The 144,179-nt window shown below is 31.8% G+C and overlaps 3 protein-coding genes, 1 long non-coding RNA gene and 1 pseudogene across 14 annotated transcripts; 2 read left to right on the top strand and 3 right to left on the bottom strand.

Annotated features, from left to right (window-relative positions):
• The first annotated feature begins 13,709 nt into the window (after positions 1-13,709).
• Positions 13,710-22,513, top strand: LOC127736223 (uncharacterized; annotated as a pseudogene).
• Positions 22,514-25,046: 2,533 nt separating this feature from the next.
• Positions 25,047-28,950, bottom strand: LOC127736225 (bifunctional 3'-5' exonuclease/ATP-dependent helicase WRN-like). The gene is made up of 3 exons (XM_052246810.1): positions 28,403-28,950; positions 27,005-27,164; positions 25,047-26,400 (listed from the first exon to the last, which is right to left on the bottom strand). The coding sequence occupies exons 1-3, from the start codon at positions 28,755-28,757 to the stop codon at positions 25,428-25,430; spliced, it is 1,488 nt and encodes a 495-aa protein (XP_052102770.1). The 5' UTR covers positions 28,758-28,950; the 3' UTR covers positions 25,047-25,427.
• Positions 28,951-52,329: 23,379 nt separating this feature from the next.
• On the bottom strand, positions 52,330-143,464 carry LOC127736227 (uncharacterized). Of its 3 annotated transcripts, XR_007998873.1 has the most exons (4): positions 58,762-58,840; positions 58,079-58,284; positions 57,564-57,716; positions 52,330-52,432 (listed from the first exon to the last, which is right to left on the bottom strand). XR_007998873.1 is itself a non-coding variant. In XM_052246815.1 (3 exons), the coding sequence occupies exons 1-3, from the start codon at positions 143,429-143,431 to the stop codon at positions 52,425-52,427; spliced, it is 327 nt and encodes a 108-aa protein (XP_052102775.1). In that variant the 5' UTR covers positions 143,432-143,464; the 3' UTR covers positions 52,330-52,424. The 3 variants fall into 3 exon arrangements, 2 of the variants coding, with proteins under 2 accessions (XP_052102775.1, XP_052102774.1); XM_052246815.1 differs by lacking the exons at positions 57,564-57,716; positions 58,079-58,284; positions 58,762-58,840 and adding exons at positions 142,743-142,895; positions 143,266-143,464; XM_052246814.1 differs by lacking the exons at positions 52,330-52,432; positions 57,564-57,716; positions 58,079-58,284; positions 58,762-58,840 and adding exons at positions 141,500-141,602; positions 142,743-142,895; positions 143,266-143,464.
• On the bottom strand, positions 71,144-119,708 carry LOC127736226 (uncharacterized). Of its 8 annotated transcripts, XR_007998871.1 has the most exons (5): positions 119,630-119,673; positions 97,840-97,958; positions 72,889-72,975; positions 72,383-72,535; positions 71,144-71,244 (listed from the first exon to the last, which is right to left on the bottom strand). XR_007998871.1 is itself a non-coding variant. In XM_052246812.1 (4 exons), exons 2-4 carry the CDS (start codon positions 119,379-119,381, stop codon positions 71,237-71,239), a joined length of 363 nt encoding a protein of 120 aa, XP_052102772.1. In that variant the 5' UTR covers positions 119,382-119,385; positions 119,630-119,708; the 3' UTR covers positions 71,144-71,236. The 8 variants fall into 8 exon arrangements, 2 of the variants coding, with proteins under 2 accessions (XP_052102772.1, XP_052102771.1); XR_007998872.1 differs by lacking the exons at positions 72,889-72,975; positions 97,840-97,958 and adding an exon at positions 119,180-119,385 and having other exon boundaries at positions 119,630-119,708; XR_007998868.1 differs by lacking the exon at positions 72,889-72,975 and having other exon boundaries at positions 97,753-97,958.
• Positions 85,388-112,572, top strand: LOC127736228 (uncharacterized). Of its 2 annotated transcripts, none has more exons than XR_007998874.1 (4): positions 85,388-85,432; positions 110,831-111,045; positions 111,544-111,723; positions 112,466-112,572. It is a non-coding gene; the product is annotated as an uncharacterized LOC127736228 (long non-coding RNA). The 2 variants fall into 2 exon arrangements; XR_007998875.1 differs by lacking the exon at positions 85,388-85,432 and adding an exon at positions 109,196-109,269.
• Positions 143,465-144,179: the final 715 nt, after the last annotated feature.

Here is a 144,179-nt window from a genome sequence, read left to right as displayed (position 1 = left end):
GTGGAGAGTTGTCTTTTTTGAGCTGCACAAGTAAAAAAAAAATATGATTCCTATTTTTGGGACTTATACACTAACGTTAATATAATTAGTCCTAGATCTCATTTGATAATTGTTTTCTTCTCATGATTCCATGTCAGAAAAAAAGTATTATCTGGTGGTGTAAGTCATATCTTTCTGCTGGTTGGTCCTGATGTGCATATATATATATGAGGGTCTAAATGGGGTTTACAAAATAGAACAAAAACATTGGCAACAAGTCACCCTAAAATCCAAACCAGTCACCCTGACATCCCAACCAATCACCCTGACAACCGCACCAGTCACCCTGACAACCGCACCAGTCACCCTGACATCCCAACCAGTCACTCTGACATCCCAACTAGTCACCCTGACACCCCCACCAGTCATCCTGATACCTCAACCAGTCACCCTGACACCCCAACCAGTGACCCTGATATCCCAACCAGTCATCCTGACACCCCAACCAGTCACCCTGATACTCCAACCAGTCATCTTGACATACAAACCAGTCATCTTGACATCCCAACCTGTCACCCTGACATCCCAACCAGTCACACTGATGCTTCAACCAGTCACCCTGACATCCGAACCAGTCACCTTGACACCCCAACCAGTCACCCTGACATCCAAACTAGTCACCCTGACATCCCAACTAGTCATCATAACATCCCAACCAGTCACCCTGACATACCAACCAGTCATCTTGACATCCAAACCAGTCACCCCCACATACCAACAGTCATCTTGACATTCCACACAGTAACCCTGATATGCCAACCAGTCACCCTGACATCCCAACCAGTCACCCTGACATCTCAACTAGTCACCCTGACACCCCAACTAGTCATCCTGACATCCCAACCAGTGACCCTGACGTCCCAACCAGTGACCCTGATATCCCAACCAGTCATCCTGACACCCCAACCAGTCACCCTGATACTCCAACCAGTCACCCTGACATCCGAACCAGTCATTCTGATACTCCAACCAGTCACTCTGACATCCCAATTAGTCATCCTGACACCCCAACCAGCCACCCTGACATCCCAACTAGTCATCAATACATCCCAACCAGTCACCCTGACATACCAACCAGTCATCTTGAAATCTCAACCAGTCACCCCCACATACCAACTAGTCATCTTGACATACCAACCAGTCATCTTAACATCCCAACTAGTCACCCTGACACCCCAACCAGTCATCCTGATACCCCAACCAGTCACCCTGACATCCCAACCAGTGACCCTGACACCCCAATCAGTCACCCTGATACTCCAACCAGTCATCTTGACATACAAACCAGTCATCTTGACATCCCAACCAGTCACCCTGACATCCCAACCAGTCACACTGACATACCAACCAGTCATCTCAACCAGTCACCCTGACACCCCAACTAGTCATCATGATACCCCAACCAGTCACCTTGACATCCCAACTAGTGACCCTGATATCCCAACCAGTCATCCTGACACCCCAACCAGTCACCCTGATACTCCAACCAGTCATCCTGACATCCGAACCAGTCATCCTGATACTCCAACCAGTCACCCTGATATCCCACCTAGTCATCCTGACACCCCAACCAGCCACCCTAACATCCCAACTAGTCATCATGACATCCCAACTAGTCATCCTGATACCCCAACCAGTCACCCTGACGTCCCAACCAGTGACCCTGATATCCCAACCAGTCATCCTGATACTCCAACCAGTCACCCTGATTTCCCACCTAGTCATCCTGACACCCCAACCAGCCACCAAAACATCCCAACTAGTCATCATGACATCCCAACCAGTCACCCTGACGTCCCAACCAGTGACCCTGATATCCCAACCAGTCATCCTGACACCCCAACCAGTCACTCTGATACTCCAACCAGTCACCCTGACATCCGAACCAGTCATCCTGATACTCCAACCAGTCACTCTGACATCCCAACCAGCCACCCTGACATCCCAACTAGTCATCAATACATTCCAACCAGTCACCCTGACATACCAACCAGTCATCTTGAAATCCCAACCAGTCACCCCCACATACCAACTAGTCATCTTGACATACCAACCAGTCGTCTTAACATCCCAACTAGTCACCCTGACACCCCAACCAGTCATCCTGATACCCCAACCAGTCACCCTGACATCCCAACCAGTGACCCTGACACCCCAATCAGTCATCCTGATACTCCAACCAGTCATCTTGACATACAAACCAGTCATCTTGACATCCCAACCAGTCTCCCTGACATCCCAACCAGTCACACTGACATACCAACCAGTCATCCCAACCAGTCACCCTGACACCCCAACTAGTCATCATGATACCCCAACCAGTCACCCTGACATCCCAACTAGTGACCCTGATATCCAAACCAGTCATCCTGACACCCCAACCAGTCACCCTGATACTCCAACCAGTCATCCTGACATCCGATCCAGTCATCCTGATACCCCAACCAGTCACCCTGACATCCCAACTAGTGACCCTGATATCCAAACCAGTCATCCTGACACCCCAACCAGTCACCCTGATACTCCAACCAGTCATCCTGACATCCGATCCAGTCATCCTGATACTCCAACCAGTCACCCTGATATCCCACCTAGTCATCCTGACACCCCAACCAGCCACCCTAACATCCCAACTAGTCATCATGACATCCCAATCAGTCACCCTGACATACCAACCAGTCATCTTGACATCCCAACCAGTCACCCCCACATACGAACTAGTCATCTTGACATACCAACCAGTCATCTTGACATCCCAAACAGTAACCCTGATATGCCAACCAGTCACCCTGATATCCCAACCAGTCAACTAGATACCCCAACCAGTCACCCTGATATCCCAACTGGTCACCCTGACACCCCAAACAGTCACCCTGACATCCCAACCAGTCACACTGACATCCCAACCAGTAACCCTGATACCCCAACCAGTCACCCAAATATCCCAACCAGTCACCCTGACATCCCAACTAGTCACCCTGACACCCCAACCAGTCATCCTAATATTCCAACCAGTCACTCTGACATCCCAACCAATCACCTTAACATCCCAACCAGTAACCTTGATACCCCCAACCAGTCACCCAAATATCCCAAACAGTCACCCTGACATCCCAACCAGTCACTATGACATCACAACCAGTCACCCCGACATACCAACCAGTCATTCACCCCACATAACAACCAGTCATCTTGACATACCAACAGTCATCTTGACATCCCAACTAGTAACCCTGATATGCCAACCAGTCACCCTGATATCACAACCAGTCAACTAGATATCCCAACAGTCACCCTGATATCCCAACTAGTCACATTGACACCCCAACCAGTCATCCTAATACCCCAACCAGTCACCCTGACATCCCAACCAGTGACCTTGATATCCCAACCAGTCATCCTGACACCCCAACCAGTCAATTAGATACCCCAACCAGTCACCCTGATATTCCAACTAGTCACCCTGACACCCCAACCAGTCACCCTGACATCCCAACCAATCACCTTAACATCCTAACCAGTAACCCTGATACCCCCAACCAGTCACCCAAATATCCCAACCAGTCACCCCGACATACCAACCAGTCATTCACCCCCACATACCAATCAGTCATCTTGACAAACAAACCAGTCATCTTGACATCCCAACCAGTCAACCTGGCATCCCAACTAGTCACTCTGACATACCAACCCGTCATCCTGACATCCCAACCAGTCACCCTGATACCCCAACCAGTCACCCTGATATCCTAACCAGTCATCCTGATATCCTAACCAGTCATCCTGACATCCCAACAAGTCATCCTGACATCCCATACAGTCACCCTGATACCCCAACCAGTCACCCTGACATTGGTTTTATGTTGATAGTCCTAAAGATAAAGTTTTACTACAAGTATCACATAAACTTAAAATTATCAATGATCAATGATCCATGAAAATGGAGTCAAGGTCATATAAACCAAGCCAGACAGACATGTACACTTTAAAATCATTCAATACACCAAACTTAGTTGAACTATTGCTTATAGTATACAAGAAAAAGACCAAACCATGAAAACTTAACATTGACCAATGAATCATGAAAAACAGGTTAAGGACAAAATATACCTGCCAGACAGACATGTACACCTTACAATCATTCCATACACCAAATATAGTATTAAAAAAACAGATCAAAACACAAAAACTTAACATTGACCAATGAACCATGAGAAAGAGGCCAAGGACAAATGACACCTAACAGACAGACATGTACACCTTACAATCATTCCATACATTAAATATAGTTGACCTATTGCTTATAGTATTAGAAAAACAGACCAAAACACAAAAACTTAACATTCACCAATGAACCGTGAAAATGAGGTCAAGGTCTGATGAAACCTGCCAGACTGACATGTACCACTTACAATCATTCCATATACCCCATATAGCTGACCTACTGCTTATAGTATCTGAGAAACGGACATAATCACGTAACTTTAACCTTGATCACAGATCCATGAAATGAGGTTGAGGTCAGGTGAACCCTATCTGACGGACATGTAGACATTGCAAGGAACCCATATACCAAATATAGTTATCCTATTACTCATATTAAGTGAGAAATTCACATAACAAATAAACTATAATTTTTTTCAAGCAGTCGCTGAACCATGAAAATGAAGTCAAGGACAATGGACATATGACAGACAGAAACTTCGTAACATAAGGTATCTGCATACAAAGTATGAAGCATCCAGGTCTTCTACCTTCTGAAATATAAAGCTGTATACAAATAGTTTACGCCGCTACCGCCACTGGATAGTAATACCTATGTCTCACTCTGAGACAAAAGTCGCAGAGGAAACAAAAATCTTTGTTCAATTAATAGTTGATTTTCTGTTTTTTCAGCTTTCTACATTCTGTTGTCAAATTTGTTTCAGTTTCTTGGCACAATTCATTGGTCTTGTCATATTGTGAATTATATGTGGCTATATAAATCATCACTATCATTTCCTTGACCAGTACATGGAGAAGATATTGGGGACCCAATCTGAAATGAAACTTCTTTCAGTAAAATTGTTTACTTTTACATTTGTATTTGAAGATTAAACATTCCCTTTTCAGGGTAACAATTAGAGAACCAAGTTCAATACTTTCTTTTCTTTATGTTAGTTAGGTGAACAATCATAATAAGCTATATACACAATATGGTGAAGATCATTTTTTAATATCCCCAATTGAAAAGCAATACAAGAAATTCCTCATGATTTTTTTTTCAAAGAACTATTGAATAATTTACATCTTAATTTTAATAATTAGTAAAACAAACAAAAATACAAAAACAGCCCGATTCAACTGGATTTATTTGTATTTTTATCCATCTGATGAGTTAAGCCTCTTTCAACTGATTTTTATAGTTCGTTCTAATGTTGTACTGTTACACCACTGTCCTGGTTAGGGGGAGGGTTGGGATCCCGCTAACATGTTTAACACCACCACATTCTGTATGTATGTGCCTGTCCCAAGTCAGGAGCCTGTAATTCAGTGGTTTTCGTTTGTTTATCGTGTTATATATTTGTTTTTCGTTCATTTTTTGTACATAAATTAGGCCATTAGTTTTCTTGTTTAAATTGTTTTACATTGTCATTTCGGGGCCTTGTATAGCTGACTGTGCGGTATGGGCTTTGCTCATTGTTGAAGGCTGTACGGTGACCTATAGTTGTTAATTTCTGTGTCATTTGGTCTCTTGTGGAGAGTTGTTTCATTGGCAATCATACCACATCTTCTTTTTTATATTAGAAAACAATTCAATTAGATTATTGTGTTATGTTTTACCTGTACACTTTAAATCGTTTTTCTAATTGCCCATTCTTCATTCCCAATATCATCTCTGTGCCTCGATTAGTGTATGGATGTCTACATAAGAAGAAAAATTGTACATGATCAGAATGATTTCGTTGTAATTGCCAATTTCAAAAGTAATTATTTTGTTAATTAAAAAAATAACAAATGTTTTAATTATTCCAAATTTTGTGACAGGTTATCAATCTCAATAATAGGAACTTTCTATCTTAAACTTTAAACATTATTCAAATGAAACTTTTGACTGAAATCAAAATGATTAATCTCACATTTTTGTAAAAAAAATTCCAAAAACCAATAATTGTTGAATGTACTAATTTCGAATTTTGCTGTACTTATTTGTCTGCTAGTTTTTGGAAATTACTTATTGTAAAACCTTAAAAGTGCTGTTCCAGAACAAAAATATCTTACGTCTGTGACACAATTGCATAAATGAATTTCTGCTGTTGTTTAAAAAATATAGAATTTATTATTATTAAATGTAAAAAAGACAGATAGGATAAACGAACCATCACGGACAAGAAGTCAATTATGTCTACAATTAATTATAAATCTCAACATATCAAGTCAAAAAAAAGTATCTTGAATATAAGTTTCTTTCTATCATTTAACTTACTTTGGATCCCGACCTGTATTATATAGGAGATCTGTAGACAACTTTTCATGCACATACTCCATGGCCTAGAAATACATACAGCATACAATTAACCCTAAATTATTAATTTAAAATGAAATGAAGAAAAGGTTTAAATTGCAAATGTTCTGCGTTGCATACTTGGAATGAAAAATAACAGTTCATTACTATACAATTTAATACTCAAAATTTAATGTGTAGAGTAATAAATCACAAGTCAATACTTACCAAAAGAAAGTCAAGGAGAAAAATGAAGACTTCTCTTGATGAAATTGAAAATATAAGGGTGTGTAGATAAGATATTATTCTGTTCTTGCAGTCATTTTTGTATGCCTTATTTGATTATTTTTTACTATGGTTTCATATATTATTATACTGCCATTTAATTTTATTTCTGCAGAAATGTACACTGGAAATATACAAATATTATGTTAAAAATATCATCTATTATTAGTTCTTTCATAAAATTTCACAAACCCTATGCTTTATCACACTCAATCCAAATCCAACTGTCACTCTTTCCCTGTTTTGCATTTTCAGTGGATTGGCAACAAATTCATGATGTCTAACATGGTCAGCAAGGTCACTGAAAGAAAAGTAATATAGTGCATGTATTGAAAGATTTCACTACCGTAAATCCCATTAGACTGCTCCATGAAGCACATCTTGATACAAATACAACATGTTAAACCTTATAACATAGGACAAATTTGGACTCTTATAGATAAAATAATAAGCTCTTGGCATGTTCTCGTGGCTATTACAAATGATTGATACAGTAGCATAATTGGTGTCTAACTTGTATCAGATGTACTTCTAAAACAGTATTTCTCTAGATTGTGAGCTGTTACTTGAAATAAACCTTAATGTTATTTGAGAAACATAATCTAAACATGATAATTTAATACCACATGAGAAATGTGGTTTCCAACTCATTGTAGGGAAAGATTAAACAAAAATATTCCTCTTTTGCTTGTTGTGGCACCACCAACAACAGGTAGCAGTAAATTTTTGCAACCACAATTTTTGTAAAATTTTTAAGAATACAATTATTGAGTACATGCGCAATCAGAAACGATTCATCAACACATTAAATATTTAAAAATAACACTTGACAATTATAAAATGACCATTTTAGCGGTAGTTCTTTAGTTTGTTATAATGCATAAGCATTGTATTGTAATAGTTCTACAATAGATATCTATCATAAGTTAAATACAGCTATTTCTTATTTACAGACAGGTAACATTGTAATGGCGATCCATGTATACAAGAACCCAAGGAATATTTTGCATTTCTACTACTGTAAGGATCCAGAAATATCAAATTTCACATAAGATAGTCAGAATTTTGTTAGGCATTTGCTTAAATCAACCTAAATGCTACAATAGACTGCACTGGCAACTTAACAGCGAATTTGATTTAATTTTTATCGCAGATGCCAAATTAATAATGATCTTGAAAAAGTAGTTATATTTTGAATACTGTTAATTGTGGTTGAAACTGAATCAAATTATGTAATAAATTCTCTGGGTTTTTTCATCATGAAACTCTTGACTGGTTCATATAAATAACAGTACTGCGGTAGTCATTAAATAAAAGTTTAAATTTACGAAGTGCTTTCTTGACAGTTAACTATTTCATACAGTTTTTCTTTACAGGATCGGTACTGAAAACATACAATATATCCAATATTAAGGTAGATGGGGTGTCTAAATTATAATCCATAGAATTTTTTAATAATTTGCCAAAATGTAGTTTATATCATCCTTTTTTGAAAAAAATAATAAAAAGAATTGGTCACGGGGCTTATTTTCACGCTACAGGTTGTGCAAAATTGACAGATTTTGTATAGATTATGCATGGAAAACGCAATTTTCTGCCATAAAACGAAAACTACACCATAGAATTTTGAGATAAAATATGAGAAGATAGCTCTAATATTATACTTTCAGATAAGAAAAAGAAAAAATGGGGTCACCGGGCCCGTTTTCTTGCTACATAATAAAATAGATAAATTCCTAACACATTCTATTGTAAAAGTAACTTTATCTGAATTATCTGCCCTTACATTTGAGTTGCATCCCCTCATGTGGCAAAGTTGGAAAAAATTGAATCAAACAAAAATATTCTGTATTTTGTTAAATACAACCATAAATATAATAAAACATGTCATTTTCTATATTAAAATGAACATTCTTTCACATGAATTACCCACTACTGTCAAAATTTGCACATTTTATTAAAGGTCTAGACCGATTATTTTCTGGTATTTCAAAATCCAAGATGGAGGAAGACACCCTATCTACCTTAATTATCTTTAAATACATACTTTGAAATACATATGAGAGGCTTCTAGGTGCCAAAATTGCTCACCTGGTAGCAAAAAGCTGCATTTTCTTTGTCTTATAATTTTCTAAAAATATATGTTAAAATGCCTTTTTAGGGACAGTAACTCCAATAAGAGGCATTGAAGGATGTCAGTCCACTTAAGACTTTTGTAGATCTTTACCTGATGATCATTTTTGCAATTGAAAGTTTTACTCTATATCTTATGATTATATATATATATATAAAGACGATGACAGCACCAAGTGTTGACAGTTGCTCACCTCAGGATTAGGTCAGGTGAGCTGGAAAGTGTCATTTTATCATCTTTTAAAAATCTAATTGCACATAGACTGGGTCACTTGATATCAAATATGGTATTAAATACTATGTACAAAGGGCTGGTTATTCAATCTTTTTCATTACAAGGAAAATCTGCAATATTGTCAATTGTACATAATTTGTTGAAATTAAAGCAATTGCTGCCTAGTTAATGTTTTTGTGACTTTTATTTTTCATCCACATGTAAAAGAATTAAAACCTGAGAGGAGTCTTATCTATATATAGTGAGAAGTAAAATGTTTTAATTTTATATCAATAAAAGACTTATCCAGCAGAAAGTCATTTTTATAATGTTTTACATTTCCCAGGGGGACTACATGTTTACCCGGCTGAAGGTGGAGGCAAATATATTTTTGTGGAAATGTATAACTCCCGAAAAAATCATAACAGATTATCCCCTTGTAGAGTGTTTATTACTGGGCAATAATTTACATGACAATCCATGCACCTGGCTTCATTATCTTTATTGCTTCTATTTTAATTTTTAAGTATATCATAATTGGTTTAAATTTAACCATTCAGTGAGTTGATGATTTCAACTTTCCTGACGCAAGTGTTCTACCGAATTATAGTTTTTTTTATAATAAGAATCATTCATTCATACATACCAATTAAAGAATTGCAGATGGGACCGGCTTCTGAAATTTTCATGAAATGCACGTTAACTGTCGATTAACCTGGGAAGTGGCTAACGCTAACCACTTTTATTACTAATGACATAATCGCGTAAAAATATTAATGCAACAGATTTCAAAATAAAGAAATTAATTTTCAGTTAAAAGTTTCATGAAGTCATCGCAATTACTTTAAAAAACTACATACATGAACCTGACATGTCTCCACTGACATCTTTCTATCATCCTTGTCATCTTCATAGTAATCATCTTCAACATCATCAGTATCATTATGTTGAGACGGACCTACTTCTTGCGTTATTGGTTATTGCCACCTCTTGCATGTTATCTACAGACAAATAATACAGATACTAAATTCGAACACACAAACCATGTCATTAATAAAAAATAATACAAACACAATGATAAATCTAAGTCATAAACTCAACTACATTTGTTGATTTAACTGAATTAAACATATTGATTTTCATATACAGTCAAACCTGTATATACATGTAAATGTTACATACAAAGGGATGTACGAAAACTTATGTTTTGAAGAGAGGTTCCCTTGAAAATGAGTTTAGAATTACTTACCAATAAACTAAAATAGGAAATTGACCTTACAAGGCTATGCAGGTTTCAAAGAATTAATCTACTGCAGACAAAACTAATTTATCTGATCCTTACCACTGCTTTCAACTAGGTATTGGCCTATCTCTATTCGCAAAGTCTGTAGTTTTTTCTTTGTTGAGTTGAAGCGGAAGTCCTCTACTCCTTTCAGTATAAGCTCTGCAAACTGAGAATTGCCTTTTTCATTCAGTTATGGTTAATGGACAATAACTTTGCCTGCTCTGGTTAATGGACAATAACTTTGCCTGCTCTGGTTAATGGACAATAACTTTGCCTGCTCTGGTTAATGGACAATAACTTTGCCTGCTCATACTACTTTGCAATTTCAATAACATATATAAGATGACCATTTTTCAACATTTATCAAGACAAAAATAATGGCGAGAATGTTTAATGACTTTGACCACTGATTAAGAGTCTATGCAAGGTTGGAGTCAATCTAATGTCTGTCCCAGTAAGTTGGTCATACAAAAGGTTGATTTGACAATAGTGAGATGCAAATTTAGTGAATACTGGTCGTCCCAATAACATGCAGACATGAACAATACAGAATAATCTAAAAAAAGGTTTTGACGAAAAACTTCAATACATCATATCATATTTCCACAATATATCATATCATATAACCATTCTTTCGTAATAAATTCCTGCATATTGTCTTTGACTGACATTTACTTTCAAACTGGTTAACAGATTTATTGATTTAAAGATTTTCCGAGTAAGGGGTTAGGTAAAAATGTTAAATTTGACAACACTAATTTATACCTTCAATACAAAAACTCCACAAGAGTTTGAGTCCATCTGTTTGTTATGTCGTTTCGATGAGATGGTCCATTCTTCACTGATGTAGGTACCAATTCCTTTAATGTATCTGTCACTCAAAAATTGTCTATATACAACATGAAATGAAAATAAAAGTTTGCAATATTTCAATTTTTACAGGATATTTTTTTTTTACATTTCTCAATATAAAGGACCAATGGTGATCTTATCTCCAGCATTATTTTTATATTATAGGGTTATTTTACGAATATTGGGAAATATTGTCCCAAGTAAAATGTAACATTGTTCAAGCTTGCAATATCAAATCCAATACTGGATAATAATATTATTGCATTTTAAATTTTGATTATGTTCTGTGGGGAATATTGTGATACTATACAATAAAAGGGTTATTCTACTAATATTGTAGAATTAAATATTGCACTAGCTTGTGAGTTCGATATGACATTCTACAAGGTACAATATCTGTGCAATAACACTTATGCTGTAAAACAAAGCATACAAAACGACATAACCATCGAGAAGTTCTAACTATGGTGATGTCACAATTTGTAGGCAATATTGCAGTGAATATATCAGCCAATATTATACACTAAAATTTTTATTATATTCTGTAGTATTTTTGTTGCTATACACTATATAAATAGTTATTGTATAGCAATACAATATTTGCTACAGAAAGTAACCACAAATTATCATGCAATAAATATAGTTTGATAATAGTGTCAAATTAGTGATGTCATCAATGACAAAAAAAGCATGTGTTGAAGCATTGCTTTACAGTAAAAGGGTCATTGCATGATTATTGCAAGCTCATGCAATATAAAATTCTACTCTGGTAAATATTCAACAATATTAATGCAATAGCCCAATAATATGAATTAAACAAAAAAACTCTGCATTATCAGTTTATTCAGGAATTATTGTATTAATTCATTATACATGTTATATTCATTATTGTGATTGAAAAAATTACGGACCAAAATGTGACATTTATTTATGTGATTTATTTGGAGTCTATCATGCTGATAAAATAGCTTATGAGTTCTTATAACGTCACAACAATTTCTGAATTTACAGTATATTGGTACAATCATGAAAATATTTGTAAGACACATTGAAGGAAAGTAAAGGACTCATTTAGATGTTATACCCAGTATATGACTTCACATTGGCTTTGACAATGCATGCTACACAGCGTTAATTAAGATTGTGTTGTAGCTTAGTGTTTTCTTAGGAAATGTTTAAAATTTCTGATTATGGAAATATTGTGCTTATTTATAGTTTTATTTATGATTATTATGAGGAACAGCAACATGAGCAAAGCAGTCTTGTGGGAGAAGTTGAGGTACATGTAAATTTTGTATTCATCTTGGAACATGTTCAAAATTTCATATCACAAAAATTAAAATTACATGAGTTAAATATTACAAATTGAACTATTGTTGGATCAGATAGGTGTTTTCTATCATTTAGTTTATAGATAATAGAGGCTGTTTTGCCAAATGTTAAAAAGGTATAACCATTTGATACTGTCAGAGGGTGATGATTTTATCAGCATCATTTCTTTTTTATGGTTTTAAGCATGTAAAAATCAATGATTCATAAATTATAAATACAAATGTATTTGTTTCAAACTCTTCATAGCCATCACCATGAACACCCACTTCAGTATCAAATGGTTGTCTCCTAACGTTTGTAGTTCTTAGAAAGTTTCAATTTTTTACTAATTTGATTAAAATGACAGCAACAAACTTGATTTGTGTCTTGATCATTTGTTTTTCATTAACATCATGAACATGATTAAAGGATTTCAATTTAATGAGCCATACATTTTTTTTGCTCATTTTCATTCCGTCCTAGTACACTTTTTTCTCTGTGCTAAAAAGACAAACTGTTGCTGTCATTTTTTTTTCAGTTTACTTTAACATGTTAAAAGTTCAATTGAATTTGCTTGTTGTTTATATTAATTGTTTGTTACCAAAGACCACAAATGCATAAACTGATAATATAGTTGAGTCAAATTTTAAACAGACAATTTCTATTTCAAATTAAAATGTACATTTGTCATTGTGTCTAAACTGGATTAATATTATTTTCATCAAAGTTGGGGAAAGTTAGAGGACTTCAGTCTGTCTGCAATCCTTTGTATGCACAAAAGCGCTTACATTTTTTCAAGGGAACTTTAAAAACCTCCTGTTTACATTGACATAAAAACCAAAAATTGTATATATAATTAGCCTAAATAAAAAGTACAGAAAACTCTTTTTCACAGATGGGCAGACATGAGTAACATGATGATATTTAGTGTTGTGGAATAAAAATTAGTCATAAGCTATGATTTCAAAAGATCTATTAAACTACACAGCGCACAGTTATTTTTTGTGGTCAAATTGTTATATTTTGCATGCCAATTGCAGTTTGCATCTTTAGTTTTCTTTGCAGGTCTACATACATGTACAGTACTTGTTTTTAACATATATGTCAATGGCACTGCATGGAAGGAACCAAGAGATGTCCTCTATTCATTATCAAATTGGATTCATTCTGACCCATGGTGCCTGCAAACAAAGGGTAATTATATAAACTCAATGAATGCTAAATGAACAAATTTTTAATTGTGAAAAAAGGTAAATTAAATCAGGGGTGGATCCATCCATTTATAAAAAGGGGGAAGAAAAGGGGGGTGGGGTTCCAACTATATGTGCCCATTCAAATGCATTGATCGTCAGAAAAAAGGGTGTTTCAACCCTCTCCCCCTGGATCCATCACTGTAAAGCTTTTGCATGAATACAGAGCTCGTAATGTTTATTGAAATATACCTGAAAGATCTGTTTCTTTTTTATAGATGGAAAAAAAACTTGCATGCTACATACATAATTTTTGTCTTTGCTCAGCAAATTTTCCAAACAAGACTTCAGGGTGCAATTTCTTGCAGCATCAGCTGTATATATATATATATACTGTTGGGTGTAATTTTCAGACTTATATAAATATTTGTATTAACCCTGCGTCTCAAACACACTGAGATCCAGTGGGCATATATATTGTATGGTTGTCACTTGCTTAGACTTGTTTGTATGATATACTTATTTCTAGTGACTGTATAATGAATTGAATCATTATCCCATACGGTATATAAAAATTGTTGAGTTAGATTGCTGACAAATAACAAATACATTGTGTATTTAATAATAATATAACATCTTCACACGCTTAAAACACATGTCTTATGTCTATCTCTAGATTCGCCTTACGTGACAAGGTAACACTACGACTATTGAAGTTATATTTTTATATAGCGGATGTGGTCGTGTGGTCTAGAGCGCTGGACATGAGGCTAAGCGATTGGTGCTGTAGTGTATCAAAGGTGTGAGTTCGAATCCCGTTGAGGGACAAAAATTTGTCAGCATAAAAGTCTAATTCTAACACTGTTGGGTGTAATTTTCAGACTTATATATATATATATATATATATATATATATATGCTTAAGTTTGCGAGTCGGTCAATTAAATTGAATATATACATGATAAATTAGTGGTATACTGTAAGTACAAACAAATGTACATGTGTAGTTGATTTAGCATTTAAATATCTCATTTTCATGGAGATCATTTGGCCTTTCTACCTCTGTCATGGATCAATGATTTTGAAATATTGCATACATGTAAAATTATTTTTTATTTAGATTTGAACATTTCCCTTAAGGTAGATAGGGTGTCTTCCTCCATCTTGGATTTTGTAATACCTGAAAACAATCGGTCTAGATCTTTAATAGAAAGTGCAAATTTTGAGAGTAGTAGGTAATTCATGTGTAAGAATTTTCATTTCAATATAGAAAATGACATGTTTTATCATATTTATGGTTGTATTTTACAAAAAACAGAAAACTTTTGTTTGATTCAATTTTTTCCAACTTTGCCACATAAGGGGAGGCAACTCAAATGTAAGGGCAGATAATTCAGATAAAGGTACTTTCACAATAGAATGTGTTAGGAATTTACCTATTTTATTATGTAGCAAGAAAACGAGTCCTGTGACCCCATTTTTATACGACCGCAAAAAATTTTTGCGGTCGTATATTGGTATGACGTTGGCGTCGTCGTCGTCGTCGTCGTCTGGCGTCGTCCGAAGACACATTGGTTTTCGCACTCTAACTTTAGTTAAAGTAAATGAATCTCTATGAAATTTTACCATAAGGTTCAATACCACAAAAGAAAGGTTGGGATTGATTTTGGGGGTTATGGTACCAACAGTTAAGGAATTAGGGGCCAAAAAGGGGCCAAAAATAGGCATTTTTGTAACTTCCAGACATAACTTGTGTGTTAGTGTATGAATCTCTCTGACATTGTACCACAAGGTTCCATATCACACAGGGAATGCTGGGATTGATTTTGGGGGTAATTGCCTAAAAATATTAGGAATTAGGGGCAAAAAAAGGGGCAAAAAACAAGCATTTTTCCAGTTTCATGACAATAACTTGTGTGTTAGTGTATGGATCTTTCTGAAATTGTACTACAAGGTTCCATATCACAAAGGAAAAGCTGGAATTGAGTTTGGGGGTAATAGCCCAAAACGTTTAGGAATTAAGGGCCAAAAAGGGTCCAAAAATAATCATTTTTCTAGTTTCCAGACAATAACTTGTGTTCAAGTGTATGGATCTCTGTGAAATTGTACCACAAGTATCCATATCACACAGGGAATGCTGGGATTGATTTTGGGGGTAATTGCCTCAAAATATTAGGAATTAGGGGCCAAAAAAGGGGCAAAAAACAAGCATTTTTCCAGTTTCATGACAATAACTTGTGTGTAAGTGTATGGATCTTTCTGAAATTGTACTACAAGGTTCCATATCACAAAGGGAAAGCTGGAATTGAGTTTGGGTGTAATTACCCAAAACGTTTAGGAATAAGGGGCTAAAAAGGGTCCAAAAATAAGCATTTTTCTAGTTTCCAGACAATAACTTGTGTTCAAGTGTATGGATCTCTCTGAAATTGTACTGCAAGGTACCATACCACAAAGGGAAGGCTGGGATTGATTTTGGGGGTAATTGGCTAATCTAACCGTGTATTTAGATTCTTAATTTTTGGTCCTGTTTTCAAATTGGTCTACATTAAGGTCCAAAGGGTCCAAAATTAAACTTAGTTTGATTTTAACAAAAATTGAATTCTTGGGGTTCTTTGATATGCTGAATCTAAACATGTACTTAGTTTTTTTATTATGGGCCCAGTATTCAAGTTGGTCCAAATCGGGGTCCAAAATTAAACTTTGTTTGATTTCAACAAAAATTGAATATAAGGGGTTCTTCGATATGCTGAATCTAACCATATATTTAGATTTTTGATATTTGGGCCCGGTTATCAAATTGGTTCACATTGAGGTTTAAAGGGTCCAAAATTGAACTTTATTTGATTTCATCAAAAATTGAATTCTTGGGGTTCTTTGATATGCTGAATCTAACCATGGATTTAGATTTTGGATATTGGAATACCACAAAGGGATGGTAAGAATTGTCTTTGGGAGTTATGGCTCAAACCGTTAAGGAATAAGGTGCAAAAAAGGGGGGAAAAGGGTTTCCAGGTTAAGGGACAATTACTTAAGTACAAAACATAATTTAAAAGGCAGTGTAAGGTTGGTAATTGAAACTCATTTGAATATCTCACCTAAACTGCTTTTAAATTATGTATATTGGAAATTTGCCAAAAACTTTATTATTAATAAATTCCATTGGAAATTTGCCAAGTACTTTAGTTTAATGAACTTCATTGGAAATTTCCCAATATAAAATGTTGCTGATGGAGCTTTTTTGTTTATCTCACCTAAACTGCTTTTAAATTATGTATATTGGAAATTTGCCAAAAACTTTATTATTAATAAATTCCATTGGAAATTTGCCAATAACTTTAGTTTAATGAACTTCATTGGAAATTTGCCAAAAACTTTATTTTTGATAAATTTCATTGGAAATTTGCCAATAACTTTAGTTTAATAAACTTCATTGCATTTTTTCTAGTTTCCAGACAATAACTTTTGTGTAAGTGTATGGATCTCTCTAAAATTGAACTGGGGGGGAGGGGGATTTTTTCCCCCAATTTTTTGGGGTTCATATTTTTTTTCTTCAAAGTTTTTGTAATCTTCAATTGCACAGTATTGCGCAATAACAAGAAATCTCCAATTGCACAGTATTGCGCAATTTCATAGTATTGCGCAATAGCAAGAAATCTTCAATTGCATAGTATTGCGCAAAAGCAAGAAATCTTTAATTGCACAGTATTGCGCAACAACACAGTATTGCGCAATAGCACAGTATTGCACAATAGCACAGTATTGCGCAATAGCAAGAAATCTTCAATTACACAGCATTGCGCAATAGCAAGAAATCTTCAATTGCACAGTATTGTGCAATAGCAAGAAATCTTCAATTGAAAATAAATACAAATCTTTTAACCAATTTCAATGGGATTCATTTAAAGTCTTTAATTTTTGGGGGTTCTTACCTTGTATTACTTTTTTGGATATTGGGCCCCATTTTTAAATTGGTCTACATTGAGGTCAAAAGGGTCCAAAATTAAACTTTGTTTGATTTCATAAAAAACTGAATGATTGCAGCTGTATGATATGCTGAATCTTATTGTGTATTTAGATTTTTTATTTTGGGCCCTGTTGTCAAATTAGTCCATATTAAGGTTTGAAGGGTCCAAAATTAAACTTTTGATTGATTTCAACTAAAATTAAATTTTTTGGTGTTTTTTTATATGCTGAATCTAACCATGTTGTTAGATTTTGGATATCAGACCATTCTAGGTAAAATGAATGTCCCATTTCAAATTTTTAAGCTCTTTGACCACATTTATTTTGTGTCAGAAACCTATATTATGTCAAAAATTTGATCACAATCCAAATTCAGACAGTATCAAGCTTGAATATTGTGTCCAAACTTGCCCCAACTGGTCAGGGTTCGACCTCTGCGGTCGTATCAGGCTGCGCTCTGCAAAGCATTTTATTTCTTTTTCCTATCTGAAAGCATAATATAAAAGCTATCTTCTCATATTTTATCTCAAAATTCTATGGTGTAGTTTTTGTTTTATGGCAGAAAATTGGGTTTTCCATGCATAATCCATACAAAATCTGTTAATTTTGAACAACCTGTAGCGTGAAAATAAACCCCGTGACCCATTCTGTTTATCATTTTTTTTTAAAAAGCTTGATATAAACTACATTTTGGCAAATTATTAAAAAATTCTATGGATTATAACTTAGACACCCCATCTACCTTAAACTATCTTTATTAACATGTTAAATAGAAGAGGAAAAATATTTGTGTCAAAGTTTATTAATATATATATATGTATATATATTATAATAAAATCACAGTGAGGCCTTTGACACGGAGCACTGGTGGTGATAAAACTCTGTGTCAAAGGCCTCACTGTGATTTTGAGATGAAGAACAGCAATAAAAAGCTGTCCCTTTCCTTGTGTTTCTTGTTGTACATGTACTGATTTCGTGTCATGGATAGATACCCTATCTTAAATATTTTCGATTTTAACCATGTTTTTGTTTTTTCTAGGACATCGAACGCTTAGCAAAGTTGGGCTTAACAGTAAACCCAAGATCTGTTCAAAATAAGCTATCATCATGGGAAGATTTTTTTAGACACAGATTTGGTTCAGTTAAAAGAGGAGTGGAAAGAAGGTGTTGGTGTCAAGTACCAAATGATTGGTGACAATTGGGACAAGAATATTTTGCCATCCTACAGGACTTCCCAAGATAAAACTCTTTCTTTGCACCTGTTTCAAGTTATTGCAGTTGTAGATAGAATTATTCCAGAAAATAAAACGGTTGATGAAGTAGAGGTACTTCTGAATCATGCTGATTTTATACCCTCAATATCAGAACAAGAGCAATTGAAGAAAGAGCTCTCCTTTCTCGTGGCAACATCAGTAATTCAGAATATTGATCAAATGAAAACTGAGTTTGAATCTATTTTCCCATCGCACTTAGAGCATGATCACAGTGATTCATCTGGAATCAAAACAAAACAGGTATGATTACTTCTTTTAATAGTTTGGAAAATATGCATGTTAAAATTGAGTTATGAAAAAAGTAAAATCACAAAAATACTGAACTCCGAGGAAAATTCAAAAAGGAAATATGAAATATGAATATATTATGTATATAGGTTTAAAAGTATTGTAATTCGGATCATAAACATATAATTAATTGGATAGGATAGAGCTTGGTATTTATTAAGTATTGGAAGGGTAAAAATCCTACTGATCTTTTTTTTTATCATAGTTCAAGTTAACAAGGTCATGTATGATGAAATTTGTCATAAACATCCTTACTAGCACAATGGAGCCTAAGTTTCTTAACTGATCTTCAATGGTATACATACATACATGTATATAGCATCAGACATACAGGATTTTGAAAGCGGTGCATGTTGTCATATAATTAATTAAAAAAAAAAATGAATGATTTTATGTGTACGCCTTCTAAGCCCCTACCCTGCATCCACCACTATTGACAGTCAGATTTGTAGTTCAAAGGTCAAGGTTAATAAATATATTACCACTTCCTTATTACGGATGCAAAACAGCATTAAAAGCTTAAATAGTATAATGCAGCTTCTTTTTCACACAAATTGGATTTTTCTGCATGTTGTTTTAAGTTAAGTCTATGAAAATTATAAAATCTTTGATGGTATTATTATCTTTTTCAGTTTCCTTTGGGCTTATTCGACTGCAATGAAGACAAGACACAACAGGTGATCAGACTTCTTAAGCAGCTGACTGAAAAGTATGTGCCACTGAAAGACAATGGGGAAGTGATTAATGAAGTTTTCTTTGGAGGTAATTTTACATTAATATATTCTGTTTAAAGAACAATTTATTTTGATCAACAGATCTATAGAAAAATAAAAAGATGTGCCATGATTGCCAATGAGAAAACTCTTACCAGAGAACAAATGAGGTACAAGTTAACAACTATAGTAGAGGCCATAATAAAGCCTTCAACAATGATCAAAACAGTTAAACCCAAACTGCATAGTAAGCTAGAAGGCCCAGAAATGAAAAAAAATCTAAAACAATTCAAATGAGAAAGCCACATTATTCATGTTATTATGCAATATACACTTTTAAGTGACAATGCTGATGATTTTCTAATATGTCAGAAATGAATGAAATATTTTCCGATACCGGTATTATTATAGTTAGACAAAGAATAGCTAAATATTTTTCAATTTTGTGATGATTATAAAAACTAAGTTCCTATGCATAATGGTTTGTTTTTGTTAATATTCATTTCTTGGGTGGTGGGGTAGGGGGGGAGGAGGACTGAAGCATATGAAGGAAAACTGTTTGTAAAAAACTTAATCCTTTTTAGGAGACAGATTGACAGACGAAAGAATCCAGTCAGCTCAGCAAGCCATGTCAAATGGTGATACACCAAAAGAGAAACTGCAAGGTTTCATTTCCAAAATTGAAGACTGGCACAGAATGATGAATTTTTTGGAGGTATACAACCGTAGCTAATTATGTTGGGCATTTTATGTTTCATTACAGGGGGGGGGGGAGGGGGGGCTGAAGTTATTTAACTACTGTATCACTAGCCGAGACTGATTTTGAATCCAACACTCGGCAGATGCTTTTGACTCTCTCCGGGTACTCTGGTTTCCTTCACTAATAAAAACTGACTGCCATGAAATAGTCAATAGAACTGACAGTGGTGTTAAACACTTATTAATCAATCAATTTAATGACAGGTAATTCGTTGAGTTGTGCTTGTTTAACTGTTAAGCTGTTCCAGACAAGGCAGTTTAATCGAATTTTTTAGAAAGAATTAAAACAACCATCAATGTAATTTTTTTCATCAATTTCTCAATTTAATTTTATAAACCTATTAAAATTATTTTCATACAGTAGGACTCAGTTTATTCACATATCTTATATTTTCAGGCAATTTGTAAACTCACATACGCCCAATCAACGATGGATAGAGGTACAGCTTGTTATTTTAGAAATTTTCTAAATCTTAGGAACGTCAAAGCTGAGGTTAAAAATGCTTTTCGAGTATATAAACTGTTGTACTATACAATATTTGATGCCTGCTGTTGTATTTTATTTATGAAACAATTCAATACACATGACTTAGACGGAGTTATAGAACTGCCATCTGACTTCAAAGAAAAGAACAGTGAGCAAAAGGTCCAGTGGTTATTGAATGTATGTTCAAGTATTGTTGAGGAGTGGTTTTTTGAAAATACTGATATGTTTCAGGAGCTCAGAGAAATTTTGGAGGATCCTGATCACCCAGAGAATTATTGGGTTCTGAATGAGGAGGGAAGATTTCCCTGTCATTTTTGTATAAAGACTTACTCTCACGTTGGAAGCCTTAAAACACATGAGCGAATTTGTCATCAGCACAATGGACCAAAAATTGAAAAGAAAAAGAAATCAAAGACATCGGCAACTGATGATCAGCTATTTAACTACATTATACTTTTATTTAAATTAACTGGACTTCTTAAAAACTTAGATACCGCTATTGATATGGCAGATGGGAGAATATCTGTGAGGTCAGCAAAATACGAACTACCAATTTTCAACACAACAAATAAATTAAAATATGTCATTGGCTGCATTCATTTGACTGCTCTTTCAGAAGAAACTCTATCACCAGAACAAAGAGATAGACTGATTTTAAACAGAACAGTGAACATCCAAGGGGGAAAGAACAATAACCTTGCTCTGGACGAATATGTTGAAATGCTGAACAAAGACAGCAAGGACATAGTTACAGGACACCAAACCAAAGAAAGCATTATTGCGCACTCCAAGCAATATCCACATTTAATCAACTACATCAAACACTTTGATATAATATCAGAAATCCGACAACGAAAAGGATTTCACAAATTACCACAATATAAAGCAGATGTAATGAAGGTAGCAAAAGAACTGATAGAGATAAGGGCTTTTGAACATACACCAAAACGAAAATTTGTGTGTAAAGAGTTGTCCACCGAAAGAAATCCATTCATTAATTCCTACAGAGGTTTATCGACCATGATAAATAGACACAAACCAAAAGAACCTTTTAGCCGTTTAAGAGACAAACATCAATAGGACAGTTGCCTGCATTACACAATAATTGTGATCTATATTCATCATTGTTCATGTATTAACTTCTTCTTTAAGTTCATACTTGTATTATTATCTTATTTAAAGATTTAATATGTAAACATGATTGAATGTGTTTAAAAAAGTTCTAGACTTGTATGTCCATTTGGTGTCTTGCAGCTTTTTCATGTCCAACTGTTAGGAGTCCATGGCGTGAAGTTCTTACCTAGTTTAATTTCCATTTCAAAATAAATTCATTTGAAATTAAGAAGTGTTTTTGAAACAAGACTCTGCTTAAGCTCTTATTCACTCCTAGCATAGAATGCTAATTTTAGTTCTTCTTCTGACATTGCACAACACAAAGATTTGCCATCTTAGCTGGAAGTGATGAGACATATTTAAGGATGGTAAGCTTGATGATATCTTCTCATTTGCAACCTGAGAATAATTGTTGAAATCCCTCTTTAAAATAAAAACCTGATTGCATGTACTATTTTCCTATCGCATGTAAGGAATATATAAGAAGATTTGTATGACTGCCAATGAAAACTCGCCATCAGAGACCACATTACATCAAAGTTAAAACAACTATATCATGTATATGTCAACATATGACCTTCATCAATGAGCAAAAATCTAAATGCATAATCAGCTATATATACTACTATGTATAAGTTATGTCCCACTTCTTTGCATAATTTTGGTATTTTACCTTGTCCTTGTATCTGATTGCAAATTTTTTGTTGGGGATATTCAGGATTCCTATAGCATGTATAGCTAATTCATTGAAGAACCTACAGTGTTGTCCTGATGTTAATTACAGATAGCCATAAATTATTTTGTACTGAATTTTTGCCATTCTTTCCCTCATTGCTGTGGATTCATTTATTTTCTTGGTACATTGATTGAACATTCAAATTTAATGGTTAATCTTTACCCATAAAAAATGGCACCTAATGAAAATTATGGTTATGTGCCTATATGCAACAACATTAGCATTTAGCTTCCAATTTTAAAATAGGCATCCATAAAATGATTAAATGTGCACACACTGTCTGTATCCTGCATTACTGACAATGACTGATTATGATTGAAATTTTGTTGTGTGTTGAAAGTCTAATAGATATAAGAAGATGTGGTATGAGTGCCAATGAGACAACTCTCCATCCAAGTCAAAATTTATATAAGTAAACCATTATAGGTCACAGTACGGTCTTCAACACAGAGCCTTGGCTCACACCGAACAGTAAGCTATAAAGGGCCCCAAAATTACTAGTGTAAAACCATTTAAACGGGAAAACCAACGGTCTAATCTATAAAAAAAACGAAAAAACGAGAAACAAGAAACACTTATGAACCACATCAACAAACGACAACTACTAAACATCAGATTCCTGACTTAGGACAGGTACAAACAAATGCAGCGGGTTTAAATGTTTTAATTTTCAAGACCATGAACATGATCATGACCTGATATTACTACAGATTTAGCATTGTCTATCAAAATGGAGAAAGGAGTGAAAGGGTCAAACTCATGCTTTTAAGACTGCTTACTATAAAAAGGAAGATGTGGTATGATTGCCAATGAGACAACTCTCCACAAGAGACCAAATGACAAAGAAATTAAAAACTATAGGTCACCGTACAGCCTACAACAATGAGCAAAGCCCATAAAGCAAAGTCAGCTAAAAAAGGCCCATTGGGAATCATACCACATCTTTTTTTATATGCATACTATTTTTTAAGTCAATACGTTTATTTAGTACTTAGAAATCTTGTTTTGCACTAGAATCACAAAGTTAAATATGTTAAACCACAAAATAGTTTTAGTGTGCCTGTTGTAAGTCAGGAGCCTATGTCCAATGTGAGATGGAGGGAGGGAGGGTAGAGTTTCTGAACCGGGATTAAGCTAATCTCATTATATCCATTGTCATCTTGCGGCCTTATACAGTTTCTTTACTCTGGTTATACTTCTTTTTTATGTGAATCTGCCACTGTTTTCTTCGTTGTCCTTCGGTCTGTGGTGGATAGTTGTCTCAGTTATACCACATGTATTTATTTTTATTTATTTGTACAACTTACATTCACTTAAATTTATACTTTGAATAAAGTTGACCTGTGACAAGTATTTGAGACACCAACACAAAAACTTAATATTGACCATATATATATATATATTTGTTTATTATACATGTTATAGTGCAACCTGAATATATACATAGTTATATAATTTACAATACAAATATCAGCCAGCCTCCATCACTTTGGCCCAAATATATTAAAGATCAATTATATTCTAAGAAAGTTATTTATCACTGTCATTGTGCAAAAAGTGGATTTTAAGTTACAGATAAATTTAATGAATGTTAACAAATGTTAAAAATATGTTTGCATGAACCATGAAAATGAGTTGTATAAAAAAGGGATGTGGTTTGATTGTTATGTACATGTATCTGAGAGACAAGCCTAAAACAAAAGCTTATGTGGACCAATGAACCATGAAACAGAGGTCAAATGAACTCTGTCACACTCTGTACACCTTACAATTATTCTGTTCACTGAACATTATGTACATGTATAATAAAAATAATTGTTTATGTCAACAAAAATATATATTCCAAGTTTGATTGCTTTCTGTTCATAGGATCACTATATGTATGAAAAGTTTAATAATGGACTCTAAAGGACAAAAACATGTAGCAGCCAGCTGGGAATGCACTTTGATTTCAAAGCTTCCTGATACTGAATTTCATTTGCTGATAAGATACTGTAAATTCAGAAATTATTGGGATGTTTTTATTATTGCAAAAAATGCGACAGGGTTATAATCGCAATGATTTGAACTTGCATTTTGAAATTTTTTATATGAATTAAACAGGATTTTTCTCAATATCGCAAAAACTCAAATCGCAATTTAGTCTAAAATGACAAAAATATAAATATAAATGCATGCAATAATTTCTGAATTTACAGTATATATAAATAGTAAACCTTAAACAATTGCTATCACATTTAAAAGCGCAATCCCAGTAAACCTTAACACAATGCAAGAAAAAATAGAAGGCAGATATTTCTTTTCAAACATTTTCATCCAATTCTGCCAAAAAATCATCATCAGAACTAAACAATTCAACACCATCATCAGCTGCAGCATTGTACTCATACTCAATTGTGTCGCTATCACTGTCATGTGGCACAGTTTCAACATTTTCAATTAAAGATTCGATTTGCAGAATTTCACAATCCCCACATGAACAGTTTTTGGCACAATTATCACAACAAGTGTGCTTGTTACATTCTTTTTTAGCAAGTTCTTCCAACTCAGTATCTTGCAAGAAATTACTCATCAGCACCTGTCTTCTGCAAGTATTTTTTGTGAATACTGTCCTGACTTCCTTGTTGACACTTCTTAAATGGAAGGAGTTGTGCAGTAAAATTGCAACAGAGTTGGTATTGTCCCTGCCCACTCTTCCTATTTCCTGAACTAAATCCAGTATCCTTCTCGGTGACCCGTATAGTATGATGCTATGACATGCTACTACATCAATACCCATTCCTAATGCAGTGGTTGCAAATACAATTCTAATATCACTAGACATTTGACACATAGCCTCTATTATTTTATTTTTATTTTTGTCGGATGTTTCAGAATGAAACATTTCAACCAGAGACTTACACATTGGCACCTCAGTTGTAGTGTATTTATACAATTTTGAAACTTTATTTATGCTGTTGGCATATATCAATGTTTTAGGAAAATCCTGTCCTAAACGTTCAAGAGAGTCTATAAGCCAAAACATTGCAGTGTCAACAGAATTTTCAATTTTTTTAACAACAAGTTTAATATTGCTCTTGTTTGGAGACACATTCAAAAACATAGTGTTGTCTGTTTTAAAGTTCAGGATTTTCATGACCTGCTTTTTTATCTTGTTGGTGCAAGTAGCGCTCAATGCTAATGCAGTAGCATTTGGAAACATTGCTCTCATCTCTCCTATGTATCTAAACCACTTCCTAAATGCTTCCTGCTCATCTGTCTCTTCATCACCTCCCCTGCAAAACAAAGTTTTACAAAATTTGCACAAAAATCATCACCCAATGAACATGATAAATAATTATGCCCCATTCTATTTTTTTTTTTTAATATTAATTATAGTTGTACTATATTTTTAATGTTCAGTATAAAATATACTTCCACTCTGGAGATTGTAGGCATCCTGTGGATCCTTTATCAGAGAACAGACATTTATAATCATAATACCTCAATACTAGAATAAGCGGGGAGGGGGCACAGTACCTTTTCATATATTGCGTAGGTAAAATGTTACCTTTTCTCATATTGTTTGGTTTTCATGCATGTGGTGTGCAATGTAAAAGTGGGATACCAAAGTGTCAAAAGAGAGGAACACCAAAAAAAGAGGACAGAAGAAAACAGGAGCAATGAGAGATCGGTTTTTAATTTAGATAGACAGACGAAGAAGTTATGGGAACTTTATTAACCTAATCATATATATATTACCAATATTTGTCTTGACCTATTTTGAAGCTTGAAAAGGTTACCTATTCCAGCTGAACGTCCTATCACCTTGTATATAGGAAGTACCCCCCCCCACCCCTTGAGAATAAGGGTTTGTAGCAAATGACATATAACAATTACCATGTTGTTATGGTATGAAATTCATCTAGAACTATCAATCCTACTGAAAGCTGCTGGAGTTGTGACCTCCAATAAGGATCGCCAACCAGTGTCTCAGGAGATGCAAATATGACATCAATTGATCCGTTTTTTATCTGTTGATCACCTTCTTCAGAGTTGCCTGCAAAATTGAGAAAGGAAAAACTATTTTTGAATTCTTTTTAATTTCCCACAAAAGAATTGTATGTGCACCACACAAGAAACCAATATTTAAACATCATGAGCATGACATGGCATTTAAACATTCGTGTGATGAATATAATCATTCGTTTTTGTTTATTTCTTTTGTACATACATTGTACATGTAATCAGGCGTCTGGCGATTAGTTTTTCTGAATTTGAAATATTTTACATTTGTTAAAATGTACATTTAATTTCAGGGACTTTTAAAGCTAGCAATGTGGTATTGCCTATTGGTTTTGCTCATTGTTGAAGGTGTGTTGTCGATCATTGTTAACTTCCATGTCATTTGGTTTTTGGTGGAAAGTTGTCTCACTGAATTGGCAATCATACTATACAACATGTAGCTACATCTTATTTTTTATATGGACTATAGTTTTAAGTGGCTTTGAACTGTCAGTAACTGCGAGTACTCTCAGATCTGTAGTTACATGTAGTGTCTTTTTTTGTTGATATATAATGTACAAGCTGTGTTTTTGTTAGATCTAAGTATTTCTTTTTGTATACATCTGATGAGTTAAGCCTTTTTCAATCGATTTTTATAGTTCGTTGATTATGTTGTACTGTTACACCACTGTCCAAGGTTAGGGGGAGAGTTGGGATCCCGCTTACATCAACTGGCTTACATGTTTAATATTGTTACATATTTGTTTTTTGTTCATTTATTTGTACATAAATTAGGTCGTTAGTTTTCTCATTTGAATTGTCTTACATTTGTCATTTAGGGGCCTTTTATAGCTGACTATGCAGTATGGGCTTTGCTCATTGACATTGTTGAAGGCCCTATGGTAACCAATAGTTGTTAATTTCTGTGTCATTTGGTCTCTTGACAGAGTCTTGTGGAGAATTGTCTCAATGGCAATCATACCACATCTTCTTTTTTATATATACATGAACATGTAGTCTATACTATTACTAGCCATATCTATATCTGTATTGGTACATCTTAGTTACTAATTCTGGCTTTTATACAACAGGGTGAAAGCGCTGTCAAATTACTGACGTTTCATGTATTCGCCATTATCCACATTTTACAATTTACTAATACTGATAGATTGCATAAACTAAACCAGGCTTTTGGGAAACAAGAGAGGCTTGATGTAGATTGTTAAAACTTTTTCAGTGAGTTAATATTAAAAATTAATATAAAACTTGATACATGTATGTATGTGATGATACCTTTAAAGGCTGACTTCAATCCAGGTACAGTTTCTAGACGCTTTACTTGGTCGTTCATAAGTGATACAAGTGGACAACAGACAATTATTTTCTCTTCTACGTCAAGCTTCTCTAAATTGTTGACAGTTTCTGGAGTGAACACTTCAGTGGGTTCAGGCTCAGCTTTCATCCTCCGTATCAAAGGAAGGTAAATCTGGTACGGGAGTGACTTTCCAAATCCCGTCGGTAATACAGCCATACAGTCTCTTCTCGCTAAAAGTGATCTGACAATTTCTCTTTGCTCAAATTTTAACATTTCTACTCCAAATAATGCACAAACTTCTGTAATCATCGAATCCATTGTATCGTCCGCCATTTTCCCATTCAATCCAAAAGATCAAAAGGAAAACTTTTTTGATTGGCTTATTGATAGGTCGTAAACTTATTTGCATATCATTATAAATTCATAAGTTCCAGTTCACTCACATGTGACCTCAAAGCGGGTTTCGTTAGATCTCCCACGCGACATATCAGAAAACGGGAGCGATGAGAGATCGGTTTTTAATTAGATTGCCCACGCGACATATCAGAAAACGGGAGCGATGAGAGATCGGTTTTTAATTAGATTGCGTTTAGCTATACCCTCTTGTATTTCGTTTTGAAGGCCTTCCAAACATATGCCTGTAAATTGAAACACATTCGAATGATTTTGACGCAGAAAAAAAAAACAAAAAAAAAATCACACACTAGTAAACGAATTTTATTTGAAGTGGTCATTTTGATCTAAACATCATCTGAAAAAAGTAAAATAACAAAAATACCGAACTCCAAGGAAAATTCAAAACGGAAAGTCTGTTATCAAATGGCAAAATCATAAGCTCAAGCACATCAAACGAATGGAAAACAACTGTCAAATTCCTGACTTGGTACAGGCATTTTCTTATGTAGAAAATGGTGGATTAAACCTGGTTTTATAGTTAGCTAAACCTCTTACTTGTATGACAGTCATATAGAATTCCATTATATTGATAACGATGTGTGAACAAAACAAACAGACATAATAGGAAAAATGTCAAACATTGGGGTACATCAGTCAACATTGTGTTATAATTTTAATCACTATAAAACAAACAAATGTGTCAACAAAGAAAAACAAAATAGCATAAAGAGAAAGCGCATCAGCAAATATGAAAGACAAAAATACAAAAAATGACCATAGCACAATAACACATTATCATATTGGAAAATAGTAAATATTTAAAACAAAATAGTTCATACGCATAGGTGTAAATATCAAACTATGTAAAATATGTTTTGGTAATTTAGGTAATAAATGAAAGGTGAAGGACCTATTATCCTTGTAGAACACCTTTTGACTGATAATTTTGAATAAAACAAAAAGTATAAACAAATCTAAAAAGTAAGGTATATATTGACTGTTTCTTAGATATGATTTGGAATATCCAAAGTTTCAGTAACCAGTATGTTCTAATGTGTTAATAACGCTATATAGACCGCGCCCACGTAAATGCTTGAAATTAAAACAAATAACATAAAAGTGATAGGTGGTGTGCGTCTTATCAATATTTTAGTATACAGACTGGCCTAAAATTGAGAGAATGATGTGACACACATAAGAGAATAAATACACCATAACTTTAAAAATATAGAAGAGCATACACATCAAGCACATGGAAACTTTCTACGGCCTCCCCACAGCATGAGAGATAAATATTATAGAAAAACGAAGGATATGGGGTATCCATCCATGCCCTAAAATCAGTACACGCACAGCAAAAAACAAACTAAAAGCAAAGGAACAGTGCTTGGATGTTGATGTGTACTGATTGATATTTTAGTCTTAGATACATGATTTTTTTTAAAGTTAATATTGGCTTTGAACTAGCTGTCAGTGACTGCAAGTACTCTTAGATCTGTACTTAGTGTCCTTTTTGTTGTTAGGGATGAGGGATGAATAAATACCCTGCAACGTCCGGTCTGTTTTTTTGTTTGATTTTTCTGCTTTTGTATCGATCTGATGGGTTAAGTTTTTTTTCAACTGATTTTTAGAGTTTGTTCTTATGTTGTGCTGTTTCACCACTGTCCCAGGTTAGGGGGAGGGTTGAGCGCTCACAAACTTGTTTAACCCCGCCACATTCTTTAAGTGTCTGTCCCAAGTCAGGAGCCTATAGTTCAGTGGTTGTCGTTGGTTCATGTCGGTCGTATTTGATTTTCGTAAACTGTTTTGTTATAAATTTGGCCGTTAGTTTTCTGAATTGAAATGTTTCATATTTTCTATGTCGTGGCCTTTTATTGTCGACTATATGGTATGGTTTTTTCTGATTGTTGAAGGCCGTACGGTTGCCTATAATTGCTTACATCCACTTCATTTGAACTTTTGTGGATAGTTGTCTCATTTGCAATCATATCTCATCTCCTTATTTTTATATTTTATATTATATTGTTTTTCTTCATCTCAAAATCATAATGAGGCCTGCAACACGGAGACAAAAAACTCTCACCGCAATGCAAGTTTAAATAAAGGCAACAGTAGTATACCGGTGTTCAAGTCATAAATCGATTGAGAGAAAACAAATCCGGGTTACAAACTAAAACCGAGGGAAACATATCAATTCTAAGAGGAAAACAAAGGAACAACAGGAACACTGAAGTGCAACAAAAACAAACGCCAGCATACATAGAAATGAACTATTTGATAACAACTGCCATATTCCTGACTTGTACAGGACATTTTAAGAAAAAATGGTGGGTTGAACCTTGTTTTATGGCTAGCCAAACCTCCCGCTAATATGAAAATGTTAAAAAATATCGCAAAAATGACAACACTACATGACAGAAATACAGCACAAACACACGCACTATTTAATTCACTAAATCATATATACACATAAGCTAACAGATGATCAAAAAGTATGAAGTACAATTGCATGATTGGCAAAGTATATGAACACATATCTTGCTTTCCATTTTTTTTGTAAAGGTGCGATAAACTTCATAGAGCTACTGTAAAGAAAAATCATCAATTTGCATTTAATCATGTGTGATACGCGTAATTTTTGTAGAAACTTTATTCAATCCGCTCGATATGGAACAATTTAATGTACTTTATTACACCATTATGTTGATGCCTTACAAAAATCCGATGTCGCTTTTAATTAGCACAACGAAATAACTGACCATGTAATATGATGTTTGACCTGATCATATTAGAGGTCGTTAAGTTATCCTAATGTTATCAATGCTTGTTCCAATGACTTTTAAGCAACCTTTAATTCTCTGAGAAAACACTAAACTTGATATGAGCAATTTATCAGACGTTCAAATCGATAAACATAAAGTTGCGAATGTCAGTCAACAAAACACAAACTTTTTGCAATTTTTGTGATATAATTTAGTTGATAACTGTGGATAAATAATGATTAACAAAACAGTGATATGTCAAAATAATAATTATATAATAAAAGTGTTCTAAAAAATTACTGTGAATGGCATATTCAAAAGTATTTAAGAGATTTTGCTACTTTTCGTTTAATAATTTGTATTTTCTAAATTGATTTACAAAACTTTAACAAAGGTTAACTACTTTTGTCTTCAATCAATGTTTTCATGGACGAATTTGATGATTAAATGTATCTAAAATGTATATATATAAGCAGTTTCAGTTAACGAATTTGAGTGATTTTACCACTTATCGTTTTTGTATTCTTACATGTGCCTATTATTTAACGAAAAACATTGCAACCACTATCTCTTGTTAGCCATTTTAAACCATATATCACTTTGAGATATGTCGGAACTATTGCGTTGCAGCATATAGTTATAGATAAAAATTATTTAAAAAGTATGTTTACATACCTAATACCAAGATGACACCAAGCCTCAGCATTAACATTGTTAAATAGTTTACTTGTCAACAGTTGGATTGGCAAAAACGCTATAAACTTTATAAAAGCAAAAATTCATTTAATAGGCAATGCAACACCCAAATGAAAATTGATTTATGTCAATCGTCGAAACTCCGCCTATATGCCAGCAGGTGGTTACATATTCAATAGTTTTTGTTTTTGCAATGGCAAATAGTGTTTGGTGCAATGGAGAATTGTGAATCTGGCATGATGAATGTTTTTTGGGTTTTTAATTTTACTTTGTTTTATAAATGACAGGTAAACTTGCAATTCAATTAAGATAGGAACAAATAGTTAAATGATCAATTGGCTTGATTCCAGTGCCACTGCTTGATGGGACTGAATAGACGAGTCACGTGTTTGGTTACTAAATCCGTACCCTGGATATCTTTGATAATTTCTTTGCAACATTTGCGATTTCGTGGAAATTTGTTTGCCAACTTAGATGAGCTGATAAGATCCAAATTCGGTATATTCGCGTTTTTTTTCTATTCACAAAAATAAGCTGGTTTACAATATCTATTTATATCTTGTTTCTACAGTAAACTTTAAAAATGATAAGTATATATACAATGTCTTGATAACATCAACTTTCTCTATGAGTTTACAAACTTTGGAATGTCGAGGTTTACTGAAACCTTCAACAGTTTCGTCCCGAATACAAAAAAGTTGATATTTTTCTGACATTGATCTAATCTATTTTACACTGCAGATACAAATTGCTAATATTATAGTTATAAAAATGTTAACTCATGTCCATCTCTCAACGAGCACCAATTGTGCCGTAAAAGGACGTGACATGAGATCGGTGTTGCACGAAATATCACTTTGTTACTATATTTGGTGATAAAGACAACTGGCAGTGTTCTAACTGCAGTATAAAGTTTTGTTATCATGATAATTTAGTATAATGAAAAAGGGGAGGTGTTACGTTTGCCTATTAGACAACTGTCCATCTGACTCCAAAATGAGGTAGATGTAAGCAACTTTACGTCATCGTACGGCTTTCAAAGAAGAGAAAAATCAGAACAGTAGAGTCAGTTGTAAAAGAGAGGCGAAGGATACCAGAGGGACATTCAAACTCATAAGTCGAAAATAAACTGACAACGCCATGGCTAAAAATGAAAAAAAGACCTACAGACCAACATTAGTACGCAAAACACAACATAGAAATTGAAGACTGAGCAACAAGAACCCCACCAAAAAATTGAGGGTGATCCCAGATGATCCGGAAGGGTAAACAGATCCTGCTCCACATGTGGCACCCGTAGTGTTGCTCATGTAATACAAACCCGGTAATAAGTATAATTTGGTAGGTCACATTCGGGAAAAGGGGACGGGATTGTAGTTACGACATTAGGAACATATCCGCTATCATCTGTGCAACGGATATCCCATAACGATCAACCAACTCGTGATGGCGTCCGTAAAACTTACGAAAGGAATGATTTCAACTTCACCACTTGGAGCTCTTAGTTTAATAGCTTCCTTGTGAGCAGCAACTCTCTATCAAGGAAATCATGATAGGAAATACATGCCTTGGAATATCGTATCAATTCGGAGATATATACTCCGAATGCAGGGCTGCTGGAATGTAGCTACATATAAATGGAAAGTTCACAATTTGGAAGCTGAAAGCATCTCTTTCGTCGTAAAGTTTTGTTTTCAACCGACCCTCATTGTCAATTTCCAGATGTAAGTCAAAATATGAGGCATAATCAATTGTATCTGTTGTATCCTTTATCTCAAGGTCGATGGGATAGATGCGCTCAACATAGTCACCAAAATTTGAATTATTTGGTGAGAGAACATCATCTATATAGCGGAAAGTAAAGTTAATGGATACTGCTAACTTCTTTTCTTTCTTCCTAAGAAGTTCCTGTATGAAGTCAGTCTCATATGAATAAAGGAATAAGTCGGTAAGAAGAGTGGTACAGTTGCTTCCCATGGCAATGCCAATTGTTTATTGACAAACACGTCCTCCAAACATAACAAATATGTTGTCAATCAAGAAATCAAGCATCTCGATAATGTCAGTGTCAAAGAATTTTGTTTGAATTAGAGTGTTGTTAAGTAGGATTTATCCCCCCTAAGACAAGATACTTGTATCTACGGTCATTCTTTTTTTTATGAAACAAAGCAAGACCAACTTCTTCAAATTGTCTTTTAGTTTGGAATGGGGAAAACTTGTGTAAAGTGTAGAAAAGTGAAATGTTTTTTTACTATTGCAAGATTGTATGTACTCTTTAGTACATGTAGATGTTTGAAATTTTTTATTATCTACATCTGATTCATACCACCTCTGGAATAGGTAATTTTACAATAACTTTGAAGCCCGGATTTGATTGTTAATAAAATTGATGTTGATTATTTTTAAAGAGGTTTCGTGGAGCACTTGGAAGTCCCAGCAATATACTGTTGTTTGTAAGTACACTTATGTAGTGTAGGCATCCAATACAGTGATGGACGATCCAGTTCTTCATCATTGGTTGAAATTCCAAAGGAACATAGAACAGACCTATAATTATCCAGGATTTCCTCTTTAGTAAGTGTCGTGGGGATATATGTTGAGTTTCCAAGTGAATTGTCAATACCTTATTCATTTATTGCAAAAGGCCCGGGCATGCTCAAATGTGAATCAATTCAATAAAAAAAACAACAACAGCAATACTTCAACTGAAATGTTCACGAGATTTTCTTTTATAATATAAATAAAGCTATATTTTCCTATTATTCGAGATAGACGCAAAAATTATTTCGATTTTTTTCGTTTTGTGAACATTCAACATATTGTTTTGATATTGTAACGCATTTGGAAAGTACATTCGATATATTGTTTGATGTTTAACGCCATTTTTAGCACTGTTGGCTACTTTGTGTCGATCAGTTTTTATTGGCGGAGGAAGCCGAAGTGCCCGGAAAGAACCACCGACCTTCAGCTAGAAAACTGACAATCCTAGGCATTTAAGATTGAAATCGAGCACATCAGCCACGTGCGGGGTTCAAACTCACAGACCTCAGCATTGGCAGGCAAGTGATACAGTTAATGGACTACTTTGACCACTCGGCAACCGAGACCCCACATATAATATAAAATAAAGGCTTTTGTTGTAGTAAACTATTTTATTTGTTTGATTGAATAATAGTAGGAATGACTGTGGCAAAACATGCAAATATTACGTCTGAAAAATATAAAAAGAGTAAAAAAATGAAAACACGTTATAAATTTCATGCGTCCGAAGCGCTTTTCTGAATTTACCATCGACAGGAAAGCCGAATATTTGAAAGCCAAGGATGTATAAGGACCGAAAACGTTGAAGAGCTATAAACCAAAAACTAAAAAAGCAAATCAATCTAAGGCCAACTTTGCCTGAGGGAGTTGAAACCTTAGTAAGATGTGGTATGTAGGTTAGTGAGAAAACTCTCAAAGACCAAATGACCAAGAAGCTAGCAATTATAGGCCACCGTGTGGCCTTCAAAAAAATGCGCAAAACCCATATCCCATATAACAATTGTTCCCATTTGGTAGGAACTTATCCAAGCGATAGAGAAAATACACCCTATTATCATTGTTGCAGATGCAATAGGTATTACAATTTAAATCTACTGGTCACGGGGGCAATCGGAACTGCAAAGTTCAGTTGGTGTACACTATCAAAGGCAATTGTTTTGAATGGCAATTGGTAACAGTCGAACTACTGCATCACTAGCCTGTCAACACTTCGAATCCCGCACGTGGCAGGTGCGCTGGACTCTAATCTCAAATGACTAGGATTGTCTAGTTTTCTACCGAAGGTCGGCGGTTCTCTCCGGTCTCTCTAGCTTCCTACACCAATATATACTTATTGCCAAGAAATTACACACTAGTGCTAAAAGTAGTGTTAAACACCAACCAATCAATCAATCTATCAATCAGCAATTGGTTACACAGATTAGTGAGTATCTACAGTAGTGATAGCCGGTAATAGAATATGGAAAGTACAACGTTTGCTACGAAAATTTCCCTACTCGTTATACTAAGTATAGCAAAAAGTAAATAAACTCATCATAAATACCAGGATTGAATTTTTGTACACCAGACGCGCGTTTCGTCTACAAAAGACTCATCAGTCACGCTTGAATCATAAAAGTAAAAACAGGCCAAATAAAGTACGAGTTGAAGGGCACTGAGGACCCAAAATTCCTAAAAGTTTTGCCAAATACGTCTAAGTTAATCTATTCAAGGGGTAGAAATTCCTTATTATTTCGAAAAATTTAAAGTTTTGTTAACAGTTGATTTATAATTATGACCATATCAATGATAATTCATGTCAACACAGAAGTGCTGACGACTGGGCTGGTGTTACACTCGGGGAGAAATAAGAAGTCTAAAGAAGTCTAACAGATTCGAAAAAGGCTCAAACTTAACAACTCATTACCTTTGAGGTGAAGACCAAGAATTAAGTGATTTTGTGCAGCATTAGTGGATACATGTGTGACGGAAAATATTAGTTTCATTTGATATATTAAAAACTTTTAAGTATCAACAAACATGAGGTAGGTGTCTGAGAGATTAAAAAAAGTACTAACACGCTAACACTCATCATTGTCAGGCTGCTGGCTACAGATACATTTAATCTGTTTAATAATAGACGAAAAAAGTGTGAAGGAAACGAGCGGACGGACGGAAGGACGAACGAATGGACAAGGTGGCATCAATGTACCAACCACCGACAGCATGTGGCTATAGTATTACCTCTTTGTTCTACTAAAAAAGAAATTGCAGAGATATTTGCTCATTGGCTGGGCTATCTAGATTAAATGATAAATATAAGGGTGATAATACATGAAATACTTTTATTCACGTTTGGAAAACAAGAAATTTAACTTACAGAGGTGAAGTATTGATTATAAAAAAACAATTAATACATATTTTGGGATACGAGGTAGAGATCAGGAGTATACCTAATGAGTGTGAAAAAGAAATAAACTCACTTTTCAGGGATTTTGTTTGGGGCTCTAAAGTCAGCCTTGTCGACAGAAAATTATGTTGTCTAGATAAAAGCTTATCAAAATGATCAGTTTGGAAAGTTTCATAAAAAGCAAACATATAAAATTATAGAATAATTTATAGAATTTTAGAAAGTCCAACACAAAGTTGGAATGCAATTGCCAAATACTGGCTAAAACACTTTTACAAAAAAATTGGTATTGAATATTGTATATGTACCCGTAAAGATCTAAATGGAATGAATATTAAGTATATGTAAACATTTTACCGAAAGGCGGTTACTGCATGGTGTGAACTTTATATTAAGATGATCGAACGTTAAAAAAATAGCATTCTTGAAGAGAAAATATTTGGTAACAACAATATAAAATGGAAAGGGAAACCTTTGCTCTTCCCTTTCTTTACCTAGAGTCATATCGTCAAAATAAAAGAGGGACGAAAGATACCAGAGGGACAGTCAAACTCATAGATTGAAAATAAACTGTCAACGCCATGGCTAAAAAATAAAAAGACAAACAGACAAATAATAGTACACAAGGCACAACATGGAAAACTAAAGACTAAGTACTAATAAAAGATGTTTGAAATATTGAAACGGAAACCTTTTATAGTAATGAAATAATACTTGATAAACTAATAGATAAACGTAATTGGATATATAATAAATAAATGAATCACCACTGATTGGATTAACGAACTAAGAAGGCCTTTAGTAATCAAACAAATTTGAAGCACATAAAAATCTAGAATAACAAAATATACGATATGGTAAGAAAATTTATTTCCCCAGAAAATAATCAATTTAAATCATTACAAAAAATACTAAATAAATGTACTCTAAGTGCAAAATGTGAAATTAAATGGAATCGAACATTTGATACGGAACTAGACTGGCAATCAATTTGGAAAAAGCTTCACAAGCTGCCTGTATCAAACATTTTTTTTCCAATTCCAAAATCACTACACACTATATACATTATACTAAATCTAAATTGTACCAAATGCGAAAGTCCGATGGCCTATATAACTTATGTATCCCAATATAACTTATGAAATCCAATAGCATCTATTCTATCTTGTTCTATCATTCAAAACACTATTGATGAAATGAAAAAAAAATGCTATCTCTGTGCATATATGTAACGCTTAACTATGATGTCCAAAACATGATTATTGGATATAATCAAGATCTTGATAAAACGCAAATTAATATTGGAAATTTTATAGTGTTTTCGGGAAAATTTAGTATTTGGAAAGGTCGGAACGACATTTAATTCCAGAAAAAAAGCATTCAATGGAACATCCATCCTCCGTATTTTTAAGACAGATATGAATGATTTTATTAAAAGGATCTCTAAATCAAACAAAAAAAAATTATTCGGAATAGACAAACTTGTCCGTTTATCTCAAATATTGTAATTATTATTAATAGTCTAATTTGCTTATTGTTTGCTTATTGTTTGCTCATTTTGTAGATATATATATATATACATTTTTATGACATGACTTGTGCCTCGGTATTATAGTTATAGTTATCATTTGAATACAAAAGGCTCACTTTGAACTAGTGTATTTTTTACACCTTCATTTACCAACATTCGCCATTATTTATATAAGTTATTTTTATAGTTTACGTTTTATACAAATTTATATTACATACTACATAATTGTATTATTTTTTTTTTAATATTATTTTACTCACCACAGATTGTGTTTTCTTATAAGTGCACATACATTTCACAAATAATCCTTCATCGAAAATTCTAAAGTGTTTGAAGCACGTATCCTGTCGATGTCAATATCTAACAGGAATTTAGAAAGAACCCCCCCCCCCCCCCCCCCCCAGATATATATATTTTTATAATTGTATTTAAAAAGGATAAATTTATATGAAATTGCAAGATTTCAAGGTGTGTATAGTAACTAATTGAAAACAGATGCTGGTTTTTATATTGGATATATTATGTACAGAGTATTTGTTTTTCATCCTTTTGTATTTTCACTGGCAAATGGGGTATGTAAAATAAAAGCAGGGACCGCTCTGTCAGCTGCCCTGGACTGCTTACGGTTTATGTATCCAGATGTTTTGAAATATTTAAAGATAATAATCACAAAAATAAAAAAAAAAAAAAAAAAGTACATATACATGTCCATTATAGTGCAAATTATATAAATATTCTATCGCTATAGTATGAAGATTATATTTCTCAGTAAAACAAATAATCATTTGCACACTGTACAGTATGAATCACTCCTGTTATACACCATAAAACAAAAGTTTTCTTTTGATGAACACATAAAAGACTTATCCGCATAGTATCGAAATACAATAAGCACTTTAATGAAATTAGCTAGTAGTCTTTGATATTTATACAAAAAGAAGGAATATACAACATGTGACCAAGAGACTGTATTATTCATGTAAGTCCCAGGTGCGACAAATTGTCATTAAATAAATAGATAAATAAACTGTAAAATGTTTTTTGGCTATTTTCTTGAAAAGCATTATATATTTGAAAAAGATAACTTAATTGGAAATCAACTTCTTAACATTTATTGTCCACAAATAATGATTTTTCTCCATTTCTGCGTTTGGGTGTTATTTTAAGAACTATAATAGATAGAGATATACTTTCAGAAAAACAGATCAACGAGAAAATTAAGAGTTAAAATACGTAAAATGAGATACTACGAAAAGAAGTACAATTAATACATAGACCGGAAAATAATAACCCGTCAATAGTACACACTAACAAAGATGATCAGCATGTTAGAAGTACCCAAAAGGATAACAACCACCTATTAAACAACATGGAAGACAGGGTCTCCAACTTTATTCTACGCCAAATAGATACGCAACTATCTAAGATGGAAGAAAATGTTAACCTTGAAAATGAAAAACTTGATAAAACACTGCCTAAGACTTCACAGGCACCATCATCAAGTCAAGTCAAAAATAGCTATACCACAGCAATATAAAGCTAGATTCAGGTATGAACTTCGAGGAACACAACACTCCCTCACTATCTAAAAATTGCCATCTACCACAATTTACTGGCTCTGTTAATAGTACAAGACCCAAAATATTCCAAATGATAGGACAACCTGTATACTACCAACCACATCCGAACAATAGGCAGCCGCTTAAGAACCCTAAGTTAGATATGACATCCAAAATAAACACCTCGGTCAAGAAACAAAATATACAGCCTCAACTTGCTCAAACTATGACCAACTCTCATGAAAGTCAGGATTACTCTAATAATCCAATCCATCAAAGCCCAACAACAACAGCTACTAAGTCTTTTTTAGAGATCAGTTGCAAGTTAAACAGACTGATTTAACATCTATCGTTTAACTGTAAAAACATTAAAACTACCGGTCAATTCTTTCAGGAAATAGAGAAATCCGTGGATATTATATTAATTCAAGAACATTGTTTTTTTTCATTTTGAACTAGAACTATTAAAAGAACTACATCCTAAAATAGTAGGTGTCGGAAAAGCAGTAGATTCAGATAACCCAATAGCAGCCTCGCATATGCCTCGTGGATATGGTGGCGTAGCAGTACTTTGGTAAAAATCAATAGACCGTTATATTAATCCATTGCCTGACGGATCAAGTAGATAACAATGTATCGAATTGGTAATAGATAAACCGCAGATAATTATTTCAGCATACCTTCCTACAAAATCCTCAAATGATAGCTATGACATATTTTAGACTGTTTAGACCAGATTTACGAAATTGTACAAAAGTATGGTGGGACCCATGAAATTATAATCGGAGGAGACTTCAATGAAGACCTATACAATCCATCCAATAACAGCAGACGTAAACAAAAATGGTAGAATGTAAACTAAAAAGTAACTCTAAAGGCCTCACATTTATAAATGTAAATGGTATAGAAACATCTGAAATTAACTACTTTTTATATACTGATCCGAAATGTTGAACCATCAAAAAGACTGATTGATTTATCATCTAATGTATCAGACCATCATCCTATATCAATGAGAATCAAATGCAACATAACACAAGAACAACAAGCAAGGAATTCTGGAAAACAAAAACACAAAGTTAGATGGAATAAAGTAGACAAATCTAGATATGAAGAGACTATCAATAGTGATATTGGAGATTATATAGAAATGTTAAACTCTGATAGGATTAATATAGAATTGATCACCCTTCAAGCAATGGACCTCTTATCTGACACTGCAAAACAGCTTGACCAGGAGAAAACGTATGGAAAAAATAAATTAAAACTCAATGTATGGAACAAAGAAATTTCGAAATCATTAGAAGCAAACAAATTGGCGTATAAAAACTGGAAATCAGCTGGGAGACCTTCAAACATAGATAATTTACTTTTAACGGAAAAGAAACTCACTCGAAAAAATTTCAGGACAGCCATTAGAAATGAAGAAATTAGAAGAAAGCATAATGAAAGAAATGACATTATCAACTACAATCAGAATGATAAACAGATTTTTTGAAAATTATTACGCAAACAAAGGCAAAACGGAAACACATTCATAAATGACCTACATGTTAAAAATGAAATATTTAAAAGGGAGATGATATAATAAATGGCTGGAACTAACACTTCAGCAAACTGACAATTTCGTCAGAACATCCTGACTTTAACTATCAACACCTAGCACTATGCGAAATGGATTATATCTCTATAAAAAGGATAAGTGAACATTATGCTACCAAACATGTAGATTTAGACACTATCGAGAAAGCTATAAAATCAATCAATAAAGGAAAAGCTGAAGACATATTAAGAATATCTATTGAAAATAAATTATATACCGGTCAACAATTTAAAATATTTTTTACATAAACTGATAAATCGAATGTTCCAAGAAAGGTTACTTCCAGACATCATAAAAACAGGTTTATTGTCATCAGTATTTAAGAACATGGGGGACAAAAAAGATGCCAAATATTATCGTGGAATTACAGTTCTTCCCATACTACTGAAGATCATCGACTTTATTTTACGAATAGACTTAAGATCCGGTTCTCTAAAACTACAATCTATACTTCAAAAAGGCTTTACGGTAAATACTTCACCATTGAATGCTGCCATTATTTTAGAAGAAGTGTATAGGGAATATATGGACATAAAATAACCATTTTATATAATACTTTTGGATGCAAAGTCAGCATTTGATGTTGTTGTTTTAAAAATGTTGTTAAGAAAAGTATATATATCAGGCACTGATACATAATGTTGGCTCCTGATTGATGAAATTCGATCTATGAGTTTGACTGTTCCTCTGGTATCTTTCGTCCCTCTTTCATATGAACACAGAATCTCGTATAAATTGGTCAACCGAAATCTCTGAAAATTTCCAGTTCTACAAGGTGTTAAACAAGGCGGTATATTGAGCGCTGATCTATATAAGGTGTATATCAAAGATCTTCTTAATACATTTGAAAATACAACATCTGGATGTGAGATAGGTGAAACGCTGATTAATGCAGTAGCATGTGCCGACGACGTAGCAATCGTTAGTGAAAATCCACATGATCTACAATACCTTGTGAATATTGCTGCACAATACAGTGAAGACCATCACTACCTCTTACAACCTCTGAAAAGCGTAGTTCTACAAGTACAGCCCTCAAACCGGAAAAAAACGGACGATCCAGTATGCATATCCATAAATAACAATACAATGCCAGTTACCGACAAATCTCCACACTTGGGCATTTTAAGATCAACAACCAGTCAAAAAACACAAGATGCTACCGTTGAACAGAATATCACAAAATCAAGACGAGCCTACAGCTTAATGTCAGCCGGTATGCATGGAGAAAATGGACTTGACCCTAGTACTGCTGTTCAACTATTTAGAACCTTTGTACAACCAATCCTAACATGAAGTCATACTACCAACTTCTCAAAACCTACTTAAAAGTTTCAGAAGAAAATATTAAAACAAATTTTATCCTTACCAATATCGGCTTCTGATCCTAGTATTTACATCCTGTCTGGCATTCTACCTATTGAAGCTCAAATTGATCAAAAATCATTAAACCTATTTAACAACATTTGTAACCAAAATGAAGAAAATTTGGAAAAGAAAATAGCAAGAAGGCAATTAATCGCAAAAAATGAAGAAAGTAATAGCTGGTTCATAGCGATCAAGAGAGTACTATTCAAATTACACTCAATTTACATTCACCAATCATACTTCTGAATGATCCACCAACAAATTCTCTTGGAAGAAATCCGTCCGTTCAGCAATCGATCGCTACTGGAAAAATGTATTAATACAAAAGAGTTGTACTTATAAATCTTTGAAATACCTTAGAACATTAGAGAAAGATATCTCAACCAAATTGACGAAATTATTTCTGATTTCGTGAACGTTAGAATGAGGGACATACCAACTGATGACCAAATACGAATTATCTTGGATTGCACCGTGTTACTTTCCCGGTATACAAGTGATAACAAATTATTCCAAAGAATAGAAGATATTTCAAGACAGTAGATATATGCTATTCACGTTGCTAGGTATAGAACGTTAGACATTAAGAAGAGATACATGTAATTTTATAATAGAGAAATAAGTATATTGCTAGTGTGCCGTGAACATTTAGTGCTAATTTCACCCTGATGACTATAGTGTATATATGGTGTATATAAATATGTTGATGGATTTTATTATGGTGACGGATTACTGTACATATAGATGACAGAACAATACTCATTTGAGGTTGTCCAAACGTGGACGGAAGAAGATTACCAGAAGAAGAATAGCTAAAACATCAATCTCCAGCTTAGCAATCACAATCCTATATTTTTCACATAACATATTTATTTATACGATCATAATAACAATTCATTATTGAATCTTTGAAATACCTTGGAACATTGAATATTTCACCAGTAAAATGCCATACTTTATTATTCATTGGAAATAAAATTGATCCAACCAGAGAGGCTGTCCGGATATCTGTGAAATTAAAGGCTATTACTGATACGTACATTTTACAATCTCATAGATCAAGATATAACCTGAACGAAACACCTATCTGTAAACTATGTGATATAGATACCGAAGATCGTTCTCGTTTTTTACTTAAATGTAAAATTCTTCAATGCATTAGAGAAAGATATCTCAACCAAATTGACGAAATTATTTCTGATTTCTTGAACTCTAGAATGAGGGACATACCAACTGATGACCAAATACAACTTATCTTGGATTGCACCAAAGAATAGAAGATATTTCAAGACAGTTGATATATGCTCTTCACGTAGCTAGGTATAGAACGTTAGACATTAAGAAGAGATAAATGTAATTTTATAATAGAGAAATAAGTATATTGCTAGTGTGCCGTGAACATTTAGTGCTAATTTCACCCTGATGACTATAGTGTATATGTGGTGTATATAAATATGGTGATGGATTTTATTATGGTGACGGATTACTGTACATATAGATGACAGAACAATACTCATTTGAGGTTGTCCCAACGTGGACGGAAGAAGATTACCAGAAGAAGTTGACATAACTAAAAGTGTCATTGATTTGTTTGCCGTTCTTGAAAATTTTAATAGGTAAAGCGAGGCAATATACAGCTTAAATGAGCTTAAAGATAAGATTTACTAATGGGTTCACATTGCTGAAATTGTGAATCAATTTTCTTTAGCAGTAATAGCCAGAAAATAATTTTTAAGTTAAATTTTGAGATTTTACCATTAACTGAAAACTATAATAGAAAGGGAGAAAAGGTGAACACCAAGATAAAATCTACATGAAAAAAGTATATTTTGCAGAAAAGACAATGTATTTTTAAAAAGGCGTTTTTTTTTATTATCCACAGAATACAAAAGTAGCAATTAAGGGAGTTTGCTGGTCAGCTTTTGGCTGCGGTAAATCAGCTGTTTATCGTAAAACGAGGTCGAAGTTTTTTTGAATTTTTAATAATAAAGAAATCCTATTACTTACAAAAATATTATGTTTATATTGCCAGAATAATTAAAAATATTTTTATTGTTAAAATAAAAAAGTTATAACGAGTTTTACGACACTTCGAATGCCGCGCCGTTTCCTGGCAATGTAAACAAATTACCAGACGACACAATGGGTCCGAACACGGTAACACATGAAATGAAAATCGCAAAAAAATTGCACGAAAAATTAATTTGGAGCTGTTTTGATGATTTTCACGAAGTACTGTAAGTAAAGACCATCTTGCAAGGTAACATGTGAAACAAAAAGGAAGAAAAAACCTTTACTACCCTCTGATATTTGTCTGAAAATTCCAGCCCAGTCATATATTTAGCCCTTAAAGTTTGGTCAGTGGTATATTATAAAGCTTAACATTTCTGAACCATCGAATATTTGACAAGTTGTGTGTCTTGCAAGAAGCAGGACATGCTTACCCTTCCGGAGCACCTGAGGTCGCCCCAGTTTTTTGGGGTCCGTGTTTCTCATTTGTTTTTAGTTTTCAATGTAAAATGTTGCTGTTTGTCCATGTGTGTCTTATTTGTTCCCGGGTTTGTCTTTTGTCCATTGATTCCCTTCTTCTTGGATATCGCATTGGTTGTCTACGCTTCCTTTAAATTTAAGCTACCCATTCCGGCAGCACATCTGTATATATATATCTGGATGTATACTCCACCTTCCCCCTTGAGTCCAGGGTACACATTAGAAATTTGGCTGAGTCCTGTGTACACATCCAACAGTCCAGCGTACGGTACCTGTTAAATTTGGCCGTGTGTCCCGGATGTTTGTAAAAATCCAGTGTACCCTTTAAAAAGGGGGTTGAATCTCACGTACAAAAGAAGGTTATATCGGATTATTATTATCCACATATCTTTGTATTGGAAATGACACTCTCTAGAACTACTATAATTGAAGGAGAGCCAGCTCTAATATTTTAATTAATGTCTTGTCAAGAAAAAATCATTTAGAGTCAGCATACTTTATATATACATGTCATATACATGTAACTGTACAACATACGCTCTGTAGAGCTTTTAAAACCGACATAACTTACATGTTATAACAGGCAGCATAAATAATAAAGCACATGCACACTTAAAACTAACCATTGACACTACCATGCTTCAAGATTCTCTGTGGGAAGTTTTGTCAAGTGAAAACATTCTGAGGCATTTTCTAATGTCGTTTGTAGATTTTTTGGTCTCTCGAAAACATGATGGAGAGAGAGTCACATTATCGTTACTACCATTCTAGGAGAGCAATTATAACATAGCCATGCACATGAAACTGATTGTTTCTGTTGACTTAATTTAATTCATTAAACGTAAAAATAAGATTTTTTGTATTGTATGTACATCGAGGGAGGTATATTGTACAATATACCTCCCTGGTACATCATATAAAAAACAACAGATATATGGGTCAATGGCACGAAGACATCATCAACTCACTAAATGTATTACAAAAAAAGTGCTCACCACATGAACTTCAATAAATAGATATAAGAAGATGTGGTATGAGTGCCAATGAGACAACTCTCCATCCAAGTCACAATTTATAAAAGTAAACCATTATAGGTCAAAGTACGGTCAACACAAAGCCCTGGCTCACACCGCACAGGAAGCTATAAAGGGCCCCAAAAATTACTAGTGTAAAACCATTCAAACGGGAAAACCAACGGTCTAATCTATATAAAAAACGAGAAACACTTATGAACCACATCAACAAACGACAACTACTGAACATCAGATTCCTGACTTAGGACAGGTGCAAACAATTGCAGCGGGTTTAAACGTTTTAATGGTACCAAACCTTCACCCTTATCTGAAACAATAGTTTAACACCACAACATAGAAAGACACACTATAAAATATCAATTGAAGCATGAGTTACCCACCCACAGGCAGCTAGCTCTGGATGGTCCCAAAACACAAAACGAGCAATCAGACCGGAGGGCACAGCAAAATGTACAAATATTTAATTTTAAAATAAAAGCATGTATAGTATGTAATTATATAACCTTGTCATGGTACGACTTGACATAATGATTTGACACACTGTTTCGTTTCCCCTTCCTAAAATCCCCCTTATTGTAAACAAGAGATATGTCATCCTCTAGGAACTTGATTTATATATATGTATGCAATTCTATCATGACTTGTTGTTCAGATGATTATACAGATATTATCAACATAAATAATAATTTACAACTGTTTCTGAAATGTGTAATGCAGTGAACCACTTACACATGTAGTGCATCCCGCCTGCATCTTGCAGTCTACATGTAGGCTGAAATTCTTGACAAAAAAAAAATACATTAAATAATTTCTTTCTTTTGATGGAACACTGAATAAAATCTAATCTTATTGTTATTTAGAAATTCTGGAAAAAGGGGTTGGAGATGTGAACAAAAGCCTTCTTAGCATACATTTTTTATTTTGTACATGTTTTTGAAAAAATCAAGGATCACCTACTGTAGCTTCCCTTACAGACGAACATGATCTTTATCTTAAGCTTGTACGCTATTAATGAGTGGCCCCTACCTATCTGGTTTTGAGCTTCCATTATTCAACATTTCTTTAGTCAATGTGATTAAAGATGGGGAATACTGATATCAATACTGTCCCTAACTAAAAACAACCATAAACAGAAAACTGAATAGGAATAAATTAAAAATAGATGTTATAGAAACTTGACATATATTTAATATATTGTTTATTAGAGTAAGGCCAATCTAAATAAAATTAGATCTATCAATTGTTATTGAAGGGGAAGGCATATTTCATTATTTTAACATCACAACTGATTCACAAGAAATAATAAAAAAGAATATTCTAAAGAATTTATGACATCTAGCCTTTAACTTCAAGTTACTTTTTGTAATTTGAGTGTTTCCAATTGGAGTTGATCATGAAGAAGTACTAAATTCAAGAAAATTTACACAATGGCGAGAAGGAAGAAGAGTTGTTGAACTTGGTATACTTGCTGATGGATTGCGGGAATGTGCAAAATGTGGACTTCCTCTTCAACTTGGACACACTACCAGTATAATTACGTGTGGATTGACTGCTATTCTAAAGGTACAACTGGTTTAAATTATCCTGTGTGATCATGCAAATTGTTTGCTGTTATAATACTATGATGCCAGATTTAGTGTGGATTGACTTTCGAAACATATGTCAATAGACCTGCACATGTTTTTTCTGCCCCTGCTGTTCAGCGACGGGTTCATTAAGCTGCACCCTTGTATGTCTGTGCGCGCATCTGTACATAAGAAATTGGTTTCCGTTCTCTAACTTTAGTTTGCATCATCAAAATGTTTTGAAATTTATACACAATGCTTATAATACCACAAAACACAGATCAAGTTCAAATGTGGGTAGCATCACTTTCATTGTTCCTGAGTTATGCCCCTTTTTTTCTGTTTTTAAGTTATTTCTTTATTAACCAAAAAATATAGAAAAAAAGATATTGAAGTCATTGAGGAATTTAATTAATTTTGATATATTTAAACTTTAAAATTTAAATTTATTTTCTGTTTTGCTTTATTTTGCTATGAAATTTTTTTCAGTAGAAAACAGCCTGACTTTTGCTTGAAGTATTATATATGTATGAATAAAATGAGATCAAAATAAAGATGATGTTTAAAGATGTGGTTTAACTTTTTTGGCAGATTCCTTGTAGTAACACAGTTTGCAGACATGTCAATAATATACCAACTGGGAAAAGACAGGAGAGAATATGGGATGCAAATGTAAAACTTGCTACAGGTATTTGATATAACTAACATACATACAATGCAGAATTGAGTCTAATTAGCCATGGGCACCCTATTGTAATCAGTCTGTATGTCTAAGCCAGTAAACAGAGATTTTTGACCGTCAAATCAAGATTGACGACGTCAGGTATTCAAATAATGTTTTTTATTGTGATTCTTATGCAGTCTTGGTGTTGAAAGTCTTGTTTTGCCTGCAAAAATTTAGAAATAAAAAAATTCAGCAAAATGATGTCTTTGGCGTTGATAATCAGTGTAATAATATGACGTCACTTGCCAGCTTGAGGTATGTTTTTCAACTGTTGTGCAAATTTAACTTGCTGTTCGCCTCAAATATTAATTAAATAGCATAAAAGGATGTTTAAAAAGTAAGGTCATATTGGATTTGATATCAATGGTGCTAAACAGAATGCCTGATCTATTGCAATTTCAAAATGGCAGTAAAGAACAGACCCTGTCCTGGCCAAGGCATGTAGATAGAGAATTTGACGGTCAGTTTTTACCAAATAAAAATGTGCGTTACAAAAATATTGTATTTGATTTATTGAATTGCCTTTACTGCAATAGAATATAGTTTTTTTTCAATTTTAACAGCTTCATTAAAAGGCAAGTGAACACATTACTACCTGGTTTAAATATTCCTCCTGTGAGCCATTGTATGATGTCAGCCAGGCAAAAGGATGTTGGAGTTGCACTACAGGAAGTAGCAAAAGAAACAGTCGATCAAGCCCTGTGTGAGGAAATATAGTTAACTAAAAAGTAAGAAATATTTCTACCGGTATATTAATGGCTCCCTCACTTTGGTGGGGAGACAAACATGTATTCTTTTCAACTCTTTCTCCTCTGAAACTATTGAACTAAGTTTCATGAAATTTGATTGGTAGCTTGGACACCATAAATGAATAAGTAAGGATTTTTTTAAACAAGACCAATTCCATGTCCGGGACATTTTAACTGTGGTAAATGGGAAAGTTGAGCATTGAAAACCTCATATTCAAACTCAGTGGAGCGCAACAAAACATTTACTTGGTCTGTAACTCATCATGGTGGACTTGCATACCAAAAATCAGAACAAGCAGTATTGAAAAAAAGTCCAGAAAAGTATTAATTACTAGAAAGCTGGTTATTTTGTCAAAAATCAGCCGACCGGAACAAAACATTATCTTAATTTGTAACTCATCATAGTAGACTCACTTACCTAAAATCAGCTTAATATCTCAAGCCATTTAGAAAAAAAGTCTGGAAAGTTGTTATTTTCGTGAAATTTTCAAAGTCCAACGTCTGTAATTTCAGCAAAAATCAGCTGGGCGTAATGAAACTTACACTTAATTGGTAACTCATCATGATAGACCTGCATACCAAAATTCAGCTCAATAACTCAAGCGGTTTAGAAAAAGGTCCAAAAAAGTGTTATATTGAAGACTTTTCAAACTCCATAGGCCGTAATTTTGCAAAAAACCTGCCGACCAAAACAAAAAGCAAACTTGATCTGAAACTCAATCATAAACATTGATCTAACATCAATTGACAAACAAACAATACAACGAAATTAAGCAAACAAAATATGACATTCAATTAATACAGAAATATTACTGTAAAATCTATGTACATAACGTTCTGTGATATCCAAGCTGAGGAATAGAGTTTTCTATCTTTGACCAACCAATTTATCCTGTAGAACTTCAAATGTTTATATATATAGTTTGTCAGTATTGTACTGTAATGGAAATTGACATTTTGACTTTCAGTAGTAAAGACCAAGATAGCATAACAGCTGCTGTAGATGCAGGATGGCAAATGAGGGGCAGTGGAAGGTTTTATAACAGTTTATCTGGTAGGTCATCCTCATAGGTATATACTTTTAAATGATGTCTGTATGAATAGTCCCAGATTTGACATTCTTAAATGTAGAAATATTATGTGCTTAGAAAAGATGAAAATACATAATTATTTAAGGTGGGGAATGGTTCTGGACACGGAAACACATGAAATAAATTAACAGCTGCGTCACGAGCGCATGATACGCCCGCCGTCTTGTGTGTGAGGTTTTATGCAATAATCATAAATCGGTTCTGAGATACAGCGCGACATTTGAAAACCCCCCTTTTTTATAAAAAAATCAATAACTCTAAAATAAAATTTTTAATCATCACCAAAAAGTATACAGATCTTTAGATTAATATAACTAAGAAGTGTGTAAAGTTTTAAGCAATAATCATAAATCGTTTTGAGACAAACAACAGTACATAACACACAACATACAAAACCAAAGATTGAGCAACACGAACCCCAAGGAAAATCCCAAAATACATTTTGGTCAAAAACAACTGTAGAGGTGCCCATTACTTGTGTTTTCTATGGAGTAGATTTCTGAAACTCAATAAATTCTAATAATGTGTGTAGAATAAGTTCCGAATTCAAAGCAGGCAACGGCAGAACGAACAGGCTTACGAATGGTTTTGCTAGGTTTTGTCTTTCTCAACCTTAAGTTTTTATCAAATGTATTGTAGACTGTTTTTTTCGTCAGTTCCAAATTCGTTTTTGCCATAATTTTATCGGGCTCTCTTCTACTGATGAGTTATGGTTCTCTCTTTTATATTTCCCGAGTCTCGTTTAAAGTATTGAGATCTACGAAATTGACCTTCTAACAGATTAGAATAGGGCAATTCCCCGAATAGCGGATTTGTTATGTTTTTATTTTGCTAGTTGACAACATCTTAAATTTTTTCATTTTAAATAGTTTTAAGATACATTTTGTTGTGTTAAACATGTTAATTGGGTATTGTATTCCTGATGAAACAATATCAGGATGAACGCATTTATTGTAATAATGAATTGTTATTATCATTTTTATAGCCCTAGATCGATACCACTGCTGGTAGACCTTTAGTCGGCAAGGGTATCGTCAGCTCCGAGATCGTGTCAGTGGTTACACTTGTATTAATAAATTCCTAATTGATAAATTAATAATTGTATCAACAACTGAGGTCTAAATTCCCTCAGAAAAAGTTGACATAGTTTTCATATCAGGCCCTGTTTGATCATATAACTCTTCAAGTTTTAAGGTAGTTATACATTCTAGGCTCTCCTTTTTGATTTGTTATGAGCATTTCTGTTGAAGGTAAATCAAGAAAATCGTTTTTTTAAATTTATTTAAAACTGTCTATGCGTGCCTTTTCCAGAGGTTTATATAACCTTAGTTCAATAGTTTACTCAACCTGTATGTTATTTAGTGTCAAATGCATTTGCAGTACTATGTAAAAATAAGCAAATGCATATAATCTTTACAGTTTTATTTGAAAAAGTAAAAATCTACGGATGAGTGATGTCATGTACAGATGTTGTGATGTACTCCTTGTGTCCTCGTCTTTTCTTAATATCCTATAAAACAAAAGTAATTTCAATTTATTTAAGGTTAAATGATTTTTTTATAATGTATATATTATGTTAATGCAACCACTGCTTCTTTTCTAAATGGTGAACAGTGTCTTCATATTATAATTTTTTTGGTGAAAACTATTATAAACTACGTTAGAAAAATTGGAATAAAAACTTTTTTGTCTCCGTGGCAATTATACCACATCTTCGTATTTCTTTATTCACTGTAGCCTTTATAACAACACACCATAATTCCGTATTATAACAATACGATAAGGTTATGTCATCAGTGTAAGTTCTTGTTATATCTTTTATTTTCGATTTTTGGTTAAGTAAATGTAATTGTTTTACATTTTTCCTCGGTAAATGTCTGAACCAAGACAGGAAAATGATAATTGTTTCTTTTTCACTCGTTCCGTTGTTTTTGCTTTATTTTGTTTTTTAATTTTAGATAGCTTTTTAATATTTAAAATGCATTCTCTGTAACCACTTAAACTTTTTCGGCACACATAGTCACCGATCTTTCTGAAAATTGGCTGATATGTATATCCTATTAGCCTAGTCAGAAAAATAATGCCAACCGATATATATATTGGTTGGTTACCATGGTAACAGCGGAGAAAGTTGGGAATTTTAAGAAAAATACAATATTTGGTGTAGTGTTGTGAAATTATGCGGCTACATCTATTAAAAAGAAGCACCAAAACAATTAATTTCAGCCTTGTTTTTATCAAAAATCAAAAAAAATTATGGGGAATCTACCTAGAAAGAACTGAAATTAATTTCTAAAAATTGGTCATTGTGCAATATTCCTCACAATACGAATTATCTCCCTTTGACGGGTTACACTAATGACTGGACCAAAACGAAAATGCTAATAACTTTTTTATTTCTTAAAATTTTTGTCAAATTTGAATTGCTATAACTTTAGTCCATTTAATACATAAATATAAGAAAAAATATAGAAAACTTTTAAATCTTCATAAAACGTGACCTGACCAACGCTGACAATGACAGGACCAAATGAAAATGCTCATTACTTTTTTATTTCTTAAAGGATTTATGTTAAATTTGAAATATAATAAAATTTCATCATTTAATATATAACTATATTAAAAAATATAGAAAAAAATATTAAAAAATTCCGAAAAATCCGAAAACGTGACCCTTCTAACGTTGACAATGACCTGACCAACATCAGCAATGACCTAACCGATGAAAATTTCTGTGTTATTTTATATCATTAAAAAAAGGGGGAAAATATATGTTTTTAGGTAAAAAAAAACTTGACCTGACCAACGTTGACTGTGTCCTGATCGTTGTACTACCTAATACTTATTTATATCTTATAGGATTTGCTAAAAATTTATATAAAAAAAAACCATTAAGATTGAATGGTAAAGTCTTTATCAAATAATAAAAAAAAACTGGGAAAAACAGTTTAGGTTACTGTGACGGGCACCAGGTTATTTAAACTTTTTATGGTATTGAGTAGTATATTGTATTTTACTGTGTTGTAAATTATGTTGTATATTACCGGTTATAATTTGACACGTTTGATCACAAATATAAAGTAACACATAAAAGGTGTGAAGTAGGCCAAAAATACATGTAAGTTGATAAATCCAATATAATTGTTTTTTAATATTTTCATAACAGTAAATAATAATTTCCACGTACAACTTAAGGCATGCACGAGCCTTGTGTAGGATATCTTGGTAGTTTTAAATATTTTCATAAAAAAAATAAACATTTCGCGGACTACTTGAGGTATGCCCGAGCCCCTGCATGCACGATATCTTGGTTGTTTAAAATATTTTAATAAAATATAAGTAAACATATTCAACGACTTAACTTGAGGTATGCCAAATGTTCTCGAAAGTCAATACATTTATCGTTTGCTAATATGTTTGAAAAGCATTTTACATTTTCTTATTTGATAAAATTAATGGTTCAATCTAAGTGTTTCTATAAACTTGATGCAAAGCCTATTACATATAAATAGATATAAAGTCATTTTTCCTGGTCATGATAACAGTCAGAATATAGGACAGAAAGTCACAGACATAAAGTCAAGGACAAAAAGTCACATGTATTATATGTTATAAACATTGAGTCCTGTTTCAAAGTAAAATCTATTTTTTTTGTTAAAAGAAAGACAATTTACTAATTTTGAGAAACATCTTTCTGTAATGGGCTGTCAGCATGTTCGGTGAAAATAAAATTATATGTACATGTATACAATTCTTTTAAAGTTACCCTTTCACGGTAAAGAGTTATCATAATTTATGGTCAATATTTTTTAATTTGCTGCTAAAAATCCATAAAGATAATTGTTATTTTCTCAAATTTCAATAATCCAATGCCTAATAATAATGTTAAGATAGTGCTACCATAGGCGGATCCAGTGGCCCTGAGGGCCCGTCCCCTCCTTATTTATTGGAAATATTTGGTTGATTACATATGGAATCACTGAAGCATAAATGTAGCGGGCCTTCACTTTAGGCAGTCAGTGGGACCCCTTATATGACAATTGTCCAGATGGTATATTTCCCCCCACTGCTCGTTTTAAGACCTGAAGCCACCATCTGACAGATTTTCCACGGGTCCTCGTAGGGAATGGAAAATCTCGAAAATTCCTCCCCGGCCAGAACGGCAAACAGGAAATGTTTTGGATGGATAGCAGGGACCATCGGGTCAACGGCCGACAGTACCCGCCCTTGTTGGTTACGCCCTTTGTTTGATAAAGAACCCTTGTGTTAATTCTTTTAGGGGCACCCAAGTTGACCTATTGAAATTTCTGTCCTTGTCCAATTGATCTCGATTTCCAGTGATATTTCAAATTGTCCGCCTTCATCCCAGCCTACCCATATTGCCGAACCTTTTTGAAATTGTCTATTTTTTTCAACTTCACCTCAAAAATGATCTTCATGTAGATACTCGTCATCCAATAATACAATAATATTCAAAACGTATAGCTATACATGCTTTGCCATTTCAACATTGAGTTTAACAATGAATAAGAAAAATTAACAGCTCATAATACAGGTATTTTTTCCTTTATAGAAAGAAAGGTTAGATGGTCAATTATCATTTACTTAGAGGTTAATTAATTTTGGGTCAGTAGACTAGCACTGGACCAACAATGTTCCTATTAAATTTATTGATTTTGTTCTCTTCTGAAATATGCATGAGATATTTGACACTGGACACAAAGCAAACCATAACTAATCGATCATTTCATTTTTACAAAATCTTACCTCCCCCCCCCCCCCCCCCCCAACGTTATTGATTATTTTCATTTGTGATAAGTATTTATTTCTGTGCCTCCCACAAACAATTTTAAGCTTGGCCTTTCTTGAACTGTCAATGTTCTGATTGTATCTTCTTAATATTATGTATAAATAGTTAGGAGCTAGTAGCTAAAATTCCAAACTGTAAACACCAAGTGGCACTTTTATCTTTAATCTTCACTACAGCATTTGAATACTAGTGGATGGACTGACGTATAAACCATCATTCTTTGACACTGCATTAAATTGAAAACTTACAGAAGAGAGTTTTTGTATGAGAGATCTAGTCTATTTTCAAGCGTTTTCCAAGTTTATGCATATACATGTAATTTGTTGTTTCTATGGCAACACTATCACTAATAATGCCTGGAATATTATTAACATTTCTCAAATACAAGAAAACCTGTTTATGTAAGCAAAACTGTATACATTCATTGTTATATGTATCGAAGTTCATTAAAATGCATTTGTAAAAATTAGTACTTATCCGTATTTTTGCAAATGAACTACTTGTTTCCATGGCAACACATTCAATGGCAAATATTGTACAACTGAATATGTAATTTTTTAAATGATTTTATTTGTTTTTTTCTAGATTGAGTAATTGTTTTTCTTGTATATTTTTCATGATCATGAAAACAGACTGAAATTTCTTTATAATCAGCACTTTTATCCAGAATAGAGAAATTGTGTTTGTTTCCTTGAAGTGGTAACACCATTATCGAAATACTATACTAGCAAAATCATTTATATATACACATGTGTGTATACAGTGAAACTTAATAAGTGTTTTAGTTTTCCTACTTTTGTGCACATTTAAGAAACTAACTGAAACTTTTTTCAAAATTGTTTTAAACTTGTGTATCAAAATGAAACTGTTTCCATAGCAACACAGTTAAAACTATAATACCGTTATATATGAATATGTTTAAAATTTTGATGATTACAATAATTTCTACATATTGTTTATTTATTAATTTTTTTCTGACTGCAGAATTAGATTTTAAAACATTTTTTTTCAAAATTTTCAAAAAAAAACATTTTTCTGAAAAAATGAAAACTAAGCATTTTGTATCCATGGTAACAAAATATTGAGACATACTTCCCCATTACTTGTTCACATCATTGATAAGATAAGACTATGATATTTATGAATTCATGGTTGACTTTAACTCAGGTGTCCGCAAACAATTATGGTGAGCATTCAAAAATGACCTCAAAAGGGTATTTTTTACCTAATGCAAACCACATAAAAAGGGGGGTATATGTGATTATGATTGAAATGGAATATGAAAATATCAGTTATTAAATTACATTAATAAAATGCATATAATAAATAAAATCTTAAAACAATATTCATTCTCTTAATTATTTATTATGAAAAATTATGTTGAAAATAGCCTTTTTCAGCTTAAAAATCATAGATATTCAGAAGAGGTAAAACTGGTCATCGGTTGCTATGGCAACCGATATGTTTAGCAACCAAAATTTTGCAATTTTTTGTTTGTTTCATCAAGACTAGTAAGTGTGTGAAGTTTGAAGAAAATCCATGACCATGCGTGCCACACTCCCTATATAAGAGTTTAAATTGTTACAGAGAACCAGTATTAATTAGGATATAATTTTAATAGTAAATGAAATGTACAGCTTTAAAACAAATTAAAAACCGTTAATTTGAAAGATCAAAGGGTGAAGTTCCTGTATCATAAAGATCTAATCGGTAATAGATCTCTGTCTTAAATAAAATATCATATAAACATGTTATATTTTCACCATAATTAGACAGCATGGGAGATCATTGATGCCGTTAGAATTTAAAATGGTTCAGATTTGAAACCTACTTTGTTGATTCCATCTTGAATTAGATCTCCACCCTAAATTTGATCGTCTTCTTGAATTAGTTCCCCATGTATTCAACCGTTCTAATCCACTGTCCAGATGACTGCCTCTGTATGGATCAAATGACCCGTATCCAGTAGCTGCTCTTTTGTATCCTATATAGATAATAAATATTATTATTTTTGGCCTTTTATTATTCTGTCCTCGTTTAAAATGTAACGATAATTTGGTGCTTTAAATCACACGTTAGATATAAACAATTGACGAGGTTAAATCTTATGACCAGGCATATGAATCAGTACAGTTCCTCTACTATACGTGTACACTTTCTTGTAAACAGATACAACGTACAATGTAAAAAAAGGACTTTTTTCAGGAATGTTGATCATATGAATGTAAATTATACAATGACAGTTATTTGGAATTCTTTTGTTGGTATACATACATCATTTGGAAAATGAATATTATTTTGAATAAGTTTAATAAAAAAAAGATATATATTTTTATCAAATCTTACTTCTGCCTCCGCTATTCAATCCCCCTATCAGCTGTCCGCTGTTCCAGCTTCCAGTCAGATGTCTACTATTCCATCCATTATTCAGACCTCTAGAGCCCTGCAAATCCCATGATCTTTGATTTCTATTGTAACTATCATAACCGCGAGCAGTGGCTAAAGTAACCATCACAGCAAGTACGATAACTATTGCTAAGGTATTCATGTTTCTGTAAAAAAAATACATCAACATTTTTATACCAAAATGATAATGCTAAATTGAGGCTTTTTAAGATGTCAAAGATTTCTTGAAAAAAAAATACGTAAAAATATGTCAAAATAATAATAAAAAAGCTGCATTGAAAATAACAGGATGCGACAAAACCAATCAAAAATTCTGTTGTCAAATTTGTTAATTCGAAAACCGACGCAGACTATTGCATTCTTTGGATATTTAACTTCTTCTTATTTTGAAAATACAAAAGTTGAGAAAAATGCATAAAAAAACATTTTAGTTGTAAAAACATTAATATATGCGTTGTTGAAATACAGATTGAGATTTGGAATGAAATATTTACAAAAAATGGTTTAACGCACATAGTATTAAAAATGTTTTCTTTCGATCATATTTATATTCAAATCATGCTGAAAAGTTAAGTTAATAAAACAGGTAAATTTAAAAGACATAGATATAATGAACAACTCACATGTTTTTTTTTCTTTCTTTGATGTACTTGAATGGCTACTAGACCAAATTTGATATAAAACACTGAGATAGCATTTCTCTTTTATATCATTTAGTTACAAGGAAATATTATTAAACGGGGGAATAAAAGAAAACCCATATCACTCAAACAATCTACGTAAATGTATTTGAATCAATCACAGGTTGTAAAGGTTACCGTTATGAAAGTAAGGTCAATGTCACTCGCTAGACGTCAAGTCTTTTTATGGTCACATCTGTCTTTAATAAATAACAGGTTTATGATTATGCATTCAGTTTACTAATGAGTTTATATTAAAACAAATAACCGTATCAATAATTTCATAACACTAGTAAAAGGTAGGCGAAAACTACCGAAGGGATAATCAAACTCACAGTCGAAATATGAAGATTAATTATCCACAATGTTCAATTCAAGCAAATAGATATTTATTGGTAATACATTTAAAGTTCTTTATTTCGATTTAAGAGGCCAAAGCCAGAAGCATGCGTTCATAGTTTTACTGTTGGAATGGAAGCATCTTGAGGTTCGGGTCCTCAGTATACGGAAATGGCCAAGTTGGGCCGGCCATAATCGTGTTAAAGTTTTAGTTTAAGATAATTACCTATAAACTTGTGGTCACATCAACTTGAACTGTGTACAAAACGCATAACATGGTCAAATTGCAAGGATATAACGGCTAATTATTCTTTGAAAATGTGTTAATTTCTTATGGGCATTGGTTAAGGTGGACTCATATTCTTGTTTGTGTATTTGATGATGTAATTATATGCGGTTCACTGCGTTATTATTAGTCTGGATGTGGTCCTCATTTTTTTTGCATTTTTTATTTTTTAAGGTAATTATTGTATTATCTATTCTCTATGTTTTGGTCAATTTTCAGTAGTATTGGCCAATTATTCTCTATTTTATTGAACCCATCCAAATTCTCTCTAATGAATAGATAATGGAGGATGCTCATAACAAAACAACCAAGACTATATAAGTCGACAGAATTAATTTAACATAATGAACTTTGTAAACATAAGATATATATGGATATCCTTGAGCTATATTTAACATAAGATATATTTGGATATCCTTGAGCTATAATTAACATAAGATATATATAGATATCCTTGAGCTATATTTAACATACTTTTCACCATAATCATGAGAATAGAACAAGTGATATCAAAATCAGCATCTTTTGATTGCAATGATATTTGTTAGTTTGCGCCACAGACTAAAATGAATTGTCATACGTGTAATATATATTATCGCTTCTTCTTTATAAAATAAACATATCCGAAACTATAATTTAGTAGAAAAAACAAAACACAAAAGAAATGTTTAAAAAGATTTGAAAGTAAAACTATTTTTTTTTTAGTTGTTTTCCTTTTATTTTACATAAGTTATGATAAACCTCCTAGTTTTGTACTATGTGGAAGATGTTTTTTGCATTATTTTCAAATATAATGATAATATTTGTTATGTAGTCCAATATCTTTTAGGACAAAATATATTTCACCTATTTGATCAGGACTATACTAGTGTCTTATATGTCAGATATATAGACTATAGGTATATATATATATATATATATATATATATAAGCCTCTAGTTCCTTAACATGTTGCTCTTTAAACAAGTTTGAATAGTTGTTTCGTGAGTTTCAGAAATACTAATTTATTTCCATCTCAGAGTAAAGCATTGTTGGTAGCATTATTTGAAAGTGATTTATATTTGTTTATTTTTTCTAGTCTTACGATTCAAATAGCTTTGAAAATTGTGATAAAGAACATAACATTAACACAGACAACTTGATGTAAATGACGAGCATAGTGATATTAAAAAACTGTTTTTTCAGAAAAAAAAAAAACTTGATTCGCACATCAAAATTTTTAACTGAGGCAGATAGGACAATATTCTTAACGTGTACTAGTATAAACTTTCGATAAAACGTTATTGAAACCTGTGCATTGCATACTTTTTTATAACATTTAATATTCCGGAAATCTTTCTGAAATCTGACTGAAATGTATTATAACTCGAATCTTTAAGAAAAGAATCCTGACGATCCTGGAAACTACAGAGTATTTAATTGGTATCTCATCTTGGGAAATACTTACGTCGTTGATTAAGGCTTATATCATGCTGCCAGTTTAAAATTACATTTGCAAATGCATAATTTGAATTCCATCCTGTAAACAGCATTAGTGATGCTATCATTTACCTTCAGCCCTTGATAGAGTTTTCATGTAAAAGGTTACAATTTAAATTTAAATTATTCATCATGGGAAAATTTTACAAATATATACATTAGTGTATAAAGCTACCTATGTTTTATTTTAATGTAAGTTTGGATTGGTCTAGTTTTGTCTTTGGACATAGATTATGAAAATGGACAAAAGTTCACAAAACGCAACAAAAACAATTCATTTATATATAAGACCAAATATGAGAGAGAGAGAGAGAGAGAGAGAGAGAGAGAGAGAGAGAGAGAGAGAGAGAATAGGGGCTGATTGGAATAAATCAGATAAAGAATAAAATTATAAATATCTGAATAAAATTTGGTGCAATAACATTAAAGGTAGCAATTTTACTACACCAGCTATGCAACTTGAAAATTAAATTGATAAAAAACGTTTTAGGAAGTGTAAAGACATATTAAAAGGGTATGTTATAAAATAAAAAAAAAATCTTTAGGTTTAAAGAATCACCAATAAACAACTACAAAGTTGAACAAAAGGCAGTTTTTGAACAATGTATAATAATATATTTATAAAATGTTTTAAAACTAGACAGTTGTATAGTTTTATTTTAATGCATCAATGTATAGAGGTTGACAGTTAATAATTAAATAAAATATATACACTTTTAAAAAATGAATTTTTGTAATTCACCTATGAACCATCGCATTTGTCTGCATTGCCAGAATACACTTTCGATAACAAAACAGAAACACAAGTACTACTCACTATACAAAATAATCAATCATGAGATAATTAGTAAAACTATTTTTATGAGTACAAAACATTGTGATAGTTGTTCGGTTGTATGAATGAAGTCGCGTGCATTTCATTGATAAATTGACATGAATATAATGGTTTACTTTTATAAATTTTGACTTGGATTGAGAGTTGTGTCATTGGCACTCATACCACATCTTCTTATATCTATGAACACCTGACGTTGCTGCACTGGTACATAAGTCGTGGCTAAATATTCTCGAGTATCAAGTCCTGTCCATGATTTAAAAGATATTAGGCAGTACATGTACAGATTGCCGATAAACGTTATTATAAAAAATATTAATAGAAACAATACGAAAAATTTCGGTCATTTTATTGTTGAAATCCTTCATTTAATCGATATGCATGGCCTTTTATGATCCGTGTGCAAGTTGACGGATTTCATATTTATAATCTTCAGGTTTAGATATTCTAGAGCTGAAAAAAAGGTTTGAAAAGGAAGAAAAGTTGGCAAAATGACCACTGTCTGTCTACAGGAACCTACAAACAGACTCAACATTTACTTATTCTAAATTGAGTAATTCGACGGAGTGTTAGAATTACGATGAATGCTGTATCAAAAGAATTACTTTTCATTTCATTTGTATATTTTTACATTATGTAGAAAATCATTGATCTTGTTTTTTTTTCTTTTTATTTAGTCTTCCAACAAGGACAACAGAAAAAGGGATTAAAACAAAACTCTTACTTTTCTAACGAGCGTATGTATAGGAAAATATGGAGATAATATAAGGATGATAAAATATTCATTTCGCACTGAAATGGATGCATGAGAACCAAGAGAGGCGACAGATACGAAAGTAACATTCAAACTCAAAAATAGAACAAAAATAAAAAAATTAATACTCTTAACACATACTTTCTACTCTTGACACATACTTTCTACCGTCGCCGGAGAGGAGATATAATTCCAGGTTTAAAAAATTGAAATAGTTTGTAGTTCATCTTATACACGGTTAACAAATGATTTTTTCCAGATGAGATTGTTTTTTTTTTCTTTTTCCTTTTTTTTCACTACCATATGATAGCTTCTAATATATTTATTTAAGGAAGCGAAAGTAAAGATACATATCCAACACACTTTTGAGAATTCATTATTATTGACATGACCAGAATCTCATTTCAATGTCACGCGTTCTATTCTAATCCAATGTATGTTAAATATAGCTCAAGGATACTGGTATATATCTATATAATGTTTACAAAGTACAATATGTAATATCAATTCTGTCGACTTGTGTAAACCTGTTTATTTTTCGTAGCATCCTTCTTCAGCTATTCATAAGATAAGGTCTGGATGGGTTTTATAGATTAAGGAATAACAAATCAATGCTACAGAAACTGGACCAAGTAGATAATATGATAATTACCTAGAATTTAAAGAATATAGAAATGGAAAAAACCCAACCAGCATAAAATTTTATTCACGTAGTCAATCGGAAATAATTACATCATCTAATACAAAAACAAGAATATGTGTGCACAGGAACAAATGCCCCGCATAAACTATCATATTTTGAAAGATCAACTATCCGTTATATCTTCGCATTTTGACCATGTTATGAGTTTTGTTAAAGTTTAAAGTAGGAGTAAATTATCTAAAATTAAAAAAACTTTATCCTGACTAAGGACGGACAAACGGATTTCTAACTGACTGGAAACATAAACAAACTTAAGTATTGTAGGCAGGCATTATCAAATACACAACTAACAGGACCGTAACATTATACATCTCTTCTGTACAGAATAACCGACATTTGTTTTACGATTGATGGTCAAATAGCAAAGAAACGGTTTTAAAAGTTTAAAGTTGATGTAACCACAAGTTTAACGTAAATTATATTAAATTTATAGCTTTAACCCGACTAAGGACGGACAAACAGATTTCTAAATGACATGAAAACATAAACACCATAGTACTGTAGGCAGGCACTATTAAATACACAAACAACAGCATAATAACAATATACATCTCTCCTGTAAAGTATTACCGACATTTGGTTTACGTTTGATGGTCAAATGAAGTAGATGTAAGCAATTATAGGCAACATACAGCCTTAAACAATGAGAAAAAACCCGCGAATGTTACAGATATTGCTTGATTTAAATGTTCTGTGTTTCCTCTGATTCCTTGGCCGATTTTGGCTATAATGTCGATCCTTTTAAATTTTATCAGATCTTAAACGTTTTTATTAGGACTTGAATTTTCAAATTGATAGACCTCGAATTTCCTTGAAGAGACGTAAATTATTGAAAAATTTTGATCTGGTGCTGTAAAACTGGTTCTGTGTTAATGTTATTACAAACGTCCCCTTTCTACAAAGTATTGAATGTTCGTTCTGTATACAGATCCCAATAAAGTCTTACTACTCTGAAAACAGATCGTTATCTATGGAGCTATTATCGGAACAGCAGTAATGAGTGATTGTAAAATATTTCCTGTGATTGTACTCAAGATTATTTAGGACTCAAATAGAATTATTTTAAAGCATATACGGTGAATATTTATACAATGTTTGAATCGTTTTATAACTTTTTCATGTTGACGCTTTCAACATGTATATGTTTAGCAATAAATATAGTCCTAGGAGATGCCCGCATTTGGAATCAGCTTTACACATAGATAGAACAGTTTTGCCCTTCTGCCGAAGATGCACTTAAAGCTATGATTCACTTATCTAGATTTGGCTATACTTTAGGTCTTTTTTTACTTGACCAGCTCCTTAAAGTTTGTATAAGTTTAAGTTCAAATATTTTGTCCCCGAGCATCACTAAAGAGACTTTCATTGACGAAAAACGCATAAGGGTCGCTTCCGCTGCTGGTGGACTCTAAGTCCCAGACGATATCACCAGCCGAGTAGTCAGAACTTTACTGACATGACAATACGACCATTTTTTATTGTATTTTATTCCTCTAAGATTAAGGAATATATCTCCCAAATGCAAAGCTGTATTTCACTGTCCGGATTTGGCTATACTTTAGTTAGTTTTTTTGTTTTATCAGCTCTATTATTGTTTAAGTTTTTCGAACATCACTGAAGGGACATTAATTGTTAAAATGCGCATCCTTTGCAGTTCTAATAATATCGTTAATGCTATTATAAATAAAGCCAACAGTAGTATACCACTGTTCACTAGTCATAAATTGATTTAACTGAAACAAATCCGGGTCATAAACCAAAACTGAGGGAAACACATCAACTATAAGAGGAAAACAACGAAACAACATAAACACTGAACTGCTACAAAAACAAACGCCAAAATACATAGAAACGGACTATAAATATTCAATGATTAATTTTACACATACATATAAATAGGAAGATGTGGTATAAGTGCCAATGAGACAACTCTCCATCCAAGTCACAATGTGTAAAAAGTAAACAATTATTAATCAAAGTACGGCCTTCAACACGGAGCCTTGGCTCACACCGAACAGCAAGCTATAAAGGACCCCAAAATGACTAGTGTAAAACAATTTAAACAAGAAAACCAACGGCCTAATCTATATAAAAAACGAGAAACGAAAACACTTATGAACCACACACATGATTTGCACGGATCTAGACGTCTTAATAATGGATGGGATAATAGACATCTGACAAGAGGCTTCAGTGGCAGACATCTGACAAGAGGATTGAGTGGCGGACATTTGATCAGAGGACTTCGAAGTAATTATTTTTTATCAATCATGATAAAAAAATATATTTCCATGTTTAATAATTTAGTACTGAGTATAGTAACGTGCTAATTATCTCTCTTCACCCAATATTAGTCAATAACACAATAGTAGATGAAAGAGTATCATATCAAAACATGTTTTCATCACACTCTGTAGTGTGTATATGTTACATACTTTCTAACTTGATACATTCTATTAAAAGTGATAACTTTTAAATAGTTATATGTATTTGCCCAAAACGATATGAAATATTTTGTTGTTAATCTATAAAGGCAAAGTGGTTGAAATATTTTATCATCAATGAAAATACATCAGAAATATTTCAAATAATGTGATGCAGTGTGATCCCCGATCAGCTAGTTTATGAAAAGAGAGGCAAAGGATACCAAAGGGACATTCAAACTCATAATTCGAATATAAACTGACAACACCATGGCTAAAAAGATATAGACCAACAGACAAACAACAGTACACAATACACAACATAGAAAACCAAAGACTGACCACACGAACCCCACCAAAAACTGGGGGTGATCTCAGATGCTCTTTGCGTCTTAACAAAGGCAAGCACATACATTTGAAAATGTTCAACATGCCAGTAATAGTAATAATCATTTTACAGGATACAGAAGAGCAGCTACTGGTTACGGGCCATATGATTCATACAGAGTCAATCGACGTAGTCATTTTGACAGTGATTTTGGAAGATTCGATAGCTGGGGATCTAACATAGGGTGGAGATCTAATTCCGGGTTGAGATCTCATTCAAAATGGAGTCAGATAGGTAGGTTGTGTTTAAATCAGAGTAAATTTGATATAGTTCTGTTGTTATGATATTATGGTAGCGAAATCGAGATTAAGCGATGTTTCTGTCGTTCTATTCAATGATCAACCTGTTGATTAAGATCTGCTAAAATTACAAACAAATGAATCTAGAAAACTTACTTTGGCTACTAGTATATTGATATTAAGTGTTTTTTTATTTTCTTTGTAGTTTCTCATTTCATTTGCTTGAACTTACAAAAAATATTTGTCGTTAATATTATTACGTTTTATCACAAATAAAAGTGTTTCGTACTTTTATCAGACAGATAATTTAGAAATAAGTTCATATACTTAAAACCATTTCAAAATAATAAAAAAAAACATGTCAATAACTCTTGTTAAGAAAACAGTTTTAACACAATTACCAATATCCAAGATAAATTGAAAGAGGGGAGAGTCCAAAAAACATTATCAAACGGTCCTCCATATCCACCAATGGAAATAATGAAAACCAGCTGTCAGATTCTTGACTAGGTCTAGAATTTTTCTGAAAAAAAAAGTGGTGGAGTCAACCTGATTTTATAGCTGTATGATAAAGTAGTAAAAATAATGGCTAGATTTTATGTTCAGCAGTCATTTAATTCGAATATTGACTATTGCATGTATTGTAACAATAAATGTATTTTTCTTAACATCATTTCTCTTTGAATCTTCTTTTTTGCCACTTTTAGCTTTCTCCTAGTCTTGTTTTCAAGTGAATTCTAAGTTGAATGCTTTTTTGATTCACAATTTGCAAAAGAAGTCATCTTGTAGTTTCAGTAAGATGCTTATGTTTAATAATTTGGTTTTTGTCCTTAGATATTCTAAGCTATACTTTTCTTAAACCGAGATGTTGCAAGGATACGACATTCGCTTAGGTAATAATAATAATAATAATAATAATAATAATAATGACAATGATGATAATAATAATAATAATAATAACACGTTTCTGAATTCTAAAACTGTCTTTGTTTTACAGGTTACTAGAAAAAGACAAAGACATAAGGAGCACACTACAAAATTTGTACATGTCATCATTCATTGTTAGATTTTATACTTTTTTATCAATAAATTTCTTAAAATATAGTATTTCCTTTCTTTTGTGCAGATGAGACGGACTTTTGCTTTGTTGTGCAAAACTTTTGAAGTCAAAAGGTACGATTCTAACGTCCTTTCGTCTACGTTAACCTCAGTGTATACCCATTTTAGTAAATTCATAGGTGTATGTTTTTCAAATTAATAACTCGTATACGAATAAGAAGATGCGGTATGATTGCCAATGAGACAACTCTCAATCACAGACAACATGAGGAAGCAGTTTGCAACTACCTGTGACCGTACGGCATTCAATAATGAGCAAGATTCATAAAGATTCTTATGTTTGATACATTAATGGAATGGTCGAGTTTTTGTTTTGAGCATAACTTATGACAAAAAGAAGGAAAGAAAAAAAGGAGGAATTCTAAACTCATTAGTTGGAGTAAACAGAAAACGTCGTGGCAAAAACAACCCCCGAAGAGAACATAAAAACAAAAAAAATCAACAGAGCTCTGCATAGGAAAATTAAGACTGTGAACAAGGAACCATAAAGACAAAAGTGCATCACACATTACCATGAAATTAACGACATTTTGGAATTTTCAGAACTTTTCCAGATATTTGTTAGATAACCATACAGGAAACTATATATCAATAGCGACGCAATGAGTAATACAGTTACATACAGATCAAAAACAGGTGGGGTAGAATAAACAGGAAACATAACCTAAATAAAAATACTCTAATAGTATTTTTTGTATAAGTACGAGACGGATTCATTACAAATCAATCAGTAAAGAGAGGCGAAAGATACCAAAGGACAGTCAAAAATAAACTGACAACGCCATGGCTTAAAAAGAAAAAGACCAACAGACAAATAACAGTGTACAAAACACAACTAAGGAAAAGTAAAGACTGAGCAACACGAACCCAACCAAAAACTCGGGGTGATCTCAGGTGCTTCTGAAGTGTAAGCAGATCCTGCTCCATATGTCGCACCCGTCTTCTCATGTAAGTACAAACTCAGTCATAAATCTAATTCGGGAGGTCAACTTTGGGGAAAAGGGGACGGCATTGTAGTTACGACCATTGGAACATATCCGTCGTCATTTGTGAAACAGATATTCCATGACGGTCAACCAATTCGTTATGGCGTCCGAAAACTTACAAAGGAATGATTTTAACTTCACCACTTAGAACTCTTTGTTTAATAGCTTCCTTGTAAGAAGCAACCCTTTATCAAGGAAATAATGATAGGAAATACAAGCCATGGCATATCGTTTCAAAATATATACTCCGTATGCAGGCGCTGCTGGAATGTTGCTACATAGAGTGTACTTCTTAGAAAAAACTATAGGGATCGGTATGATTAAAGCCCGTTCAATCATATAAAAAGTAATGGAATTTGGTTATTGACTTTTGGTAAAGAAGTACGCATTCAGATCACAATCAGTCATCCTTACCCTGTTATTATATGGATTAAAAAATTTCCAAATGAGTTCAACGCTTGCTAAAAATCTCATAAAAGTCAGGCGGAAGATACAAAAGGGATATACCAAGAGTATTAAAACTGTCGACATGTGTTCGCAACGCTGACATGTACAGTTAAGTGTTGTTACAAATGATACTACACAAAATGATATCCTGTACAAATTAAATACTACAAATTATAAAAAAAAACGGTAACTTATATAGTAATGAAATGAATAAGTAATTTCGGGTGGTTAACAAAATTTAAAACAAGGTGACATTTCTGTAATCAACCATTAATCATCATAAACTTTTGAAACAAGAAACGGCTTAACAATCACACGTGTACTTTTCTTAACTTTTTTATTGCGTTTTACAGAACGACGATCACAAATAACGAATATAGAGCAAAATATTATTTAGAGCTATTTTCTAACTGCCAGTAGACCAAACGTTTTGTTATTTGTATACTAGTTTTGTTTGACGTTTGTTCAAGCTATAATAATACATATTGACATTTGAAGATAGGCGGACTTTCAGTCTGTGAATAATATACAATTGTTGTCATATTGTATCTTGTATGTTTTTAGTTAGTGAAACACATATTGTAGTATCTTTTAACTTGACTACTCGCTATATCGATGATGTTCTCTGTATTGTTTTGTTTTGATATATTTGAATGTCCCTTCGGTACAATTCGCCTCTCTTTTTTATTGTTACACATATTTGAAAGCTTCCGGATTGCTCCATTATATTAATGGTTCCCCATTCAAATATACAAAAGGCATATTTAGATCGCCAGTTAATAAATTTCAAAAATATTTTTTAGTTTAAATATACAATTACATTTTACATTTGAACAAAGATTTTTTGAAGGGTATGAGTTGTTAAAAATGATTAAAGAAATAAATTGATAGGATTTGATAAGACAACTACAGGCGGAAAGAGGCTTAAGGTGAAAATTGAATCTTCTTCATCGAAAGAGTTTTGTTAATTTTGAAGAAGTAATTAAGGAAATAAAAAAAGCTTTAAAAGTCATCGGATCACTTCATAAGCACCCACGATTGCAAATGAAGATATCATTATTGAAACTTTACGCAGGATTGGCCAAGAGAAGGGCAATCTTTATATCTGACATTCTATAATATCTAAATAAGAAAATAAAGAAAATGTATCCTTCTTACAGATTGCTTAATATATGTTTTCCATACTTGGGCAATGAAAACTAAGATGTCAGTCATTTTTAAAAAAAAATTCAGTCCTTTCTGAAGATATGGTTTAACCATTTTGGATGAAATGGCGCGAAACTATCATTTGGTTTTAAAACAATGTAATACAAACGAACTAAGAGGGTATCTGTATCTTTACTGGAAGCGATTTGTTTCGTGAAGATGTAAGTATTGTCTGTTTTCTTAAAGGAATTCAACTCATATATATTTTTGAAATCAAAGGCAATAATGAGGTCCAGAATTTGCTTAGGGAAAAACAAAACATAACTGATATAGGTTTAAATGACATAATAATATGGTGAAAGCTTCTAAATTCTATTAAGGGGTTTATGATTAGTTGTAGATGATAAACTGGTAAACCTAGATAATGCAATGACAACGTTGTTTATTTCCCAAGGAAAACACAAAAATACATTTTGGTCTAAAACAACTAAAGAGGTACCCAGTTCTTATTTTTTCTATGTCGTAGATTTCTTAAAACTTTCAATAAATTATAAGAATGTTTATAGAATTAATTCCAAATTCACAATCTGGAAGAACAAATAGGCTAACAAATTGTTTTGCTAGGGTTCGTCTTTCTCAACCATAAGTTTTTATCGAGTGTATTGTATGTAGACTGTTGTTTGGTTTTTTTTTTACTTTAGTTTTAAGATACATGTAGTTGTATTAATTGGGTATAAGATTCCTGATAAAACAATATCATGAAGAGCACGTATAAGGAAATGCCTGTACCAAGTTAGAATATGACAGTTGTTTTCCATTTGTTTGATGTGTTTGAGCTCTTGATTATGCTGTCCGAATTCTCACAGGTAAAGTTGACATGATTATTATTTCAGACCCTGTTTGATCATATAGCTCTCCAAGTTTTAAGGTAGTAAATCAATCTTGGCTTTCATTATTTTGATTTGTTATGAGCGTTTCTGTTGAAGGTAAATCAAGAAAAGCGCTTTTGACGGAACAATTCAAATCATAAATGAAGTGGATTTTTTTTTGTTTTTTTTTAAACCTGTCTACGCGAGCCTTTTCAAGAAGTATATATAAACTTGTTCAATAATTTACTAATACTTCTTGTTATTTAGTTACATTTGAATCGGCTGTATTACGAAAAAATGAGCAAATGCATATAATCTTTACAGTTTATTGAAAAAGTAAAAATCTACGGATGAGTGATGTCATGATCAGATGTTGTGATGTACTCCTTGTGTCTTTGTCTTTTATTAATATCCTGTAAAACAAAAGTAATTCCAGTTTATTTGAAGATAAAATGATTTTTTTATAATGTTCACATGTTGTAAATGCAACCACTGCTTCTTTTCTACATGGTGAACAGTTTCTTCATATCTTCATTATGTTTTGTATAAACTATCAGAAACTGCGTTAGAAAAATTGCAACAAAAAACTGTTCATTTTCTTAAATCCTATCACTAACTAAACTTGAAAATCGAGAGTTGTCTAATTGGCAATTATACCATATCCTCGTATTTTTGTATTCACTGTTGCCTTTTTCATAACAAAGCTTACACTTCAGTAGCACCTGAGATCACCCACATATTTTGGTGGGAGTGCGGGTAGCTCAGTCTTTTGTTTTCTATGTTGTGTTGTGTGTACAGATATTTTTCTGTTTGTCTGTTTGTCTTTTTCTTTTTTAGCCATGGCGTTGTCAGTTTATTTTCGACTAGAGTTTGAATGTCCCTTTGGTATCTTTTGCCTCTCTTTTCCGTTTTGTATTATAAAAGTACGAAAAGGTAATATCATCACTTTAAGTTCTAGTTATATCTTTTAATTTTCGATTTTGGTTAAGTGAATGTAATTGTTTTATTGTTTTCCTAAGAAAATGTCGGTACCAAGATAGGAATATGACAGTTTTAGTTCACTTGTTCCGTTGTTTGATGACGTTGAACTTTGTTAGTTTTAATGGAATTCCCCTTTTTTATTTTTACTTTGAGTTCGGTATTTTTGTTATACTTTTTTTTGTTTTGGATAGCTTTGTTAATTTTTATTGGGACATATTTTTAATAGTTAATAAGATGTATAGCTTTAAAACAAATTAAAACCGTTAATTTTAAAGATCAAATAGTAAAGTTCATGTATCATAAAGATCTAATCGGTAATAGATCTCTGTCTTAAATAAAATATCATAAAGATCTAATCAGTAATAGAACTCTGTCTTAAATAAAATACCATAAAGATCTAATCAGTAATAGATGTCTGTCTTAAGTAAAATATCATAAAGATCTAATCAGTAATAGATCTCTGTCTTAAAGAAAATATCATATACACAAGTTATATTTTCATCATTATTAGACAGCATGAGAGATCAGTGATGCGGATGACATTAAATCTGGTTTAGATTTGAAACCTACCTTGTTGATTCCATCTTGAATTAGATCTCCACCCTAAATTTGATCTCCTTCCTGAATTAATTCCCCATCTATTCAAACGTCCTAATCCACTGTCCAGATGACTGCTTCTATATGGATCAAATGACCCGTATCCAGTAGCTGCTCTTCTGTATCCTACATAGGCAATAACTATTATTATTTTTGACCTTTTATTATTTCATGTCTTCGTTTAAAATGTTACGGTATTTTGGTGCTTTAAAGACACACGTTAAAAATAAACAATTGACGTAGTTTAATCTTATGACCAGTCGTACGAATCAGTGCATTTCCCCTACTTAACATCTTGACTTCTCTTTGGAAAAAAACAATTACAACGTACAATGTATAAAAGTGGACCTTTTGTAAGAAGTAATCATATGAATGTAAATTATACAATGACAGTTATTTGGAATTCTTTTCAAAATGGTAAAAAAATATTATTCTGAATAAGTTTACTAAAAACAATATATTTTTGTATAAGATCTTACTTCTGCCTCCGCCATTCAATCCCCCTATCAGCTGTCCTCTATTCCAGCTGCCAGTCAGATGTCCACTATTCCATCCATTATTCAGACCTCTAGATGCCTGCAAATCCCATGATCTTTGATTTCTATTGTATGTATCATATCCGCGAGCAGTTGCTAAAGTAACCATCACAGCAAGCACGATAACTATTGCTAAGGTATTCATGTTTCTGTAAAAAAAAAATACATCAGCATTTCTATACCAAAATAATAATGCTAAATTAATCCTCTTAAGATGTCCAAGATTTCTTGCAAAGAAAGATGTAGAAATATGTCCAAATAATAATAAAATAGCTGCATTGAAAACAACAGGATGTGGCAAAGCCAATCAAAAATACTTTTGTCAAATTTGACACCACATATAGCATTCTTTGCATTTTTAACTGCTTGTTATTTTGAAAATACAAAGTTGAGAAAATGCATGAAACAAAATAACAACTGTTTAGTTTTATAATCATTAATAGATGCGTTTTTGAAACAAAGATTGCGATTTGGAATGGAATATTTACAAACAAATGGTAAAACGCACATGTTATTGAAAAATGACTTCTTTCGATCATTTAAATATTCGAATCAGACTGAATGTTTAGTTGATAAAATAGGTGAAGTTAAAAAACATAAATATAATGAACAACTCACATAATTGTTTTTCTTTCCAGGATGTACTTGAATGGCTACCAAGACCAGAATTGATATAAAACACTGAGATAGCATTCTCTTTTATACTATTTTGATACAAGGAAATATTATTAATAGAAAACCCAAATTAGTCGAATAAACTACGTAAATGTATTTGAATAAATCACAGGTTGTAAAGGTTACCACTATGACAGTAAGGTCAATGTCACTCGCTAGACGTCAAGTCTTTTTATGGTCACATCTGTCATTAATAAATAACAGGTTTATTATTATGCATTCAATTTACTAATGATCTCATATTAAAACATATAACAGTATCAATAATTTCACAACACTAGTAAAAGATAAGCAAAAATTACCAAAGTGATATTCAAACTCATAGTCGAAAAACGTATCGCTTTTTCAATAATATAAACATTTTGCTATTTTAATAAAAAAAAAGTTTTGTGTATGAGAACCGGGGGTTTATCTTTTGAATTTTTCACATGGTGTTGTAAATTAATTCTCGACTAATGAGTTTGAATGCACTGTTACGGGTCTTCAGTGTACGGAAATGGACCCGTTCGTCCGACCAAAATCGTGTTAAATTTTCATTTTAGATAATTTACTATAAACATGTGGTCATGTCAACTGGAAATTTGTACAAAACTCATAACATGGTCAGATTGCAAAGATGTAACGGTTAACTGATTTTTGAAAATTTTATAGTTATTTCGAGACATTGGTTGCTGTTGACACATATTCATTGTGTATTTGATAATGTAATTATACGCGGTTCACTACGTTATTAAGAGTCTGAATAGGAGTCCTTCATTGTTTCATTCGTTATTTTTATTAAGGTAATTGTTGTATTATCTGTTCTCTATGTTTGGGTCCAATTATCTGTAGTACTGGACCACTATTCTCTATTTTATAAAACCCATCCAAATCTTCTTTAATGAATAGATAAGTGGTATGCTTAAAAAGTACAAAACAACCAAGACTATATAAGTCGACAGAATTAATTTAACATAATGAACTTTGTAAACATAAGATGTATATGAATATCCTTGAGCTATATTTAACATACTTTTCACCATAATCATGAGAATAGAACAAGTGATATTAAAATGAAATTTTTGATTGCAATGACATTTGTTAGTTTGCGTCAGAGACTGAAATGATTGTCATAAGTGTAGTATATATTATCGCTTCAGCTTAATAAAATATACATATCCTGAAGAGGAATATAACAAATACTGGAGTCCCTGACTCCCCATTATAGACTAATCAATAAAAGGTGGTTTTTTGGTTTATTTGATTTTAAACACCACAAATATATATCAAAGAAGTAAATAACGTTTCACTCGATATTAAATAATTATTTATGTGTAACCTAATGGTATACCATTATAGATCCAATTGTTGTTTTTGATTTAAAACTTCCTCGCTATGAATATACCATTCTGTATACCTTTGTTCGTACATGGTGTGCTAGTCTATTTGTTACAATAAAGCAAATTCATTATAAAAAGATAAGCATATCCGAAACTAATCATATAGTAGAAATAAAAATGTTTAAAAAGATAATAGATCAAAATATCGTCTGAAAAAAAAACCCGTGTATAAAATAAACTACAAAGCTCTTATTTCAGTTATCTAAACCTGGAATTGTATCTCCCCTTCGACGACGAAAGAAAAATACGGGACAACTAAAGATTGAGCAACTTGAACCCCACTAATACCGGAGCTAATCTAGGGTACTCCGGAAGGGTGAGCTGATCCTGCTCCACATGATGCACCCGTCGTTGCCCATGTGAGTAGTAGATTTAACACACCTGCATCAATATCGAAAAGACGTCTGAACAATTGCAAAAATATGAAATAAAATTAGAAAAATAGCAGTTTTTGAATAACTTACCATACGTCATATTTTTCTCTTCTGTCTTTTTACACAAAGTGACTTGTTTACTTGTTCTATCCTACACATTGTTGCAAATTCTAATAAATTTGAGCAAATATTCAACCAATGTTTACAGCTATTGATTAGTTGTTTAGTGAGTTTTAGAAATATCTATTTACTTCAATATATCTCAGAAAAAAACATTGCTTGTAGCATTATTTGATAAAGATTAATATTTGTTTATATTTTCAAGTCTAACGATTCAATTCGACCTAAACGACTGAAAACACATTAATTGTAATTTGTTCTAGTAGGAACGTTTTTTAACTTCACTTTCCTCTTTATAAATAATGTCCTTACACGGAGAATCTGAAAATATAGTTACAATGAAATCCAAATAAAAAAAATGTAACATTTTGTGTATTTCGTGCACTCAAAGCTATTTTACCTGAATAAACCTTATGAGGAACGCACGAAACCAACATTTGAAAGGCATACACTTATCATTTACCGAAAAAGTAATATTACCAATCGGAACAGACAAATGATAGCTTAATTCATCTATCGTCAACATTGCCTTAAGAAGTTTTAATCTTACTTTCATATTTTTCTCTTAACTTTTCTAAGGAGAATTTAAAAAAAAAATTATAAATCATTTTAGTGCAGAAACGTTGACTTCTCCCATGTAGCTGATGAATTCATCGAAATTATCTCATTGAATTTGAAATAAAGAAAAAAAAACCCAGGAACAGTTAAGTCAACTTCATAATCTGTGAAAATTGTGATAAAGTTCATAACATTAACACTGACAGCTTGAAGAGTTACTTATGAATGTTATACGCTATAATATCAAAATGCAGTAGACAGTTTCAATAGATACTACTCAAATAAAAACCAAATTTAACAGAACAGATAGCTGCTTACCCTTCTAGAGCACCTGAGATCACTCTATATTTTTTATAGGGTTTGTGTTGCTCAGTCTTTGGTTTTCTATGTTGTGTTTTGTGTACTGTTGTTTGTCTGTTTGTCTTTTTCTTTTTTGGCCATGGCGTTATCAGTTTATTTTCAACTTGTGAGTTTGAATGTCCCTTTGGTATCCTTTGCGTCTCTTTCTCTTGCAAAGCAACGATATATGTTACGACAAGAGACTTAAAAGAAAATACAAAAATCAAAGTCAAATTATGCATTGGTCGTAACGGAAGAAAAATTTAAAAGAAAGAAAAAAAAATGTAAAAAGTTACAAATAACATGGCACTTGACCAATCCAACGCAATGTGAATGCCGAGCAAAGTGGTATTCAAAAACAGTTCTTCGAGTAACTAGATCGTCCATTTCAAAAATGAACTTGATTCATACATCATAATTTTATGATTTGTGATGAGTAAGTTATGACTGTATACTTAACATGTACTAGTATAAACTTTAGATTGAACGTTATTGAAGCCTGTGCATTGCATACTTTTATATCGTTATATACTGCGTAAACTTTTCTTAAATCTGAATGAAATGTATTATAATTCGAATCTTTAAGAAGAGAAATCCTGAGGATCATGGGAACTATAGGGTATTTAATTGGTGAGTCATCTAGGGAAACTACTTTCGTCGTTGATTAAGTTGATATAAGAAGAAGTGGTATGAGTGCCAATGATACAACTCTCCATCAAAGTCACAATTTGTAAAAGTAAACCATTATAGGTCAAAGTACGGCCTTCAACACGAAGCCTTGGCTCACACCGAACAACAAACTACAAAGGGCCTCCAAAATGACTAGTGTAAAACCATTCAAACAAGAAAACCAACGGGCTAATCTATACAAAAAACGAGAAACACTGATGAACCACATCAACATACGACAACCACTGAACATCAGGTTCCTGACTTAGGACAGGTGCAAACAAATACAGCGGGTTTAAACGTTTTAATAGGTGCCAACCTTCACCCAACCAGAAACAATAGTGCAACATCGCAACATAGAAAGACACACTATAAAATATCAATTGAAATGGCTTAACTAAATCAAAAGACATATCAACAAAAACTAGTGAACATACATTGATTGAATACATTTGATCTATGACACAATGTAAATGCAAAATTGATAAAACAAGGGGGTTAGATGTTTAACAATATCAGAAAGACAACCAGAACCTTTGACAAAATGCTGCCAAATAAAATAACGTACACAGGTAAATAAAAATAATTTTGTTGTAAGGTATACATGGAGTACGGAAATAATTTTTACTTTTGTTGTTCCTAGTACGAAAACAAAAGTGAAAATTTATCGTCATACTAAACACTTATCAAAGGTGGTATATATAAAAATAGTGAGACTAGATATAACACTGAATAAGTAAACATTAAATAACAAAAATACATAACAAATTGTATCAACAGGTCAAATTAACACGAAAGTACGATTTGAGAGTACTTGCAGTTACTGAAAGCTAGTTAAAAGCCAAATAAAGGCAACAGTAGTATACCGCTGTTCGAAACTCATAAATCGATATAGATAAAAACAAATCCGTGTTACAAACTAAAACTGAGGGAAACTCATCAAATATAAGAGAAGAACAACACACAACAAAAACACAACATTAAAACAAAAACAATTAATAATAAAAAATCATGCATCAGAGACTAAAATCATCATCGACAGGCTGTTGGATAGTTAGGAGCTAACCTTGATAATAAATATATATTATGTAATATATATAGATAGATTAATCTCTATATAGAAAATGAACGTGGATGTTTATTTATACATCCCAAAAAAACGTTTGAAAAGAATACAAATTTAGTTATGTTTAAATCTGCTGATGACAAAATCGATATTTGTGCCAATGTAAACTATATTCAGAGATCTAATTACAACATTGGTACGATAACCCTTACTAATAAGTTTGTTTAAAGGTTCGATGAGTTTACACGGATCACATAATGATTTCCGCGCTTTAAGTACAATATTACCGTAAAATTTAGAATGTGAAATACCGTTTTTAATAAGTTCTCCAGAGGTACAGCCAAATTTACTGATCAAAAAGAGGGACGAAAGATACTAGAGGGACAGTCAAACTCATAGATCGAAAACAAATTGACAACGCCATGGCCAAAAATAAAAAGACAAACAGACAAATAATAGTACAGATGACACAACATAGAAAACTAAAGTCTAAGCAACACGAACCCCACCAAAAACTGGGGGTGATCTCAGGTGCTCCGGAAGGGTAAGCAGATCCTGCTCCACATGTGGCACCCGTCGTGTTGCTTATGTTATCTTTGTATCTATGAAAGAATTTAGTAAAAGTTTTAAGCAATTTATGGTAACGAAATCCCTGACTTAATAATTTACTTGGAGTTTAATTTTTATTCTAGAAATGGGTATATCATGGACCTTATAATTAATTTTAGAATTGTTTTTTTTTAATGAGATATACGAATATCAACAGTATTCATAATTTTATTCAATCAACTGTCTAGAGATTTTTTATCAGATTTTTCACGTTTACACCAATTTTTACAGTAGGCAGACAAAGCGTCTTTAATGACCTGACGACACTGTTTTCAATCTATTATAGATGGAGGACGATATTTCGGTCCTTTCTTAAGAAAATTTTTGACCTCACGGTCTTCGACAATGTTGAGGTCTCCTGTAAAGACATGACAATAGGGAACATATCTAAAACTAGATGTTTCACAGTCTTAAGTGGAAGTAGCATTATTTTCTATATTGACGTCTGCTGTAACTGACGTATAATTAAAAATCAAACTTCTGCTAGGTTTTTTTTTATAAGAATACGAAATAATAGGTGGTTCTGTATTATCAAAATATGGAGGTAAGGCCTATATTATGATGCCAGATTAATATTACACTGGCAGATGCACAATTTGTAGTCTATCCTGTAAACAACACTTGTGATGCTATCAATTGCCTTCAGCCCTTTATAGTGTTTTCATGTAAAGGGTTACAATTCAAAATTTAAATTTTTCGTCAGATGAAAATTTTACAAATATATAAATTAATGTATAAAGCTTCTATGTTTTTTAATATAATTTTGAATTGGTCGAGTTTTGTCTTTGGACATAAATTATGAAAATTGACAAAAGTTCATATAACGCAACAAAAACAATTCATTTATATATTAGACCAAAACAAACACACTTATGAGACTGAGTAGAAAAGAACTAGCACAGAAATATTTCGACTGGCTTTCATTACGGATTCGTTGATTTTTTAAAATAAACTCCTAATAGGCCAGGATGCTGCCTATTGTGCTTCCGTTTGTAACGCATTCTCGCATAAAGGTCTCCGAGGACATGACACAAAATAAAATTGGTTACAAATGATAATCTCCGTCTATTTCAGAATATTCATGGTACGAAAATGTCATTACCACATCTACAACGAATAGTGAAAGTTAAGACAGTTTGAAGATTCTCAAAAACATTTAAAAAAAAAAGTTTCGTAAAATATTACAGAGGTTTATCACAAAATTCTTAAAAGTATTTCAAAGTAGTCATTATTTCTGTGTAATGTTTTGGAGTATGATATGTTCTTTTAGGCGTGTTCCTTAAGTGGTATTTTTTAGATTTTATTATGTGGCTAAGTTAATAAACGAGGTCAGAGAGAGAGAGAGAGAGAGAGAGAGAGAGAGAGAGAGAGAGAGAGAGAGAATAAAGACTGACTGGAATAAATCAGATGAGAAATAAAAATATCTGAATAAAATTGTGTGCAATAACATTAAATGTAGCAATTTAACTACATCAGGCATTCAATTTGAAAGTTAATATCATCAAAATACACTGATCATAAACATGTTTATTTCGAAATGAAATTTTCTTATGTGTTTAAATTTTATAAGAATCCATTATATTAACCCATTAGAAAAGATAATCGAGCAAATATTCCCAAAATAAGGTTTAAGAAATAATTTAGGGACGTCAGAGTTTATGTAAATACTTTGGTGCATATTACGTTATAAAGAATTATTCACCGATTGGTTGATATGCCAAGGCGTATGTAGGACGTTCAAAGAGTGTATGTCTAATAAATCACACTATAAATTAGCCATTAAACTTTGTACATATGTAATAGTAATATACATTTTGGTCTGAACATTGATATCTTTTCGGTAATTAAACAAAATTAAAGAGTCACACAAGAAAAAAAAAAAGAAGTAAATGTTCATAATAATCAAACAATTCAGAAACTACACAATAAGAACTGATTACTCAAAATAAACTTTCAAAAAGTTATTAATGACCAAAAAAGTAAGTAAGAAGATGGTTAGTAAATAAAAAAAGAAAAGTTAAACATAATGCCAATTTAACCGAGAATAATAGTCATGATATAGTATATAATTCAACCATATCAGAAACATTTCTTGTTTTCTTATATCAAATTATAATTGAAAATTGTTTGTCATTGTTGTCATTTTATTAATATGTAATCAACTATAATACACACTATATAATTGATAAAACCTCACTGAGATGTAAAATTTGCAAATTACTTTCTATCATATATTAATAATTAGTTATTCGTGAAATGTCATTTTCATATTACATGGACAAAAGTTTTAGGAAGTGTAAAAACACATTGAAAGTGTATGTTATAAAATAAATAAAATCTTTAAGTTTAAAATACTACCAATAAACAACTACATGTACAAAGTTGCAAAAAAATGCAGTATTTGATAAATATAAAATAATATAGACATACATTTTTTGAAACTAAACAGTTGTATATATTTTTTTTAAATGCATAACTGTATACAGGTTTACAGGTTGTTAATTTCTGTGTCATTTGGTCTCTTGTGGAGAGTTGTCTCATTGGCAATCATACCACATCTTCTATTTTATATTTACAGTTAATAATTAAATAAAACTATTACATTGGTTGCAATGAATAATTACGATTTCCCCGTGAAATAAAAACCGATAATTTCACTTGTGAAATAATTCAGACAATTTCACTGCTCTGACGTCATATAACAATGGGTGTTGTCAAGACGTTGTCGATGACGTTGTATCAAAGCGTAGAAAAAATATAGTTCCTTCCATTTTCTACTTCATGTCCATTAAAAAGTCCATAGTCAATGTAATAAAAAGAATAACTAATGAAATGAATTCAAGTATCGAAAAATATTAAACTCGTGACCGAACAACAATCATTATGATAATTATCTCATGCGCTACGCGCATTCGTCAATTAATGTCTTGTTCGGTCAGTCGTTGAATATTTTTCTATACTATATTTGAATTCTTCAATTAGTTATTCTACAATTTTACACTTTTACAATATGCGATTTTGCAATTCACCTATGAACCATCGCATTTGTCTACATTGCCATGGATACACATTCGAAAACAAAACAGAAACACAAGTAATACTCAATATACAAAATAAACAGGCAACACTATTTTGTTAATCAATCATGAGATAATAAGTAAAACTATTTTAACGAGTACAAAACATTGTGATAGTTGTTTGGATATATGAATGAAGTCGCGTGCATTTTATTGATAAATTGACATGAAAACCTGACGTTGCAGCACTGGTACATAACGTCATTGCCTACTATTCTCGAGTATCAAGTCCTTTCGATAATCTAAAAAATATTAGGCAGTAAGATCAAAGGGAAAATGTACAAATTGCCAATAAACGTTAATATCTAAAATATTGGTAGAAAAATTACGAAAAATGTTGGTCATTTTATTGTTGAATTCTTTCATTTAATCGATATGCATGGGCTATTATGCACCGTGTGCAAGTTGACGTATTTCATATATATAGTCTTAAGGTTTAGATATTCTAGAGCTGAAAAAAAGTTTTTAAAAGGAAGAAAAGTTGGCAAAACTACGACTGTCTATCTATATAAACATTCAAACAGTCTCAACATTTGCGTATTATAAATCAAGTAATTTGACTGAGTGTTGAAATAACGATGAATGCTGTATCAAGAGAATTACTTTCTATTTTATTTGGATATTTTTACATTGTGTAGAAAATCATTGTTTCTTGTTTTTTCTTTCTATTTAGTGTTGTATTTATTATGCGTTTTTTATTTTCGAACGGACTTTCTGTGTCATTTGGTCTCTTGTGGAGAGTTGTCTCATTGGCAATCATACCACATCTTCGTTTTTATATATCTCGCTTAACTGTGTAACACATAATTTCTACCGTCGTCGAAGGGGAGATATAATTCCAAATTTAAATAACCGAAATAGTTTGTAGTTGATCTTATACACGGTAAACTAATATTTTTTTTTCAGATGAGATTGTTGTTGGTTTTTTTGTTTTTTTGTTTTGTTTGTTTTTTTGTATCTTTTTTTTCTTTTTTTTTTTTTTTCTACCATATGATAGTTCCGAATATGTTTATTATAGGAAGCAGAAGTAAAAATATATACATAACACTTATGAGAATTCATTGCTATTGACATGACAAGATTCTCATTTTAATGTCAAATGTTCTATTCTAGTCAAATGTATGTTAGATATATCTCAAGGGTACTGGTATGTATCTCTTTAATGTTTACAAAGTTCAATATGTAATATAAATTCTGTCGACCTCTGTAATCTTGGTTTTTTTTTCGTAGCATCCTTCTTCAGGTATTCATGAGATAGGGTCTGGGTGGGTTTTGTAGAACAAGGGATAACGAACCAATACTACAGAAAATGGACCCAAAAAAAGAAAGTATATAATAGGATAATTACCTAACAATTAAAGAATATAGAAACAGAAAAACCCCACCAGACTAATAAAATTGCCTTCACGTAGTCAATCGCAAATAATTACATCATCTTATACAAAAACAAAAATATGTGTGCACAGGAACAAATGTCCCGCATAAACTATCATATTTTAAAAGATGATTTATCTGTTATATCTTTGCAATTTGACCATGTTTTGAGTTTTGTTAAAGTTTAAAGTTGATGTAACCACAATTTCAAAGTAAATTATCTAAAATTAAAATCCATATTCTGACTAAGGACGGACAAACGAATTTCTAACTGACTGGAAACATAAACAAACTTTAGCATTGTAGGCAGGCATTATCAAATACACAACTAACAGGACAGTAACATTATACATCTCTTCTGTACAGAATAACCGACATTTGTTTTACGTTTGATGGTCAAGTAGCAAAGAAACGGTTCTACTGAAAATACTAAAAAATGCGTTTTGTTACAATATAAAAATAAAGAGATGTGGTATAATTGTCAATGAGACAACTATCCACCGAAGTTTAAATGTTCTGTGTTTCCTCTGATTCCTTGTCCTGGTTTTGGCTATTCTGTCAGTCCTTCTAACTTTTATCAGATCTTCAACGCTTTTATTAGGAACTGAATTTTCAAATATTTCGCCGTCAAGCATCCTTGAAGAGAGGTAAATATTTGAAATACTTATACCTGGTGCAGTAAAACTGGTTTTGTTATTACAAACGTCCTCTTCCTACAATGTATTGAATGTCCGTTCTGTAAACATATCACATTCAAGTTTTACTCCCCTGCAATTTATCGTTATCTATGGAGTTATTATCGGAATAGCAGTAATCAGTGATTTTAAAATGTTTCCTGTCATTGTACTCAAGATTATTTAGCACTCAAATAGAATTATTTCAAAGCATATTAAGTGAATATTTATAAAATGTTAGAATCGTTTTATATCTTGTTTTTATGCTGACGCTTTCAACATGTATATGCTTTGGAATAAATACAGTCCTAGGAGATGCCTGAATTTAGATTCAGTTTTACATAATGATAGTATAGTTTGTTTTCCACTGAAGATGAACTTATAGGTATGAATTCTTATGTGGATTTGGCTATACTTTAGGTTTGTTTTTATTTGACCATTTCCGTAAAGTTTGTATAAGTTTAAGTTCAAATATTTTGTCCCCGAGCAACACTGAAGAGGCATGTTTTGACGAAAAACGCACCAGGGGTCGATACCGCTGCTGATAGATTTTTGGGCCAGACGGTATCACCAGCCCAGTAGTCATATTTTAATGACATGACATTTTTGTTTGTTTTAGAATTATGGATATTCCTCTAAGATTAAGGAATATATCTCTCCAATGTAAAGCTCCAATTCCTTGTCCGGATTAGGCTATACTCTAGTTCATTTTTTTGTTTTATCAGCTCTTTAATTGTTTAAGTTTTGGTTTTTAAGATATGTTGGCCTCGAACATCCCCGAAAAGACATTAATTGTTTAAATGCGCATCTTTTGCAGTTGTATTATTATCGTTACTACTTTTATAGACATTCAATAATTAATTTTACACAAATGTATGTATGTGTATGCATTATTTAGTTAATTGTTTCTTAAATAATAACACGTTTTTTTAAGGTACCCTTTTAAAAACAGAAGTTAATTTATTTAGTGTAAATTGAATAACAATGAATATGTTTAAGGGTATTCTTTTAATTTTTTTTTTCATTAATGATTCAGAATTTCCAAGGTTGCAATATTAGCGTAAAAACATTTGAGACAATTACTATTGTTGTTCAATTTATTAAACATGACTTTGTATTAGCAGATTTTTTTTATAAATAACCGCATGTAGAAATTAAATCCATGCAGCAACCATATTCGAATCTAGTAATCTTCGGTGGGTCTTTCTTATAATTATATGTATCAACTTTCAATTTTTATTATCTGTTGGATTTTCTCTCTCTCTCTCTTTAAAATGAATTTATTATGCTAATGAATAGTTATAAAAGAATAATTAGACAATGACAAATGTTACCATTAAATTCTTATATTTAGCGATTGAGATTGACATGTAGGTCATAGCAATAACGTTTACAATCTATGTTTGTTACAATCCAATTGACGTAGTCTATTCGTTTTAGGAGGGATTTAAAAAAATTCCAAGTTGACAATATTTCCTTTTATCTGATAAGTATAAAAAAAGAAATGTTTTCTCAATGTTCATTATTCGTTCTTACATTCCATTAGCAGTAGCTTCAAGAAAGAAAAAGACAGGTTAGTTTTTTTTTCTTGTTCGTTATGTCCAATATTTTTCTATTTAATCGAAAGAAAATGTGCCTTGTGTATTTCATGAATATGTTCAAGATGTTGCAGATTGGTTGAAAATGATTTAAATTTCATTACATTGTCAATGACAATAGCTTGCTTTATTATATTCAACTCTAAAGTATTCAAACATATCATGGAAAAATATGTTTGATATGTTGGGGATTGTTTTTGTCACTGTCCTAAGAAAGTTTTTTTCGGCAAACTACGAATAACTGAAGTTTAGCAGAGTTGGTAAAATTAAACAACCGCGTTCTGACAAAACATTAAGAATCTAGATTTTGGTACAAAAGATAGATAAAAAAAAACAGTCTTCTCTTTCTTCATCATGTTCATAATAATTATATAAGTCTGTTTGATAAAACTCGATTCATATTCTACTGGTTTTACTGTAACATGTGGAAAGGAGACTATCAATGTTATACGCCATTCTAACATGAAGTTCTTCAAACGCTTTGAGTATACACCCGTGGTAAAATATGAATATATTGTTTGGGCTGTTCCAATCGTACTCCCGCGTCATATGTTTTTTTTATGAATGAGCTACCCGACGTCATAGAACGATGACGTAAGAATGTAAGCATTTTACGGGAAAATACACGCTTGTGAAACCGAAAATCATCACAACAAGAAAACGTAAACAAACGATGCAAAAATGTGTTATATAAGCCATTTTTTGTATACATATAAGACATATAAGTACAATTATCATTTAGATTCATCCAAACCTATCTAAATATGTTATTGTAAATAGTTTAAGCATGTCATTTATTCAGTTTGCTCCGTACTTTTACGTCAATTTAATAGTGCGTTTATTTATGGGAACGGCAAATAATGCCTTCATCTAGAGCGCTTCGATCCAAAACAATTGCCGTATTTGTCCTATTAGAATCAAAATAATTCATGGGGGCTTGAATATATCGTGATTTTACCACGGGTTGTCCCTTTATGCCGATATTTTACCCCTCGCTATCGCTCAGGGTAAAATATTTGTCATTAAGGGCCAACCGGTGGTAAAATCACGATTTATTCAAGCCCCATGAATTATTTCTTAAATATAACATTATGAATCCAAATTGGAATCATTTTAACTGGCTTAGTTGCGTGCCTGAATATTTATTTTCTGTGTTGATTCACGACTTTTTGTACATCGGTAAACTGCTGTTATCAGAAATTTGTGATAGCTTAATACAGTGCAACAATTAAGAATGATTCATAAAATATTTGACCATTACACATACAATCTTTTAGTTTAAATACTTGCATGTATTACAATAAAAATTTTTATTAGTTAAGTATAGTTTTGTTTTCAATTTTGGCCTCGACGGAAAGCTGGAAGACAAATCAGATTAATATGTTCTGTGAAGCTTTTAGAATAAATGATTGATTGTTGGTTGCTTAATGTCCAGTGGTTTAGAATAAATGAATTTGACTCGTATCATCTTTGATTTCCGTCGTACTATCATACTGTTTGTTATGATAATTTTTACTATTACTATTATTATTATTATTTTATTATTATTATTATTATTATTATTATTATTATTATTATTATTATTAATATTACTATCATTATTAATATTCATTATTAATATTACTATTATTTTTATTATTACTAATATAATTAATATTAATATTGCTATTATTATTATTATTATTATGATTATGATTATTATGATTATTATTATCATTATTATGATTATTGATAATTTCTCTTAAACAGAACCATGAATACCTTAGTTCTAGTAATTGGGATTGCTGTAATGGTAGCTTTAGCAACTGCACGCGGTTATGATAGTTACACTCAAAGATCATGGGATTTGCACGGTTCTGGACTTCTTAATAATGGATGGAATAGTAGACATCTGACTAGAGGCTTGAGTGGCGGACATCTAACAAGAGGATTGAGTGGCGGACATTTGACTGGAGGACTTCGAAGTAATTATTTTCATCAATCATGATCTAAAAATGTTTTCATGTGTAGTAGTTTAGTACTTAATATAGTAACGAGCTGATTGGCTCTCTTCACCCAATATTAGTAAATAAAAATAGTAGATGAAAGAGTATCATATCAAAAAACCTTTCATCACAGTCTGTAGTGTGTATATGTTATATATTTGTTAACTTGATAAATTCTATTAAAAGTGATAACTTTTAAATAATCATATGTATTTACCCAAAACGATATGCAATATTTTGTTGTTAATCTATATAGGCAAAGTTGGAGAAATATTTTGTCATAAATAAAAATACACTAAATATATTTCAAATAATGAGATGCAGTGTGATCGCCAATCAGCTAGTGTATAAAAAGAATGGCGAAGCCAAAGGGACATTCAAACTCAATTCAAGTCGAAAATAAAATGACAACGCCATGGCTAAAAAATGAAAAAGACAAAAAGACAAACACCAAACACAACATAGAAAACCAAAGAATGAGCAAAACGAACCCCACGAAAAACTAAGGGTGATCTGAAGTGCTCTTTGCGTCTTTACAAAGGCAAGCACAAAACATTTGAAAATTTTCAACATGCCACTAATAGTGATAATCATTTTACAGGATACAGAAGAGCAGCGACTGGTTACGGGCCATATGATTCATACAGAGACAATCGCCGTAGTCATTTTGACAGTGATTTTGGAAGATTCGATAGATGGGGATCTAACGTAGGGTGGAGATCTAATTCCGGATTGAGATCTCATTCCGGGTTGAGATCTAATTCAAAATGGAGTCAGATAGGTAGGTTGCGTTAAAATTAGTGTAAATGTGATATAGTTCTGTTGTTATGATATTATGGTAGCGAAATCGAGAATAAGTGATGTTTCTATCGTTCTATTCAAGGATCAACCTGTTGATTAAGATCTGCTAAAATTAAAAACAAATGTATCTAGAAAACTTATTTTACTTACTAGTATAATAATATTAAATGCTTTGTTATTTCTTTGTAGTTTCTCATTTCATTTGCTATAACCTACGAAGTATATTTGTCGTTAATATTATAACGATTTATTACAAATAAAAGTGTTTTGTACTTTTATCAGACAGATAATTAAGAAATAATTTAAAAATACTTAAAACCATTTCAAAATTAAAAAAAAAACATGTCAATATCTTTTGCTGGGGAAAACAGTTTTAACACAAATGCCAATATCCAAGATCAATTCAAAGAGGGGAAAAAAAAAAAATTATCAAACGGTCTACCATATCCACCAATGGATATAATGAAAACCATTACAATTTTGCACAAAAAATCCGTCTTGTAGTTTCAGTGAAATGCTAATGTCTTATTTTTAGTTTTTTTGTCCTTACTATTCTAAGTTATACTTTTCTTAAACCGAGATGTTGCAGGGAAACGACAGCCGCTTAAGTGGTATATTAAGTTCATCGTTGTTTCTAAAAAACAGTTGAAGATAATGATAATAAAAATAACAATAATAATAATAATAATAATAATAATAATTATAATGAAAAGTTTCTGAAAATTTAAATTGTCTTTCTTTTACAGGTTACTAGAAAAAGACAAAGACCTAAGGAGCACACTTCAACATTTGTACATGTCATCATTCATTGTTAGATTTTATACTTTTTTATCAATAAATTTCTAAAAATATAGTATATCCTTTCTTTTGTGCAGATGAGAGGCACTTTTGCTTTGTTGTGCAAAACATTTAAAGTCAAAAGGTACGATTATAATGTCTTTTCGTCTACGTTAACCTCAGTGTATAGATATAAGAAGATGTGGTATGAGTGCCAATGAGACAACTCTCCATCCAAGTCAAAATTTATAAAAGTAAACCATTATAGGTCAAAGTATATACCCATTTTAGTAAATTCATTGGTGTATATTTTTCAAATAAATGACTCGTATAAGAATAAGAAGATGTGGTATGATTGCCAATGAGACAACTCTCAATCAGAAACAACATGAGGAAGCAGCAGTTAGCAACTACCTGTGACTGTACGGCATTCAATAATGAGCAAGATTCATAAAGCTTCTTATGTTTGATACATTTATGGAATGCTCGAGTTTTTGTCTTGCGCATAAATTATCAAAAAAAGAAGGAAAGAAAACAAGGAGGAATTCTAAACTCATCAGTCGGAGTAAACAGAAAACGTCATGACAAAAACAATCCCTACAAAGAACGTAAAAACAAAAAAATCAACAGAGCTCTGCATAGGAAAATTAAGACTGAGAACAACGAATCAAAAAGACAAACGTCCATCACACATAACAATGAAATTCACAACATTTTGGAATTTTCAGAATTTTTTTAGATATTTGTTTGATAACCAGACAGGAAACTATAAATCAATAGCGACGCAATGAGTAATACAGTTACATACCGATCAAAAACAGGTGGAGTAGAATAAACAGGAAACATAACCTCAATAAAAATACTCTAATAGTATTTTTTGTATAAGTATAAGACGGATTCATTACAAATCAATCAGTAAAAGAGAGGCGAAAGATACCAAACGGACATTCAAAATCATAAGTTGAAAATAAACTAACAACACCATGGCTAAAAAAGAAAAAGACCAATAGACAAATAACAGTGCACAAAACACAACCAAGGAAAAGTAAAGACTGAGCAACACGAACCAAACCAAAAACTCGTGGTGATCTCAGGTGCTTCTGAAGGGTAAGCAGATCCTGCTCCACATGTCGCACCCGTCGTCTCGTGTAAGTACAAACTCAATGATGAATCTAATTCGGTAGGTAATTTGGGGGAAAAGGGGACGCAATTGTAGTTACGACCATTGGAACATATCCGTCGAAACAGATACTCCATAACGGTCAACCAATTCGTGATGGCTATCGAAAACTTACGAAGGAATGATTTCGACTTCACTACTTAAAACTCTTGGTTTAATAGCTTCCTTGTAAGCAACCTTCTACCAAGAAAATAAGGATAAGAAACACAAGCCCTAGCATATCGTATCAAAATATATACTCCGTATGCAGGCGCTGCTGGAATGTTGCTACATAGAAATAGAAAGTTCACAATTGGAAAGCTGACATCATCTCTTTTGTCGTGAAGTTTTGTTTTTCAACCGACCCTCATTGTCAATTTCTAGATGTAAGTCAAGATATTATGCAGACTTAACTGTATCTATTGTATCCTTTATCTCAAGTTCGATGCGATAGATGCGTTCAACATAGTCACCAAATTTTGAATTATAAAGTGATAGACCATCATCTAAATAGCGAAGTGAAGTGAAATAATACTGCTAACTTCTTGTCTGTCTTCCTATGAAGTTCTTGTATAAAGTAAGTCTCATTTGAAAAAGGAACAAGTCGGCAAGAAGAGGAGCACAGTTGATTCCCATGGGAACGCCAATTGTAAGATAATCCATTGGAAATAAGTTAACAATAAAGTTTTAATACAATTGTATTGATTGATTTTCTGAAGATATTTCAGAAAAATCAGCTCGTTATTTAGTAATTCTCCTATTCATCTGTGTTAAACGTTCTAGGGTATTTTTACGTCTTTTTTTAACTTCTTCCGTAAATGGCATTTTGAAGTTTGTTTCTGCTAGTGTTATAAGGTAAAGTGACAGAGAAAGAGGTAGAGATTGATTGAAATACATGCAGAAAAAAGGATTAAATTTTAGGATACAACTGAACATAATGACGTAAACAGCACAAATGTTACTACACCAGCTGCGCATTTCTAGAATAACTGTTTCTTTCGGTAGTGCTCGAACACAATTTCATTCTTTGTTTCAATCGGATATGAAATAAAATTGAAATGGGAAATAAAAAAAATAATTTCAAAAGAAAACAATAACTCGGTTTTCTAAGTAATATTGGACGTCAGGTTTATGTAATACTTGTGTGTATAAAAGAGAGGCAAGATATACCAAAGTGAGATTCAAACTTATATGTCGAAAACAAACTGACAATGACACAGCAAACAAAACAAAAAACACAACGAAAAATGACGAAAAGACAACAACAGTATACACAGAATACAAAATAGAAAACAGAAGACAGAGCAACACCAACCTACCAAAAACCGGTATACATATATAACGTTATAAATCATCAATCGCCAATTGGTTGTTCTGTAGAAGGTGTAATCAGGATGCATAAAGTGTAAATGTTTTATGTATCAAACCATAAATTTGGGAGCTTGAGCTAGCTATAAAACGAGGTTAAAACCATGATTTTTTTCAAGAAAATGCCCGTACTAAGTTAGGAATATGCCTGTACTAAGTTAGGATTATGACAAATTTGTTTTCAATTAGTTCCGTAGGTAAACATAGTCGAGCATTTGGTTTTATAAGGTTATATTGATTTCCCCTTTTTTAATATACCTTGGATTTCGGTATTTTTGTTAATACTTTTTAGGCCAAACCACGTAAGATAAAGCCTGGCATTTTTAAAAGCTTTTTCAGCATGACAGATGAGAAAATACCTTATAATATCTTTGAACAACTTAATTCACAACATCAAAGATTTCGTCTTGTCAACAAAAGATTCCTGACATTAGAAAATATTGTGGTAAAATAGATAAGAAATATACAAATACAAACCAGAAAACATAACAAAATATTATGTAATCTCGGTTGGTTTGATTGATAAGTTGTTGTTTGTATTAATTTCAGGGGCAACTATTCCATGCATGTCCATGATGCTTACAAATTAACAATTAGTATAATAGGTAAGCACTGCAATAGGGGTGGGAAATTTGGAATGTCTCTGGAAAAAGGGGGTATATTCGATAGGGACAGAACTTTAGTCTTCTAACATTGTGCCTACGGACCACACAAGGAATTGTTGTTGGTCACTTAACGTAAAGTGGCACTCTCTCTCAGGTATCGTATTGAACGTCCTCGTTCTGAATGAACGCGACTGCAAACTTGACATCCTTCAACGGATGCCTCACGTTGTTTTACTACCAGTCCAAAAAAGAACAAGGAATGATAATATCTATATACCCCAGTTAACCCTTTGGATCCAGTTCGGTTCATTTGAGTCTACTTCTTTGAAAAACTAAAGGCCTCGGTATGATTAAAGCCCGTTCAATCATATAAAAAGTAATGAAATTTGGTCATTGTCTTTTGGTAAAGAAGTACGCATTTAGATCACAATCAATCATTCTTACCTTGTTATTATTTGCATTAAAAAATTTCCCAATGAGTTCAACGCTTGATAAAAATCAAAATCTCATAAAAGTCAGGCGAAAGATACAAAAGGGATCTACCAAGAGTATTAAAACTGTCGACATGTGTTCGCAACGCTGACATGTACAGTTAAGTGTTATTACAAATGATATTACACAAAATGATATCGTGTACAAATTGAATACTACAAATTATAAAATAAACAATATATAGAAATGAAATGAATATTAAGTAATTTCGGTTGGTGAACAAAGTTTAAAACAAGGTGACATTTCTGTAATCAACCATTAATCATAATAAACTTTTGAAATAAGAAACGGCTTAACAATCTCACATGTTACTTTTCTTAACTTTTTTATTGCGTTTTAAAGAACGATGATCACAAATAACGAATATACAGCAAAATATTAATTAGAACTATTTTCTAACTGCCAGTAGACCAAACGCTTTGTTAATTTGTATACCAGTTTTGTTTGACGTTTGTTCAAGCTATAATAATAAATATTGACATTTGAAGAAAAATAGATAGGCGGAGTTTCAGTCTGTGAATAATATACAATTGTTGTCATATTGTATCTTGTATGTTTTTAGTCGGTGAAACACATATTGTAGTATCTTTTAACTGGACTTCTCGCTATATCGATGATGTTCTCTGTATTGTTGATATTTTCATATCTATTTTTGATATATATGAATGTCCCTTTGGTACAATTCGCCTCTCTCTTTTTTTGTTACACATATTTGAAAGCTTCTGGATTGCTCCATTATATCGAAGTTCCTCCATTCAAATATACAAAAGGCATATTTTATTCGCCAGTTAATACATTTCAAAAATATTATTTAGTTTAAATATACAAAGCTTATCGAACGCAAAATACTGAACATTTTACATTTGAACAAAATTATTTTTAAGGGTATGAGTTGTTAAAAATGATTAAAGAAATAAACTGAACGGATTTGATACCACAACTGCAGGCGGAAAGAGGGTTTAGGTGAAAATTTAATCTTCTTCATCGAGAGAGTTGTGTTAATTTTGAAGAAGTTATTAAGGAAATTAAAAAAGCTTTGAAAGTCATCGAATCACTTCATAAGCACCCACGATTGCAAATGAAGATATCATTATTGAAACTTTACGCAGGATTGGCCAAGAGAAGGGCAAACTTTATATCTGACAATCTATAATATCTAAATAAGATAATAAAGAAAATGTATCCTTCTTAGAGATTGCTTAATATATGTTTTCCATACTTGGGCGATGAAATCTAAGATGTCAGTCATTTTCAAAAATAATTCAGTCCTTTCTGAAGATATGGTTTAACCATTTTGGATGAAATGGCGCGAAACTATCATTTGGTTATCAAAAAATGTAATACAATCGAACTAAGAAAGTATCTAAACTCTTTTAGGTCATTTTTTAGTAGCAACAAACAAAAGAGCTATGTCAATTGGACATGCTTTGATATTATATCTGCCCTTGAATTTTTACTTGATAACATTTTTGTTCGCTTTGGAGATTCCGTATATCGTCAAGTTATCGGAATTCCAATGAGGACTAACTGTGCACCACTTATTGCAGACCTGTTTTTGTATTGTTATGAGTAACAATTTATGACTAAAATCAGCAAAGACCCATCGAAACAACATCTGATACAAAAATTTAACAATACTTTTAGATATTTGGATGATATATTGGCTCTCAATAATGACGACTTCAGTATGTATACTAAAGAAATTTATCCTGTTGAACTTACTTTAAATAAAGCTAATACTAACAATGACCACTGTCCTTTCCTCGATCTTGATATCTATATCATTAACGGGAAGCTTTATACAAAAATTTATGATAAAAGAGATGATTTTTAATTTCCTATCGTTAATTATCCATTTTTAGATGGTGACGGCCCCTTGTCACCATCTTATGGTGTTTATATATCTCAACTTGTACGATTCGCTCGTGTATGTAACGACGTATTAGATTTTAGCGAGAGAAATTTATGTATTACTGAAAAATTATTACACCAGGGTTTTCGATATCATAAACTAGTCAAAACATTTACTAAATTTTATCATCGGTGTAAGGACATCATTCGTAAAAATAACTCAACATGCAGACATCTTATACGTTCGGGTATTTCACATCCAATCTTTGATGTTAATATTCTTTACAAAGCACAAAAATGTCAGTATTCACCTCAAAAGCTAACAAAACCTTTAAACAGACTTATTAAGAAGGGATATAGTTCCGATACTGTTGTCAGGTCATTAAAGATTGCATATTTTGAATTTAATATTGATTCACTTATAGGGTCTATGTATCGGAATTAAACATATTTATTCTAAAACCAGTTGTTGGCATGACACGGGTAATGTTCTTCTAATATATTTTATGATGGTATAATACTAAACCCCTAACAGGAGGGATTGTGCCTGATATTCATATGATGAAGACATAATCTTTCAATCAGTTTAATTGAGGTCTGGAGCTGGCATGTCAGTAACTGCTAGTAGTCTGTTGTTATTTATGTATTATTGTCATTTTGTTTATTTTCTTTTGTTTCCTATTCTGACATCGGACTCGGACTTCTTTTAAACTGAGTTTTACTGTGCGTACTGTTGTATGTTTGTTCTTTTTTACATTGGCTAGAGGTATAGGGGAGGGTTGAGATCTCTAAAAATATGTTTAACCCCGCCGCATTTTTGCGCCTGTCCCAAGTCAGGAGCCTCTGGCCTTTGTTAGTCTTGTATCATTTTTAATTTTAGTTTCTTGTGTATAATTTGGAGTTTAGTATGACGTCCATTATCACTGAACTAGTATACATATTTGTTTAGGGGCCAGCTGATAGGACGCCTCCGGGTGCGGGAGTTTCTCGCTGCATTGAAGACCCATTGGTGGCCTTCGGCTGTTGTCTGCTCTATGGTCGGGTTGTTGTCTCTTTGACACATTCCCCATTTCCATTCTCAATTTTATCTGTATCTTTACTGGAAGCTGTTTGTGTCGTGAAGATGTAAGTATTGTCTGTTTTCATAAAGGAAGTCAACTTAAGTATTTTTTTGAAATCAAAGGTAATAATGAAGTCCAGAATTTTTTAAGGGAAACTCAAAACATAATTGATAAAGGTTTAAATGACATAATAATATGTTGAAAGTTTCTAAATTCTATTAAGGGGTTTATGATTTTAGACTGTTGTTTGTTTTACTTTCGTTTCAAGATACATGTAGTTGTATTAATTGGGTATAATATTCCTGATAAAACAATATCATGAAGAGCGCGTATAAGGAAATGCCTGTGCCAAGTTAGGAATATGACTGTTGTTTTCCATTTCTTTGATGTGTTTGAGCTTTTGATTATGCGGTCCGAATTCCCACAGGTAAAGTTGACATGATTATTATTTCAGACCCTGTTTGATCATATAGATCTCCAAGTTTTAAGGTAGTAATACAATCTAGGCCTTCATTATTTTGATTTGTTATGAGCGTTTCTGTTGAAGGTAAATCAAGAAAAGCGCTTTTGACGCAACAATTTAAATCATAAATAAGTGGATTTTTTTTTTATTTTATAAAAAACAAACTGTCTACGCGAGCCTTTTGAAGAGGTATATATAACCTTGTTCAATAGTTTACTCATACTTCTTGTTATCTGCAGTACTACGAAAAAATGAGCAAATGCATATAATCTTTACAGTTTTATTTGAAAAAGTAAAAATCTACGGATGATTGATGTCATGTTCAGATGTTGTGATGTACTTGTGTCCTTTTCTTTTCTTAATATCCTGTAAAACAAAAGTAATTCCAGTTTATTTGAAGATAAACAATTTTATAGTATAATGTACACATGTAATATATGCAACCACTGCTTCTTTTTTACATGGTGACCTATATTTCTTCATTATGTTCTGTATAGATATTAGAGACTGCCAAGCTTAAAATACAATACAGTTATCTCCATTCTAATGCAGCATATTAAGATAGATACCATTTTACAAATATTTTGGCGTAAAATGACATAAATGAAAAAGTCCGCGAAACTGTTGCATTGTCTTTGGCAACTAAACAATGTGACGTCATATGTATACTCACGATGTCAAACATAAAACCCTAGACGTATTTATACATTTCGTACGCTTCCGAATGGTTTCTACGTTGACAAAAAGAACATTTTGAGGCTCAAAATTTGACTTTCATATTTATTTTGTGAGAAATTACACACCAAACAAAATTGAAATTCAATATGGTTGCTTCCGTAGTTACGGACTGGTAGAACGTGGAATTTACCCCTTCAAAATATTTGTCAACGTCCAATGAAAATTATCGTAACAAACGAATTGCATTAGAATTTTGCTTTACTTTTTTTATTTTGGATAGCTTTGTTAATTTTTATTGGGACATAATTTTAATAGTAAATATAATGTAGAGCTTTAAAACAAATTAAAACCCGTTAGTTTTAAAGATCAAATGGTAAAGTTCCTAAATTATAAAGATCTAATCAGTAAAAGATCTCTGTCTGAAATAAAATATCATATACACAAGTTATATTTTCATCATTATTAGACAGCACGAGAGATCAGTGATGCGGATGACATTTAATCTGGTTCAGATTTGAAACCTACCTTGTTGATTCCATCTTGAATTAGATCTCCACCCTAAATTTGATCTCCTTCCTGAATTAATTTCCCATCTATTCAAACGTCCTAATCCACTGTCCAGATGACTGCTTCTGTATGGATCAAATGAACCGGATCCAGTAGCTGCTCTTCTGTATCCTACATAGGCAATAACTATTATTATTTTTGACCTATTATTATTTCATGTCTTCGTTTAAAATGTTACTGTATTTTTGGTGCTTTAAAAACACACGTTAAATATAAACAATAGACGTAGTTTAATCTTATGACCAAGCGTATGAATCAGTACATTTCCCCTACTTTACATCTACTCTTCTTTTTGGGAAAAACAATTACAACGTACAATGTATAAAAGTGGACCTTTTTCAAGAAGTAATCATATGAATGTAAATTATACAATGACAGCTATTTGGAATTCGTTTGTTGGTATACATACATCATTTTCAAAATGGTAAAACAATATTGTTCTGAATAAGTTTAATAAACAAACAATATATATTTGTATAAGATCTTACTTCTGCTTCCGCCATTCAAACCCCCTATCAGATGCCCGCTATTCCAGCTGCCAGTCAGATGTCCACTATTCCATCCATTATTCAGACCTCTAGATCCCTGCAAATCCCATGATCTTTGATTTCTATTGTATGAATCATATCCGCGAGCAGTTGCTAAAGTAACCATCACAGCAAGCACGATAACTATTGCTAAGGTATTCATGTTTCTATAAAAAAAAAATAAACATCAAGATTCTTATACCAAAATAATAATGCTAAATCAACTCTCTTAAGATGTCCAAAATTTTTTGCCAAAAAATATGTCCAAATAATAATAAAATAGCTGCATTGAAAACAACAGAATGTGACAAAGCTAATCAAACATACTTTTGTCTAAATATTCGAATCAGACTGAATGTTTAGTTGATTAAATAGGTGAAGTTAAAAAATATAAATATAATGAACAACTCACATAATTGTTTTTCCTTCTTGGATGTACTTGAATGGCTACTAAGACCAAAATTGATATAAAACACTGAGATAGCATTCTCTTTTATACTATTTTGATACAAGGAAATATTATTAAATGGGAGAATAAAAGAAAAACCATATCACTTAAATAATCTACGTAAATGTATTTGAATAAATCACAGGTTGTAAAGGTTACCACTATGACAATAAGGTCAATGTCACTCGCTAGACGTCAAGTCTTTTTATGATCACATCTGTCATTAATAAATAACAGGTTTATTATTATGCATTCAGTTTACTAATGATTTCATATTAAAAGATATAACAGTATAATAATATTACAACACTAGTAAAAGATAAGCAAACATTACCAAAGGAATATTCAAACTCGTATCGCTTTTTTAATAATACAAACATTTTGTTATTTAATAAAACAATAAAAGTTTTGTGTATGAGGTTTCTCATACCTAGTTTGGAAACTTTGTAAACGATGTATTATCCACAATGTTTTATTTAAGCAACTGTATATTTATTACTAATACATTACAAGGTTTTTGTTTCGAATTAAGAGGTCATACCAGAAGCATGCGTTCATAGTTTTACTGTTGGAATGAAAACAACTTTGGGTTCGTGTTGCTCAGTCTTTAGGTTTTTATGTTGTGTTTTGTATAACTGTGGTTTATTTTTTGAATTTTTTACATGGTGTTGTAAATTAATTTTCGACTAATGAGCTTTAATGTGCTCTTACGGGTCTTCAGTCTACGACAATGGACCCGTTCGTCCATCCATAATCGTGTTAAAGTTTTAATTTTAGATAATTTACTATAAACTTGTGGTCACGTCAACTGGAAATTTGTACAAAACTCATAACATGGTCAAATTGCAAATATATAACGGTCAACTGATTTTTCAAAATTTGATATTTATTTCGGGGCATTGATTCCTGTGGACACATATTCATTGTGTATTTGATGATGTAATTATACGCGGTTCACTACGTTATTATGAGTCTGAATGGGGGTCCTCCATTCTGGCATTCGTTATTTCTATTAAGGTAATTGTTGTATTATCTATTCTCTATATTTGGGTCCATTTGGAACACTATTCTCTATTTTATAAAACCCATCCAAATCCTCTTTAATGAATAAATAAGCGGGATGCTTTAAGAGTACAAAACAACTAAGACAATATAAGTCGACAGAATTAATTTAACATCATGAACTTTGTAAACATAAGATATATATGGATATCCTTGAGCTATATTTAGCATAAGATATATATGGATATCCTTGAGCTATATTTAACATAAGATATATATGGATATCCTTGAGCTATATTTACATACTTTTCACCATAATCATCAGAATAGAACAAGTGATATCAAAATGAAAATCTTTTGATTGCAATGACATTTGTTAGTTTGCGTCAGAGACTAAAATGAGTGTCATAAGTGTAGTATATATTATCGCTTCTACTTTATAAAATAAACATATCCTGAAAATATAACAAATACTGGAATCCCTGGTTCCCCATTATAGACTAACCAATAAACGGTGGTTTTGGTTTATTTTTGATTTTAAACACCACAAATATATATCCAAGAAGGAAATAATGTTTCACTTGTTATTAAATAATTATTTATTTGAAAACCTAATGGTATACCATTATTTATCCAATTGTTGTTTTTGATTTAAAAATTCCTTGCTGTGAATATGCCATTCTGTATACCTTTGTTCATACATGTTGTGGTAGTCTATTTGTTACAATAAAGCAAATTCATTATGAAAAAAATAAACATATTCAAAACTATCATATAGTAGAGAAAATAAAATAAATTTAAAAAGAAAATAGAGCAAAATATCGTCGGAAAAAAACCCGTGTATAAGATAAACTACAAAGCTCTTATTTCAATTATTTTATCTGAAATTGTATCTCCCCTTCGACAACGGTAGAAAAATAACAACTAAAGAGTGAGCAACACGAACCCTACTAATACCGGGGTAATCTAGAGTACTCCAGAAGGGTAAGCTGATCCTGTTCCACTTGCTGCACCCGTCGTTGCTTATGTGAGTAGTAGATTTCTCAAACCACATCAATACTGGAAAGACGTCTGAACAATTGTAAAAATATGAGGCAAAATTAGAAAAAAAAGTAGTTTTTGAATTACTTACCATACGTCATATTTTTCTCATTTTACACAAAGTGACTTTTTTACTTGTTCTATCCTATACATTGTCGCAGATTCTAAATAAAAATTAGCAAATATTCAACCAATGTTTACAGATATTGAAAGTAAAATTACTAACTCAATCTGTATTCGTGTCGTTTTGAAATTCGCAGAATTTGTCATAAAACTAATTTATTTTAATTGTTTTCCTTTTATTTAACATCACTTATGATAAACCTGCTAGTTTTGTACTATGTGGAAGATGTTTTTTGCATTATTTTCGAATATAATGATATTATTTTTTACATACGCAAATATCTTTTAGGACAAAAGGTATTTCAGATATTTGATTTGACTATACTAGTATCTTATATGTCAGATATCTAGACTATATATATATATATAAAGCCTCTAGTCCATTAACATGTTGCTCTCTAAACAAGTTTGAAAAGTTGTTTAATGAGTTTTAGAAAAATCAATATATTTCAATATATCTCAGAAAAAAACATTGTTGGTAGCATTATTTGATAGAGATTAATATTTGTTAATATTTTCCAGTCTAACGATTCAAATAGCCTTAAACGACCGAAAACAGATTAATTGTAAAATGTTCTGGTAGTACCGTTTTTTACTTCACTTTCCGCTTTATAAATGATGTCCTTACACGGAGAATCTTAAAATATAGTAACAATGAAATCCAAATAAAAAAAAATAACATTTTGTGTATTTCGTGCATGCAAAGCTATTTTATCTGAATAAACCTTATGAGGAACGCACCAAACCAACATTTGAAAGGCATTCACGTATCATTTACCGAAAAAGTAATATTACCCATCGGAACAGACAAATGAGAGCTTAATTCATCTATCGTCAACATTGCCTTAAGAAATTTTAATCTTACTTTCATGTTTTTTTCTTAATTCTTTTTAAGAGAATTTAAAAAAAAGTATTTTATAAATCATTTCAGTGCCGAAACATTGACTTCCATGTAGCTGATAAATTCATCGAAATCATCCCATTGAGTGTGAAATAAAGAAAAAGAAAACAAAAACAGTTAAGTCATTTTCATATCTTATTTGTATCTAGAAATTCATAGTTTGTGCAAATTGTGATAAAATACATAACATTAGATAAAGGCAACAGTAGTATACCGCTGTACAAAAGTAATAAATCGAGTAAGAGAAAACAAATCCGGGTTACAATCTAAAACCGAGGGAAACACATCAACTATAAGAGGAAAACAACAAAACAATAGAAACCCTGAAATGCAACAAAAACAAACGCAAACATACATAGAAATGGACTATTTGATAACAACTGCCATATTCCTGACTTGGTACAGGACATTTTAAGAAAAAATGGTGGGTTGAACCTGCTTTTATGGTTAGCAAAATCTCCCGCTTATATAGCAATGTTAAAAAATATATCGCTAAAATGACAACACTACGTAACAGGAGTACGGTACAAACAAACGCAAGAACACTCAGCACAGAGAAATGCAAACATGAATAATATAACAGTACATTACATCATGTAAACCGCAGAATAACAACGGACATCTACCATGCATTAACGACAGCACAGGACACCACAAAAAATGACGTATCTTAGTGACGTATATAATGTTGAAATTCATACAATTATATGGAATGAGATCCAAAAATTCACAATTATTTTCACAATAATAGTCCAAATAATTAAGATTATGACGGTCTTGAAAGGCTATTTTAAATTAATGCTGTGACGACGTCATACTTATTTGGACTAACGCAATACTTTATCCATTTAAAATGGAAATTAACTCGGCTATACTGACAAATAAGACATATGTGAAATGTACCGACAATACCATGAATACAGAATTCAAACCACAAACGATAAGACATAACACAATATCGAACTGTACTTACAAAAGAAACATCATAACTAAATACAAGAATGTTGGATGTATAAATACCGAGACACGTCGAATATCAATGCGAAATCATACTTGGCAAAACAGTCATATTCGGGAATAGGTCACGTTAGGTACTTAGCAGACAGACGATGTAGATGGTAAACCACAATCAAATACGTGGTACAAATGTGGTTAGTTACTTTAGACACAGACCCATCGTATATATCAACCAATTCGTGATGGTGTCCATAAAATTTACGGAGTGTCATTTTTAATCTTTCCTCCTCATAACTCTGTTGTAGCAGTTTCTGCGAAAGAAATTAACACAGACAGCCTTGATTTACTGTTGAATGTTAAACGCTATTTTAACAATATTAAAATACTCTGGACAGCTCCAATAGATACCACTACCAAATAAAAACAGATTGATCAGAAAGCTGCTTACCTTTCCAGAGCACTTGAGATTACCCCTAGTTTTTGATGGGGTTTGTGTTGCTTAGTCTCTGGATTTTCTATGTTTTGTTTTGTGTACTGCTGTTTGTCTGTTTGTCTTATTCTTTTTAAGCCATGGCGTTGTCAGTTTCTTTTCGACTTGTGAATTTGAATGTCCCTTTGGTACCCTTCGCTTCGCTTTCTCTTGAAAAGCAACGATATTAAATGAACAAGAGACTTAAAAGACAATACAAAAATCAACGTCAAAATATGCTATATCTATAACGAAAGAAAAATTTAAAAGAATAAAAAAAAAAAAAAAAGATAAAATGTTTCAAATAACATGACACTTGAGCAATTCGATAAAATGTGAATGACGAGCAAAGTGGTATTCAAAAACAGTTTTAAGAAACTAGATCATCCATTTCGAAAAAGAACTTGATTCGCACCTCATAATTTTATGATTTGTGATGAGTCAGTTATGACAGTATACTTAACGTGTACTAGTATAAACTTTCGATTATACGTTATTGAAACCTGTGCATTGAATACTTTTATATCGTTTTATATTCCGGAAACTTTTCTGAAATGTGAATGAAATGTACTTTAATTCGAATCTTTAAGAAAGAAATCATGAGGATCATGGGAACTACAGGGTATTCAATTGGTAACTCATCTAGGGAAACAACTTTCGTCGTTGATTAAGGCCTATATTATGATGCCAGATAAATATTGCACTGGCAGATGCACAATTTGTATTCTGTAAACAGCATTAGAGATCCCATCAATAGCCTTCAGCCCTTGATAGTGTTTTCATGTAAACGGTTACAATTTAAAATTAAATATTCATCAGGTGAAAATTTTACAAATATATGAATTAGTGTTCAAAGCTTCCTATGTTTTTTTAATATAATTTTGGATTGGTCGAGCTTTGTTTTTGGACATAAATTATGAAAATGGACAAAAGTTCACATAACGCAACAGAAACGATAAATCTATATATTATACCAAAACAAACACATTCATAAGACTGAGTTGAAAACAACTATCACAGAAATATTTCGAACAGCTTTCATTACGGATTCGTTGATTTTTTGAAATAAATTCCTAATAAGCCAGGATACTGTCTATTGTGCTTCCGTTTGTAATGCATTCCCGCATAAACGTCTCCGAGGACATGACACAAAATGAAATGGGTTACAAATGATAATCTCAGTTTATTTCAAAATATTCATGGTACGAAAATGTCATTACCACATCTACAACGACTAGTGATATTTCTTAGATTTTATTATGTGGCTATGTTAATAAACGAGGTCAGAGAGAGAGAGAGAGAGAGAGAGAGATTAAAGACTGACTGGAATAAATCAGATTAGGAATAAAATTATCTGAATAAAATTTTGTGCAATAACATCAAATGTAGCAATTTAACTACATCAGGCATTCAATTTGAAATTAATATCATCAAAATACACTGATCATAAACATGTTTATTACGAAATGAAATTTTCTTATGTGTTTAAATTTTATATGAACCTATTATATTAGCCTATAAAAAAAGAAAATCCAGCAAATATCCCCAAAATAAGGTTTAAGAAATAATTTAGGGACGTCAGAGTTTATGTTAATACTTTGGTGCATATAACGTTATAAAGAACTATTTACCGATTGGTTGATATGCCAACGGCGTATGTAGGACGTTCAAAGTGTGTATGTCTAATAAATCACACTATACATTAGCCATAAAACTCTGTACATATGGAATAGTAATATACATTTTGGTCTGAACATTGATATCTTTTCGGTAATTAAACAAAATTAAAGAGTCACACAAGACAAAAAGAAGTAAATGTTCATAATAACCAAACAATTTAGAAACTTCACAATAAGAACTGATTACTCAAAATAAAGTTTAAAAAAAATAAGTAAGAAGATGGTTAGCAAATAAAAAAATGAAAATTAAACAAAATGCCAATTTAACCGAGAATAATAGTCATGATATAGTATATAATTCAGCCATATCAGAAACATTTCTTTTTTTCTTATATCAAATTATAATTGAAAATTGTTGTCATTTTATCAATATGTAATCAACTATTATACACACTAAATAATTGATAAAACCTCACTGAGATGTAAACTTTGCAAATTATTTCTATCATATATTGTCATTTTCATATTACATGGACAAAAGTTTTAGGAAGTGTAAAGACATATTGAAAGTGTATGTTATAAAATAAAAAAATCTTTAGGTTTAAAATACTACCAATAAACAACTACATGTACAAAGTTGCAAAAAAAATGCAGTTTTTGATAAAAGTAAAATAATATAGTCATACATTTTTTTAAACTAAACAGTTGTATAGTTTTTTTTTTTAAATGAATAACTGTATACAGGTGTACAGTTAATAATTAAATAAAATTATTCCATTGGTTGCAATGAATAATCGTGATTTCCCCGTGATATAAAAACCGATAATTTCACTTGTGAAATAAATCAGATAATTTCACTGCTCTGGCGTCATACAGCAATGGGTGATGTCAAGACGTTGTCGATGACGCTGTATCAAAGCGTAGAAAAAATATAGTTCCTTCCATTTTCTACTTCATTTCCATTAAAAAGTCCATAGTCAATGTAATAAAAAGAATAACTAATGAAATGAATTCAAATATCGAAAAATATTTAACTCGTGACCAAACAACACTGATAATTAACTCATGCGCTACGCGCATTCGTCAATTAATGTCTTGTTCGGTCAGTCGTTGAATATTTTTCTATACTATATTTGAATTCTTCAATTAGTTATTCTACAATTTTACACTTTTACAATATGCGATTTTGCAATTCACCTATGAACCATCGCCTTTGTCTACATTGCCAGGATACACTTTCGAAAACAAAATAGAAACACAAGTAATACTCAATATATAAAATAAACAGGCAACCATAGTTTGTTAATCAATCATGAGATAATAAGTAAAACTATTTTTACGAGTACAAAACATTGAGATAGTTGTTCGGATATATGAATGAAGTCGCGTGCATTTCATTGATAAATTGACATGAAAACCTGACGTTGCAGCACTGGTACATAACGTCATTGCCTACTATTCTCGAGTATCAAGTCCTTTCGATGATCTAAAAAATATTAGGCAGTAAGATCAAAGGGAAAATGTACAAATTGCCAATAAACGTTAATATCTAAAATATTTGTAGAAAAATAAAGAAAAATGTTGGTCATTTTATTGTTGAATTCCTTCATTTAATCGATATGCATGGGCTATTATGTGTGCAAGTTGACGTATTTCATATATATAGTCTTAAGGTTTAGATATTCTAGAGCTGAAAAAAAGTTTTTAAAAGGAAGAAAAGTTGGCAAAACGACGACTGTCTATCTATATAAACATTCAAACAGTCTCAACATTTACGTATTATAAATCAAGTAATTCGACTGAGTGTTGAAATAACGATGAATGCTCTATCAAGAGAATTACTTTTTTACTATTTTATTTGGATATTTTTAAATTGTGTAGAAAATCATTGTTTCTTGTTTTTTTTTTTCTATTTAGTCTTGTATTTATTATGCGTTTTTATTTTTCGAACGGACTTTCTGTGTCATTTGGTCTCTTGTGGAGAGTTGTCTCATTGGCAATCATACCACATCTTCTTTCTTATATATCTCGCTTAACTGTGTAACACATAATTTCTACCGTCGTCGAAGGGAAGATATAATTTCAGATTTAAATAACCGAAATAGTTTGTAGTTGATCTTATACACGGTAAACTAATATCTTTTTCCAGATGAGATTGTTGTTGGTTTGTTTGTTTGTTTGTTTGTTTGTTTTTGTTTTGTTTTTGTCTTTTTTTTTGTTTTTTTTCTACCATATGGTAGTTCCGGATATGTTTATTTTAGGAAGCAGAAGTAAAAATATATACATAACACTTATGATAATTCATTGCTATTGACATGACAAGATTCTCATTTTAATGTCAAATGTTCTATTTTAGTCAAATGTATGTTAGATATATCTCAAGGGTACTGGTATGTATCTCTTTAATGTTTACAAACTTCAATATGTAATATTAATTCTGTCGACCTGTGTAATCTTGGTTTTTTTTCGTAGCATCCTTCTTCAGGTATTCATGAGACAGGGTCTGGGTGGGTTTTGTAGAACAAGGGATAACAAACCAATACTACAGAAAATGGACCCAAAAAATGAAAGTATATAATAGGATAATTATGCAACAATTAAAGAATATAGAAACGGAAAAACCCCACCAGAATAATAAAATTGCCTTCACGTAGTCAATCGCAAATAATTACATCATCTTATACTAAAACAAAAAATATGTGTGCACAGGAACAAATGTCCCGCATAAACTATCATATTTTAAAAGATGAATTATCCGTTATATCTTGGAACTTGACCATGTCATGAGTTTTGTTAAAGTTTAAAGTTGATGTAACCACAAGTTCAAAGTAAATTATTTAAAATTAAAACTTTATCCTGACTAAGGACGGACAAACAGATTTCTAACTGACTGGAAACATAAACAAACTTTAGCATTTTAGGCAGGCATTATCAAATACACAACTAACAGGATAGTAACATTACACAGCTCTTCTGTACAGTATAATTGACATTTGTTTTACGTTTGATGGTCAAATAGCAAAGAAACGGTTCTACTGAAAATACTTAAAAATGCGTTTTGTTACAATATAAAAATAAGGAGATGGGGTATAATTGTCAATGAGACAACTATCCACCAAAGTTTAAATGTTCTGTGTTTCCTCTGATGTGGTATGATTGTCAATGAGACAACTATCCAACAAAGTTTAAATGTTATGTGTTTCCACTGATTCCTTGTCCTAGTTTTGGCTATTCTGTCAGTCCTTCTAAATTTTATCAGATCTTCAACATTTTTATTAGGAACTGAAATTTCAAATATTTAGGCGTCAAGCATCCTTGAAGAGAGGTAAATAATTGAAATACTTATACCTGGTGCAGTAAAACTGGCTCTGTTATTACAAACGTCCTCTTCCTACAAAGTATTGAATGTCCATTCTGTAAACATATTACATTCAAGTTTTACTCCCCTGCAATTTATCGTTATCTATGGAGTTATTATCAGAATAGCAGTAATCAGTGATTTTAAAATGTTTCCTGTCATTGTACTCAAGATTATTTAGCACTCAAATAGAATTATTTCAAAGCATATTAAGTGAATATTTATAAAATGTTAGAATCGTTTTATATCTTGTTTCTATGCTGACGCTTTCAACATGTATATGCTTTGCAATAAATACAGTCCTAGGAGATGCCTGAATTTAGATTCAGTTTTACATAATGATAGTATAGTTTGTTTTCCACTGAAGATGAACTTATAGGTATGAATTCTTATGTGGATTTGGCTATACTTTAGGTTTGTTTTTATTTGACCATTTCCGTAAAGTTTGTATAAGTTTAAGTTCAAATATTTTGTCCCCGAGCAACACTGAAGAGGCATGTATTGACGAAAAACGCACCAGGGGTCGATACCGCTGCTGATAGACTTTTGGGCCCAGACGGTATCACCAGCCCAGTAGTCATATTTTAATGACATGACATTTTTGTTTGTTTTAGAATTATGGATATTCCTCTTAGATTAAGGAATATATCTCTCCAATGCAAAGCTCTAATTCCTTGTCCGGATTAGGCTATACTCTAGTTCAATTTTTTGTTTTATCAGCTCTTTAATTGTTTAAGTTTTGGTTTTTAAGATATGTTGGCCTCGAACATCACCGAAGAGACATTAATTGTTTAAATGCGCATCTTTTGCAGTTGTATTAATATCGTTACTACTTTTATAGACATTCAATAATTAATTTTACACATATGTATGTATGTGTATGCATTATTTAGTTAATTGTTTCTTAAATAATAACACGTTTTTTTAAAGGTACCCTTTTAAAAACAGATATAATGTAAATTGAATAACAATAAATATGTTTAAGGGTATTCTTCTAATGATTTTTTCATTAATGATTCAGAATTTCCAAGGTTGCAATATTAGCGTAAAAACATTTGAGACAATTACTATAGATGTTCACTTTATTTAACATGACTTTGTATTAGCAGATTTATTTTATAAATAACCGCATGTAGAAATTAAATCCATGCAGCAACCGTATTCGAATCTAGTAATCTTCGGTGGGTCTTTCTTATAATTATATGTATCAACTTTCAATTTTTATTATCTGTTGGATTTTCTCTCTCTCTCTCTCTTTGAAATGAATTTATTATGCTAATGAATAGTTATAAAAGAATAATTAGACAATGACAGATGTTACCATTAAATTCTTATATTTAGCAAATGAGATTGACATGTAGGTCATAGCAATAACTTTTACAATCTATGTTTGTTACAATCCAATTGACGTAGTCTATTCGTGTTAGGAGGGATTTAAAAAAATTCCCAGTTGACAATATTTCCTTTTATCTGATTAGTATAAAAAAAGAAATGTTTTTTCAATGTTCATTATTCGTTCTTACATTCCATTTGCAGTAGCTTCAAGAAAGAAAAAGACAGGTAAGTTTTTTTTTTCTTGTTCGATATGTCCAATATTTTTCTATTTAATTCAAAGAAAATGTGCCTTGTGTATTTCATGAATATGTTCAAGATGTTGCAGATTGGTTGAAAATGATTTAAATTTCATTACATTGTCAATGACAATAGCTTGCTTTATTATATTCAACTCTAAAGTATTCAAACATATCATGGAAAAATATGTTTGATATGTTGGGGATTGTTTTTGTCACTGTCCTATGAAAGTTTTTTTTCGGCAAACTACGAATTACTGAAGTTTAGCAGAGTTGGTGAAATTAAACAACCGTGTTCTGACAAAACATTAAGAAACTAGATTTTGGTACAAAAGATAGATAAAAAAAGGCACAGTCTTCTCTTTCTTCATCATGTTCATAATAATTATCATATTCATATTCTACTGGTTTTACTGTAACATGTGGAAAGGAGACTATCAATGTTATACGCCATTCTAACATGACGTTCTTCAAACGCTTTGAGTATACACCCGTGGTAAAATATGAATATATTGTTTGGGCTGTTCCAATCGTACTCCCGCGTCATATGTTTTTTTATGAATGAGCTACCCGACGTCATAGAACGATGACGTAAGAATGTAAGCATTTTACGGGACAATACACGCTTGTGAAACCGAAAATCATCACAACAAGGAAACGTAAACAAACGATACAAAAATGTGTTATATAAGCCATTTTTGTATACATATAAGACATATACGTATAATTATCATTTAGATTCATCCAAACCTATCTAAATATGTTATTGTAATTAGTTTAAGCATGTCATTTATTCAGAGTGCTCCGGTCTTTTACGTCAATTTAATAGTGCGTTTATTTATGGGAACGGCAAATAATGCCTTCCTCTAGAGCGTTTCGATCCAGAACAATTGCCGTATTTGTCCTATTAGAATCGAAATAATTCATGGGGGGCTTGAATATATCGTTATTTTACCACGGGTTGTCCCTTTATGCCGATATTTTACCCCTCGCTATCGCTCAGGGTAAAATATTTGTCATAAAGAGCCAATCCGTAGTAAAATCACGATGTATTCAAGCCCCCATGAATTATTTCTTAAATATAACATTTAGAATCCAAATTGGAAGTTATTTAACTGGCTTAGTTGCGTGTCTGAATATTTATTTTCTGTGTTGATTCACGACTTTTTGTACATCGGTAAACTGCTGTTACCATTAATTTGTGATAGCTTAATACAGTGCAACAATTAAGAATGATTCATAAAATATTTGACCATTACACTTACACTCTTTTATTTTAAATACGTGCATGTATTACAATAACATTTTTCATTAGTTAAGTATAGTTTCAATTTTGGCCTCGACGGACAGCTGGAAGACAAATCAGATAATATGTTCTGTGAAGCTTTTAGAATAAATGAATTTGACTCGTATAATCTTTGATTTCTGTCGTACTACCATACTGTTTGTTATGATAATTTATACTATTACTATTACTATTATTATTATTATTATTATTATTATTATTATTATTATTATTATTATTATTATTGATAATTTCTCTTAAACAGAACCATGAGTACCTTAGTACTAGTAATTGGGATTGCTGTGATGGTAGCTTTAGCCACTGCACGCGGTTATGATAGTTACAATCAAAGATCATGGGATTTGCACGGTTCTGGACTTCTTAATAATGGATGGAATAGTAGACATCTGACTAGAGGCTTGAGTGGCGGACATCTAACAAGAGGATTGAGTGGCGGACATTTGACCGGAGGACTTCGAAGTAATTATTTTCATCAATCATGATCTAAAAATATTTCCATGTTTAGTAATTTTATACTGAGTATAGTAACGAGCTGATTGACTCTCTTCACCCAATATTAGTAAATAAAAATAGTAGATGAAAGAGTATTATATCAAAAAACCTTTTCATCACAGTCTGTAGTGTGTATATGTAGCATACTTGTTAACTTGATAAATTCTATTAAAAGTGATAACTTTTAAATAGTCATATGTATTTACCCAAAACGATATGCAATATTTTGTTGTTAATCTATTTAGGCAAAGTGTGAGAAATATTTTATCATACATGAAAATACATTAAATATATTTCAAATAATGAGATGCAGTGTGATCGCAACATAGAAAACCAAAGACTGAGCAAAACGAACCCCACGAAAAACTAAGGGTGATCTGAGGTGCTCTTTGCGTCTTAACAAAGGCAAGCACAAGACATTTGAAAATTTTCAACATGCCACTAATAGTAATAATCATTTTACAGGATACAGAAGAGCAGCGACTGGTTACGGGCCATATGATTCATACAGAGACAATCGCCGTAGTCATTTTGACAGTGATTTTGGAAGATTCGATAGATGGGGATCTAACGTAGGGTGGAGATCTAATTCCGGATTGAGATCTCATTCCGGGTTGAGATCTAATTCAAAATGGAGTCAGATAGGTAGGTTGTGTTTAAATTAGTGTAAATATGACATAGTTCTGTTGTTATGATATTATGGTAGCGAAATCGAGAATAAGTGATGTTTCTATCGTTCTATTCAAGGATCAACCTGTTGATTAAGATCTGCTAAAAATAAAAACAAATGTTTCTATAAAACGTATTTTGCTTACTAGAATAATAATATTAAATGTTTTGTTATTTCTTTGTAGTTTCTCATTTCATTTGCTATAACTTACGAAGTATATTTGTCCTTAATATTATAACGATTTATTACAAATAAAAGTGGTTTGTACTTTTATCAGACAGATAATTAAGAAATGATTTAAAAATACTTAAAACCATTTTAAAATTTAAAACAAAACATGTCAATATCTTTTGCTCGGGAAAACAGTTTTAACACAAATGGCAATATCCAAGATAAATTCAAAGAGGGGAAATCCCAAAAAAACATTATCAAACGGTCTACCATATCCACCAATGGATATGATGAAAATCATTACAATTTTGCACAAAAGATTCGTCTTGTAGTTTCAGTGAAATGCTAATGTCTAATTATTAGTTAAACTTTTCTTAAACCGAAATGTTGCAGCGAAACGACAGCCGCTTAAGTGGTATATTAAGTTCATCGTTGTTTCGAAAAAAAACAGTTGAAGATAATTATATTGATAATAATAATAATAATAATATTAATAATAATAATAATGAAAAGTTTCTGAAAATTAAAATTGTCTTTCTTTTACAGGTTACTAGAAAAAGACAAAGACCTAAGGAGCACACTTCAACATTTGTACATGTCATCATTCATTGTTAGATTTTATACTTTTTTATCAATAAATTTCTAAAAATATAGTATATCCTTTCTTTCGTGCAGATGAGAGGGACTTTTGCTTTGTTGTGCAAAACTTTAAAGTCAAAAGGTACGATTCTAATGTCTTTTCGTCTACGTTAACCTCAGTGTATAGGTATAAGAAGATGTGGTATGAGTGCCAACGAGACAACTCTCCATCGAAGTCAAAATTTATAAAAGTAAACCATTATAGGTCAAAGTATATACCCATTTTAGTAAATTCATAGGTGTATATTTTTCAAATAAATGACTCGTATAAGAATAAGAAGATGTGGTATTATTGCCAATGAGACAACTCTCAATCAGAGACAACATGAGGAAGCAGCAGTTAGCAACTATCTGTGACCGTACGGCATTCAATAATGAGCAAGATTCATAAAGCTTCTTATGTTTGATACATTAATGGAATAGTCGAGTTTTTGTCTTGCGCATAAATTATCAAAAAAAGAAGGAAAGAAAACAAGGAGGAATTATAAACTCATAAGTTGGAGTAAACAGAAAACTTCATCACAAAAAAGAACCCTAAAAAGAACGTAAAAACAAAAAAAAATCAACAGAGCTCTTCATAGGCAAGTTAAGACTGAGAACAACGAATCAAAAAGACAAAAGTCCACCACAAATAACAATGAAATTAACAACATTTTGGAATTTTCAGAACTTTTCTAGATATTTGTTAGATAACCAGAAAGGAAACTATATCAATAGCGACGCAATGAGTAATACAGTTACATACCGATCGAAAACAGGTGCAGAAGAATAAACAGGAAACATAACCTCAATAAAAATACTCTAATAGTATTTTCTGTATAAGTATAAGACAGATTCATTACAAATCAATAAGTAAAAGAGAGGCGAAAGATACCAAAGGTACATTAGTTGAAAATAAACTAACAACACCATGGCTAAAAAAGAAAAGGCCAATAGACAAATAACAGTGCACAAAACACAACTTAGGAAAAGTAAAGACTGAGCAACACGAACCAAACCAAAAACTCGGGGTGATCTAAGGTGCTTCTGAAGGGTAAGCAGATCCTGCTCCACAAGTAATTCTCCTAGTCATCTGTGTTTTACGTTCTGGGGTATTTTTACGTCTTTTTTAACCTCTTCCGTATGTGGCTTTTCGAAGTTTGTTTCTACTAGTGTTATAAGGTAAAGTGACAGAGAAAGTGGTAGAGATTGATTGAAATACATGCGGAAAAAGGATTAAATTTCAGGATACAACTTAACATAATGACGTAAACGGCACAAATGTTACTACACCAGCTGCGCATTTCTAGAATAACTGTTTCTTTCGGTAGTGCTCGAACACAATTTCGTTCTTTGTTTCAATCTGATATGAATTGAAATTGAAATATGAAATAAAAAAAAAAAAATTCAAAAGAAAACAATAATTCGGTTTTCTGTAATATTGGACGTCAGGTTTATGTAATACTTGTGTGTATAAAAGAGAGGCAAGACATACCAAAGTGAGATTCAAACTTATATGTCGAAAACAAACTGACAATGCCACAGCAAACAAAACAAAAAACACAACGAAAAATGACGAAACGACAAACAACAGTATACACAGAATACAACATAGAAAACAGAAGACTGAGCAACACCAACCTACCAAAAACCGGTATACATATATTACGTTATAAATCATCAATCGCCAATTGGTTGTTCTGTAGAAGGTGTAATCAGAATGCATAAAGTGTAAATGTTTTATATTTGTATATCAAACCATCAATTTGGGAGCTTTAGCTAGCTATAAAACGAGGTTAAAACCATGATTTTTCTCAAAACAATGCCCGTACTAAGTTAGGAATATGCCTGTACTAAGTTAGGAATATGACAAATTTGTTTACAATTAGTTCCGTAGGTAAATACAGTGGAGCATTTGGTTTTGTTAGGTTATATAGATTTCCCTTTTTTTAATATACCTTGGATTTCGGTATTTTTGTTAATACTTTTTAGGCCAAACCACGATAAAGCCTTTTTAAAAGCTTTTCAGCATGGCAGATAAGAAAATACCTCATAATATCTTTGAACAACTTAAAAATGGGTGGGATATTTGAATGTCTCTGGAAAAGGGGGTATATTGGATAGGGACAGAACTTTAGTCTTCTTACATGGTGCCTACGGATCCCCAAGGAATTGTTGTTGGTCATTTAACGTAAAGTGGCATTCTCTCTCAGACATCGTATTGAACGTCCTCATTCTGAATGAACGCGGCTGCGAACTTGACATCCTCCAACGGATGCCTCACGTTGTTTTACTACCAGTCCAAAAAAGAACAAGGAATGATAATATCTATATACCCCAGTTAACCCTTTGGGTCCAGTTCGGTTCATTTGAGTCTACTTCTTTGAAAAACTAAAGGCCTCGGTATGATTAAAGCCCGTTCAATCATATAAAAAGTAATGAAATTTGGTTATTGTCTTTTGGTAAAGAAGTACGCATTCAGATCACAATCAATCATTCTTACCGTGTTATTATTTGCATTAAAAAATTTCCAAATGAGTTTAACGATAGCTAAAAATCATAATCTCATAAAAGTCAGAAGAAAGATACAAAACGGATAAACCAAGAGTATTAAAACTGTCGACATGTGTTCTCAACGCTGACATGTACAGTTAAGTGTTATTACAAATGATATTACACAAAATGATATCTTGTACAAATTAAATACTACGAATCATAAAAAAAACCCAGTAACTTATATAGAAATGAAATGAATAAGTAATTTCGTTTGGTTAACAAAATTTAAAACAAGATGACATTTCTGTAATCAACCATTAATAATAATAAAGTTTTGAAACAAGAAACGGCTTAACATTCCGACATGTACTTTTCTTAATTTTTTTATTGCGTTTTACAGAACGATGATCACAAATAACGAATATAGAGCAAAATATTAATTAGAGCTATTTTCTAACTGCCAGTACTAGTAGACCAAACGCTTTTTTAATTTGTATACTAGTTTTGTTTGACGTTTGTTCAAGCTAAAATAATAAATATTGACATTTGAAGAAAAACAGATAGGCGGAGTTTCAGTCTGTGAATAATATACAATTGTTGTCATATTGTATCTTGTATGTTTTTAGTTAGTGAAACACCTATTGTAGTATCTTTTAACTGGACTTCTCGCTATATCGATGATGTTCTCTGTATTGTTTTGTTTTGATATATTTGAATGTCCCTTTGGTACAATTCGCCTCTCTTTTTTTTTGTTACACATATTTGAAAGCTTCTGGATTGCTTTATATCGATGTTCCCCCATTCAAATATATAAAAGGCATATTTTGATTGCCAGTTAATACGTTTCAAAAATATTATTTAGTTTAAATATACAAAGCTTATCGAACGCAAAATACTAAACATTTTACATTTGAACAAAATTATTTTTAAGGGTATGAGTTGTTAAAATTGATTAAAGAAATAAACTCAACGGATTTGATATGACAACTGCAAGTGGAAAGAGGGTTTAGGTGAAAATTTAATCTTCTTCATCGAAAGAGTTGTGTGAATTTTGAAGAAGTAATTAAGGAAATTAAAAAAGCTTTGAAAGTCATCGGTTCACCTCATAAGCACCCACGATTGCAAATGAAGATATCATTATTAAAACTTTACGCATGATTTGCCAAGAGAAGGGCAAACTTTATATCTGACAATCTATAATATTTAAATAAGATAATAAAGAAAATGTATCCTTCTTACAGATTGCTTAATATATGTTTTCCATACTTGGGCAATGGAGTCTAAGATGACAGTCATTTTCAAAAAAAATCAGTCCTTTCTGAAGATATAGTTTAACCATTTTGGATGAAATGGCGCGAAACTATCATTTGGTTATCAAAAAATGTAATACAATCGAACAAAGAGGGTATCTGTATCTTTACTGGAAGCGGTTTGTTTCGTGAAGATCCAAGTATTGTCTGTTTTTTTAAAGGAAGTCAACTCAAGTATTTTATTTGAATTCAAAGGCAATAAAGAAGTCCAGAGTTTGTTCAAGAAAACTCAAAACATAATTGATATAGGTTTAAATGACATAATAATATGGTGAACGTTTCTAAATTCTATTAAGGGGTTTATGATTAGTTGTAGATGATAAACTGGTTAACCTAGATAATGCAACGACAACGTTGTTTATTTCCCAAGGAAAACCCAAAAATTCATTTTAAAACTTTCAATAAATTATAATAATGTTTATAGCATTAATTCCAAATTCACAACATGGAAGAACAAATAGGCTAACGAATTGTTTTGCTAGGGTTCGTCTTTCTCAACCATAAGTTTTTATCGAGTGTATTGTTTGTAGACTGTTGTTTTTTTTTTTTTTTACTTTAGTTTTAAGATACATGTAGTTGTGTTAATTGGGTATAATATTCCTGATAAAACAATTTCATGAAGAGCGCGTATAGGGAAATGCCTGTAAGGAATATGACAGTTGTTTTCCATTTGTTTGATGTGTTTGAGCTTTTGATTATGCGGTCCGAATTCCCACAGGTAAAGTTGACATGATTATTATTTCAGACCCTGGTTGATCATATAGCTCTCCAAGTTTTAAGGTAGTAATACAATCTAGGCTTTCATTATTGTGATTTGTTATGAGCGTTTCTGTTAAAGGTAAATCAAGAAAAGATTTTTTTTTTAATTTAGAAAAAACTGTCTACGCGAGACTTTTCAAGAAGTATATATAAACTTGTTCAATAGTTTACTCATACTTCTTGTTATTTAGTTACATATGAATCTGCAGTACTACGAAAAAATGAGCAAATGCATATAATCGTTACAGTTTTATTTGAAAAAGTAAAAATCTACGGATGAGTGATATCATGTTCAGATGTTGTGATGTACTCCTTGTGTCCTTGTCTTTTCTTAATATCCTGTAAAACAAAAGTAATTCCAGATTATTTGAAGATAAACAATTTTATAGTATAATTTACACATGTAATAAATGCAACCACTTCTTCTTTTTTACATGGTGACTTCATTTCTTCATTATGTTCTGTATAAACTATTAGAAACTGCGTTAGAAAAATTGCAACAAAAAAAAAACAGTTCATATTCTTAAATCCTATAACTAACTTAACTTGAAAATCGAGGGTTGTCTCATTGGCAATTATACCATACCTTCGTATTTGTATATTCACTGTTGCCTTTTTCATAACAAAGCTTACCCTTCCGGAGCACCTGAGATCACCCACATCTTTTGGTGGGGTTCGGGTTGCTCAGTCTTAAGTTTTTTGTGTTGTTTTTTGTGTACTGTTTTTTGTCTGTTTGTCTGTTGGTCTTTTTCTTTTTTAGCCATGGCGTTGTCAGTTTATTTTCGACTTATGAGTTTGAATGTCCCTATTGTATCGGTTGACTCTCTTTTCCTTTTCGTATTATAAAAGTACGATAAAGTAATATCATCTCTTTAAGTTCTAGTTATATCTTTTAATTTTCGATTTGTTGTGAATGTAATTGTTTTGTTGTTTTCCTAAGAAAATGTCTGAGCGTCACTGATATGTCTTATGTAGACGAAACGCGCGTCTGGCGTATCAAATTATAAGCCTGGTACCTTTGATAACTAAATATGACAGTTTTTTTTCCACTCGTCCCGTTCTTTGATGACGTCAAACTTTGTCAGTTTTAATGGAATTCCCCTATTTTGAATTTAACTTTGAGGTCGGTATTTCTGTTTTCCTTTTTTTATTTTGGATAGCTTTGTTAATTTTTATTGGGATATAATTTTAATAGTAAACATAATGTAGAGCTTTAAAACAATGGAAACCCGTTAGTTTTAAAGATCAAATGGTAAAGTTCCTATATCATAAGGATCTAATCAGTAAAGTGATCTCTGTCTTAAATAAAATATCATAAAGATCTAATCGGTAATAAATCTCTGTCGTTAATGAAATATCATTAAGATCTAATCGGTAAAAGATCTCTGTCTTTAATGAAATATCATAAAGATCTAACCGGTAATAGATCTCTGTGTTAAAGAAAATATCATATACACAAGTTATATTTTCATCATTATTAGACAGCACGAGAGATCAGCGATGCGGATGACATTTAATCTGGTTCAGATTTGAAACCTACCTTGTTGATTCCATCTTGAATTAGATCTCCATCCTAAATTTGATCTCTTTCCTGAATTAATTCCCCATCTATTCAAACGTCCTAATCCACTGTCCAGATGACTGCTTCTGTATGGATCAAATGAACCGTATCCAGTAGCTGCTCTTCTGTATCCTACATAGGCAATAACTATTATTATTGTTTACCTATTATTATTTCATGTCTTCGTTTAAAATGTTACGGTATTTTGGTGCTTTAAAACACATGTTAAATATAAACAATTGACGTAGTTTAATCTTATGACCAGGCGTATGAATCAGTATATTTCCCCTACTTTACATCTACACTTCTTTTTTGAAACAAAACAATTACAACGTACAATGTATAAAAGTGGACCTTTTTTAAAAGAAGTAATCATATGAATGTTAATTATACAATGACAGCTGTTTGGAATTCTTTTGTTTGTATACATACATCATTTACAAAATGGTAAAAAAATATTATTCTGAATCAGTTTGATAAAAATATATATATATATATATTTGTATAAGATCTTACTTCTGCCTCCGCCATTCAATCCCCCTATCAGATGTCCGCTATTCCAGCTGCCAGTCAAATGTCCACTATTCCATCCATTATTCAGACCTCTAGACCCCTGCAAATCCCATGATCTTTGATTTCTATTGTATGTATCATATCCGCGAGCAGTTGCTAAAGTAACCATCACAGCAAGCACGATAACTATTGCTAAGGTATTCATGTTTCTATAAAAAAAAATAAACATCAATATTCTTATACCAAAATAATAATGCTAAATCAACTCCCTTAAGATGTCCAAAATTTTTTGCAAAAAAATATGTCCAAATAATAATAAAATTATTGCATTGAAAACAACAGAATGTGACAAAACTAATCAAACATACTTTTGTCTAAATATTCGAATCAGACTGAATGTTTAGTTGATAAAATAGGTGAAGTAAAAAAATATAAATATAATGAACAACTCACATAATTGTTTTTCTTTCTTGGATGTACTTGAATGGCTACTAAGATCAAAATTGATATAAAACACTGAGATAGCATTCTCTTTTATACTATTTTGATACAAGGAAATATTATAATATGGGAGAATAAAAGAAAACCCATATCACTTAAATAATCTACGTAAATGTATTTGAATCAATCACAGGTTGTAAAGGTTACCGCTATGACAATAAGGTCAATGTCGCTAGACGTCAAGTCTTTTTATGGTCACATCAGTTCTGTCATTAATAAATAACAGGTTTATTATTATGCATTCAGTTTACTAATGATTTCATATTAAAACATTTAACAGTATAATACTATTACAACACTAGTAAAAGATAAGCAAACTTTACCAAAGGAATATTAAAACTCGTATCACTTTTTTAATAATACAAACATTTTGTTATTTAATAAAAAAATAAAAGTTTTGTGTATGAGGTTTCTCATACCTAGTTTGGAAACTTTGTAAACGATTTATTATCCACAATGTTTTATTTAAGCAACTGTATATTTATTACTAATACATTACAAGGTTTTTATTTCGAATTAAGAGGTCAAAGCCAGAAGCATGCGTTCATAGTTTTACTATTGGAATGAAAACAACTTGGGATTCGTGTTGCTCAGTCTTTAGGTTTTTATGTTGTGTTTTGTATAACTGTGGGTTATTTTTTGAATTTTTTACATGTTGTTGTAAATTAATTTTCGACTAATGAGCTTGAATGTGCTCTTACGGGTCTTCAGTGTACGAAAATGGACCCGTTCGTACATCCATAATCGTGTTAAAGTTTTAATTTTAGATAATTTACTATAAACTTGTGGTCACGTCAACTGGAAATTTGTACAAAACTCATAACATGGTCAAATTGCAAAGATATAACGGTTCACTGATTTTTCAAAATTTGATATTTATTTCGGGGCATTGATTCCTGTGGACACATATTCATTGTGTATTTGATGATTTAATTATACGCTGTTCACTACGTTATTATGAGTCTGAATGGGGGTCCTCCATTCTGGCATTCGTTATTTCTATTTAGGTAATTGTTGTATTATCTATTCTCTATGTTTGGGTCCATTTTCTGTAGTATTGGACCACTATTCTCTATTTTATAAAACCCATCCAAATCCTCTTTAATGAATAAATAAGTGTGATGCTTTAAGAGTACAAAACAACTTAGACAATATACGTCGACAGAATTAATTTTACATAATGAACTTTGTAAACATAAGATATATATGGATATCCTTGAGCTATATTTAACATAAGATATATATGGATATCCTTGAGCTATATTTGACATAAGATATATATGGATATCCTTGAGCTATATTTAACATAAGATATATATGGATATCCTTGAGCTATATTTAACATACTTTTCACCATAATCATCAGAATAGAACAAGTGATATCAAAATGAAAATCTTTTGATTGCAATGACATTTGTTAGTTTGCGTCAGAGACTAAAATGAGTGTCATAAGTGTAGTATACATTATCGCTTCTACTTTATAAAATAAACATATCCAGAAAATAAAACAAATACTGGAGTCCCTGGTTCCCCATTATAGACTAATCAATAAACGGTGGTTTTTGGTTTATTCGATTTTAAACACCACAAATATATATCCAAAAAGGAAATAATGTTTCACTCGTTATTAAGTAATTATTTATTTGAAAACCTAATGGTATACCATTATATATCCAATTGTTGTTTTTGATATAAAAATTCCTTGCTGTGAATATGCCATTCTGTATACCTTTATTCATACATGTTGTGGTAGTCTATTTGTTACAATAAAGCAAATTCATTATGAAAAAAAGTAAACATATTCAAAACTATCATATAGTAGAGAAAATAAAATAAATTTAAAAAGAAAATAGAGCAAAATATCGTTGGAAAAAACACTCGTGTATAAAATAAACTACAAAGCTCTAATTTCAATTATTTAATCTGAAATTGTATCTCCCCTTCGACGACGGTAGAAAAATAACAACTAAAGAGTGATCAACACGAACCCTACTAATACCGGGGTAAGCTGATCCTGCTCCACTTGCTGCACCCGTCGTTGCTTATGTGAGTAGTAGATTTCTCAAACCAGCATCAATACTGGAAAGACGTCTGAACAATTGCAAAAATATAAGGCAAAATTAGAAAAAAAGTAGTTTTTGAATTACTTACCATACGTCATATTTTTCTCATTTTACACAAAGTGACTTTTTTACTTGTTCTATCCTATACATTGTCGCAGATTCTAAACAAAATGAGCAAATATTCAACCAATGTTTACAGATATTGAAAGTAAAATTACTAACTCAATCTGTATTCGTGTCGTTTTGAAATTCGCAGAATTTGTCATAAAACTAATTTATTTTTTGTTGTTTTCCTTTTATTTAACATCACTTATGATAAACCTGCTAGTTTTGTACTATGTGGAAGATGTTTTTTGCATTATTTTAGAACATAATGATATTAATTTTTATATACGCAAATATCTTTTAGTACAAAAGGTATTTCAGATATTTGATTTTGACTATACTAGTATCTTATATGTCAGATATCTAGACTATATATATATATATAAAGCCTCTAGTCCATTAACATGTTGCTCTTTAAACAAGTTTGAAAAGTTGTTTAATGAGTTTTAGAAAAATCAATATATTTCAATATATCTCAGAAAAAACATTGTTGGTAGCATTATTTGATAGAGATTAATATTTGTTTATATTTTCCAGTCCAACGATTCAAATAGCCCTAAACGACCGAAAACAGATTAATTGTAAAATGTTCTAGTAGTACCATTTTTTAACTTCACTTTCCGCTTTATAAATGATGTCCTTACACGGAAAGCTATTTTACCTGAATAAACCTTATGAGGAACGCACGAAACCAACATTGGAAAGGCATTCACGTATCATTTACCGAAAAAGTAATATTACCAATCGGAACAGACAAATAATAGCTTAATTCATCTATCGTCAACATTGCCTTAAGAAGTTTTAATCTTACTTTCATATTTTTTTTCTTAATTCTTATAAAGAGAATTTAAAAAAAGTATTTTATAAATCATTTCAGTGCCGAAACATTGACTTCCATGTAGTTGATAAATTCATCGAAATCATCCCTTTGAGTGTGAAATAATGAAAAAGAAAACAAAAACAGTTAAGTCATTTTCATATCTTATTTGTATCTAGAAATTCATAGTTTGTGCAAATTGTGATAAAATACATAACATTAGATCAAGGCAACAGTAGTATACCCTGTTTTAAAGAAATAAATCGATTAAGAGAAAACAAATCCGGGTTACAATCTAAAACCGAGGGAAACACATCAACTATAAGAGGAAAACAACAAAACAATAGAAACCCTGAACTGCAACAAAAACAAACGCCAACATACATAGAAATGGACTATTTGATAACAACTGCCATATTCCTGACTTGGTACAGGACATTTTCAGAAAAAATGGTGGGTTGAACCTGGATTTATGGCTAGCAAAACCTCCCGCTTATATAGCAATGTTAAAAAATATATCGCTAAAATGACAACACTACGTAACAGGAGTACAGTACAAACAAACGCAAGAACACTCAGCACAGAGAAATGCAAACATGAATAATATAACAGTACATTACATCATGTAAACCGCAGAATAACAACGGACATCTACCATGCATTAACGACAGCACAGGACACCACAAAAAGGACGTATTTTAGTGACGTATATAATCTTGAAATTTATACAATTATATGGAATGAGATCCAAAAATTCACAATTATTTTCACAATAATAGCCCAAATAATTAAGATTATGACGGTCTTGAAAGGCTATTTTAAATTAATGCTGTGACGACGTCATACTTATTTGGACTAACGCAATATTTTATCCATGGAAAATGGAAATTAACTTGGCTATACTGACAAATAAGACATATGTGAAATGTACCGACAATACCATGAATACAGAATTCAAACCACAAACGATAAGACATAACACAATATCGAACTGTACTTACAAAAGAAACATCATAACTAAATACATGAATGTTGGATGTATAAATACCGAGACACGTCGAATAGCAATGCGAAATCATACTTGGCAAAACAGTCATATTCGGGAATAGGTCACGTTAGGTACTTAGCAGACAGACGATGAAGATGGTAAACCACAATCAAATACGTGGTACGAATGTGGTTAGTTACTTTAGACACAGACCCATCGTATAGATCAACCAATTGGTGATGGTGTCACTTTTAATCTTTCCTCCTCATAACTCTATTGGAGCAGTTTCTGCGAAAGAAATTAACACAGACAGCCTTGATTTACTGTTGAATGTTAAACGCTATTTTAACAATATTAAAATACACTGGACAGCTCCAATAGATACCACTACCAAATAAAATCAGATTTATCAAAAAGCTGCTTACCTTTCCAGAGCACTTGTGATCACCCCTAGTTTTTTATGGGGTTTGTGTTGCTCAGTCTCTGGTTTTCTATGTATTGTTTTGTGTACTGTTGTTTGTCTGTTTGTCTTATTCTTTTTAAGCCATGGCGTTGTCAGTTTCTTTTCGATTTGTGAATTTTAATGTCCCTTTGGTACCCTTCGCTTCTCTTTCTCTTGAAAAGCAACGATATTAAATGAACGACAAGAGACTTAAAAGACAATACAAAAATCAACGTCAAAATATGCTATGTCTATAACGAAAGAAAAATTTAAAAGAATAAAAAAAAAAAAAAAGATAAAATGTTTCAAATAACATGACACTTGAGCACTTCGACAAAATGTGAATGACGAGCAAAGTGGTATTTAAAAACAGTTTTTGAGAAACTAGATCATCCATTTCGAAAAAGAACTTGATTCGCACATCATAATTGTATGATTTGTGATGAGTCAGTTATGACAGTATACTTAACGTGTACTAGTATAAACTTTCGATTATACGTTATTGAAACCTGTGCATTGAATACTTTTATATCGTTTGATATTCCGGAAACTTTTCTGCAATGTGAATGAAATGTACTATAATTCGAATCTTTAAGAAAGAAATCATGAGGATCATGGGAACAACAGGGTATTCAATTGGTAACTCATCTAGGGAATCAACTTTCGTCGTTGATTAAGGCCTATATTATGATGCCAGATAAATATTGCACTGGCAGATGCACAATTTGTATTCCGTCCTGTAAACAGCATTAGAGATCCTATCAATAGCCTTCAGCCCTTGATAGTGTTTTCATGTAAACGGTTACAATTTAAAATTAAATATTCATCAGGTGAAAATTTTACAAATATATGAATTAGTGTTCAAAGCTTCCTATATTTTTTTAATATAATTTTGGATTAGTCGAGTTTTGTTTTTGGACATAAATTATGAAAATGGACAAAAGTTCACATAACGCAACAAAAACGATAAATCTATATATTAGACCAAAACAAACACATTTATAAGATTGAGTTGAAAACAACTATCACAGAAATATTTCGAATGGCTTTCATTACGGATTCGTTGATTTTTTTAAATAAATTCCTAATAAACCAGGATGCTGCCTATTGTGCTTCCGTTTCTCAAAAACATTTAAAAAAAATGTTTTCGTTAAATATTACAGAGGTTTATTACAAAATGCTTAAAAGTATTTCAGAGTAGTGAGTCCATTATTTCTGTGTAATGTTTTGGAGTATGATATGTTCTTTTTGGTGTATTCTTCAAGTGGTATTTCTTAGATTTTATTATGTGGTTATGTTTATAAACGAGGTCAGAGAGAGAGAGAGAGAGAGAGAGAGAGAGAGAGAATAAAGACTGACTGGAATAAATCAGATTAGGAATAAAATTATCTGAATAAAATTTTGTGCAATAACATCAAATGTAGCAATTTAACTACATCAGGCATTCTAATTAAAAATTAATATCATCAAAATACACTGATCATAAACATGTTTATTACGAAATGAAATTTTCTTATGTGTTTAAATTTTATATGAACCTATTATATTAGCCTATAAAAAAAGATAATCCAGCAAATATCCCCAAAATAAGGTTTAAGAAATAATTTAGGGACGTCAGAGTTTATGTAAATACTTTGGTGTATATAACGTTATAAAGAACTATTCACCGATTGGTTGATATGCCAACCGCGTATGTAGGACGTTCAAAGTGTGTATGTCTAATAAATCACACTATATATTAGCCATAAAACTCTGTACATATGGAATAGTAATATACATTTTGGTCTGAACATTGATATCTTTTCGGTAATTAAACAAAATTAAAGAGTCACACAAGACAAAAAGAAGTAAATGTTCATAATAATCAAACAATTTAGAAACTTCACAATAAGAACTGATTACTCAAAATAAAGTTTAAAAAAGTTATTAATGACAAAAAAAAAAATAAGTAAGAAGATGGTTAGCAAATAAAAAAATGAAAATTAAACAAAATGCCAATTTAACCGAGAATAATAGTCATGATATAGTATATAATTCAGCCATATCAGAAACATTTCTTTTTTTCTTATATCAAATTATAATTGAAAATTGTTGTCATTTTATCAATATGTAATCAACTATTATACACACTATATAATTGATAAAACCTCACTGAGATGTAAACTTTGCAAATTACTTTCTATCATATATTGATACTTAGTTATTCGTGAAATGTCATTTTCATATTACATGGACAAAAGTTTTAGGAAGTGCAAAGACATATTGAAAGTGTATGTTATAAAATAAAAAAATCTTTAGGTTTAAAATACTACCAATAAACAACTACATGTACAAAGTTGCAAAAAAATGCAGTTTTTGATAAATGTAAAATAATATAGTCATACATTTTTTGAAACTAAACAGTTGTATAGTGTTTTTTTAAAATGCATAACTGTATACAGGTTTACAGTTAATAATTAAATAAAATTATTCCATTGGTTGCAATGAATAATCGTGATTTCCCCGTGAAATAAAAACCGATAATTTCACTTGTGAAATAAATCAGATAATTTCACTGCTCTGGCATCATACAGCAATGGGTGATGTCAAGACGTTGTCGATGACGATGTATCAAAGCGTAGAAAAAATATAGTTCCTTCCATTTTCTACTTCATTTCCATTAAAAAGTCCATAGTCAATGTAATAAAAAGAATAACTAATGAAATGAATTCAAATATCGAAAAATATTTAACTCGTGACCGAACAACACTGATAATTAACTCATGCGCTACACGCATTCGTCAATTAATGTCTTGTTCGGTCAGTCGTTGAATATTTTTCTATACTATATTTGAATTCTTCAATTAGTTATTCTACAATTTTACACTTTTACAATATGCGATTTTGCAATTCACCTATGAACCATCGCATTTGTCTACATTGCCAGAATACAATTTCGAAAACAAAACAGATACACAAGAAATACTCAATATACAAAATGAACAGGCAACCCTATTTTGTTAATCAATCATGAGATGATAAGTAAAACTATTTTTACGAGTACAAAACATTGTGATAGTTGTTTGGATATATGAATGAAGTTGCGTGCATTTCATGGATAAATTGACATGAAAACCTGACGTTGCAGCACTGGTACATAACGTCATTGCCTACTATTCTCGAGTATCAAGTCCTTTCGATAATCTAAAAAATATTAGGCAGTAAGATCAAAGGGAAAATGTACAAATTGCCAATAAACGTTAATATCTAAAATATTGGTAGAAAAATTACGAAAAATATCGGTCATTTTATTGTTGAATTCTTTCATTTAATCGATATGCATGGGCTATTATGAACCGTGTGCAAGTAGACGTATTTCATATATATAGTCTTAAGGTTTAGATATTCTAGAGCTGAAAAAAAAGTTTTTAAAAGGAAGAAAAGTTGCCAAAACGACGACTGTCTATCTATATAAATATTCAAACAGTCTCAACATTTACGTATTATAGATCAAGTAATTCGACTGAGTGTTGAAATAACGATGAATGCTGTATCAAGAGAATTACTTTCTATTTTATTTGGATATTTTTACATTGTGTAGAAAATCATTGTTTCTTGTTTTTTCTTTCTATTTAGTCTTGTATTTATTATGCGTTTTTAATTTTCGAACGGACTTTCTGCGTCATTTGGTCTCTTGTGGAGAGTTGTCTCATTGGCAATCATACCACATCTTCTTTTTTTATATATTTCGCTTAACTGTGTAACACATTATTTCTACCGTCGTCGAAGGGGAAATATAATTCCAGATTTAAATAACCGAAATAGTTTGTAGTTGATCTTATACACGGTAAACTAATATTTTTTTTCAGATGAGATTGTTGTTGGTTTTTTTGTTTTTTTGTTTGTTTGTTTTTTTTGTTTTTTTTTTGTTTTTGTTTATGGTTTTTTCTACCATATCATAGTTCCGAATATGTTTATTTTAGGAAACAGAAGTAAAAATATATACATAACACTTATGAGAATTCATTGCTATTGACATGACAAGATTCTCATTTTAATGTCAAATGTTCTATTCTATTCAAATGTATGTTAGTTATATCTCAAGGGTACTGGTATGTATCTCTTTAATGTTTACAAAGTTTAATATATAATATTAATTCTGTCGACCTCTGTAATCTTGGTTTATTTTTCGTAGCATCCTTCTTCAGGTATTCATGAGATATGGTCTGGGTGGGTTTTGTAGAACAAGGGATAACGAACCAATACTAAAGAAAATGGACCCCAAAAAAAAAGAAAGTATATAATAGGATAATTACCTAACAATTAAAGAATATAGAAACAGAAAGATCCCACCAGACTAATAAAATTGCCTTCACGTAGTCAATCGCAAATAATTACATCATCTTATACAAAAACAAAGATTTGTGTGCACAGGAACAAATGTCCCGCATAAACTATCATATTTTAAAAGATAAATTATCCGTCATATCTTGGAACTTGACCATGTTATGAGTTTTGTTAAAGTTTAAAGTTGATGTAACTACAAGTTCAAGGGTTAATTATTTAAAATTAAAAACTTTATCCTGACTAAGGACGGACAAACGGATTTCTAACTGACTGGAAACATAAACAAACTTAAGTATTGTAGGCAGGCATTATCACATACACAACTAACAGGACCGTAACATTATACATCTCTTCTGTACAGAATAACCTACATTTGTTTTACGATTGATGGTCAAATAGCAAAGAAACAGTTCTACTGAAAATATTAAAAAATGCGTTTTGTTACAATATAAAAATAAGGAGATGTGATATGATTGTCAATGAGACAACTATCCACCAAAGTTTAAATGTTCTGTGTTTCCGCTGATTCCTTGTTCTGGTTTGGTTATTCTGTCGGTCCTTCTAAATTTTATCAGATCTTCAAAGATTTTATCAGGAATTGAATTTTCAAATACTTAGGCCTCAAGCATCCCTGAAGAGTGGTAAATAATCGAAATACTTATACCTGGTGCAGTAAAACTGGTTCTGTTATTACAAACGTCCTCTTCCTACAAGGTATTGAATGTCCGTTCTGTAAACATATCACATTCAAGTTTTACTCCCCTGCAATATATCGTTATCTATGGAGTTATTATCGGAACATCAGTAATCAGTGATTTTAAAATGTTTCCTGTCATTGTACTCAAGATTATTTACCACTCAAATAGAATTATTTCAAAGCATATTAAGTGAATATTTATAAAATGTTAGAATCGTTTGATATCTTGTTTTTATGTTGACGCTTTCAACATGTATATGCTTTGCAATAAATACAGTCCTAGGAGATGCCTGAATTTAGATTCAGTTTTACATAATGATAGTATAGTTTTGTTTTCCACTGAAAATGAACTTATAGGTATGAATTCTTATGTGGATTTGGCTATACTTTAGGTTTGTTTTTATTTGACCATTTCCTTAAAGTTTGTATAAGTTTAAGTTCAAATATTTTGTCCCCGAGCAACACTGAAGAGGCATGTATTGACGAAAAACGCAACATGGGTCGATACCGCTGCTGATAGACTTTTGGGCCCAGACGGTATCACCAGCCCAGTAGTCATATTTTAATGACATGACATTTTTTTTTGGTTCGAGAATTATGGATATTCCTCTAAGATTAAGGAATATATCTCTCCAATGCAAAGCTCTAATTCCTTGTCCGGGTTAGGTTATACTCTAGTTCATTTTTTTGTTTTATCAACTCTTTTATTGTTTAGGTTTTAGTTTTTAAGATATGTTGGCCTCGAACATCACTGAAGAGACATTTATTGTTTAAATGCGCATCTTTTGCAGTTGTATTAATATCGTTACTAGTATTATAGACATTTAATAATAAATTGTACACATATGTATTTTATGTATGCATTATTAAGTTAATTGTTTTTTTAAATAATAAGACGTTCTTTTAAGGTACCCTTTTTAAACAGAAGTTAAATATTATAGTGTAAATTGAATTACAATAAATATGTTTAAGGGTATTCTTATAATGTTTTTGCTTCAATTATTAAGAGTTCCCAAGGTTGTAATATTAGCGTAAAACCATTTGAGGCAATTATTAATGTTGTTCTCTTTATACAACACGACTTTGCATTAGCAGATTTATTGTATAAATAAAAAACATGTAGAAGTTAAATCCATGCATCAACCTTATTCGAATCTAGTAATCTTCGGTGGGTCTTTCTTATAATTATATGTATCAACTTTCAATTTTTATTATCTGTTGGATTTTCTCTCTCTCTCTCTCTCTCTCTCTCTCTCTCTCTCTTTAAAATGAATTTATTATGCTAATGAATAGTTATAAAAGAATAATTACACAATAACAAATGTTACCATTAAATTCTGACATTTAGCGAGTGAGATTGACATGTAGGTCATAGCAATTACTTTTACAATCTATGTTTGTTACAATCCAATTGACGTAGTCTATTCGTGTTAGTAGTGATTTAAAAAAATCCTAGTTGACTATGTTTCCTTTTGTTTGATTAGTATAAAAAAAGAAATGTTTTCTCAGTGTTCATTATTCGTTCTTACATTCCATTTGCAGCAGCTTCAAGAAAGAAAAAGACAGTAAGTTTTTTTTCTTGTTCGTTATGTCCAATATTTTTCTATTTAATCTAAAGAAAATGTGCCTTGTGTATTTCATGAATATGTTCAAGATGTTGCAGATTGGTTGAAAATGATTTAAATTTCATTACATTGTCAATGATAATAGCTTGTTTTATTATATTCAACTCTAAAGTATTCAACCATATTATGGAAAAATATGTTTGAAATGTTGGGGAATGTTTTTGTCAACTGTCCTATGAAAGTTTTTTTCGGCAAACTACGAATTATTGAAGTTAAGCAGAGTTGGTGAAATTAAACAACCGCGTTCTGACAAAACATTAAAAAACTAGATTTTGGAACAAAGATAGACAAAAAGACATTTTTTCATCATGTTCATAATAATTATCATATAAGTCTGTTTGATAAAACTCGATTCATATTCTACTGGTTTTACTGTAACATGTGTAAAGGAAACTATCAATGTTATACGCCAACATAACATTAAGAATCCAAATTGGAATTAATTTAACTGGCTTAGTTGCGTGCCTGCATATTTATTTTCTGTGTTGATTAACTACTTTTTGTACATCGGTAAACTGCTGTTACCATCAATTTGTGATAGCTTAATACAGTGCAACAATTAAGAATGATTCATAAAATATTTGACCATTACACTTACACTCTTTTATTTTAAATACTTGCATGTATTACAATAACATTTTTCATTAGTTAAGTATAGTTTTGGCCTCGACAGAGAGCTGGACGACAAATCAGATTAATATGTTCTGTGAAGCTTTTAGAATAAATGAATTCGACTCGTATGATCTTTTATTTCCGTCGTACTACCATACTCTGTATTATGATAATTTTTTCTATTACTATTATTATTTTTTTTATTATTATTATTATTATTATATTATTATTATTATTATTATTATTATTATTATTATTATTATTATTAATATTAATATTATTATTATTATTACTAATATTAATTATATTAATATTACTATATTAATTATATTAATATTACTACTATAATTATTTTGATTATTATGATTATGATTATGATTATTATTATTATTATTATTATGATTATTGATAATTTCTCTTAAACAGAACAATGAATACCTTAGTACTAGTAATCGGGATTGCTGTGATGGTAGCTTTAGCCACTGCACGCGGTTATGATAGTTACAATCAAAGATCATGGGATTTGCACGGTTCTGGACTTCTTAATAATGGATGGAATAGTAGACATCTGACTAGAGGCTTGAGTGGCGGACATCTAACAAAAGGATTGAGTGGCGGACATTTGACCAGAGGACTTCGAAGTAATTATTTTCATCAATCATGATCTAAAAATATTTCCATGTTTAGTAATTTGATACTGAGTATAGTAACGAGCTGATTGGCTCTCTTCACCCAATATTAGTAAATAAAAATAGTAGATGAAAGAGTATTATATCAAAAAACCTTTTCATCACAGTCTGTAGTGTGTATATGTAACATACTTGTTAACTTGATAAATTCTATTAAAAGTGATAACTTTTAAAAAGTCATATGTATTTACCCAAAACGATATGCAATATTTTGTTGTTAATCTATTTAGGCAAAGTGTGAGAAATATTTTGTCATAAATGAAAATACATTAAATATATTTCAAATAATGAGATGCAGTGTAATCGCCAATCAGCTAGTGTATAAAAAGAATGGCGAAGCCCAAGGGACATTCAAACTCAATTCAAGTCGAAAATAAACTGACAACGCCAAGGGTAAAAAATGAATACAAAAAGACAAACAACAGTACACCAAACACAACATAGAAAACCAAAGACTGAGCAAAACAAACCCCACGAAAAACTAAGGGTGATCTGAGGTGCTCTTTGCGTCTTTACAAAAGCAAGCACAAAACATTTGAAAATTTTCAACATGCCACTAATAGTAATAATCATTTTACAGGATACAGAAGAGCAGCGACTGGTTACGGGCCATATGATTCATACAGAGACAATCGCCGTAGTCATTTTGACAGTGATTTTGGAAGATTCGATAGATGGGGATCTAACGTAGGGTGGAGATCTAATTCCGGATTGAGATCTCATTCCGGGTTGAGATCTAATTCAAAATTGAGTCAGATAGGTAGGTTGTGTTTAAATTAGTGTAAATGTGATATAGTTCTGTTGTTATGATATTATGGTAGCGAAATCGAGAATAAGTGATGTTTCTATCGTTCTATTCAAGGATCAACCTGTTGATTAAGATCTGCTAAAAATAAAAACAAATGTATCTAGAAAACGCTTTTTGCTTACTAGAATAATAATATTAAATGTTTTGTTATTTCTTTGTAGTTTCGCATTTCATTTGCTATAACTTACGAAGTATATTTGTCCTTAATATTATAACGATTTATTACAAATAAAAGTGTTTTGTACTTTCAGACAGATAATTCAGAAATGATTTAAAAATACTTAAAACCATTTTAAAATTTAAAACAAAACATGTCAATATCTTTTGCTGGGGAAAACAGTTTTAACACAAATGGCAATATTCAAGATAAATTCAAAGAGGGGTAATCCAAAAAAAAACATTATCAAACGGTCTACCATATCCACCAATGGATATGATGAAAATCATTACAATTTTGCACAAAAGATCCGTCTTGTAGTTTCAGTGAAATGCTAATGTCTAATTATTAGTTATACTTTTCTTAAACCGAAATATTGCAGGGAAACGACAGCCGCTTAAGTGGTATATTAAGTTCATCGTTGTTTCGAAAAAAAACAGTTGAAGATAATTATATTAATAATAATAATAATAATAATAATAATAATAATAATAATAACAATAATAATAATGAAAAGTTTCTGAAAATTAAAATTGTCTTTCTTTTACAGGTTACTAGAAAAAAGACAAAGACCTAAGGAGCACACTTCAACATTTGTACATGTCATCATTCATTGTTAGATTTTATACTTTTTTATCAATAAATTTCTAAAAATATAGTATATCCTTTCTTTCGTGCAGATGAGAGGGACTTTTGCTTTGTTGTGCAAAACTTTAAAGTTAAAAGGTACGATTCTAATGTCTTTTCATCTACGTTAACCTCAGTGTATAGGTTTAAGAGGATGTGGTATGAGTGCCAATGAGACAACTCTCCATCAAAGTCAAAATTTATAAAAGTAAACCATTATAGGTCAAAGTATATACCCATTTAAGTAAATTCATAGGTGTATATTTTTCAAATAAATGACTCGTATAAGAATAAGAAGATGTGGTTTTATTGCCAATGAGACAACTCTCAATCAGAGACAACATGAGGAAGCAGCAGTTAGCAACTATCTGTGACCGTACGGCATTCAATAATGAGCAAGATTCATAAAGCTTCTTATGTTTGATACATTAATGGAATGGTCGAGTTTTTGTCTTGCGCATAAATTATAAAAAAAAGAAGGAAAGAAAACAAGGAGGAATTATAAACTCATCAGTTGGAGTAAACAGAAAACGTCATCACAAAAAAAAAAACCCTAAAAAGAACGTGAAAACAAAGGAAAATCAACAGAGCTCTGCATAGGCAAATTAAGACTGAGAACAACGAATCAAAAAGACAAAAGTCCATCACACATAACAATAAAATTAACAACATTTTGGAATTTTCAGAACTTTTCTAGATATTTGTACAGTTACATACAGATCGAAAACAGGTGGAGAAGAATAAACAGGAAACATAACCTCAATAAAAATACTCTAATAGTATTTATTGTATAAGTATAAGACAGATTCATTACAAATCAATCAGTAAAAGGGAGGCGAAAGATACAAAAGGGACATTTAAAATCATAAGTTGAAAATAAACTAACAACACCATGGCTAAAAAAGAAAAAGACCAATAGACAAATAACAGTGCACAAAACACAACTAAGGAAAAGTAAAGACTGAGCAACACGAACCAAACCAAAAACTCGTGTTGATCTCAGGTGCTTCTGAAGGGTAAGCAGATCCTGCTCCACATGTCGCACCCGTCGTCTCGTGTAAGTACAAACTCAGTGATGAATCTAATTCGGTAGGTAATTTGGGGGAAAAGGGGACGCAATTGTAGTTACGACCATTGGAAAATATCCGTCGAAACAGATACTCCATAACGGTCAACCAATTCGTGATGGCTTCCAAAAACTTACGAAGGAATGATTTCGACTTCACTACTTAAAACTCTTGGTTTAATAGCTACCTTGTAAGCAACCTTCTACCAAGAAAATAAGGATAAGAAACACAAGCCCTAGCATATCGTATCAAAATATATACTCCGTATGCAGGCGCTGCTGGAATGTTGCTACATAGAAATAGAAAGTTCACAATTGGAAAGCTGACATCATCTCTTTTGTCGTGAAGTTTTGTTTTTCAACCGACCCTCATTGTCAATTTCTAGATATAGGTCAAGATATTATGCAGACTTAACTGTATTGTTTCCTTTATCTCAAGTTCGATGCGATAGATGCGTTCAACATAGTCACCAAATTTTGAATTATAAAATGATAGACCATCATCTAAATAGCGAAGTGAAGTGAAATAATACTGCTAACTTCTTGTCTGTCTTCCTATGAAGTTCTTGTATAAAGTCAGTCTCATATGAAAAAGGAACAAGTCGGAAAGAAGAGGAGCACAGTTGATTCCCATGGGAACGCTAATTGTAAGATAATCCATAGGAAATAAGTTAACAATCAAGTTTTAATACAATTGTATTGATTGATTTTCTGAAGATATTTCAGAAAAATCAGCTCGTTATTTAGTTATTCTCCAGTCATCTGTGTTTAACGTTCTGGTGTATTTTTACGTCTTTTTTTAACCTCTTCCGCATGTGGCTATTCGAAGTTTGTTTCTACTAGTGTTATAAGGTAAAGTGACAGAGAAATAGGTAGAGATTGATTGAAATACATGCGGAAAAAGGATAAAATTTCAGGATACAACTGAACATAATGACGTAAACGGCACAAATGTTACTACACCAGCTGCGCATTTCTAGAATAAGTGTTTCTTTCGGTAGTGCTCGAACACAATTTCATTATTTGTTTCAATCTGATATGAATTGAAATTGAAATGGGAAATAAAAAAAAAATAATTTCAAAAGAAAACAATAATTCGGTTTTCTAAGTAATATTGGACGTCAGGTTTATGTAATACTTGTGTGTATAAAAGAGAGGCAAGATATACCAAAGTGAGATTCAAACTTATATGTCGAAAACAAACTGACAATGCCACAGCAAACAAAACAAAAAACACAACGAAAAATGACGAAAAGACAAACAACAGTATACACAGAATACAACATAGAAAACAGAAGACAGAGCAACTCCAACCTACCAAAAACCGGTATACATATATTACGTTATAAATCATCAATCGCCAATTGGTTGTTCTGTAGAAGGTGTAATCAGGATGCATTAAGTGTAAATGTTTTATGTATCAAACCATAAATTTGGGATCTTTAGCTAGCTATAAAACGAGGTTAAAACCATGATTTTTTTTTTTCAAGAAAATGCCCGTACTAAGTTAGGAATATGTGTCTGTACTAAGTTAGGAATATGACAAATTTCTTTTCAATTAGTTCCGTAGGTAAACATAGTCGAGCATTTGGTTTTATAAGGTTATATTGATTTCCCCTTTTTTAATATACCTTGGATTTCGGTATTTTTGTTAATACTTTTTAGGCCAAACCACGTACGATAAAGCCTGGCATTTTTAAAAGCGTTTTCAGCATGACAGATGAGAAAATACCTTATAATATCTTTGAACAACTTAATTCACCACTTCAAAGATTTCGTCTTGTCAACAAAAGATTCCTGACATAAGACATAAGAAAATATTGTGGTAAAATAGATAAGAAATATACAAATACAAACCAGAAAACATAACAAAATATTATGTTATCTCGGTTGGTTTGATTGATAAGTTGTTGTTTGTATTAATTTCAGTGGCAACTATTCCATGCATGTCCATGATGCTTACAAATTCACAATTAATACAATAGGTAAGCACTGCAATAGGGGTAGGAAATTTAGAATGTGTCTGGAAAAAGGGGGTATATTGGTTAGGGACAGAACTTTAGTCTTCTAACATGGTGATAACGGATCCCCAAGGAATTGTTGTTGGTCATTTAACGTACAGTGGCAATCTCTCTCTCAGGCATCGTATTGAACGTCCTCATTCTGAATGAACGCGGCTGCGAACTTGACATCCTTCAACGGATGCCTCACGTTGTTTTACTACCAGTCCAAAAAAGAACAAGGAATGATAATATCTATATACCCCAGTTAACCCTTTGGGCCCAGTTCGGTTCATTTAAGTCGACTTCTTAGAAAAAATATAGGCCTCGGTATGATTAAAGCCCGTTCAATCATATAAAAAGTAATGAAATTTGGTTATTGTCTTTTGGTAAAGAAGTACGCATTCAGATCACAATCAATCATTCTTACCCTGTTTTTATTTGCATTAAAAAATTTCCCAATGATTTCAACGCTTGCTAAAAATCAAAATCTCATAAAAGTCAGAAGAAAGATACAAAATGGATATACCAAGAGTAATAAAACTGTCGACATGTGTTCTCAACGCTGACATAGATATAAGAAGATGTGGTATGAGTGCCAATGAGACAACTCTCCATCGAAGTCAAAATTTTATAAAAGTTAACCATTATAGGTCACAGTACGGTCTTCAACACGGAGCCTTGGCTCACACCGAACAGTAAGCTATAAAGGGCCCCAAAAAATTACTAGTGTAAAACCAATCAAACGGGAAAACCAACGGTATAATCTATATAAAAAACGAGAAACGAAAAACACTTATGAACCACATCAACAAACGACAACTACTGAACATCAGATTCCTGACTTAGGACAGGTGCAAACAAATGCAGCGGGTTTAAACATTTTAATGGTACCAAACTTTCACCCTTTTTCTGAAACAATAGTGTAACATCACAACATAGAAAGACACACTGTACAGTTAAGTGTTATACAAATGATATTAAACACAATGATATCTTGTACAAATTAAATACTACGAATCATAAAAAAAAAACCGGTAACTTATATAGAAATGAAATGAATAAGTAATTTCGGTTTGTTAACAAAATTTAAAACAAGGTGACATTTCTGTAATCAACCATTAATCATAATAAACTTTTGAATCAAGAAACGGCTTAACAATCACACATAAAATTGAGAATGGAAATGGGGAATGTGTCAAAGAGACAACAACCCGACCACAGAGCAGACAACAGCCGAAGGCCACCAATGGGTCTTCAATGCAGCGAGAAACTCCCGCACCCGGAGGTGTCCTTCAGCTGGCCCCTAAACAAATATGTATACTAGTTCAGTGATAATGGACGTCATACTAAACTCCAAATTATACATAAGAAACTAAAATTAAAAATGATACAAGACTAACAAAGGCCAGAGGCTCCTGACTTGGGACAGGCGCAAAAATGCGGCGGGGTTAAACATGTTTTTTTGAGATCTCAACCCTCCCCCTATACCTCTAGCCAATGTAGAAAAAACAAACGTACAACTGTACGCACAGTAAAACTCAGTTTAAGAGAAGTCCGAGTCCGATGTCAGAATAGGAAACAAAAGAAATTGAAAGATTATGTCTTCATCATATGAATATCAGGCACAATCCCTCCTGTTAGGGGTTTAGTATTATACCATCATAAAATATATGAGAAGAACATAATCCGTGTCATGCCAACAACTGGTTTTAGAATAAATATGTTTAATTCTGATGCAAAGACCCTATAAGTGAATCAATATTAAAGCCAAAATATGCAATCTTTAATGACCTGACAACAGTATCGTAACTATATCCCTTCTTAATAAGTCTGTTGAAAGGTTTTGGTAGCTTTTGAGGTGAATACTGACATTTTTGTGCTTTGTAAAGAATATTACCATAAAAGATTGGATGTGAAATACCCGAACGTATAAGATGTCTGCATGTTGAGTTATATTTACGAATCATGTCCTTATACCGATGATAAAATTTAGTAAATGTTTTGACTAGTTTATGATATCGAAAACCCTGGTGTAATAATTTTTCAGTAATACATAAATTTCTCTCGCTAAAATATAATACGTTGTTACATACACGAGCGAATCGTACAAGTTGAGATATATAAACACCATAAGATGGTGACAAGGGAACGTCACCATCTAAAAATAGATAATTAACAATAGGAAATGAAAAATCATCTCTTTTATCATAAATTTTTGTATTAAGCTTCCCGTTAATGATATAGATATCAAAATCGAGGAAAGGACAGTGGTCATTGTTAGTATTATCTTTATTTTAAGTAAGTTCAACAGGATAAATTTCTTTAGTATACATACTGATGTCGTCATAATTGAGAGCCAATATATCATCCAAATATCTAAAAGTATTGTTAAATTTTTGTATCAGATGTTGTTTCGATGGGTCTTTGCTGATTTTAGTCATAAATTGTAACTCATAACAATACAAAAACAGGTCCGCAATAATTGGTGCACAGTTAGTCCCCATTGGAATTCCAATAACTTGACGATATACGAAATCTTCAAAGCGAACAAAAATGTTATCAAGTAAAAATTCAAGGGCAGATATAGTATCAAAGCATGTCCAATTGACATAGCTCTTTTGTGTGTTGCTACTAAAAAATGACCTAAAAGAGTTTGAACATATGTATTCGCATTCCGACTTTTTAAATGCCCATTTAATTAGGTATGTGAATTTTTTCTTAATAAGAATATGTACTTTTCTTACCTTTTTTATTGCGTTTTACAGAACGATGTTCACAAATAACGAATATAGAGCAAAATATTAATTAGAGCTGTTTTCTAACTGCCAGTAGACCAAAAGCTAAGTTAATTTGTATACTAGTTTTGTTTGACGTTTGTTCAAGCTATAATAATAAATATTGACATTTTAAAAATAGATATGCGGAGTTTCAGTCTGTGAATAATATACAATTGTTGTCATATTGTATCTTGTATGTTTTTAGTTAGTGAAACACATATTGTCGTATCTTTTAACTTGACTTCTCGCTATATCGATGATGTTCTCTGTATTGTTGATATTTTAATATCTATTTTTGATATATTTGAATATCCCTTCGGTACAATTCGCCTCTCTCTCTTTTTTTGTTACACATATTTGAAAACTTCTGGATTGCTCCATTATATCGAAGTTCCCCCATTCAAATATATATAAAAGGCAGATTTTGATCGCCAGTTAATACATTTTAAAAATATTATTTAGTTTAAATATACAAAGCTTATCGAACGCAAAATACTAAACATTTTACATTTGAACAAAATTATTTTTAAGGGTATGAGTTGTTAAAAATGATTAAGAAATAAACTGAACGGATTTAATATGACAACTGCAGGCGGAAAGAGGGTTTAGGTGAACATTTAATCTTCTTCATCGAAAGAGTTGTGTTAATTTTGAAGAAGTTATTAAGGAAATTAAAAAAGCTTTGAAAGTCATCATATCACTTCATAAGCACCCACGATTGCAAACGAAGATATCATTATTGAAACTTTACGCTGGATTGGCCAAGAGAAGGGCAAACTTTATATCTGACAATCTATAGTATATAAATAAGATAATAAAAAAAAATGTATCCTTCTTACAGATTGCTTAATATATGTTTTCCATACTTGGGCAATGAAATCTAAGATGTCAGTCATTTTCAAAAAAACAAATTCAGTCCTTTTTGAAGATATGATTTAACCATTTTGGATGAAATGGCGCGAAACTATCATTTGGTTATGAAAAAATGCAATACAATCGAACAAAGAGGGTATCTGTATCTTTGCCTGAAGCGGTTTGTTTCGTGAAGATGTAAATATTGTCTGTTTTTTTAAAGGAAGTCAACTCAAGTATTTTTTTTGAATTCAAAGGCAATAAAGAAGTCCAGAGTTTGTTCAAGAAAACTCAAAACATAATTGATATAGGTTTAAATGACATAATAATATGGTGAAAACTTCTAAATTCTATTAAGGGGTTTATGATTAGTTGTAGATGCTAAACTGGTAAACCTAGATAATGCAATGACAACGTTGTTTATTTGCCAAGGAAAACCCAAAAATACATTTTGGTCTAAAACAACTATAGAGGTGCCCAGTTCTTATTTTTTCTATGTTGTAGATTTCTTAAAACTTTCAATAAATTATAAGAATGTTTATAGGATTAATTCTAAATTCACAACATGGAAGAACAAATAGGCTAACGAATTGTTTTGCTAGGGTTCGTCTTTCTCAACCATAAGTTTTTATCGAGTGTATTGTATGTAGACTGTTGTTTGTTTGTTTGTTTTTTTTTACTTTAATTTGAAGATACATGTAGTTGTGTTAATTGGGTATAATATTCCTGATAAAACAATATCATGAAGAGCGCGTATAGGGAAATGCCTGTACCAAGTTAGAAATATAAAAGTTGTTTTCCATTTGTTTGATGGGTTTGAGCTCTTGATTATGCGGTCCGAATTCTCACAGGTAAAGTTGACATGATTATTATTTCAGATCCTGTTTGATCATATAGCTCTCCAAGTTTTAAGGTAGTAAATCAATCTTAGCTTTCATTATTTTGATTTGTTATGAGTGTTTCTATTGAAGGGAAATCAAGAAAAGCGCTTTTGATACAACAATTTAAATCATAGATAAGTTTGTTTTTTTTTGTTTTTTTTTAGAAAAACTGTCTACGCGAGCCTTTTCAAGAAGTATATATAAACTTGTTCAATAGTTTACTCATACTTCTTGTTATTTAGTTACATATGAATCGACAGAACAACGAAAGAATGAGCAAATGCATATAATCTTTACAGTTTTATTTGAAAAAGTAAAAATCTACGGATGAGAAATGTCATGATCAGATGTTGTGATGTACTCCTTGTGTCTTTGTCTTTTCTTAATATCCTATAAAACAAAAGTAATTCCAGTTTATTTGAAGTTAAAATGATTTTTTTTATAATGTACACATGTTATAAATGCAACCACTGCTTCTTTTTAACTTGGTGACTTCATTTCTTCATTATGTTTTGTATAAACTATCAGAAACTGCGTTAGAAAACTTGCAACCAAAAAAAACTGTTCATTTTCTTAAATCCTATAGCTAACTAAACTTGAAAATCGAGAGTTGTCTCATTGGTAATTATACCATATCTATGTTTTTTTGTATTCACTGTTTCATTTTTCATAACAAAGCTTACACTTCCGGAGCACCTGAGATCACCCACATATTTTGGTGGGATTCGGGTTGCTCAGTCTTTAGTTTTCTATGTTGTGTTTTGTGTACTGTTATTTTTCTGTTTTGTCTGTTTGTCGTTTTCTTTTTTAGCCATGACGTTGTCAGTTTATTTTCAACTTATGAGTTTGAATGTCCCTTTGGTATCGTTCGCCTCTCTTTTCCGTTTCGTATTATAGAAGTACGAAAAGGTAATATCATCACTTTAAGTTCTAGTTATATTTTTTAATTTTCGATTTTGGTCAAGTGAATGTAATTGTTCTATTGTTTTCCTAATAAAATGTCTGTACCAAGACAGGAATATGACAGATTTTTTTTCTCACTCGTTCCGTTGTTTGATGACGTTGAACTTTGTTAGTTTTAATGGAATTCACCTTTTTTTATTTTTACTTTGAGTTCAGTATTTTCGCTATACTTTTATTTGTTTTGGCTAGCTTCGTTAATTTTTATTGGGACATATTTTAATAGTAAATAAGATGTATAGCTTTAAATCAAATTAAAACCGTTAATTTTAAAGAGCAAATGGTAAAGTTCCTGTATCATAAAGATCTAATCGTTAATAGATCTCTGTCCTAAATAAAATATCATAAAGATCTAATCAGTAATAGATCTCTGTCTTAAATAAAATATCATAAAGATCTAATCAGTAATAGATCTCTGTCTTAAATAAAATACCACAAAGATCTAATCAGTAATATATCTCTGTCTTAAATAAAATATCATATACACAAGTTATATTTTCATCAGTATTAGACAGCATGAGAGATCAGTGATGCGGATGACATTTAATCTGGTTTAGATTTGAAACCTACCTTGTTGATTCCATCTTGAATTAGATCTCCACCCTAAATTTGATCTCCTTCCTGAATTAATTCCCCATCTATTCAAACGTCCTAATCCACTTTCCAGATGACTGCTTCTGTATGGATCAAATGACCCGTATCCAGTAGCTGCTCTTCTGTATCCTACAAAGGCAATAACTATTATTATTTTTGACCTATTATTATTTCATGTCTTCTTTTAAATGTTACGGTATTTTGGTGCTTTCAAAACACACGTTAAATATAAACAATTGACGTAGTTTAATCTTATGACCAGTCGTACGAATCAGTACATTTCCCCTACTTTACATCTTGACTTCTCTTTGGAAAAAAACAAATACAACTTACAATGTATAAAAGTGAACCTTTTGTAAGAAGTAATGAATGTAAATTATACAATGACAGCTATTTGGAATTCTTTTGTTGGTATACATACATCATTTTCAAAATGGTAAAAAAATATTATTCTGAATAATTTTGATAAAAAACAATATATATTTGTATAAGACCTTACTTCTGCCTCTGCCATTCAATCCCCCTATCAGATGTCCGCTATTCCAGCTGCCAGTCAGATGTCCACTATTCCATCCATTATTCAGACCTCTAGATCCCTGCAAATCCCATGATCTTTGATTTCTATTGTATGTATCATATCCGCGAGCAGTTGCTAAAGTAACCATCAAAGCAAGCACGATAACTATTGCTAAGGTATTCATGTTCTGTGAAAAAAAAACCATATAGATTCTTATACCAAAAATAATAATGCTAAATCAACCTTCTGAAGATGTCCAAGATTTCTTGCAAAGAAAGATGTAAAAATATGTCCAAATAATAATAAAATAGCTGCATTGAAAACAACAGGATGTGATAAAGCCAATCAAAACTTCTGTTGTCAAACTTGTTAATTCGAAAACCGAAACAAAATATAGCATTCTTTGCACATTTAACTCTTTGTTATTTTGAAAATAAAAAAATTGAGAAAAACGCATAAATAAAAATTTCGTTGTCAAACCATTGATACATACGTTGTTGGAACATAGATTAAGATTTTGAATGAAATATTTACAAATAAATGGTAAAAAGCACATGGTATTGAAAATATTTTTCTTTTGATCATATTTATATTCGAGTCATACTGAAAAGTTTAGTTAATAAAATTGGTAAATTTAAAAAACATAAATATAATGAACAACTCACATGTTTTTATTTCGTTCTATGTTGTACTTGAATGGCTACTAAGACCAAATTTGATATGAAACACTGAGATAGCATTTCTCTTTTATATCATTTTGAAACAAGGAAATAGAATTAGATGGGTCAATAAAACAAAACCCATATCACCCAAATAATTTACGTAAATGTATTTGAATCAATCACAGGTTGTGAATGTTACCTTGATGACAATAAGGTCAATGTCACTCGCGAGAC

The sequence above is a fragment of the Mytilus californianus genome, unplaced genomic scaffold (genome assembly GCF_021869535.1).
Source record: "Mytilus californianus isolate M0D057914Y unplaced genomic scaffold, xbMytCali1.0.p SCAF_3, whole genome shotgun sequence".
NCBI classification, from domain to species: Eukaryota; Metazoa; Mollusca; class Bivalvia; order Mytilida; family Mytilidae; genus Mytilus; species Mytilus californianus.
Note: the sequence above shows the minus strand (reverse complement) of the source record. Positions and strands in the feature narration are given on the sequence as shown.

What these genes read in the sequence shown, in the direction of transcription:
- LOC127736225 (XM_052246810.1), bottom strand. Translation starts at nt 28,757, where the DNA reads ATGGCGGACGATACAATGGATTCGATGATTACAGAAGTTTGTGCATTA. An exon ending in ATTGAAGTCAGCCTTTAAAG is followed by an intron (nt 27,165 to 28,402) that starts GTATCATCACAT and finishes TCAATTTTGCAG; the next exon opens with GCAACTCTGAAGAAGGTGAT. An exon ending in TTTCATACCATAACAACATG is followed by an intron (nt 26,401 to 27,004) that starts GTAATTGTTATA and finishes TTTGTTTTGCAG; the next exon opens with GGGAGGTGATGAAGAGACAG.
- LOC127736226 (XM_052246812.1), bottom strand. Translation starts at nt 119,381, where the DNA reads ATGAATACCTTAGCAATAGTTATCGTGCTTGCTGTGATGGTTACTTTA. An exon ending in ATTGAATGGCGGAGGCAGAA is followed by an intron (nt 118,796 to 119,179) that starts GTAAGATCTTAT and finishes TTGCCTATGTAG; the next exon opens with GATACAGAAGAGCAGCTACT.
- LOC127736227 (XM_052246815.1), bottom strand. Translation starts at nt 143,431, where the DNA reads ATGGTTACTTTAGCAACTGCTCGCGGATATGATACATACAATAGAAAT. An exon ending in ATTGAATGGCAGAGGCAGAA is followed by an intron (nt 142,896 to 143,265) that starts GTAAGGTCTTAT and finishes TTGCCTTTGTAG; the next exon opens with GATACAGAAGAGCAGCTACT.